Genomic DNA, 121,896 nt, shown 5'->3' with positions numbered 1-121,896 from the left:
GTTGAGTCCAAAATGTGATCCCCTGCGTTTTGGCCCCAGCAAATGATACTGTTCCTTTAACTTGAATTGATTGATGTGTTGGCATAAATGTGGATGGGTATCTCTTTAATTCTCTGATTTGCCAGTATCAAGTGCATACCCACCACATGCGTGGGTAAACGTTATAATATTTTAAAATAGATGTAAGAGAAATTATTTAAATGCTTAACTCTTTGCATTTTTCCAAAACTCTGAAAGGCAGGCTTGATTAAGTCTTATTTCAAATATGAATGGGTGAAAGAGTAAACTAGCTCTCCACAAAATTCAAACATCAATTCAGTCATTAGTCTCAACAATTTCTTTATTTTTCTTTATTTCTCTAATGTTCTTATCAGTAGAAAATGGATTGGTTTTGATTTAATCTTATTTTCCTCCTCTGGCTCACCCTCTGTTGGAAGTTCCCATAATCCTAAAATGATGAAAACTCTGGGGAGCCACAGCTTTACCTGTGTCAATCCCCGAATTACAAATAACGTGTCCTCTAATAATTGCAAAACACTTGCACAAACGAATCAGTTACTGCGTACTTTAAAGAGTTTCTAAAGATGGTAAAGTAACGAATTACAAGGGTTTAACATTTTCAATTAAAAAACCAAATATTTACCGGATGATTCCTCTAGGCTAAGCATGTGCTAGCACCCAGCATATGGAGACAAATGAGTGCGGCACTATTCCCGCCCTGATGGAGGACCGTTCAGTTGGGGAGAAAGGTACAAAAGCAGTAACATAAGACCTAGGAACATTTAGGGGATAGGGCGATTGGTGGCATCAGGCACAAAATCTAGTTTGGGGTGTTCTGGGAAGTTCTCTCGGGGAGGTGCCAAGAGATGAGCCATTGCATCTAGGCAAAGAGGCCGGAAGAACATCCCAGGCAGAAAAGGCCACCTTAGCTAAGGCACAGAGGAGATGAGGACAAGGCATGAGTCGAAAGGCTTCAACAAACCTGAAGTCATTATCACATGAAATGTGAGCAGAGACGATGGGAAAGCTGGAGAGATAGGCTGGAATGGGGTCATAGAAACCTCAGTAAAGTGTTTCTACTTTCAGAGTGCAGTTATGGACAGGTGGAGCATGCTGGTTGCCACTGGCAGAAGATTTGGGAACACAAAACTAGAAACAGGAAAACCAGCTACTGGTGATGAGACATCGTGATGGTTAGAATTAAGATAATGAATTCTTAGGGCCTTCTAGAAAACAGATGCCCAGGTGAATGGGGTCGGGGTGGGAATTGTGTCTGGAGGATTGAGGGTCCCTTCCCTCCAAGCTGGATGTGAGGTTCTGCTCTGCTTCACTTTCCTCCTATAGGGTCTCAGTCCCTTCTGCGCTCTGGACCAGGGGATCCCCAAACTTTACTGCCTCCAAACCGGAGGAGGGGGCCAGGTCAGAGAGAGCAGTGGATAGGGAGCCTGGGAGAGTTAGGGAGCATGGGGTGGGGTCCACAGTGCAAGGAGGCGGTGGCAGGTGGCAGTCACCTGGGCAGTCAGTTCCTGGCACCGATGACCAGAGAGATCCATGCCTCCAAGGGCAACAGCATTCTCCCCAAAAAATCCTCTTCCATGGGATGGACCAGGCCCCCTTGGCAGGATACTTGGTGGTCAGCTGTGTGGGGTTGACCAGCATTTCTGGGTGTAGGGTGGTCTCCGTGCTCTGCTGGTTGGCGTGCTTCCTCACTAGCTTTGAGAGCTTGGTGTGGATGGTCTTGTTGGAAGATTCCCCCTTCAGGGCTGCCCTCAGGAAGAGGATGGCCTCGCTGTACTCACCTTGCTGGGCTTGCAGAAGAGTGCCTTGATGTCGCCTGGCAGGTGCTGGAGCAGGAACCTGCAGGTGCACAGGACTGCATAGTGGTCCAACTTCGGCTGCAAAGCTGCCAGGTTGTTCAGACACTTCTAGAAATTTCTAAGAAAAAAGACTGACAACCCATTAGGAAAATGAGCAATGGACTTATGTAGATAATTTATAAAAAAAGGATATTGAATGCAAGTTAAAAAAAAAATGAGATACTACTACAAACCCTCCCCAATGGCTAAAATGAGAAAGTCTGACCATATCAGGTGTTGGCAAGGACGTGAAGTAAATGAAACACTCATATACTGCTGGGTAGAATACAAATCGGTACAACCACTTTAATAAAAGATTTGGTGTTACGTATGGAAGTTGAAGACCCATATACCCTATGACCCAGCAAATCCACTCTTAGGTTTATATCTAACAGAAATGCCTGTAAATGCATCACAAGATATAGGAATGCTTTTAGAAGCATTAGAATCAGAAACAGCCTCAGATTAGAAATGACCCAAATATCCACCAACAATAGATTGGATGAGCAATTGGTGATATATTAGTAAAATGGAATAACACTGAGTGGTAAAGATAAACAAATCACAGCTACCTGCAACAACGTGGATTAAACTCACAGAATGTTGACTGAATGAAGCCAACATAAAAGCCAACGTGCACTCTGATCCCATTTACACAAAATTAAAATCCCAGCAACACTGTAGTGTTTAGAGATGTATATTTAGGAGTTAAAACGTAAAGAAAAGCAAGGGTGTGGATTGTAACTGAGAAGGGGCAGCTAGGGTTTTTGTAAACGTGTTGGTCATGTTTTATTTCCTGAACTGAGTGATAGTTACATGAGTGCTCATTTTATTATAAGGCATTAAGCTGTACACTTGTGTTTTATACGCTTTTTCTGTATATTCATCATATTTTACAATAGAGATAAAAAGCTGAAAAGCAAAAAAGGGACAGAATAAATACCTTACTTCCCCAAAAAGGAACTTATGAGACAAATTTAGAAGAAAACATGAACATCTTTTAACATGGAAGATTCATGCTAGGAAGCTAGGATTTAATTTTTATAGGTAACCAATTTTAAACATACAGGTTTTGGGATTCTTTTCCTGAAAAATAAAACAAAATAATTTTTTTGAGTTGCAGAATATTTTCTCTTACCAAAAAGTTTTAATAAATAGGAAAAATAAGTGTAGAAAGAAATACTTCACATCTGATTAACTTTAAATTTATAAATAAATAAATGGAGGAAAGTATATTCTTCTTCAGTTTGACTATTTCCCAAATACCTAATTAGTATCACAAGTGAGACAGCAGAAAGAAAACTTAGGAGAACAGGTAGAATGATATAAACCATAGCAACAAACTATTCGCCAAAACAATGTTCTCCATATCCATGAAAACTGAGGCCTCAAAATGATTTAGTATTTTCTCTGATCCAGAGAGCATGAACCATGCTATTTATGAAAAGTGAGGTAGAAATTAATTGCAGAAATATGTATCTTATTTTTCTTTTTTTTAAAAAAAATATTAAATACATTTTGGAGGCCAAGCTAAAGGATGTGTATATAAGAATTAGTAATCCAGAGTCATAAATCTATGGCCATGTTATTCCAAAAATTTGTTTGTCAAGATTATAGTCTCAGTAAAAGAAATACCCCAGGTTGTTCAAGCTCACATTTTCTTGATAAATTAGTTTTTTGTTTGGGTTATGAGGTATTTTTTAGGTAGTTTCTTATAAGTTTGTTTCTGTGCACTTTTTTTTTTTTCTTTTTAACAAACTGCAGGAAATGTGGGCAGAGTGCATTTCCAGCAGATGTCAGTGTTGGTGTTTGATGTGATCTAGGAAGTCCTCCAAACCTGGGGCCTGACCTTGAAGATGAAGAGAGTACTGTGCAGCTCATCAGTTCTTGTGAAGTGCAGAAAGGTATTCTGGAGAATTCTGCTCTTTTGTGGGATATTTTGTGGGAAGTATGTTGCTGTAGGTTAGGAAATAGATATTGAATTCAACAGTATTCTTCCATCTCTTTGAGATTTAACTTGTTTTAGTTATACATAAATTATATGTATTTATTCTTTTTCTTGCTCCAAAAAGTATATTCACTATCTATTCTTCTCTCTGAATTCCTTCCCAGAAGGATGATTTTTTTTTTTTTTTTGGCTTGAAGAATTTCAATGTGTTTATATTAGAAAAATCTATCTAGCACTTACCAGGTACCAAAGAAATAGAACAGCCTAGCTGCCTTAAAGAAAGTCTTGTAATTATGGGGTTAAGTTCTATCACAAGGTTTAAACAAGCTACTAAGCACAGAAGACAGGGCAACAGATACTATCTGGAGGAAGTCAGGGAGGCTTCACTGAGGAAGGAATTTGGAGCCTTGAAGGATGAACATGAGCCTTCAAGGGAAAGGTTTTCAGAGAATAAATAACATGCAAAATGTTAATGAATGTTGGTCATGCATATGATTTCAATACTAGTGATTTTAGAGCATAGTCTTGATTCTTTGAGGACTATGTGAAGTATATTCAAGTAGTTAAGAATAGTTTGGGACTAGAGGCCATTTAATAAGTGATTAAGAACACAAACTTAAGAGTTTAGAGTCTACCTAGATTCAAATCCTTGCTTTTCAATTATTAGATTATAATTTAGGGAAAAATGTTAATATTCTTTTGAATCAGTTTTGCCATCTGAAAATGAGTTAATGACACCAACACTTCACTGAATTGTTAAGAAGATTTAGTGAAATAAATATAAAGTACATAGTACAGTATGTGGCACATAGTAAGTGCTCAAAATGTTAGCTATGATTAGTAGCTCTTTTATCTCATTAGGAATTTGAGGAAATATACAAGAAAGTTGACACTGAGTAGAGGCACTCAGACTTTCACTGGGAAAATAAGTGAACCAATTGTTTTTTTGTTTGTTTGTTTACCAATAGGTCACCAGTGTTTGATATTTGTGCAGATTAACTTTGTCCTTTAGTATAGAGACCATATCAAAACAGGCATTTCAAACAGTTGTCTGTTTTGCACGTCTTACTGTGTGGTTTTGGATCATATTTACATGTTATCAATGAAGGACCAACTCAGGTTCAAGAGCACACCAAGAGAAAGGCAGACAAAGAGCAGAATGTGAGGAATCTCTCCAATGCAACAATAGTGCTCATGCAGGGAAAATCAGGGTTATTGAGGATTTCGTCAATATGAGCCTGTAAGGCAACATCCCACTTGAAAAGGCTGATCACCCAGCAATCTGTTTTCCCTCTTATCTTGTGAAGAAGACCGACTCCTTTCCTAAGTCAGAACAACTAAGAATAAAGTGTGGTTGAAGGAGAGAATAGGAATCATACCCTTAGCTCCCAAGTTGATTGACTCGGGGGCCTTCCTCACTGTGAGGAAGGTAAATGATGGACTTATTAAAGTTGGGTTGACTCTGTGATTCATGTTTATATCTATTTCATTATGACTCAGAAAATACAAGTAAGTGAAAGGGGAAAAACAAGACTTAGAGAAGAAAATCAAATTCCAACCATAAGGATGAACAGAATTCCAGTGAATAAGCAAATATACCTTACACTGATTTTTTCCAGGCAACCAAGGTGAAAAGATTGACCGAGTTGAATTACTCACATGAAAAGAGAAATGCGTATAGACAACCTGATTCTAAAGTTTATTTGGAGAGGCAAAAGACCAAGAATAGCCAACACAATATTGAAGAAGAACATAATGGAAGGACTAATAGTACTCGACTTCAAGACTTACTATAAAGCTACAGTAAAAGAATAGACCTGTAGAACAGAATAGAACCCAGAAACAGACCCACATAAATATAGTCACCTGATCTTTGACAAAGAAGCAAAGGCAATACAATGGAGCAAAGATAGCCTCTTCAACAAGTGCTGCTGAAAACTGGACATCAATATGCAAGAAAAAAAAGAAAGAAAAAAAGAATCTAGTCACAGACCTCACAACTTTCACAAAAATTAACTTTAAATGAATCATAGACTTAACTATAAAATGCAAAACTATAAACCTCCTAGAAGACAACATAGAAGAAAACCTAGATGACCCAGGGTATGGTGATGCCTTTTTAGATATAACATCAAAGATACAATACATGAAAGAAATAATTGATAAGCTGGACTTCTCTAAAATTAAAAACTTCTGCTTAATGAAAGGCAATGCCAAGAAATAGAAGACAGGCCACAGACTGGAAGAAAATATTTGCAAAAGACACATCTGATAAAGGACTGCTATTCAAACTATACAAAGAATGCTTAAAACTCAACAATGACAAGACAAGCAACCCAATTAAAAAACGGGCTAAAGACCTTAACAAATGCGTCACTGAAGAAGATATATAGATAGCAAATAAATATACGAAAAAAGTGTTCCACATTATATGTCATCAGGGAAATGCAAATTAAAGCAACAGTGAGATACACTACACACCTATTAGAATGTCCAAAATCCAGAACAATGACAACAACAAATGGTGGTGAGTGTGTGGCGCAATATGAACTCTCATCCATTGCTGATGGGAATGCAAAATGGCACAGTCACTTTGGAAGACAGTTTGGTGGTTTCTTACAAAACTAAGCATAGTCTTACCATACTTTTGCCTTTTCCATAATGTCATACTCCTACCATATGACACACATGGAGACAATAAAAAGATTAGTGGTTGTCAGGGTAGAGGGTGGGAAAGGATGAATAGGCAGAGCACAGAGGATTTTTTAAAGCAGTGAAAATACTCTGTATGATAGCATAATGATGGATATGTCATTATACATTTGTCCGAACCAAAAGAATATACAACTCTAAGAGTGAAACTCAAGTAAACTATGGACTTTTGGGTGATAATGATGTGTCAATGTAGGTTCATTTTTGGTAACAAATGTACCACTTTGGTGAATAATATTGAAAATGGAAGAAGCTGTGTATGTGTGGCAACAGAGGGTATATGGGAACCTCTGTACACTCCTCTCAATTTTTCTGTGAATCTAAAATTGCTCTTTAAAAAAAGAGAGAGAAACAAAGCAGTGACCTAAAGAAAGCCAAGGTTTTACAAAAGAGAAATTTTGTCAAATAAGATATTGTATAGAGAACAATGAGTTATGTAATTAAAAATATTCCCAGGGACTTCCCTAGTGGCACAGTGGATAAGAATTCGCCTATCAATGCAGGGGACATGGGTTCAATCCCTGCTTCAGGATGATCCCACATGCCGCAGAGCAACTAAGCCCGTGTGCCACAACTACTGAGCCTGCACTCTAGAGCCCGCATGCCACAACTACTGAGCCCATGCGCCACCACTACTGAAGCCCGCATGCCTAGAACCTGTGCTCTGCAACAAGAGAAGCCACCGCAAGGAGAAGCCCGTGCACTGCAACTAAGAGTAAACCCCGCTTGCCTCAACTAGAGAAAGCCCGCGCTCAGCAGCGAGGACCCAATGCAGCCAAAAATAAATAAAATTAAATATTAAAAAAAAATTCCCAACAATCGTTTCACAGTTTTCGTACCTGTTAGCTTACTTTATGTGTATTTGGATAAGTAAGATGGTTCTGTGAAGTTTTAAATACACCTTTGAATTCTTTTCTTACATTCAAATTCTAATTATTAACAATGAGAGTAATCTATCCTCTTTACCTCTCCTTTGTTTGGCTATGTACCATCTATCCACTATATGAGGCTTTCACCATTCACCTTTCACCATTCCTTCACATTCAAAATGAGAATGTGGTTGGAATTTTAGGAGTCTAGTAATTTTCCAAGAGAAAATCATCTTTCCTTTGCCATGATAAGGTGAAAGATGTGAACACAAATAAGTTTCATTGGCCCTGGAAGGATTCAATCAACTCACACTGTTGAGAAGCACTGAAAATTAGCTATATACCTTTTGGTTTAAAATTTGAAATATGAATTAATGATTACTTGACATATGTAACTTGTTTGGTAGGTGAAATCATTCAACTTGGAGAATATAGAAAAATAATAACAGAAGTTAAATTATTGGGAGCCTCAGTTCTGAAAATTGGTATAATTTGGGGATGGAAAATATGGGATTTACCTTGCCTTTCCTACCCTTGGCTCTGGGATCAAAGACCTGGTTAAGGATCCTGGCTTCTTTCGCCCGGGTACCACTAACCTTCTTCAAATAGCATATGTGCAAAAATATACCTTTATTTTTCCTACAAATTAACTTTCTTTATTCAAAGCCCTCAAAAAAGAAAGAAAGAAAGAAAGAAAGAAAGAAAGAAAGAAAGAAAGAAAGAAAGAAAGAAAGAAAGAAAGAAAGAAAGAAAGAAAGAAAGAAAGAAAGAAAGAAAGAAAGAAAGAAAAAAGAAAAAAAAGCACTCATTCTACTTGATGTAAAAAACATAAGACCTACCTGAGTCTAGTCACTCCCAAAAAACATAGTCAATTTAGTGGTTGAGCTTTCACTGCCCAATCCACACTGGCATCCTTTTGTGATGACTGCATTCCCAACCAGTGCCTGGCAAGGACAGCTTTGCACGCATTTCCTGCTACAGAGCTTCTCATCTTGGCTGAAGGAACCAACTCTATGCTTACATTAATTATTCTCTCTCTCATTCACCTTGTGTACGCTTTCTCTTTTTTTTAATTTTTATTGAAATATAGTTGATTGACAATGTTGTGTTGGTTTCAGGTATGTACACTTTCTCTTGAACACAGAGAAGTCTTGGCTACTCTCGCACACCCCTCTGTGGTCCTCTGAAGCTACAACTTGTTTCCAACACTCCTCGCAGACTTCTGGATTCTAGCTTTCACACCATTTGGTGGGAGGACATCAGCGAGGCTGGCAATCGCCAGAGTCCATAAGGGACTGATGATTCACAGTCCTCCTCAGCTCTTGGATCATCCTCATATGGTTCTGAGATATTCTACTGCTAATCCAAAGTCCACACAGACACATCCTGGGGTGAAGATGGGAAGAAAGGCATAGAGAACCACCAATGTCAAAATACTCTCAATTTCCCTCCTCACTTTATACAAGCTTTATCTGGTCCGGAACTGGATGGAAGTAGGAAAAACTAGCTCTGGCTGATAACTGGTCACTTCCTAAATTAGCCTGTCAAACTTTGATGGTAAGTTGTATCAAAAAGCTAAGGAGTTTCCCTCTTGATCTCGCCTCGATTTCAGATGTCCCTTCATCATATCTCTTAGACCAAAAGAACATCTCAAATTATTCTTCCACCATATTAATTTGTTAAAATTGGCCTAGAAACTGGTGACGTTGTAAGGATAATCTTACTCACATTAGCAAATTACACATTTGCAGGGGCTTTCGTAAGAGGGAAACTTTCTTAAATTCAATTATATTTGTCTTATCTTTTGGGATAAAAGTTTTGTAACTTATATATAATATAAATTCTCTGTAAAATATTTTATTTCCTGCAATAAAAAATTCTCAGAACAGGAAGAAGAGATATTCTTTTCTTTTTTTGTGTGTGAGAGCCTCTTTGTATTATGTGCATTTGAGCATTAGAAGGAGAGAAAGAGAGAATACCATACGTATAAAGTATAAAGGATATATTTGAGACATGTACAAACCAAAGAGTCTTAAAAGTTGTCTTGCTATCAAGTTGATACATTAGTTCAGAAAATATGTATTTTTAGAAGTGAAGAAAAAATATCCTGTAGTTTTAGTATCAACCGGAAAATGCAATTGTACCATAATGATAATAGGTGCTATGTACTAAGAGCCGCAGTGAACTAGGCACTGTGCTCTGCTTTTTTCTTAAAATCATTTTATTATAGTTAATTCTCACAACTAAACCATTGAAGTAGGTATTTTTATGTCCATTTGGGAGGCGAGGAAACTGAAGCACAGAGAGGACAATACATTGCCAAATAGAGCTTTAATAATTAACCAAGAATTCAAAAGAGGTCTTTCTGACTCTGGTGATCTTGAGAAAACCTTGGGATTCTCAAGACAAATACCACTGGTCTTAGTCAATTTCAAATTCTGGTTAGCCAGTTTTATAACTCTTTACTATTTTTTAAATGTAAATTTGTTCACAATTATTTAAATCCACAAACTCTCTTATAGAAATTATGCAGCTGGTTTACCCAGTCATCATTAGTTTGGGTTAAAGGACATATCAGGATGTAAAATCTGTTTTAATATCATTTTTGCTTTTTCAGAGAGAGAGCAAGTAAAATGCTTAATTATAAAGATTCATTGATTCATTTGGATCCTTGAGAACATTTTGCAATAAACCACTTCTAGTCATTTAATTGTTATCAACTGAAAAAATTACTTACAAAGAATAAGTAATAAAAGAGAAAACAGATCCATCATTAATCACTGACATATACTATTTTAAGCTCAAGGTAACATTTTTGATTTTTATATTTAACATGTGAAACTGATGTTTATAACTTTTTTCCTATAAAATCACTTCTTAATATTTTGGCAAATTTGGGTGAGGCAGGCTCATTTTAACCTTGAATATTTTCTAGAAGGAACTATGAAGCTTCTTCATCATGCAAAATATTTATTTGCTTCCATAAAAGATGGATAAGCTATTTCTAAAACCATATGTCTTAGAATTGGGGAAAAATAAACCTTGAAATTTATATTTGAATCATCCAAATTATTTACATTCTAACTAAGACAAAGCTCAAGCCAGTACATTTATCAGCCTGTCCTCTTCAGTAGGAATCTTGTCGGGAGTTAGATTAGGGGAGGAAGCAGCCGTCTGAAACTTCCAGACCTGTCACTCATGGTAAATGCTCAGCAATGACACCCTTACAAGTGAGGAGCAGAAGCTTAATGTTTACAAATTAATTCAACTCATAATGCTAAGTTGACATGTAGTTAAAGTCATTTACCTCTCAGTTCCACATTTCATTAGGGAAAGTGAGATGTGAATATATGTTGTAGGAATAAACAGAAATGGTTCTGGTTTTTTTTTCCCTGAGAAAAGAAGTTTAGAGGAAAAGAGAATTTGGGTACCTTCTGTCAGAACTCCACTTTATGAATTTTATACAAATGATAACATTTAATTTAGAGAGATCTTTTGTGATTTTCAGCTTCATTTTCTAGAGGAGACTATCAGAATTTCTGAGTCTCCCGTGTCTAAGACAAGTTTGTGTGAAATTTCCTCATTTAGCATCAAGGAAACAAACAAGATCAGCAGACCATGTGTCAGCATTTGTCTGCGTGTGTTGGGGTGTGTGTGTGTGTGTGTGTGTGTGTGTTTACTAGATTACTTAGATTTATAATCTCATATAATCAAAGAGGGACAGCTTTTTTTATGTCGTAGAGAAAAAATTCACACAGGCACTTCTGCCTTCTTAGAGGTGTGGCGAATTCCCACCAACGGGGGGATAGTAATCTACCTATTACTCTCTTTTCTTGAGAGAAAACATTTGAAATATCCAACTTTTACAATAGTATGACACAAAGGCAAATGTCTTGTGGAAGTGGGACATTTTTCTTTTAGCTGTTGTTTCAGTCACGTAGAAGGTCTGAATTCTGCATCTTGATCAACCCAAGTGGAAAGACACGAATAGCCTTGGGAGATGAGATGCAAGTCAGGATCGCAAGGGAGCAGGAATTATGAGCCAAGTGTGATCACAGGAACCTAAGTCCTTGCAATGCACAGAAATCTTATGGGAAAATATGGTAAAGGAGACTGCGGGGGTAGGTAGGTGTACTCAAGTCTGTGCTATGTGTTTATGCAAGTGTAATACTGTAGTAAGAGACTGACCCTACTTTTTGAGGTTGCCTGCTGACAGCTTCTAAGGCTCTCCCCTCTTTTTCCCCCCTTTTCCCCCCGCAGCTGGGCAAGCCGGCAAGCAAGACTGGTGCTCCCTCTTGTGGCTCCTGCGGGAAGTTCAAGCCATACACAGGAATTCCCACAGCAGCCCCACCTCCTAACCACCATAAAACCCCCAAGCTAGTCTCCTTTCCCTGCACTCCCAAGTGAGTTTTGGACCTGCTTAGGAGGCACCCTGCTCTCTCCCCAAAACCTCATTATTTAACAAGTTTTTTCGATTCTCTTGGTGCTTGTGTGGCATCATCAGTCTCAACATTCAAACCAAATACCGGGTGTAGGTCCCTCTCCCTCTATTAAGTGACCCAAACACATATGCATATACATTTGAGTGTATACATATATTTAGATTTTAGATTTGGATTGAATTTATATGGAGGACGTTTTCTTGTAATTCTACTATCAGAAAGAGATCTCAAAACTCATGTGAAAGGAAAGAAGAGATCTGAGTAATCAAAATAACTGTCCCATGTCCATGTTTAAGACACACATTGATGCTGTACAGTAGAAACTAACACAACATTGTAAAGCAACTATTCTCCAATAAAAATGTAAAGAAAAAGACACACATTGAGTAAATAGTAAATAGCCAAGCAACTAAACATCATTTTGGAAATTAAGGCGCTTCTGAGAAGAGAGAGAATTACTTTTAAAATAGCACTTAGCACATGAGTTTTTCCCCTTTCTTTTAAGTTTCAGTGGGATTTGCTACAAAGTGGAGTCTTAGAGGACTGAGGCAGGACTTACATAAGTTCTTGCACTTGTGGGTCTCTAGTCAGCATCGAATTGAGAACAGAAATAGACAGATGAGATAAAATCTAATGTTGATGAAATCTATACACAAAAACTGAGCTTGGCACTATTATAGATGGAAATCCTAAGGGTTACCTCTGTTAACGCTAGTGCAAGGTAGCTAGATTTTATGGGCAAAGTATTATGATCAGATGCACTATGCCATAGAATCACATGATGGCCAAGAAAAAAGACATGTGGGTTTTGTGGGGTGATAAGTGAGGAAATGCAGGGAAGTCACCTGTTTTATACATGACAGTCAAGAAAGGTACACTCCCATCAATTTTATGTCATCAGTATCAATGTAGTTTCTCTAGAAAAGATGAAAATTTGAAAGCCTATCCAAAGTGGCTTTTCTGGATCATTCTACTTCTAGAGAAGTCTCTGAGGTTGAGATCCTTGGATAGACGACCCAATTTGGGCTCTCAGAGAAATAATTGTTCCTTCTAAAATATAATAAAATCCTACCAGCTCTCTTAGGAGTTATTAACATTTCACTGCTGTATAAATGTTCAGCAGAAACAGAAGGAAGAACTGTATTCAGGGAATAATTCTGACAGATTACAGTTTGAGGTCTTGTTAAAGGTTATTAAGGGTTATATCCTCTAAATGATTTATCCATCACAGTAGAAACAGAAATACCAAACAGCCTGAATAAGAATTAGCACTGCCAGTTTAATCAGGTGAGCATTGGATTTTTTAAAAGCCCAAACAGAGAATAATTACAATATAGGAGGCACTGCAAAGCATTTTAACATAATAAAATCATTGTGTCATTCAAAAATCTCAGCTTTAATTCTATCTAGTTAACCCACTTAGTCTCTACATACCCTAAATATTCTTTCTGCCATCTCTTAGCGAATAAGGGATATTAAAGTCATTCTAGCTACTGAGTGTGGTGCATTTTGAAAATTATACTGTTCTTGAAGGTAACAAATGCAGTAACTTCAGTTATACCAAGAGAAAGATTGTGATTATGTGAGAAGGACCTCATGGCTTACCATGCCCCTGCAGCAATCAACAGACTACGAAAAAACAGGACAGGAGAATAGAAACGTGTTTCATTGGGCATGTCCTTAAACGAAATCATGAAATCAGGAACAATTGATTATCAAGGCCTCTACAAAACAAACTTCTTCTGAAGAGGAAGTGTTAATATCATATAATTGTGCCTATACCAGTGTTGGATGAAAAAGTAATAATCCACCATGCATACCTCCTTTGAAGATAGAACATACAGGTAATAAGCAGAAACAAAAATCAAGGCTGTAGCTAATTGTGTTAAGAGGCTGGAGCCAAAAAGTACAGAAGAGTACTTTTCAAGGAGGTAATTAGGCTTGTGGGAGCCTGAATCCAATCTTGGTAATGGTATGACATTCTTCCTTCTTTTCCTCAATCAGTTATTTACGCCTGTTTCAGGAAGTTACACTATGAATATAGTCAAGGTACAGAGATTTTGGAGGACATGGAATTGTCCAGAGATGTGCTAAGAGTAATTTAGTCTACACTGGAACGTTTCCAATGTATAAGTACTTGTTAGAAGTTCTAAAATGGATTATTTTCTTCCAATTAAAGTCTTGGCAAGAATTAAATAGTTTATTCACTCTCAGGGCTGACAGAGCCTGGAGCAAATCATTTGGAGGCATTTGACACCCTACACATCCAAATCAAATCTTGGAAACCAAACACAAAAATAACATCTATTGAGCATCTATTATGTACCAAGCACTCTGTCTGGTCCATTACATATACAGTCCCACTGAATCCAAGGAAAGCTGTATGAAGATAGTTTCTAGAGATGCGGACATCGTGACTCTGGGAGCTTAAGTAACTTCCTACAGTCACTCAGGGGATTAGTGGAGACTGAGGATTCATGGAAGGCCCAGCTCTCACACCATCACTGTGCCTTTTGTCATTTCACATGGATGAAGATGAAAATAGCTCTATAATTCCCGCTCTTCAGTCATGTTGAAAGCTAAACTTTATACCATTTTGGGGGTGTTTTTTGGTCACAAGACTAAAGCTAAAGGTCAGAAATATGACAGTATGAATCAGGTCATTCTCTGACAGCTGCCATGTGACAAGTTGTTTTTATAAACACTTCCTGTATTTGGTGGCTTGCAGTGGTTAAAGCGTGTGGGGTGCAGGCTCTAGTTTGGGCTTCAGCACTAACAAGCTGTCTGACCTTTGCAATTTACCGTTCTCTCCAGTCACCTCTAACCTGGTAATAATAATGGTTCCTACTTCACAGGACTGACAAAAAGAATTAAATGAGGTAGTGAGCGTAAACTGTCATCTCTACTATGTGCTCAACTTATGTTCAGCAACTAGAAGTAAAAAGCTAGTTTCTATGAGCAAAAAAAGTAGGATTGCTGAACAGAAGATTACAAGGGCTTTAAAAAGTTGATCACTTGATTATTCAAAAATGATTACAAATATTTCTTCGTTGCTTAAGCATTAGAGAAACCTATAAAGAGCTCATTCCTAAGGACAAAGAATATAAAAAGACAATTTTCAAAAGATAATATAAAAAAAGAATGAAAAACATTTAAACCTAATTAGTAATCAAAGAAATGTACAATGCAATAACACTGGGTGCCATTTATTATTTACTAAATCAATTGCCCTCAAAAAGATAATACTCAATGATTTCAAAAGTAAAGGTAAAAAGAAAGTAACTTTATATATTTCTTATAAAGGAAATATTTTGGAATAGTAATTAATACTTTTCAAAAAATGTAAAAAAAAAGGACTTCCCTGGTGGCGCAGTGGTTAAGAATCTGCTTGCCAATGCAGGGCACACGTGTTCGAGCCCTGGTCCGGGAAGATCCCACATGCTGCAGAGCAACTAAGCCTGTGCGCCACAACTACTGAGCCTGCACTCTAGAGCCCACGAGCCACAACTACTGAGCCCTCGCACCTAGAGCCCATGCTCTGCAACAAGAGAAGCCACCGCAATGAGAAGCCCGTGCACTGCAACAAAGAGTAGCCCCCTTTCGCCGCAACTAGAGAAAGCCTGCTTGCAGCAACGAAGACCCAATGCAGCCAAAACTAAAACATAAATAAGTAAATAAATTTTAAAAATATGTATATAAAATAATGTTAAGTTTTAAACATCAATTCTACTTCTGGGAATTCCCACTAAGGAAATTATGAAAAAGTAGGAGCTCAACATAGGTACAACTTTTTATTATAGTATAATTTAATTGAGAAAAACTGGGACTAAATTACCCAACAAAAGCATTGTTTGCAACAACCATGGTGTTATCTCTTCTTGGCATATTAAGTACCAATTAAAATTAAGGTTATGAAGACAATGTGGCATTGTGGTAAGGCTTAGGAAAAAAAGGAACGTGTGATATAAATTTTGTGTGTTGACTAATTAAAGCTAAATGCAAAACAGATGCTCAGGAAAAAAACGATTGCAAGAAAAATCACAATGTTCATAGTTGGGTTAGGGGGATGGAATTTGGGATTATTATTCTCTTTTTAAAACTTATTTTTAATTTCAATATTGATTGTATAATATTGAAAAAAACTGATTTCATTAAAGCAGTGTTAGTGATAGTAGTAAGATGGTAACTGTTCTGTCCTAAATAATATTGGCAGCTCTTATGACTAATTCAATTATCTGAGCTCAGAACATGATTTATTCATTACTGTGTTTTTTATATGAATAAAATCAAGATAAAACAAGAACCAAATAACAAAATTCATCCTTTTGGACATTTTTGCTTATTATTTTAGAATTATTTTTAATCAAATAAATACTTTCTCAAAATAAGTCAAATATTTGATATAGGATGAATTATAAATAGGTATCATGGTATCATCTGTTCAATATGCCAAAATTTACCCCAAATGATTGATAACTTTAATTTCATATGTCTATGGACATTGACAGTTTGTTTTCTCAAAGTCTAGACATAAACTCTTGTCTTTGGGAAGGTTCTTTAGAAGTGACGGTAGCAATATGAGTACTGCTATTTTCTTGCCAAAAAAAATTTTTTTTAAGGTACATTTGCCATCTCTTTGACAGAATCAATTTTTCTTTTTAAAGCTATCGTTATTACTAAACATTTGGAGTCTTTTGTTTTCAGATTTGTTCCTCTCTTTTTAACTCACTATAGGTTTTGAATTAAATAGTGAGGGTCTGGATGAAAGAGTGTAGAAAAAGGTACATAGGCAAGTACTTTAGCAGATAGCCAGAAAGAGCTTTGTTTCAGAGAGTTCCTTTCTAGTTACAGGGGATACTCTGATCTGATGGTAACGACATGTAAAATAATCAAATCCAGTGCAATTTAGCATTTACTATGGGTTATATGCAGTGCTAAACACGGTGGAAAGAAGCAAAGATTAGTAAGAAACAGCTTCTGGCAACAAGCACATATTCTAATAAAAAGGAGAATACATATAAACAACAAAAACATACAAGTGAGTGACTGGATTCCATTTCTTTTAATTATGCTGGACTGAAATTCTATAAAAACCTTTTTTTTTGCTAAGCAACTTTAGAAAATTTAAAGCATAGGCTATTTTTATTATTTATAGTCATTTCTAATTATATAAGTAATGCTGTGATTATCATAGAAAACTTGGAAAAAGGGACACATGATAAGCAAAATCACCCATAGATTTCTGGTGGTTATCAAAATGGAGTAAGCACACTACAGGTTATCTTTCTCACTGGTTACAAGCAAACACTCTGGACAAAATACCAAAAACAAACAACAACAACTACTTGGAACTCTGAAAATTAACAATAGCAAATAAATTGAGGAAGGAAGATCAAACTTGAAGAATGACCCTTACAGGGTCAGTTTTTTGATTATTTACCTCTGTTTTAACTTTATGCCTTGATCAAGGGCAGCTTTAATGTGGAACTGTGCACTTGGTACAGACAGCAAATTTCAGAGAGAAACTCTGTCTTTCTGGCCAGAGTAACAGGAAAAGGGACCCTGTATTTTTCCAAGGGCGGCCTCCATTGTGCCTAACTGCGGCAGTGCAGGTAACAAAAGCTCCCAAAAAGAAAAACAAAAAGTAAAACAAAACAAAACAATTTCCAAGCCAGAGGAAATGGGAGCCTTGAGTGTCAGAGATTATGCAGAAAATTTCAGAGAGGAGAGAACTGTGGGGATATCCTGATTCTGTGTGTGTACTGACACCAGTCCCCTGCTCAGTGCTGAGCTGTGCAGACGTGGGATAGACCAGAAGCAACATGGCAGAGGTTTTGAAAACTCAGCTGATGTTGGTCTACCCATGGTAGGTAAGTCAGAACTTTGAGTTTCAACCTAACTAGGATAATTGCTTTCTGAATCAACCACCACTACAACAAATTAATATTCTCCAGTAGCTTGTTACAGGACTCAGTGTCTTATAACATAATATTCAATATGTCCAGGATACAATCCAGAAATACTCAACATACAAAGAACCAGGACACAGTGAGAAATCCTCAAGGGAAAAATAATCAACAGATCAACAGATGGAAAATCTAAGATGAACCAGGTGTTGGACTTTAAGCAACTATTACAGCCTTCCTTCCTTCCTTCCTTCCTTCCTTCCTTCCTTCCTTCCTTCCTTCCTTCCTTCCTTCCTTCCCTCCTTCCTTCCTTCCTTTCTTCCACTTAATTTTGGTTTAATTTGTTCTTTTCCTATCTTTCTTTTTTTTTTAACATCTTTATTGGAGTATAATGCTTTACAATGGTGTGTTAGTTTCTGCTTTATAACAACGTGAATCAGGTATACATATACGTATATCCCCATATGTCCTCCCGCTTGCGTCTCCCTCCCACCCTCCCTATCCCACCCCTCTAGGTGGTCACAAAGCACCGAGCTGATCTCCCTGTGCTATGCAGCTGCTTCCCACTAGCTATCTATTTTACATTTGGTAGTGTATATATGTCCATGCCACTCTCTCACTTTGTCCCAGCTTACCCTTTCCCCTCCCCGTATCCTCAAGTCCATTCTCTACATCTGCGTCTTTATTCCTGTCCTGCCCCTAGGTTCTTCAGAACCATTTTTTTTTTAGAGTCCATATATATGTGTTAGCATATGGTATTTGTTTTTCTCTTTCTGACTTACTTCACTCTGTATGACAGTCTCTAGGTCCATCCACCTCACTACAAATAACTCAATTTCATTTTTTTTTTAATGGCTGAGTAATATTCCATTGTATATATGTGCCACATCTTCTTTATCTATTCATCCGATGATGGACACCTAGGTTGCTTCCATGTCCTGGCTATTGTAAATAGGGCTGCCATGAACATTGCTGTACATGACACTTTTTGAATTATGGTTTTCTCAGGTTATATGCCCAGTAGTGGAATTGCTGGGTCATATGGTAGTTCTATTTTTAGTTATGTAAGGAACCTCCATACTGTTCTCCATAGTGGCTATATCAATTTACATTTCCACCAACAGTGCAAGAGGGTTCCCTTTTCTCCACACCCTCTCCAGCATTTATTGTTTGTAGCTTTCTGATGATGGCCATTCTGACCAGTATAAGGTGATGCCTCATTGTAGTTTTGATTTGCATTTCTCTAATGATTAGTGATGTTGAGCATCCTTTCTTGTGTTTGTTGGCAATCTGTATATCTTCTAGGGAGAAATGTCTATTTAGGTCTTCTGCCCATTTTTGGATTGGGTTGTTTGTTTTGTTGATATTGAGCTGCATGAGCTGCTTGTATATTTTGGAGATTAATCCTTTGTCAGTTGGTTCGTTAGCAAATATTTTCTCCCATTCTGAGTGTTGTCTTTTCGCTTTTTTATGGTGTCCTTTTCTTTGCAAAAGCTTTTAAGTTTCATTAAGTCCCATTTGTTTATTTTTGTTTTTATTTCCATTCCTCTAGGAGGTGGGTCAAAAAGGATCTTGCTGTGATTTATGTCACAGAGTGTTCTGCCTATGTTTTCCTCTAAGAGTTTTATAGTGTCTGGCTTTACATCTAGGCTGTCAATCCATTTTGAGTTTATTTTTGTGTATGGTGTTAGGGAATGTTCTAATTTCATTCTTTTACATGTAGCTGTCCAGTTTTCCCTGCACCACTTATTGAAGAGACTGTCTTTTCTTCATTGCATATTCTTGCCTCCTTTATCAAAGATAAGGTGACCATATGCGTGCGGGTTTATCTCTGGGATTTCTATCCTGTTCCATTGATCTATATATCTGTTTTTGTGCTGGTACCATACCGTCTTGATTACTGTAGCTTTGTAGCTTAGTCTGAAGTCCAAGAGCCTGATTCCTCCAGCTCCATTTTTCTTCCGCAAGATTGCTTTGGCTATTCTGGGTCTTTTGTGTTTCCATACAAATTGTGAAATATTTTGTTCTAGTTCTGTGAAAAATGCCATTGGTAATTTGATAGGGATTGCATTGAATCTGTAGATTGCTTTGGGTGGTATAGTCATTTTCACAATGTTGATTCTTCCAATCCAAGAACATGGCCATCTGTTTGTATCATCTTTAATTTCTTTCATCAGTGTCTTATAGTTTTCTGCATACAGGTTTTTTGTCTCCTTAGATAGGTTTACTCCTAGGTATTTTATTCTTTTTGTTGCAGTGGTAAATGGGAGTGTTTCCTTAATTTCTCTTTCAGATTTTTCATCATTAGTGTAAAGGAATGCAAGAGATTTCTGTGCATTAATTTTGTATCCTGCTACTTTACCAAATTCATTGATTAGCTCTAGTAGTTTTCTGGTGGCATCTTTAGGATTCTCTATGTATAGTATCATGTCATCTGCAAACAGTGACAGTTTTACTTCTTCTTTTCCAAATTGGATTCCTTTTATTTCTTTTTTGTCTCTGATTGCTGTGGCTAAAACTTCCAAAACTATGTTGAATAATAATGGTGAGAGTGGGCAACATTGTCTTGTTCCTGATCTTAGTGGAAATGCCTTCAATTTTAACCATTGAGAATGATGTTTGCTGTGGGTTTGTCATATATGTTCTTTATTATGTTGAGGAAAATTCCCTCTATGCCTACTTTCTGGAGGGTTTTTTATCATAAATGGTGTTGAATTTTGTCGAAAGCTTTTTCTGCATCTATTGAGATGATCATATGGTTTTTCTCCTTCAATTTGTTAATACGGTGTATCACATTGATTGATTTGCATATATTGAAGAATCCTTGCATTCCTGAGATAAACCCCTCTTGATCATGGTGTCTGATCCTTTTAATGTGCAGTTGGATTCTGTTTGCTAGTATTTCATTGAGGATTTTTGCATCTGTGCTCATCAATGATATTGGCCTGTAGTTTTCTTTTTTTGTGACATCTTTGTCTGCTTTTGATATCAGGGTAATGGTGGCCTTGTAGAATGAGTTTGGGAGTGTTCCCTCCTCTGCGATATTTTGGAAGAGTTTGAGAAGGATAGGTGTTAGCTCTTCTCTAAATGTTTGATAGAATTCACCTCTGAAGCCATCTGGTCCTGGGCTTTTGTTTGTTGCAAGATTTTTAATCACAGTTTCAATTTCAGTGCTTGTGATTGGTCAGTTTATATTTTCTATTTCTTCCTGGTTCAGTCTCAGAAGGTTGTGCTTTTCTAAGAATTTGTCCATTTCTTCCAGGTTGTCCATTTTATTGGCATATGATTGCTTGTAGCAATCTCTCATGGTTCTTTGTATTTCTGCCGTGTCAGTTGTTACTTCTCCTTTTCATTTCTAATTCTATTGATTTGAGTCTTCCCCCTTTTTGTCTTGATGAGTCTGGCTAATGGTTTATCAATTTTGTTTATCTTCTCAGAGAACCAGCTTTTAGTTTTATTGATCTTTGCTATTGTTTCCTTCATTTCTTTTTCATTTATTTCTTATCTGATCTTTATGATTTCTTTCCTTCTGCTAAATTTGGGGATTTTGTTCTTCTTTCTCTAATTGCTCTAGGTGTAAGGTTAGGTTGTTTATTTTGAGATGTGTCTTGTTTCTTGAGGTAGGATTGTATTGCTATAAACTTCCGTCTTAGAACTGCTTTTGCTGCATCCCATAGGTTTTGAGTTGTCGTGTTTTCATTGTCATTTTTTTCTAGGTATTTTTTGATTTCCTCTTTGATTTCTTCAGTGATCTCTTGCTTATTTAGTAGTGTATTGTTTAGCCTCCACGTGTTTGTATTATTTACAGATTTTTCCTGTAATTGATATTTAGTCTCATAGCACTGTGGTCGGAAATGATACTTGATACGATTTCAATTTTCTTAAATTTACCAAGGCTTGATTTGTGACCCAAGATATGATCTATCCTGGAGAATGTTCCATGAGCACTTGAGAATAAAGTGTATTTTGTTGTTTTTGGATGCAATGTCCTATAATTATCAATTAAGTCCATCTTGCTTACTGTGTCATTTAAAGCTTGTACTTCCTTATTTATTTTCATTTTGGATGATCTGTCCATTGGTGAAAGTGGGGTGTTAAAGTCCCCTAGTATGATTATGTTACTGTCGATTTCCCCTTTTATGGCTGTTAGCATTTGCCTTATGTATTGAGGTGCTCCTATATTGGGTGCATAAATATTTACAATTGTTGTATCTTCTTCTTGGATTGATCCCTTGACCATTATGTAGTGTCCTTCTTTGTCTCTTGTAATAGTTTTTAAAGTCTATTTTGTCTGATATGAGAATTGTTACTCCAGCTTTCTTGTGATTTCCATTTGCATGGAATATCTTTTTCCATCCCCTCACTTTCAGTCTGTATGTTTCCCTAGGTCTGAAGTGGGTCTTTTGTAGACAGCATATATACGGGTCTTGTTTTTGTATCCATTCAGCCAGTCTATGTCTTTTGTTTGGAGCATTTAATCCATTTACACTTAAGGTATTTATCGATATGTATGTTCCTATTACCATTTTCTTAATTGTTTTGGGTCTGTTATTGTAGGTCTTTTCCTTCTCATGTGTTTCCTGCCTAGAGAAGTTCCTTTAGCATTTGTTGTAAAGCTGGATCGGTGATGCTGAATTCTCTTAGCTTTCACTTGTCTGTAAAGGTTTTAATTTCTCCATCGAATCTGAATGAGATCCTTGCTGGGTAGAGTAATCTTGGTTGTAGCTTTTCCCCTTTCATCACTTTAAATATGTCCTGCCAAACCCTTCTGGCTTGCAGAGTTTCTGCTGTTGTTTGTTGCTCTTCCCTTGCCGCTTCTAATATTTTTTCTTTGTATTTAAGTTTTGATAGCTTGATTAATATGTGTCTTGGCATGTTTCTCCTTGGATTTATCCTGTACGGGACTCTCTGTGCTTCCTGGACTTGATTGACTCTTTCCTTTCCCATATTAAGGAAGTTTTCAACTATAATCTCTTCAAATATTTTCTCAGTCCCTTTCTTTTTCCCTTCCTCTTCTGGGACCCCTATAATTTGAATGTTGGTGCATTTAATGTCGTCCCAGAGGTCTCTGTGACTATCCTCAATTATTTTCATTCTTTTTTCTTTATTCTGCTCTGCAGTTGTTATTTCCACTATTTTATCTTACAGGTCAGTTATCCGTTCTTCTGCCTCAGTTATTCTGCTATTGATTGCTTCTAGAGAATTTTAAATTTCATTTATTGTGTTGTTCATCATTGTTTGTTTGTTCTTTAGTTCTTCTAGGTCCTTGTTAAACGTTTCTTGTAGTTTCTCCATTCTATTTCCAAGATTTTGGATCATGTTTATTATTATTACTCTGAATTCTTTTTCAAGTAGACTGCCTATTTCCTCTTCATTTGTTTGGTGTGGTGGGTTTTTACCTTGCTCCTTCATCTGCTGTGTGTTTCTCTGTCTTCTCATTTTGCTTAACTTACTGTGTTTGGGGTCTCCTTTTTGCAGGCTGCAGGTTCGTAGTACCCGTTGTTTTTGGCGTCTGCCCCCAGTGGGTAATGTTGGTTCAGTGGGTTGTGTAGGCTTCCTGGTGGAGGAGACTGGTGCCTGTGTTCTGGTGAATGAGGCTGGATCTTGTCTTTCTGGTGGGCTGGGCCACCTCCAGTGGTGTGTTTTGGGGTGTCTGTGGCCTTCTTATGATTTTAGGCAGCCTCTCTGCTAATGGGTGAGATTGTGTTCCTGTCTTGCTAGTTGTTTGGTATGGGGTGTCCAACACTGTAGCTTGCTGTTCATTGAGTGGAGCTGGGTCTTAGTGTTGAGATGGAGATTTCTGGGAGAGTTTTCGCAGTTTGATATTATGTGGGGCCGGGAGGTCTCTGGTGGCCCAATGTCCTGAACTTGGCTCTCCCACTTAAGAGGCTCAGGCCTGACACCAGGCCGAACCACCAAGACCCTGTCAGCCACACCGAAGGCACAGCATGGTGGTAAAAGTTATCCCTTATGGTCTGCTGCAGCTCATCATCAGGCGACGCTTTCTGGAACCGCTGATTGAGAAAATGTCGCAGGTCCTTTTTCAGCTTTCCTCCTCTCTGTCTCTCTCTGTCACTCTGTCTCTCTTCCTCTCTCTTTTTCTCTTAGTCTCTCTCTCTCTACATTTCTTCTCAAGGAGCGAAGGAGTGCAGTCCAGGGCGCGCACGGTCCAGCTGTGGCTCTGCAGTCCTCTTTGGAGTTGTCCCTTGGCAACTGAACCTGGTGCTGGGCTCTCTGAGCCTCCTTTTTTCCCTATCTTTCTAATGTGAACACGATACTCGGTTTTAGACCCTTCCTTCTTTTGTAATAGAAACATGTGAAGCTATCTGTTCTCTGTTTCAGCTAGCTTCCACAGATTTTGTTTTGCTATGTTTCCAGTATTATTCAGGTCAAAATGGTACTGAAGCTGGAAGTCTAAATAATCCTTCTCAAAGGATTCTAATAATACTTGGAAAGGCCATCTCACTAGAAGTCAGTAGACATGGGTTCTAGTTCCACTTTACTTGGACAAGTAGCTTGACTGCTGTGCATCATTGCTTTCTCTTTTGAAACTTAAGCAATTGAATGAGATATACAATAACTTCAGTCAGTAAAGTTCTTTTTTCCCTATGGTTAAACAAGTAAACAAGATCTCTACTAATTTGTGAGCATAGTGATTGTTTAAACTAAGATTTCCTCCTGTCTCCATTTTCCCAGAAGAGAAGTCACTTGTCCACTGAGATGTTCTCAGGAGTTGAATGAAACATTTTAGCAATTGTCTCTGTGCTTTCTACATCTTGTTTTCAATTTCAATGCCCAAATGGTCAATAGGCACATTTACTCTCAAGGTGAGTTTCGCAATGTTCTCTAATTTTCCAACCAGAGTGTCATTTTTATTTCCTCGGTTTGCTGTCAGTTTTTTCCCTTTCTTAGTATCTCTGCTATCACTCAATTCTAATTTCCAATTCCTCCTCAAGATTTTTATATCAGGTTGCATTGTTCCTAAATGAAAGAAAAAACTACCATTGTCTGTCTTGGCCCAGAGTATTTTTATTCTTTGCACAATTCAAAAGATAGATGCTGAGCTGTATTTGTTCTGCTGAATGGCAAAGTCAACAAGATAAGCAACATATCAAGAAAATGTCAAGTGTTAGCAAGAAATGGAAAATAACAAGGTGAACAAAATGTAGGAAAAATTTGGTCACAAATGGGTTCCTTACAAGCTATCAATAATAGTTTTTGTTATCTTTATTTTTATGTCATATATGTGGAAAAAGTAATATCTTACTAAAATGTCTAGTGTGCTTACTGCATCCATTATATTTTCATGCAGTTGCTTACTGAATATTTTTTGCATTAGGACCATATGCCATAGAAAAGTGAATAAAACAGTCTCCCCTACTCATTATTGCCATCAAAAGTCATGGGATGATGAAACGCTATATTTAGAGTTGACATTGATCACTGGATTCAGAGACTTGGTAAGGCTACAGCACAAGAGGGCAGAAGTAAGTGATTCAAGGATAAACATCTTTTGAAGGTGACAGCATGAGAGATGAGATAGAAAAGGAAAGATAAGAGAATATTAAATAATTTGCTTTTCTATTTTTCCAACTGAATTAATCAAATTATTTGTAATTAAATTTGTTAAAGTACTATTACATTACAAAAGAAATACCTGTGACAGTACAATTGAGAGTTAAATCTTAAATTACTTTTTACCCTTGATTGAGAAACCAATTGCTTGGTGTTCTGTTATCAGGAAGTCAATACCATAATATATTTTCCTTTTATTTATGAAATACACAACCTTTTTCTATTAATCTAATTAATGTAAACTTGATGAACCAAATCTTTTAACACTTGCTCACCTGAATTTATTTGTAACAGACATTAAGATTAATATGTGGGAATTTTATACTTACACAATTACATTGTGTGTGAATCTATAATCAATTTATTAAAGAGTTAAGGATACTTATTTAGAAATACTACTCTATGTCTCATAAAGTAAATGATGTCTTTCAAAGTAACTTGTTGGAAAAATTTTTTTAAGTTTGTTTTCTATTAGCTCTTGTTCTATATAACACTTCAATTTGGGAGATACCATATGTTATATGGGGGATACCATATTTCTGAAGCTAGATTTAAAAAAAAAAATAGATTGTCTCTCATACAAAACTTTGTAGATATGACTTAAATCATCCAACATTATAAATGAGTATTGTATTTTGACTTAATATGAAATACAAGAATGCTAGAATTTTTTAAAGGATGGATTGCCTATTTGATAGTTTATCAGTATCTCTGCTGAAGATAAGCAGAATCCAAGCCTATCTTTCAAAATTCCTTATCATCCAATTCTTTTTATCTGGTGGTGGGGATGAAAGGGAGAGATAAAGTTTTCTAGATAGCAGACACAAACCCACACCACTTACCAAATTTTTTAAAGGAGGTTCTTCTTTGGCAATTGTCTTCTGTGGTTATTGGATTAAAAACAAAAAATTTCCACTATGGAGGTCAGTTTTCCTAACACGCATCTTCCTAGAAAATTAGTCATTTCATCCACATTTTAAAATATGTTTTCATAGAGTTTGATCAAGTAGTAAATTTTGATTATTTTAATTTTCTCTGTATCTGTGATTCTTTCCTCATCTTTATTTCTTATTTTTATATATTTGTTCTTTTTCTCCTCTTCTTTTGATGAGGCTAAAGTTATAACTTTTCAGTTAAACAGTTATACAATTTAGTTACTACTTCAAGTCTCTTTCATTTTTATAGTTAATTTCTGTCTGTATTTTTATAATTTCCTTCCTTTTCTGTTTTGTGGAATTTGGCATTTTTTTCTTTTTTCAGTTTCTTTAAATTCTTCTAGGTTACTTTATTTCTATTCTTCATATTTAAAACTACAAAATTTCCTTTGAGTGCAGTTTTAAACAGTGTCCCATAGTAATGAATGATATTTTCTAGGTATTCTGAAATTAACAGCTTGATTAAAGGTTTGATAGTCCAAGAATTTAAAAGAGATGAAAAAATGATTGACTTATTTTTCATGCACTTGATATTTCATAGTTAAAAGAGGTAAAAGCTTTCTACTGTATTTGGTTGTTGTATTTATTTTTCTTTTAAAATTTTGATGCTAAATCATACATTGATTTGTGGAAAATAAACAGAAAAGATGATATATAATAATATTTTCTTTTTATTATTAAAGTAACTGTTGTTGATCTTAATAATTGTATCCAACATTTATAACATTATATCAGTTCTGCATGCAAGGTTCTATTCTAAGCTCACTGTACACATTATTTCATTCAATCATTCCCATTTTGCACATGAGAAGTGAGAAAACTGAGTCTTAGAGGTTATATAAATTATGCTGAGTCATAGCTAGTAAATTAGAAAATGTAGACTCTAACCTAAGTCTTTGACTCCAAAGCTAAAGCTCATGCCTCACAATAATTATGTGTAAGGGAGAGAGCATAGAAAGTAGAGTCAGGCAATTTATATTCTAGCCCAATCTCTGTAACAATAAGATCTGGCACAGGTCAATCAAGCTCTATGGCACTACGTTGGAGTTGTACTAAATGTGTTCAAAAGTCTACTAAGTTAGCATCTACTTTATGTGATTTTTGATTTGCTGTTCTAGGAGTGGGGATGAATTTATCCACTCCAAATAATGCTGTTAGTCACTGACATCATCTATGACATGGTTAGCTGTGACTAAGGGTACATTCCAGAGTCATAAAACATAGTCATTTAAAATTTTCTCCTTTATGCTTGAGAAGATTGTTTATTCTCTAGAAGTTTAGGTTTCTGGAGATACTTTGGAAAATATTTGAAACTTGAAAACTAGCATACAAATGTAAATTATTATTATTATTATTATTTTATCTTACTTGGTAACTGAAAGCTTTTCCTATAGTAATATGATCTATTTTTCCATTACCTTGCTGGTGTACTGGTGTTATATACCCTCAGAGTTCAGGTGCTATGAAGTCCTGTCATTTCTTCCAGGTCTATTGCCAGATATCCAAGGAAAAAAGTTTTCAGCTAATCCCAAAAGATGTTTATTTTAAGAATGAAGTGAAATCCTTTCTTTAATCCTTGAGCCTTTTGAAAAATTGCTGTAAAAATATCATCATTTCCTATTTCACTGGTTTCATTTTTTGTCCTTGTCCTGTTTAATCTTGCATTATAAATTTTAACTGTGTCTACAGTGACGTAACTTCAAATGCCAAAGAAATATGCATATGAGGGTAGTCATCTTCATTTTAATAATAAGGTATAAAAATAAAGTAATAAAGTTTTCATCCTGGAAAAAAAAAAAAGAAACTATACAGTAACCAATTGCTTTAAGTAAGAGTGCCCTAAGATCCCATGCAGACCAGGGACAAATGCTAGACTCTCAGAAGTCCTAGTGGCCAGCTGGCATCAGAACAGTCTGAATCCATGAGACAACTGCAGTGGACATGAGCTTCAGGTTTAATCAATATCAATTATGTTGGGTTTGACTGACCCACCATGGGACCAATTTTGGTCATGTGTTAAGTACAACTTGGAATACAAAAAACCACTTCTGTTTACTGAATCAAAAACAAAAGAAGATACAGCACTCTCTCCCCACCCCTGCCTCAACACCTCTCAAAAGGAAAGCAAAGATGAAATATATATAGAAAGGAAATATAGCATTGAAGAAAAAGATAAATAACTAGGGCTAAGAAAAGACAGTAACTAGAGGTTCTCAGTATCTATTTGGCTAGAAACAAAGGGCAGTCTCTTCAGGATGATGGTAGAAGAATCAGCTCCAGAGATTTCACCTTTTTGTCACTCAAGCTTCAAGATTAGGGCACATGGAATCCCATCATTCATGGTTGGATAATGGGTACCTCTTGCTCAGGGGAGAGGGCATCTTGTTTTATAGTCTCACCGAAAGAACCTTCAGTAATGGAAGGATGGCTCCACAAAAACTGAGATCACATTACAGAAAAGGAATAGATGCTGGGCAGGAAATTATGACAGATAACTACTATACTCAGTGCATTTTCTACTTTGTTGTGCTCCAGAGAGCACGTCCACTGAACCTAATATAACATCATGCAGCAGAGTATTATCACATTCAATTTGGCTATGTGTATCTGAAAACTCAAAACAGTGGCTTAAGGAAGATCGAAGTTTATTTCCTTCTCGCATAAAAGAGATAGATGTCCAGGGCTGTTTTGCAGTTAGGTGGCCTCCCTCTTCAAAATCACCTCTGAGATGGCTTCTGGAAGTTCATCCTTCAAATCTGATTTTTCAGGCAGTATGAAAGGGGAAGGGAGAAGGCACAGGAACATACTTCCCAGCTGAGTCAGCTCCCAATAAAATAGTCTCTCCAGAATTTTCCCCAGACACTTTAAATTACATCCCATTATCCAGAATTTTGTCAGCTAACCATAAAGGTGGTTGGCTGGAAATGTAGTCCATTACATGAATGCATTGTAGATATAATTGGGGTTCGAAACTAAGGAAGGAGAGAATGAAAACTGTCTCTACTCACTTAGAAATTACTTCTCTAATCTGCATAGTGCAGGATTAATTCAGGGCAGCTATAACAATCTGAGGGTTTTAAACAATTCCATTTTCAGCAATCAGTGAAATCATTATGTCTAAGATTTTAAGGTTCTCTTTTTCCTTCTTGCCAATCATTTGCATTTTTTTTTCTTAATTGGCAGCTATTTTCAATCAAGTACAATTGCCGTAAAGTTAGGCTTTACACTAAACACTCCACTGATTAGAGTTGTCTTCTAATGATTAATGAACCAGTTTGAAATTCACACTGTGCTTATTTAGAATATGATAGCATCATTTAGTAATGAACTTTCAAGAGATTATTTATTTCTCATTGCCAAATTTCTAATCAAGTGCTCATATGCATAATGAATCCTTCAAGAGAAATTTGTTTTTTGCCTTGTTTACAAGAAGAGTCATTTTTATGGCAAACCATGAGCACGTTGAGATGGATCGCCTAGTCAAATCTGAACATGAATAAAAATATCTCAAGGGTCCATAAAACAGTAAAACACAATGGTCTTTAAAATTCTAATAAAATCATATGAACTCAGATATGTAAGAGATATTGAGATTCATTTGACCAACCTAGAATCCAATTCTGTGAATATAACCACAAAATTTACTTTCCCCATCATCATCTTTTTGTTCTCTCCATCTGCCATGTTTATGTGATAGGTATTTACCTTAGACAAAGTAAGCTGCCATCAGTATCGACAGCCATATTAGAACAAAGTTTAATTTCAGAACAGTACGGCAAAAGTGATGAAAAGATCACGAAAGAACTACCTAAGTCAGGGAAACGGATAAAGGATGATGCGTCGGGGAGGGGCAGGAAGAAAGTTTTGATGGGCAAAATTTGAGCAGAGATCTGAGGGAAGTGAGGGGACCACGCAGATATCTAACTCTCTGCTCAGAGTCCGAGGCAGAAAAAACAGGAAGGGAAAGGGCCACTGGGGGAGGGTATGTGTTTGGTGGCTGTGTTCGGGGACTAACAAGACTAGTGTAGCCAGAACAGAGTGAGGGAGGGGAAATGGTGGGTGGTTAAGATGGATAGTGAGTGGGACTACGAGGGTGATATGGAGTCTTTGGAAGGTTTTAAGCAAAGGAGTGACATGATCTTAGTTTTAAAAGCATCGCTGTCTGACGTGTGGAGAACATACTGTCAGGTAAGGGGGAAGCAGAGAGACCACATAGGAGGCTGCTGCCATAGTCAAGTGGAGATATTGGATTATGCTAAGATAATAATAACATGTAAGTGGTCTGATTCTAGTTATGTGTTTGTTTGTTTTTTTCAGCCGCACCGCGTGGCGTGCGGGATCTTAGTTCCCCAACCAGGGATCGAACCTGTGCCCCCTGCAGTGGACGTGCACAGTCTTAACCACTGGACCACCAAAGAAGTCCCTCTAGTTATGTTTTGTCGGAAGAGCCTACATGATGTCCTAATGGATTCCATGTGCCAAAAGGAACAGAATGTAATGAATTAGATTATTTTACCTTGAACACTTGGAAGAATGACTGTGCCACTTACTCAAGTGAGGAATCTTGGGGGAGGAGCACACTTATGCAGGGGAAAATCAAATGCTTGATTTTTATTTTAATGTGCCATTTAGGCATTCAAAGGAGAATATTGAGTAGGCAGGTGGATATATGAGTTGGAATTCAGCTGAATGCATTAGCCCAAAGTCTTAGAAGTGGTTTGATGTGTAGGGTATCATCTACATTGTTTCTTCCTTAGTGCTTTGAGAGGGTTGGGGTTGATGATGACAAATGTTCTGTTAAGGTCTAAATTTTAATACTAATGATATCATGGTCACGATACCAATGGTATACTGGAAGAATTTTTTTTTAGTTTGAAAAAATACTGTAGTGTACCCATTGCCTTTAGGAGGAAGGGGCACTCATTTCCACCGCTGCTGAGTGTTGGGTGATTAGAGTTCATAGTTGCATTATACTTGGGGAATTGCCCTTCCTTTGAAAGACATCCCTTGCACGTCCCTTCCCCTATGTGTGTTATATCCAATGACATGTCAGTGTAGGAAGGATAATAAGGCCTAGAACCTTGGCCTCAATTTGAGAACACTCTTGCACAAATGTATCACAGTTCAACCTCTCCTTTTGATCAATTCTCTTCCCTTACTCTTCAGAAGTATTCCCAGAAGCAGTCCCGAACCTCTGACATCCAAATCTCCATCTCAGAATCTATTTTTCAGGGAGCACAACTTAAGCCACAAATGTCTCACAAAAGTGGATATTCATAAATAAAGTGTTTTAAGTTAAAAAAAGGTAATAGAACTACTATGGTACAATTGAATTTGATATTATTTACATTGTTTATTAAAACTATCCAAAAATACTGGTGAAAAAAGAGCGTTCAACTAAACTATATCTTATTTAGAAATATTTCAATGAATATAGATTCATCCAGGCAGAATCAGAGCTCTAATGGCAAATTTGAATTTCATTTGCAGTGTATTCATTTTGAAGTTCAGTTTTAAGCTGTAGACCAACACACATAAAGGATATTTTAACACCAATTATATTTAACAAAAACAGAAAGAAATTTTGAACCAAATAACACTTCAATTACAAAAATACCTCAGAACAACATGGTATGTTCATTATTTTTATAATTCAAATACTCCACAAAAGACACCAGGATCAAACTCTCAAAGCTTTTGTGCAGATTCTCGTCTGTCGATCAAATGTTCCGTTTCTGAACATGTTGCCTTTTGTCACTTCAAAAAGTTGACATTCCTATGATTAAGATTATCCCCCCATTTAAAATCTCTCCCCCTTAACTTCCTGTGTTTTTCAGTATTACTTTTTAAAAAACACTAATAAATGGTCTTTTGATGGATTCATTTTGTTTACTTGACTGCTTATAAACACCAATAAGCTTTAAGAACTAGACAGAATTATTTCTTTTAAAAAAAATTTTAAGCAGCAAAACCAGTTTAACATTTAAACTTGAGTGAATTTTCTTAACTTTTATTATGTATTTACTAATATTGATTTAAAAATTTTTTTGAAATACACCAAGAAAAGCATGACCAGAAAAAATAAAAGATACACTAAAAGATGCAGTACTTAATTGCTTTTCATGAACGGTTCCTCTGAATACAGAAACATCTATTTAACAGCTGCCTGGAAATTACTGACCCTTATCTATTCTGTTCCTTGAAAATTTCAATCTTCAAATTCTCTCTTTTTGCTGATAAAATAAAATTGTCTTAAAAGAGAGCATGGGCAATGTTATTTAGATGATTTTAAAGTGAAATAGAAATTTCAAATTATGTTTCATAAAGAAAATGAAAGATTGTTTTTCTAGTCTTAGTGACTGAAGTGATTTTTAGTATTTTGGAGATAAACGTCAAGTTGGAACTGTCTGGCTAAAAGTCCATTGTAGAATTTTTTTTCCCTTGTAACAAATTTGAACAAGGAGATTATAATACGGATTAAAAACAGTTTAATGGATCTATAATACATCTTTTAACTGTTTTTACAAGTGATTACTTATTGCACAAGCTAGATTTTTTTGTTTATTTTCTTGACTCAAATTGTAAAATAGGAAATCTTTATCAGTTTCTTTTCTTTTTTAAAAATATTTATTTTTCTTTCCTTCTTCATTTGGTTGTGCTGGGTCTTAGCTGCAGCAGGAGGGCTCCTTAGTTGCAGCTCACCAGATCCTTAGTTGTGGCATGCAAACTCTTAGTTGCAGCATGCATGTGGGATCTAGTTCCCTGACCAGGGATCGAACCCAGGCCCCGTGCATTGAGAGCTCAGAGTCTCAACCACTGCATCACCAGGGAAGTCACTATCAGTTTCTTTAATCTATACAGTGGCCTACAATGGCTCTATATGCCCTCTTAGAAACCAGTTAGCAAGTAGGAGCTGAATTAGATTTTTTGCTGTGTGGTTCCAAAAGGGAGAACAGAGAGCCATATGTGAACATGACAGATGGACTTATTTCAGCATAGTGGTGGGAAGAACCTTTAAACAATTACAGTTGTGCAAAATTCAAATGAGCAGTGAGTTACCAGCCCTTGCTATGCTTAGATATCATTCACAGGTCAGAAACGTGGTAGAGGGGACTATAGCATTGGACAGTAAAAAGTGATATCTCATACCAATCTGGGATTCTCTGATTTAAATTGATGACTTATTTGAATATATCCTCACCTCCAAATCAGGAATATTCTAAATTTGTATTAAAAATTTTTCATGTTAATTCAGCCAAGCTAATTTGTCCAATTTTATTCCTCCCAGTACAAATTTATTACAAAATTTGCTCACAGCTGGAGTCTACTGGCAGGTTCTAATTGTTTTTGAACTTGCTATCGCTGAGGTTGCCATGAGAGGATTAACCTTGGAGTCACTCTGAGGATGAGGCTCTGCCAGGCTCTCTGCACAGTGACCTTCCTTGTTGCCCCATGGAGGGTGACCATTGCAGTCCTAGTCAAAATATTTCTAGTTAGGCCATCTGTGGTAGGCAGAATAAGGGATCCCAAAGATCCCCAGGCTCTAATCTATGGAACCTATGGATATGTTACCTTACATGGCATAAAGAGACTTTTGCAGATGTGATGTTAACAGCCCTGAGGTGGGGGAGATTATCCAGGTGGACCCGATCTAATCACATGTGTCCTAAGAGCTGACAACATTTCTCAACTGCTGTCAGAGATGAGAGGTCAAAAGAAAGGTTGGAGAGATGCAATATTATAATCTTTGAAGACGGTGGAAGGGGGTCTTGAGCCAAGGAATATGGGCACCTCTAGAAGCTGGAAAAGATGTGGAAATGAGTTCTCCTCTAGAGAAAGCAAAGAAAGCAGCCCGACCAACATCTTTATTTTAGCTCAGTGAGACCTGTGTCAGATTTCTGATTTCTAGAACTGTATGATATATAATTTTGTGGTTTCAAACCACTACATTTGTGGCAGTTTGCTATGGAGGCAATAGGAAACTAATACAGCATCCATGAAGCCATGTGACTCTACATCTGCCAAGAGGCTGCTAGAAAGGCTGCCGGTGTGCACAAACTTCAGGCTCTAGAGTAGAAAACGTGCAGAAAACGTGCAGTAAGATCCCTTCACTGTCCTTCTGTTGTGTAGATCTGAGTATCTGCAAACAACCAAAAGTCATATATAATGAGAATATTTGCAATAGATTTCAGAATATTTATTCTGAGATACAGTAAGATCCGATCTGAGTTACAGTGTGTTTTGAATCATGAACTTAAAAATATGATCTTCAGCATTGTTCTGGTTTAGTATATATAGTATTGTTATTACATTTCAATTATTTTAAAGCTTTCAATCCATCAAGACCCAGAATAAATATTAGTAATCTGTTGCTGAGAAACCAGATGTGACAGTCAGTGGCATGCGAATCTGTTTCAGCCAAAAGGGCCTTAGGCGCATTTACAAACTAAAATAAATATACTTCTGTTGCCTTTTCACTCTCTCTTCTGTATCCTTCTTTGCCTCTGAGTGACCTCACAGCTCAACACAGGGTCTGCCATTGCATAAAGTCAACATCACTCTAAAATTATTCCATTCTTCACTTACTTTCTTTCTTTCCCTAAGATCAAAATGGTTATTACCAAAAAATGCTTATCTTTAGCAGGTAGGAGACCATGGGATTAAAGTAATTCACTCTGAGGGTAAAAGTCTTAACCTGTGCAGTGTAAGGTTTGATGAACTAAGTACAACTAATCAATGGACTAAGTGGGGAAATATTTTCGAGGCAGAGTACTTTGAAAGCGATGTGTTTATTGCAGGCCCTTAGCTCCCCTATGCGATCTTCAAACATGCAGTGAATATCTGCTAAGGTTCTCAATATGGCACCAGAATTTAAGTTCAAAGACCCTGGAGGCAGACAAAGCTGATTGTGTTCAGGCTGTGCCATTTGGTAGCTGTGACTAAGCTTCTATGTCCTCATCTGTGAAATAAAGATGATAACACTGACTAACTCTTAGGTTGACTGTGAGGTCTAAGGGAAATCACACATGTCAACTGCTGGTACCTAGTGTGGAGTTAAGGACCCAGTATACCTTATCTGTCAGTTATTATCTAGGGCAGGCTCTGGATAAAGCATTTTGTGAAGACACAGGAAAACAAAAAAGGTCCATACAGCCCTAGACCCCATGGAGCTCTGCCCCCAACTTCCAAACTTTCCCTGTCTATGAACAAACACCAGAAAAGCAACAGGTCACTTTAAAAAGTAAATTCCTAAATTACATATACACACTACTATATATAAAATAGGTAAACAACAAGGACCTACTGTATAGCACAGGGAACTATGCTCAATATCTTGTAATAACCTATAATGCAAAAGAATCTGAAAAGGGTATATACATATTCTTTATATATATTCAGTTATATGTATAACTGAATCACTTTGCTGTACACTTGAAAATAACACAACATTGTAAATTAACTATACTTCAATAATTTTTTTAAAAAGTAGTTAACTCGTACATACCTGGAATTTCCAAACAAATTTTTGGCACACAACAGGAGTAAAACCCATTACCTAAATCCTTGTGTATACATGGTATTTACTTATTTCCTTAGAATTCTCACAGTTCAGTGAGGGAGAAATACAAAGGAGAAAATATGTAAGTCAGTCATGGAATTTTTTTCCCCTTTAATTATAACACGCTGAAGAAATAAATGGAGGTATTTTAGGAAAGATTATCTTTAAAAAACATTTCACGGTGGTTCAAAAAAGGAGTATAAATCTTGGAATAAGTCTCCACATCTTCCCCAGGAATTCTGACTTTGTTGAGGATGCATTGTTGTTGCTATAAAAGAGAGATGGGACTGGGTGAAGGCGAGGACATCAAGAAAGATTTGGTGAAAGTTGTTTGGTGCCAATAACTATTAACGACTCCATTCTGAGGGCTTAAACAAACAAAACCAAAACAAACCCCCCTCAATTTTAATTTTAGAATTAAAAAAAAGATAGACTATAATCTGAACTGTAAAATAAAGTACAATAATCCGCAAATGGTCCTCTTAGTGTTTCAGAAAAGAAGGATCGAGATGTTTTCCAAAAGTTAAATTTCAGGAAAAGCCTTATTGTAATAAAAGCAGGTTTCCTCCTTAAGAGATGCCATTCAGAATTGATTACCTTCCTTCATAGGGTGCAACAATAGATATGATTGACAAGCATGCCAAGGCTTCATTCTTCTAGCTGATTATCAACTGTTCCTTCCGGGAGCTGATTTCAATGAGTTGTTATATTTTGAGGTGCTGTCATACACTCATTGGAAGGAACTAGAAATGTTAGCTCCTTGTGTCTGCAATTCCAGCAGGGATTCTATGTCTGAATATTATGTCTTACTTAATAATATGATTTTTAGAAATTTTTGGAACTGTATGGAGAAATGGACTAGAGTTACCTCAAATCTTTATAAAAGAGCTTGAACATCAGAACAGTGCTTTCTTTTTTTTTAAATAAATTTACTTATTTATTTATTTATTTATTTATTTATTTATTTATTTATGCCTGTGTTGGGTCTTCATTTCTGTGCGAGGGCTTTCTCTAGTCGCAGCAAGTGGGGGCCTCTCTTCATCGCGGTGCGCGGGCCTCTCACTATCGCGGCCTCTCTTGTTGCGGAGCACAGGCTCCAGACGCGCAGGCTCAGTAGTTGTGGCGCACGGGCCCAGTTGCTCCGCAGTATGTGGGATCTTCCCAGACCAGGGCTCGAACCCGTGTCCCCTGCATTGGCAGGCAGATTCTCAACCACTGCGCCACCAGGGAAGCCCCAGAACAGTGCTTTCTATATTCAGTTTTACTTAACTTCTTGTGATTCTGAATAGACATTTACTATTGCAAACAGTGAACTGAGTATTAGACTAGCACATACAATTCAAATGTAATACAATTATTTATATTGTTAATACTTCTTTGAGCAGAAATTGAGTAAATACCGCTCGTAGCGTGAAAGGATAAATTTGACTCAGAACACATATATTCTGCTGAAGGGAAAGTGTGAACATTTATAAATCTAAAGTTAATCAATCCTTTGTAGGACAAATAATTCTAAATATCATAAACTAGCATGGTTAAGCACAGAAAGGTGTTATCTTTCTAGGAGTAACACTTATAAATTACTTAACATGGTGTCTGGCACATGGCAGACACTCAATAAATCTTAACTATAATCATCATTTAGAAGTAGTATTTGTGCATTACAAAGATCTAAAAATAAGTGGCTTAAAAATACATTAAATTTTCTCTCATGTACAATGGAGTCGAGAGGTGGGCTGTTCAAGTCTGTCATATTGACTTCTTCATATTATCAATATCTTAGAATACTTCTATTTTCTGCTTTGCTATTCTTAGCAGAAGCTCACATCCTCAGAACTCCCTCATGCTCACAATATGACTGCCATGATCCTACCTACCACATACAGGGAGAAGAAGGAAAAAAGCTGGTTGTGCAAAATGGTGAAAGCCAGCTGAATCCATGGCATTTCTTCCAGAGTCCCAATCAATAACTGTTGCTCAAACATCACTGTCCTGAATGCAGTCACACGCTTTCCCTTTTCTTTAAGGAGAGATGGGAAGTATATTTTAACTGGAGGCATTGCCAAACCTAACAAAATTAAAATTCTGTTCTTAAGAAAAAAGGGGAATATTGGATTTGGATAGACAACCAGCAGTCTTTCTCACTGTTATTATTATGACTTTAACTATTGGGAGGTCCAAGAATAAATGTGTCCTTTTTCAGTGGTTTGCTTCTCTGTGCGACCATAATATTTCCCTTTTAGTAATGCATTAGAGTCAGCTTGCAAGGGCCAACTGATAAATTTTCAAGAATTTTGCAAGCTGGTAATTAAACAGCCATTATTAAAAATTAAATAATATAAAGAGAATTAAATTATCTTAGAAACAAGGCTAATAAATACTTAAAACAGATAAATTTCTAATTATTTTACTGTAATTTACTATCATCCATGCCCTTGAGGTTATGTACATCCATTGTATCTATGGTGATAACTGTTGTTCTGAGATCCATTTTCTAACGTAGGGGCGTGTGGTTTCCCACACCACCACCAATTCTCCGACACTAGTATGGTGTCCTACAATTCAACACAATTCTGACGCTATCTACCTTGAGACGGCACCAGATTACACAAGTTAAGGCTCAGTCCTACAAGACAGCCCCTTCCCAGCCCCCCACTTCAGATGCCAGCCACAACCCAGGTTACTACCTGTGATTCTGACCAACTGGTTATAAATCAGAGGTTCCCACAACCCCTTCCTTGGGTTTGATTAATTTGCTAGAGAGGCTCACAAAACTCAAATAAACATTTTACTTAGTAGATTACCAGGTTATTATAACAGGATCTCATTTAGAACAGCCAAGATGGAAGAGATGCATATGGCAAGGGATGGGGATAAGACTTGGAACTTCCATGCCCTTTCCTGGGGCACCACCCTCCTTGAATCACCACATGTTCACTAAGCCAGAAACTCTCTGAACCCAGTCCTTTTGGGGTTTTGTGGAAGCTTCATTATATAGTCCTAACTGATTAAATCATTGGCCATTTGTGATTTATTCAACCTCTAGGTCCTCTCTCTCCCCAGAGGTGGTGGGGTGGGGGCAGTGAGAAGTGAGGGGATGGATCTGAAAGTTTCAACCCTCTAATCACAGGGTTGATTCTTCTGGCAAACAGCCCTCATCCTTACTGGAGGTCCAAAAGTCACTTCATTAACATGACAAGAGACACCTTTATGGTTCTCAGCCCTTATGAAATTCCAAGGGTTTTAGGAGCTCTGTGCCAGAAACTGAAGAAGACCAAATGTGTATTTTTTATTATAAAGCACAATATCACAGGTAAAAATAATATATAATGGACACCTATATAATGGTGAGCTACTGTGCCTCTCTTCCCAGTTCTGTATTTTGTGATGTTACATTGGTAGCTTAAAACTCGTCATGGAGGAAATATATAAACGATGGAAGTTGACATATACTAAAATGTGGGCCCTGGAGAGTATGTTGTAAACATTTACCAGTGCACTTCTGCCTCATATTAACACAATCTTTTTAATAGTTTGCTATATTAATGCTGGCCAGTCTAGAGATCGTGGTAGGGACAAATTCAGTATGTTTCACTAACATTATAATCACAACCAGGAAGTTAATCAGTGAACACATTAGAAGAGGGAAGGAATTGTTCTTCCTCTATTCATGTTTTGCAACAACTCTCATGGGACTTCCGGCAACACTAGCCAGATATTTCAGCTCTGAGCTAGAGAAATAAATTTTTTTTGTGACTAATCTCTTTGAGAGATAGGCAAGGAAAGAGACTGCTACATGTTTTCTCCAAGGACTCATAAGTTTGTTATGTCCCTTTGAGCTTGTCTTACTCATCAAAAAAGGAAAAGGTACTTTAAAAAAATTCTGCCTCACTGGCTGTCACTTTTTGGACGGTAAGAAAATGAGATATTTGGGGGGAATAAGGATGCAATATTAAGCAGAAAATCAAGACAACGTAGTGGGAATCAATTAAAAGGGTGATTTATAACTCCTTTTCTGTGTCAAATATTTAAGTGAGCTTATTAAATTAAAGCTAATTGTATTCTTTCATCTTGACTGCTTTTTTGCTTGCTACCTACGATTGTGTGTGTAAACCTCTTGCCCCACCGTCTGGAGTTTGAGATGATGCTGGAGAGATCCATAGGAGAAGGGAGTTTGACAACATTCTCCTTTGGCAAATCCGTAGGGAAGCAATCACTCTTCATTGCTGAAAAGAGTGTGAATTAGTGTGACCTTTAGACAATTTGACAACATTTATCAAAATTGCAATGCATATAGCTTTTGACCCAGCAATTTGACTTTTGTGATATAGTCTATAGATTTACTTGTATATATGCTCAATGCTATAGGTTCAAATCTATTCATAGTAACATTTTTGCATAATAGCAAATGGTTAGAATCAACTAAAAAATCCATCAATAGGGAATGACTAAATAAATTATGGCTTACTTTTATGGTGGAGAACTATGTACCTGTTAAAAACAAATCCTAGGAATTATATAGTGGGGAAAATATGTCAGAAGAGTAGGTATAATATACATTTTGTATAAAATAAGAAAAAATAAAAATCTATATTTCTATCTTATTGAATATGCATAACTCTGGAAAGATCTATAGAATCTAAGAGTAGAGATTTCTATGTGGAAGGCAAGGAGGTTCTGGCTAGATAAGGGACTGGGTTGGAAAGAAAGAAACATTTTTTTTTTTTTTTGCTTGTTATCTTTTATAGTTTTTTTATTTTTTTTGAGCCATATGAACATAACTATTTAAACATTTTTGTAAAATCTTAAACCCATATATATGGCTTGCAATGCTAAGTAGAAAAAGATTTGCCCACCAATAACAGAGATATTATTTGGTCTGATTTGATAACTGGAGCTCGAGCTGTGAGATGAAAGGACCACGAGTAGAGATGTGCCGATTTAAGGCAGGGGTCCTCAACCCCCGGGCTGTGGACCGATACCGGTCTGTGGCCTGTTAGGAACTGGCCGCCCAGCAGAAGGTGAGCGACGGGCCAGCGAGCGAAGCTTCATCTGCCACTCAGCATCACTCCCCATCGCTCACATTACCGCCTGAACCATCCCCCCTCCCCATCCGTGGAAAAATTGTCTTCCATGAAATTGGTCCCTGGTGCCAAAAAGGTTGGGGACCGTTGATTTAAGGGACTGGACAGAGGATAGTGAGGCACTGAGGGACTAGCACCCCTGCCGCTGGGTCCCATTGGAAGGATAAAGGGGGTGGAGCTATCATTCTAACTGTAGAAAGCAGCGCATGCCAGAAACTGCGCGGCAATAAGGAGCAAAAAGAAGCTATGTCCCAATCTTTCTTTCCTCCCACCCTTAATCTTCTGCTAGTGCCAAACAGAAACCAGAGAACAAGGAAGCCTGGGGGCACACTCTCTATAGTGGTCATCTTCCTCGGGACAAAAGGTGGCTGAAAAGGGTGAAGAATAAATCAAGGCAACAAATGAAAACTAACCAGAACAGGATATTAGGAGGACAATTTGCATCTTGGATGTGTGTGTAAATCCATCCATGTGTGTTCTATAAATGAGTTAAGATGGCCCCCGATATCGGCTCCTATGGTGTTACTTCTTCCCAGCAGGCTAGGGTCATTAGCTCAAATTTTGCCAGCACCAGACTCAAGTTTTTACACATCCGATTACTTTAAACATAGCCCAAGTAAGGATATTTATAGCCATTTAGAGACTGGCTGCCTTCTAAACCCTGTGGGACTGCACTGATTTATCTGCCAGTTATAGATAAGACAAACCCCTGGGGTTATAGAAGAACAAAAATCTTGTTGCCCCTTGGAAGTCTCTGACCCAGAGGCTACCCACTTTGAGGCTGAGTGACATCACGGAGACATGTAAGCCTCTCTGATTCCCTTTTTCCCCAGGGGCTCCCTTGCCCTCTTCCCTTCTTTTTTTTAAGTCAAAAGTCTACTTTTATTTATTTTTAAAAATTAATTTTTTATTGGAGTATAGTTGATTTACAATGTTGTGTTAGTTTTTGCTGTACAGCAAAGCGAATCAGTTATACATACACATATATCCACTCTTTCTTAGATTCTTTTCCCATATAGGTCATTATAGAATATTGAGTAGAGTTCCCTGTGCTGTACAGTGGGTCCTTGTTGGTTATCTATTTTTCTTTTTGACGTCTTTATTGGAGTATAATTGTTTTAAAATGGTGTGTTAGTTTCTGCTTTATAACAAAGTGAATCAGCTATACATATACATATATCCCTATATCTCCTCTCTCTTGCGTTTCCCTCCTACCCTCCCTATCCCACCCCTCTAGGTGATCACAAAGCACCGAGCTGATCTCCCTGTGCTATGTGGCTGCTTCCCACTAGCTATCTATTTTACATTTGGTAGTGTATGTATGTCCATGCCACTCTCTCACTTCATCCCAGCTTACCCTTCCCCCTCCCCGTTTCCTCAAGTCCATTCTCTAGTAGGTCTGCCTCTTTATTCCCGTCCTGCCCCTAGGTTCTTCAGAACCATTTTTTTCCCCTTAGATTCCACATATATGTGTTAGCATACAGTATTTTTTTTTTTTTTTAAACTTTGGGTTTATTTATTTATTTATTTATTTATTTATGACTGTGTTGGGTCTTCGTTTCTGTGCGAGGGCTTTCTCTAGTTGCGGCAAGTGGGGGCCACTCTTCATTGCAGTGTGCGGGCCTCTCATTATCGCGGCCTCTCTTGTTGCGGAGCACAAGCTCCAGACGCGCAGGCTCAGTAATTGTGGCTCACGGGCCTAGTTGCTCCACGGCATGTGGGATCCTCCCAGACCAGGGCTTGAACCCGTGTCCCCTGCATTGGCAGGCAGATTCTCAAGCACTGCGCCACCAGGGAAGCCCAGCATACAGTATTTGTTTTTCTCTTTCTGACTTACTTCACTCTGTATGACAGACTGTAGGTCCATCCACCTCACTACAAATAACTCAATTTAGTTTCTTTTTATGGCTGAGTAATATTCCACTGTATATATGTGCCACATCTTCTTTATCCGTTCATCTATCGATGGACACTTAGGTTGCTTCCATGTCCTGGCTATTGTAAATAGAGCTGCAATGAACATTGTGGTACATGACACTTTTTGAACTATGGTTTTCTCAGGTATATGCCCAGTAGTGGGATTGCTGGGTCGTATGGTAGTTCTATTTTTAGTTATGTAAGGACCTCCATACTGCTATCTATAGTGGCTGTATCAATTTATATTCCCACCACCAGTCCAAGAGTGTTCCCTTTTCTCCACACCCTCTCCAGCATTTATTGTTTGTAGATTTTTTGATGATGGCCATTCTGACTGGTGTGAGGTGATACCTCATTGTAGATTTGATTTGCATTTCTCTAATGATTAGTGATGTTGAGCATCCTTTCCTGTGTTTGTTGGCAATCTGTATATCTTCTTTGGAGAAATGTCTATTTAGATCTTCTGCTCGTTTCTGGATTGGGTTGTTTGATTCTTTGATATTGAGCTGCATGAGCTACTTGTATATTTTGGAGATTAATCCTTTGTCAGTTGCTTCATTTGCAAATATTTTCTTCCATTCTGAGGGTTGTCATTTCATCTTGTTTATGGTTTCCTTTGCTGTGCAAAAGCTTTGAACATGCATTAGGTCCCATTTGTTTATTTTTGTTTTTATTTCCATTTCTCTAAGAGGTGGGTCAAAAAGGATCTTGCTGTGATTTATGTCATAGAGTGTTCTGCCTATGTTTTCCTCTAAGAGATTTACAGGGTGTGGTCTTATATTTAGGCCTTTAATCCATTTTGAGTTTATTTTTGTGTATGGTGTTAGGGAGTGTTCTAATATCATTCTTTTACAGGTAGCTATATAGTTTTCCCAGCACCACTTATTGAAGAGGCTGTCTTTTCTCCATTGTATACTCTTTCCTCCTTTATCAAAAATAAGGTGACCATATGTGTGTGGGGTGATGAACACCTGCATAGAAAAATTTCATTTTGCAGTTTGCTAAATATTTTTATGAGTATTGGGAAGTGTGTCCTCTGGACAAGAAAATAAAACATGCACTTTGTTTATGAAATCATATTGTTACTTCATTTGAAATTACTAGTGAATGAAATCTTTCAGTAATACCAGCCGAGAGAGCAAAGATTTGGCTTCCAAGAATTCTCATTTAGTCATTTACAATGAGAAATATGACAAATTACCAAATATACCAAAATACCAGACTTCACTGATCACCACAATTTCTTCCTGGAAGACTGATTTACATTTGAAGCCAAATCCTAAGGGAATGTGCAGCTTGAAAAATACATCTTCTGAACCCAGGGAGTGGGGTGATTTTTAACCAGGTGACTAGCTCTCCTTGGTGGAGAATATCCTCTGACCCTCCTTAACTATCAGAGCTGGAGACCAATGGATCAGATTTAATTGTAAGGTATTTGTTGTTGTTATTTTACCTTAGGCTTTAACTAAAAATTGCTTCTTGGCTTTAGTTAGACAATTGTTAATTGTTTGTTAATGATATTTACTTTGCCCTAGGTTAAGCATGTTAATATCCTCAGCTATTTCCTATCATTACTCTGAATATCTAGATAGATTTTTCAATAATCTTGGCGTTTCTTAGATATCTGTATTCATTAACTATTGCTGCATAACAAATTCCCTTTATTAAGTGGCTTACAACAACACAAATTTATTGTCTCACGGTTTTTGTGCTACAGGAACTCAGGTACAGGTTAGCAGGGACTTCTGCTCTGATTTTCACTAGGTTGAAATCAAAGTGTCTGCCACAGCTGCCATCTCATCTGAGGCTCAGAGAGATCCTCTTCCAAGCTCACTGGTCATTGGCAGAATGCTATTCCTTACGACTGTGGGACTGAAGCCTTCAGTTCCTACAGGCTGCCCACCATTCCCTGCCATGTGGTTCTCCCCACAACATGGTGGTTTGTTTCTTCAAGGCCAACAGGAGAGCATCAGCTGCTGCTTGGAATAGCTCTCCCCCAGCTGTCACAATAGAGTCTTATATAACTTAATCTAAACAATGGATTGGCTACCCTTCATATTCATAGGTCCTGCTCACACTTAAAGGGTGCAGATTATACTGGGCTGTACTCCAGGGGGTGGGAGTCTTGGGAAACATCTTAGAATTCTGCCTGCCACACTATTTACTGCTTATCATGAGGGTGAGAGGTGAAGAGGGTTTTATTTGTCTTGTGTTGTAGATGCGCTGAAGCATAATCGCAATGTAAATTCTGGTGTGTCCATGTTTTTGCCCCCAAGTTTTTCCTACTGCAATTTGATTTTTCCATGGTGGTAAAACATGCCTTCAAACTTGGATTTGCAGAATCAGAAATGGAGAGATGCTATGAATTTACATGGGGGATAAAATAATGCTGAAGGGTCCTAGTAGGCTACTTTTCATGGTAAAAAAGTAGCTAGTTATATGTAAAAATTCTTTTTATCAGGATTCAGATGAACAAATTATGGTAATTGTGAGTGAGAAATAATAACAGTCACCAGTTGAATACCCCTTATCTCAGGGGCTCTACACACATTATTTCTTCCAATCTTCCCTATGAAGAAATTGAAGCTCAATTAATAAATAAATGTTAAAAATGAATCAATGTCAATTTATTTTTCAATACCCACAGCTAGTAGGTCTCGGGGCTAAGGTTTCAAATCTAGCCCCATTCGAGTTCAAAGACTATATTCTCTAAATTCTACACTGTCATCAAAACTAAGAGCCTGAGAAATTCCCACTTAGATTGTCCACAAACATTTACTGAAGGGCTGCTCTGTCTGTGCCAGGCACCATGCTAACCACAGGAGACACAATGGTGAACAAGACTGACGTGGTCTCTGTCCGCCAGAATAAGAGCTCAAGTTTCCACTAGAGTCTGAGATCATGAGTTTTCCTTACAGCAGATAAGGAGCTTATCTATGTTATTAGTATTAACAATACTAATTAGTTATGTTCGTAATTCTGTTCTATATTGAATATAATAAGTGTGCTTGAGTTTCTGATATAGTCACAGTGAATCTAAATAAATCTTTCTAACTATAATAGAAAACTATAAAATTTTTCTTGCAGTTACTATTTAAAAAGGAGTAAGAAATTCTGTGTGTGTGTGTGTACACATGCACTTTGCTTTGAGAAAAAATAACCTATTAGTGAAAAATTAACATTAACTATCAGAAAATTTAAAACTGTGGTAAGGTTTAAATTATAAATTTGGATTGTTCTTACATAGTATCTTTGAGTTGAGCAGTGTTACCCAGTTGCCAGACTGAGCGTGTGCTCTGGGCATGCACAAAGAGGGGCACTAAACACACAAACCAATAAGTAGATAAATAATAGGGGAGAGTGAGAGCAAGAGACATTTGGAGAGAGAGAGATTGAGACTGAGGTTGATTTAGCTTCAAAGGATTTATCCAGAATTTTGAAAACAAAAAATCTAGAATAAAAGTTTTACTATCTATGTACATGTACATTTTATTTAACTGTTTTTATTTTATATATATGGAGAAAATCAAGCATACCATAATGTTTTCATTGATTTGGGGTTTCTAAAAACCCTAACACAGTCGGTCTTATTTTGGATCAACTGTTTAACACTTTTCTTTTCTTAGGTTGCCATTAAAGCAGAAGGACTTTTGAAGTGAACTGGTGCACCCCAGAAATAAAAATGTTAAAGTAACTTTAAATTCTTTTGTAAATTACAGAGAAACAACTATTGCCACCTAATGGTAGCAATGCAAACTGCAATCGGTGCTTATTTCTTTAATAGGCATCTGCAACTTTTACAGCACATTGGACTACATAAAAAGGGTATCAGTTTAAAATGCAAATGACTTTAAAATAACAAATTTGGTAATGATAAGTATGGAAACATCTATTAATATCAAGAATGCACGTTTATATAATTACTGGACTTGGAAAAGCCTTATGCCTTATTTTAATACTTGACATTAAACAGTTCTGATGAACATTTTCATGGTGCTACTTCTATTAAAACAAAAGCATAATATAACATGAGAAAATTATTTTTTATGACTTTAACTAGGTTTTTAAATTACATTGGAAAAAATCTACTAAATACGCTTTGAGTTTACTATGAAATAAAATCTGAATACTTGATAATGGCTTTGTAATTATTTTTTGTTCATGTGTTTAAATATTCCATGAATTTCATTTTCTCTTGGGAAATATATCTAAAGTATTTAGTTAAAACTAAGGTTTATTGTATAATTTAGGATGAATTACCATAATACCAAAGTTAGGTAATCAGTCAGTATAATGATTTAATGGGGATGTGATAATCATTAATATTCAAGATATGCCCTCTAAAGAGACAGCACAGAAAGTTGCCTACCTAGTGGAATATGTAGGTTTCTCAAATTATTGCACTGTCATATTGTCAAATTCTACTGTGTAAGAATGTCAAGTCATTGTTTTCCCAGTTAAAGTGAAAGTCACTCTTTAAGATGACTGACTATATTGTGCTTTTTTTATCTTGCCGACATCAGTTCTCTTTGGAAGAGAAACTTGGGACAGAAAATTTTGGTGAGTAGTCAGAGAAGAAAGCTAGTCCTGACTGTGGGGCACTGCAGGGCAAGGCAAGTGAGGAAGGAAGTGCCCTCCCTCTCTGGCCCTGAACTCCTAAGGGAACCCAAGTGAATGGGGAAAATTTGAAGACAACGTTAAGAGCATAGAGAGATCATTTACCTACTATACTATGTTGACGGTAAAAGACTAGGATTTAGAGTCAAAAGACCTCCATGTTTTGCTTCTATAACCCTAACTGGGTTATCAGTTAATCTTATAAGCCTTGGTTTATTTATTTATAAAATGGGTATAAGATATTTATTTAAATCATGCACAACTGACAACTCACATAATAGCCAAGGCTTCCCATTAGTTGCTATGAGTTAGTCTATAATTAGACTACATGTTACTATAATTAATCTTAGCTAATTATGTGCCACTGGCTTAGGTGGAACAATAACTGGAGAATTATGGGGTTGGAAAGAGAGATTTTAATTTTTTTAAAGGTAGAAACTTGAGTATGTTTAAATGCTCAGAAGTATGCTCACGAGAGGAAGACATTGCCATTTACCTCACATAAGTCAACACTGACTTCTGAGGCTTATATATCTAATATACAGCAAGCTGGAAAGGCATTCCGATTTATTGTTTTATGTTTTAAACCAAGAATATATCTGTAGGAGATATCATTAATGTTCATCAAATACCCATTTTCTCTTCATTTCCCACCTGCTTCTTCAGCTGGGGTGTGTCCATGTGAGCAGTTCTTTAACGAATGAACTGTAAAAAGTGATATGTATCCTTCCAGATAGAGGAAATTAAGAGCCAGTGTGGTTTCAACATTTTTCTCCTCCCCATCATTTGTGTTCCCAATGGTATAATAAGGCTAATATAATATAAATATTATATTATATATATATTTAACATCTGAGATTGGTCTGTACTTTTCCATTTTTAGTACTATTTGGGGGGTGGGGTGAAATAAATGTTCTGATGGCTTTTACTAAAGAATCTAGAAGTTTTCTTTCCTTTTCTGTGCTCGGGAACAATTTTAATAATATTGAAGTTGTAACTAAATCTCATTTTTTCCTGATATGTATTATATTATTTAAAGCTATGAATTTTCCCCTTAACATTGTTTTAGCCTTTTCACACAGATTCTAATATTTTTATTAGAATTTTAAATTATTTTTTATATTTTTAAATTTTAAAATCACTTCTCTATTTTTCCTCTACATAGTCTTCTGCCATATACAAATAGATGATAGATAGATAGGAAGGTAGATCGATAGATAGATGATAGACAGATACAATAGATAGATGTTAAAGTGAGATTCCTTTGTTTTTAACTGCTGTGAAACGTTGCTCAATGGAATAAAAGTTAGGAACCCTAATCACACATTCGTCTATGTATTAGTATGAAAATAGAAGAAAATTATTTCTGAAAAAATAAAACTTGGCTTTCTTTTATTGAGGAGTGTGTCTTATTTCTGTTTTTATTAATAAAACTCAAACTTTCCAATGCTGTTTATCAACTTTATAAATATGATTTTAAAGTTTTTACAGTGTGAAACTTGAACATCTTCGAATTTAGCAAAAATTCCATTATGAGAACAATTGAGCTATTCCTCTGAGTCCTAAATTTATCTTGGTTCAAATCACATTAACACACATGCCACATTAACTTCACACAAGGATAATCAAGTAACAACTCAGAGATATTTACAGGGATGTTTTTGATTTTAAAGTTTACCATATCATATGGCAGTTGCTTTATGATTAGCTATAGGAAAATTTTTTCTATGTATTGGTAACTGGAGAAACTACATATTTTTTTCTGAGCAACTGATGTAAAGCAATTAAAAGTACTCATTGTTAGTCAGTAGCTGTGTAGAATTGCTGATTTAATTTAGAGCTTGTCAAATATACATATTTTAAAAAACTTTAAAAATAGAACTAAGGACACATCAATCTAATAGAATCGAGGAAAAAGGAAAATATAATTAGAAAAGGAAAAGCATTGTTAACAGTACACAATAATATGATAGTAATATATCTACCATCAGAAACTACAATCAATACACACACACACAAGGTAAAAGAGAAAAATTCTCAATTTGTTTAAACTACAAAATCAGCTATACCTTGTTTATAAGAGACATACTATAACGGTGTTCAGAAAGATGATTATCAAACAAAATAGATTTTAAGTTAAATACATTATTATGGAGAAGAGGGCATTACATGATAAAAGGAAGATATGATTTTGGTAAAACACATACTAATATATATGAAGTAAAAATTATAAATAGAAATCTATAGATATGCAATCACAGAGAAAGATTTGTAATTCTACTTAATATTTTAAAACATTAGTTGCTTGAGCAAACAAAAATTAGTGTCAATATAGAGTATTTAAACAAAACAATTTATAAGCTTGACGTAATAGGCATACATGGAATGTGTATAAAACAATTAGACAGTTTCATGTTATTTTCAAGTACAAGAAATCTCTTTAAAAATGAACATGCTTTGGCCACACAGAAACTCTCAACAGACGTAAATAATAAAACTAGAAATCATTAGCAAAAACATAGGCACTTGGACATTTAAAAATGCATATTAATATAATTTATTGGTTAAAGAAAGAAATAATCATATATTCATATATCGAAATGGACATCTGATAGATATCATATAAAATGAAAAAAGTTGCAGATTCATAAAGTGATACCATTTATGTAAACTTAAACACATAAAACAACATTACTATGTAGAAATACATAGGCACTGGCTAACATAACATGCATGGGAATGATGTAAAGCGTCTTCAGGGCAGTGGATACTCTAGGAAATCAGGAAGGGGAAAGGATGGAGTTAGTGTTATAGCTGGATCTGTAATACTTAATTCCTTTTCTTTTTTTTTTTAAGACCTGAAGCAAATGCTGTGAAGTGTTAACTTCCCTTAAATCTGGTTGTTGAATGCTGAGCTATTTTTATTCTTTTTAAAATATATAAAATACGTAGTAGTTAAAATTAAAGGAATATCTTTAAAGAAATAAATCAGCAAAGTAAAAAACAAACGTCCTTATGGTCTGAGGGAACTGTTCCATCCTGGATCTTCCACTTGGGAGAGTGTGCGGCTTTGGATAAATTACATAATTTAATTGGGCGTCGGTTTCTATGTCATTGAATCACTCTGAGAATTATATAAGGCTTCTATATATTGTTCACCTCTTTTAGAGCTGCCACATGGTAGACACTTAACAAATATTTATTCTCACATTAGTTGAATAAATGAATGAAGGAACAATCATGATCTTGGGTTCTAGAATCATAATGAGTGAATAATGCACATCCTTCCTCCATTTAGAATCCAGGATATGTCTGACAGAGTAAACAAGAGATAATCATTTGTGTATCTGCCAAGAGGTGTGCAGTGAGTCTTGTCATGTTCTGGCCTTTTTCTTTTGGCTGCAGCAAATAAAACATTACATTCTGCCACCTGAGAAAGCTGCACCTTTGGTGAACATGTCTATTATTGGTCCTGATTTAAAGACAGTTTTCAGTGTATAGTTCAAAGAGTGATTCTTAGTTGGCCTCCTCAACAACATCTATTTCCCTTAGAAATAAAATGCTGCTTAGATTTTAGATATGATTTTGCTTGTGAAAATGATGGATGTATTTATTTGGCAGTATTTAACTGGCTGGTCATTAAAAGCAAGCCTCCTTTCCACCACCCTGTACCCTCCCTGCCCTCACTAAAGAATTATGTCTCTGTTAAGTATCTCTGTGCTAAATATTAAGCTTGCATCTTAGAACATGATGTTTCTGATTGACCTGCGGCCAGAATAATCAGTTGAAAGGTGAATAATTCAGTCAAGATGATTTTGTGGCATTCTTTAGAAGAAAATATGCTTAGTTTAAAAAAAATGATTAGCCATTTCACTGAACTCAGCCTCTTTTTCAAGTGAATTTATCAAAACCATCTGGATGTCTAGACATGGCCCAAGACAAAGTATTCCCAACAGCATATTAAGTAATGAAAATGAACAAGTTAGAAAATAAATAGTTCTTTAGGAAATATTAGTAATCCTGGTAAAAGAATTTAAGGGATAGTTTAAGTTTGAAATCTGCTTAAAGCCTATACTCTTAGAACTCCAAGGTGAGTAATTTATTAAAATATTAATTAGAAAAACTGAGTTAATTTACCATCTGGAGGCAATATTTCGCAAGGTATAACTTAATTACCTACAATCTATCTAGTGCTGCTCTAAGAAATACACTGCACTTTTTCTTTGAGGAACTAATAGGTGGGATTATTGATTTTTAAAATCTGATATATTTTAATATGTATATTTTTACATATATTTTCTGTAAATCTTATAGAATCATTAAAGAGTAATCATGTAGGTAAAGTTGATGTGTATGGTAAGTAGGCTACATACTTAGGCTTTCCTTTCAAGCTTAGTAGAATTCTGAGTTAGTGATCTTCTAATTTTTCACAAGATCTAGACAAATATTCCCAAAGTTTACTAGAAAAGCAACTGCTCTTGATTTTTTCTGTTTCATTATTTCTTTCCTACTCTTACACATGGAGAGAGGTGAAGTAAAAGAGGGAATACGTGGGGAAAGTAGGACTATATCTTGACACAAAAGAAGGATCTGAGATCCCATGCAAAATGTTCCATAGCACCTAGATCATGATTCTATTTTTCCTTGTTTTTTATTTTTTAAGCTCTTTTATTGGCATATAATTTGTATTCTTCTATTTTGTGTTGTCTTTTCACTTTCTTGATGCTGTTATTTGAAACAAATATTTTAAATTTGATGACATGAAACTTATTTTTCCTTTTGTTGCTTATGGTTTAGGTGGCATGTCTAAAAGGGCTTTGTCTAGTCAGGTCATGAAGTTTCCTCTTGTGTTTTCTTCTATAAGTTTTACAGTTTTAGCTCTGACGGTGATGTCTATCTTCTGGGAATAATTTTTTGTGTGTGGTATAAGGAAAGGGTACCGCTTAATTCTGCATGTGGATACCCAGTGTCTCAACATCATATGTGAAAAAGACTATTCTTTCTCCATTAAATTGTCTTGGTACCCTTGTCAAAAATCAATTGATCATAAATGTGAGGGTCTATTTTTGGGACTCTTGGTTTTATTCCCTTGATCTCTCTGTCTATCCTCACATCAATAGCACACTATCTTGATCAGTGAACTAAGCTTTGAAATTGGGAAGTCTGAGTACTGCACCTTTGTTCTTTTCTTTAGGAATGTTTTGGCTATTGTTGGTCTCTTGGATTTCAATATGAATTTTAGGATGAGTTTATCAATTTCTGCAAAAACAGAATACAGGGATTTTGATAGGTATTGTGTTGAATCTGTCTATTAATTTGGGAAATATTACCATTTTAACAACATTAAGTCTCCTAAATCTATAAACATGAAATAGCTTTTCATTTATTTAGATCCTCTAGTTCTTTGCATCAATTTTTGTAGTTTTCAGTATAAAGTATTATGTGTTTTGTTCAATTTACACCTAAGTATTCTATTGTTTTTGATTCTAGTGGAAATTGAATTCTTTTATTAATTTTATTTTTGAAATGTTCATTTTTAGTACACAGAAATGCAATTGATTTTTGTATGTTGATCTTCTGATCTGATCTGATAGTGATTATATAATATATTAACTCATTCACTAATACTAATATTCTAATAGTTTTTAGTGGATTTTAGCTTTAATATATTTCTATACAAGATAATGTCATTTGAAAATAGAAATAGTTTTGATCCTTTCTTTCCAATGTGAATGCCTTATTTATTTTTCTTGCCTAAATGTCCTAGCTAGAACCTCCAGTATAATGTTGAATAGATGAGGTGAGAGTAGACATCCTCATCTCATTTCTGATCTTAGGGGAAAAGCATTTGGCCTTTCACCATTAAGTATAATGCTAGCTGTGGGGTTTTTTTTTATAGAAGTTACCTTTCAGGTTTAGGAATTTCCTTTTTATTCCTATTTTATTAAGTTTTTAACATGAAGATGCTTTTTCTGTGTCTGAAATAATCATATACTTTTTATCCTTCAATTTATTGGTATAGTGTATTACTGTAAATAATTTTTGTATGTTAAACCAACTTTGCATTCCTGAAATAAATTCCACTTGGTTATGGTGTATAATCCCTTTTATATGTTACTGCCATGTCAGTTTGCTATATCTTGTTGAAGATCTTTGTATTTATATTCATAATAGATATTGGTCTCTGCTTTTTTGTCATGCCTTTGTCTCATTTTGACATAATGGTAATACTGGCTTCATAAAATGAGTCAAGAATTATTATCTTCTATTTTTTGAAAGAGTATGAAGAATGAGTGTTTATTTTTATTTAAACATTTTGTAGAATGTACCAGTGAATCCATCTGGCACTGGACTCTTCTTTGTGGGAAGTTTTAAATTAACTAATTTATTCTTTTTACTTACTATAGGTCTATTCACATCTATTTCTTCTTTTGTCAGTTTTGACTGTTTCTTTCTTTCTAGGAGTTTGTTAATTTAATCTAAATTATCTAATGTGCTTATATACAATTGCTAATATTATTCCTTTAAAATCCTTTTCATTTCCGTAAGGTCAGTAGTGATGTTCCCTCCTTCATTCGAGTTTTTTCTCTTTTTTCGCAGTTAATCTACCTAAAGATTTGTCAATTTTGTGGTCATTACAACTTTTTGTTCGGTTGATTTTCTCTATTGTTTTTCCACCTCCTATTTCTTTAATCTCCATTCTAATTTTTACTATTCTCTCTCTTCTGTTAGCTTTAGGGCTAGTGTGCTCATGTTTTTCGAGTGTCTTAAGGTGAAAAGTCAGATTATTAATTTAAGATATTTATTCTTTTAAAGTATTATGTGCTATAAATTTCTCTCTAAGCACTGCTTCAACTGCATTCCATAAGTTTAGGTATGTTGTGTTCTCTGAGACTCTGCTCATTTTTCCATTCTTTTTTTTCTCTGTGTATTCAGATTACATAATCTATATCAATCATCTTCAAGTTCACTGATTTTCCCTTTGGTCAGCTTAAATCTACTGATGAGTCTCTCTAGTGAATTTTTTGTTTGAGTTTTTTTATTTTTCATCTCCAGAATTTCTATTCAGTTCTCTTGTACAGTATGCATCTCTTTTTTTGACATTTTCTATTTGATGAGACATTGTCATCATATCTGCCTTTACTTCTTTATGCATGATTTCCTTCAGTTCTTTGAATATTTTACAATAGCTCTTTGAAGTTTTGTCTGCTAAGTTTGATCATTGAGCCCTCTCAAAGGCAGCATTTTTGCCTGTATTTTTTTTGTTCTGTATATAGGTCATACTTTCCTGTTTCTTTACATATCTCATCATTTGTGTTGAAATAGACAATTTTAAAGAAATCTATATCCCGCAGTGTATATCCTCTGATGTGGTTCTTCATAGGGCTCAGCCTTGGGTAGGCACACAGTCACTCAGGATGGCAGTGGTTTCATCAGGGCTTTCTTTATCTCTTTCCCTGCTCTCTCTGTTTTTTGCCTCTGTTGATAATGCCCCTCTGTTACCTTCACTAATTGCCAGCTGACGGCTCTATTGTTTTCAACAATGCCCTAGGGCATAAATTGCTCCACAGTTTGATTCAATTAAATTTGGGCCCCTGGATATTGGATTTATGGAGCTATGGAGCTATTTGTTCTTATGGCCTGCCTCACTACCCTTGTGTAAAACCTCTGTGCCACTTTAGGGGATTGGAGGTGGGGAAGACACTGTCATCCAAGTGAAATGCTGGGTGAGGTTGATAGTCTCTGGGTTTCTCATCTTGACTGTCCCAGCTAGAAACCTCCACTCTATGAGCAAGCTGGGGCAAGAGTGACTGGGGCCTACTGTAGTGTTTCTACTCTTCATCCCTTCTGGGTGGAAGAAGGGAGTCCCAGGTCCCTTAACTGCCCTTTCCTAGAATAGATTTTCTGGAACAAGGAGCTGGGGGAATGAGTATTGCTGGAGGATGCTCTTCCTGGGAAGATTTCATAGCTATAGCCTGAGAGCAAGATGGAGAGGGAGCTCTGTGTTCTTGAATATGCCCACCAGGGGTAGCTTCCATGATGCTGAGCTGAGAGGGTGGGAGGAAGCGGTTTATGGCTCAATTACCACAGACTCTACTGTTCTTAAAAAGATTGAGTGAGTTTTCTTGAATTAACATTTTACCATTTTGTCTATTTCCTCAGGACAATTTCCAGAGACTTTAAGTCATTGTTTTTTTAAATAGTTTTAATCATTTGTGGTTGTTCTACGGGGAAGAGGGTCCTCATGCCACCATTCTGGAAGTCCTATGTATGATTCCATTTAAATCCAGACAAATGCAACCAGTTCATTAGAATGTAATAGGCTGAGTTAAAAGCTGGTGACACTAATTTCAGCTCCGGAACTTTGTCACTGAATGACCTCAGACTAATTATGGCAAATAACTGCATTTCAAACTCCCCATTTACACATTAAAAAATAAAATCTAGGAATCAGCACACATTTGTGAGATTTAGTCAACCACTGAATTAAGTCTCACTGAGTGAGCAAGTTGCCGTATGTGTTACAGTTTGTTACTCCCTCAAGTCGTCATTCTCATATACTTAGTTCTGGAACCATAATTTCTAAGTAGAGCACTAATGGCTTAAAGAAAAATGATTTTATCTATCTGGGATACAGTGAAGGAACTAGTTTTGTTTTAATTAAAAGTTATTTATAACTTATTTATAAATTATTCCAAAAGCCACAAAATTATTAAGATGTGTGTGTATGGGGGGGGGTAAGTGGGAGGGTAAAACACCCCCAAAACACAAAATAGAACAAAAGCAAGAACCACATGTGGCCGTTTAAAGACAAAGATGATTGAAGAGATAGCATTAAGGATTGCTATCTCTGTAGTCATGTGTAACACTAATAAAATTACTAATACTCATACCACTTGTACTGGTAATTTTTTTAGTAATGTAAGAGAAATCACAAACTCTTCTATTTGCACTTTAATCATTTTTACTTTAATTATTAAAATAATTTTATAAGCCATGGAATCATACACACACACTTTCTCAGATATAGCAAATTAAAATTAGATTAAATCATGAGCAGTAACTTTAAAACAACTGAGTGTAGATCACAAACTTCCTAAGACTATGCTTGTGAAACAGAATATTCTTCTGGCAAGAAAACTAAAAGCACCATTCAATTTTTAGTATGTTTTTACTTGTTGAATGTCTATGACATAATTTGATTTTAAACTTGCTTTCATTATTATATTATTAAATTTCAAAGAAAGATGTGTGCATTTGAAGGGAAAGTGATTTATTATTATAATACTTTTTGTTCAGTTCTTAATATTTTTTCCTAAAAGGAAACCCAATCTCTAATTTATAAAAAATGTTCCCCTTAAATTATGAAATAGAGAAATTTTCCTCCTAAGTAAGATGGGTAAAATTATAGCATACAGAGAAATTTAAGTAGCTCTTATGGAATTACATAAAAAGTCATAAAACTGGCTGGGAACATTAACTTGGGATGCTCTCTACAGTCAAATCTACTAATTGTCAAGTCATATTTCATTTCCTTTTTAAGAAAAACTCTGAAAATGGGTCATGTTTCCTACAATAATTCTTTGTTCCTACAGTTCCTCAGTCTCTCAGATCTAATGATTTCCCTCCATTCTATTAGAATAATTACACATAATGAGACTGTTTGGAGGTGATGATTTGGGAAAAATTTTCCTCTTTAATATTGTGAACTCTTGAAATTCTGTGTGCATGCATGCAGATGCGTGCAAACACACACACACACACACACACACACACACACACAGAATTCTGCTCTATATTTGCTGAACTGTTGCTTCCTCAATCATCTTTTCTCTTCTTCAGTCTTTACTCTCCATCTTTCCACTGGTTTCTTTACTTTTATCTGTAAGTATCTTCAAATTTTGCTAGCTCAATAGCAAAGAAAACAAAAATATTTTCCTTCAAACTTAAAGCTTTATTTCCAAGCTATATTCTCTTCTCATTCCTTCCCTTTATCACCTGACTTCTCAAAAGATCTGCATATACAAGAGTTTAAAGTTTATTATGAAACAGTAAAAACATTGTTGGGACAAATACCAGTTGTTAGAAAACATTCTCAGATAATCCCTTTAATTTTTATTCACGCTCACTCCCATGAAATCTCTATTCCATAGCTACAAATAATCTTACACTGCTATCCCCTACATAAATGATGGCTCTCTTGAAGTCAAATCCATTTCAAATCATAATAGAGTTTTTCATGGAACTTAAAAGCTGATTTTGAAACTTAAATGAAAGAGCAAAAGGTCGAGAAGACTCAAGACATTTCCAAAGAAAACTGCTCTAACAGATATTAAAATTTTAATAAAGCTATTTTAATGAAGATATTGTGTTATTTGCAGAGAGATAGATTTTAAAAAACCCCAGAATATAGAGAACTTTGAAACAAATTACTAAAATATACAGGTTCAGCTTGTGTACCACAGGGTACTTGTCTTACTTATAATAGTTTGTGCTGTTCCCTTGGTTTTTGCAGGGTACTAGTACACTCCAGAAAGAAGAATAGCTATGTGTTTCAAGGATGTTAGATATGGGCTGTCATTGTCATCATGGTCCTCTGGTCAGGATGAGGACTTACAGATGGCTGGTAGTAAATGGAGAGTGGGCTCAAGTCCATTTCACTGGAGGTTCAATCGATCTGTGGACTCAACTTGTGTTTATGTCCCCATTCTGAAATGTATAATTGGGATAAATACTTAGCTACTGATAGAACCCTCACATTAATCTCCTGGTCTATTAGAAGAAAGACTGTTATGGGAGGAATGGACAAATTTAATCAGATGGTGGCCCAATTGCAGCAGCTTTGCCAGATGTGGTACCTTCGCCGGAGCAGAACAACATCGTCTCTGGTTGCTGTTGGGCAATGCATGCTTCTTCATCCCTTGAATAGGGAAGCATGCAAGAGAGATCACTTCAAACAGCAGGGCAGGATACCTTCATTGTTTTGCTTCAGTGTTTTCATGCTAACTCTCCTCTATGTCATAATTTAGTTGGGAGGAAACTTGGTTGTCTTGACTTACCTTAAAATATCATATTGGTCCACTATTTTGATACCATTATGCTAAATAGACTTGGTAAGCAGGAAGTAGCATTTACCCTCGATATTCTAGTCCCATACATATATACCAGAGGTCCTGAAACATTTTAAAGTTTTGTAGTGAACCACTGATCTGGGACATTCCAGGAAATTCTTCTCTAATGTAAAGAATACATTTTTGCATCTTGGACCCCCATTAAGAAAGAGAAATAGTGTTTGGTTGGGTCTATTTTTTTGTTTTTGTTTTTAAATAATTTATTTTATTAAAGTATAGTTGATATACAATGTTCTGTTAATTTCTGCTGTACAGCAAAGTGATTCCGTTTTACATATATATATTCTTTTTGATATTTTTTTCCATTATGGTTTATTACAAGATATTGAATATAGTTCTCTGTGCTATACAGTAGGATTCTGTTGTTTATCCATTCCATGTATAATAGTTTGCATCTGCTAACCACAAGCTCCCAATCCATACCTCCTCCACCACCCTCCCACTGTTTTTTTGAGGGAACTTATTCCATGCTTGGGAATACCACCTCCAATCAGTTTATCAGATTACGGGAAAAGTTTACAATCTTGATTAGAGCTCAGATTGGAGGTGATGGCAGCAGGTTCAGGCTGTTGTGCAATCTTCTCTGCCACTTGGCCATGTCATCCTGCAGATCTGATGGTGCTAGAGGTATAGACAGTAGATATGGGGAATCTCTGGCAAGCTCCAACAGGCAAATGGCAGTGTAGACAGACCTCTCAGAATCTAGAGTTCATCTCTGCTTAAAATAACAGGTCCTTGGAAACTAATGGACATCAATAGGCATTAAGACTCTTAATCATGGAGGAAAAAGTGACTATGAAATTTGAGATGCTTACCCTAAATTGAATATTATCAATCTGCAGAGTCATAAGGTGGCATAAGAGTATCATCGATCTATTGTAAGATGGAAATAGTACATTAATATTTGCAAAACAGGAACAGAAGTTACGAGTAGATTGCGTAAGTCAGTGGCCCAGACTGCCGTGTCAGCTACCTCCACAGTGAAGGTAAATTTCACAGTGACCAGAGCTACAAGCAATACACAATACACTTGTTTACTTGATATGGAGGGAGAGGTAACCTGATATGTGAAAATACGGTGAACTTTTTGAGATGCTGGAAATATTCTATACCTGTGCTGTTCAATATGGTAGCCACCAGCCATATGGGGCTATCAAGCATTTGAAACGTGACTAGTGCAACTGAGGAATTGAATTTTTAATTTTAGTTAATTTTAATTACCTTAAATTTAAATAGCCACATCGGGCTACTTGTTGCCATATTGGACAGCACAGGTCTAAATTATATATATTTAAAAACTATATAACAAATGGTATAAGTTGCAGCAAAAGTCATTGATCAAATTATTCTAATAATTTCCAACTATTATTAATGTGGCTCTGGCTAGCTAAATGATGCTTCTGTCTGAGCTAGGTTTTGACTGTATCTTCTCCAATGATCTCTTCATCCAATTTCTAGTCATTAGTTACTGGGAATCTTGCCATGCACCTAAGGGATCAAGTTTGCATGCTGACCTTCTTCTAAGTTTTCTGTTTTCCCTTACTGCCCTCCTGGCCTCTCAGTGATTCTTTCACCATGAACCATGATACTGACTATATGTCTAGATGCTGTTCATATGCCAGGAGCTGGTGCTGGGAGCACTTGAACCGGAGGACAAGTGAGACAGGGGAGGGCAGGGTGGCATAAGGATAGGGGATGAGATGGTCCAGATTTGTCCCATACTAATTGCCAGAGCCAGTACTTGGCCAGGAACTGGTTTCACCCCATACAAAGGCAAGGGCACAGTTTATTCCAGTCCAGATAGTATATGGAACAAAGGTAGAAGTGGGAAAGAATAGAAGGGAGACAACAAGGAAAAAAATAGAAAGCCCAAAAGGTGGACCAGGAAGGACAAGGGCTCAGTCAGGGCTGCTCCTAAGGCTCAGTTGGCCCTGGCAAGTGACAGAGCAGGTGGGCACAGAGAGGGATGGGCATCCTCATGTGAGGTTTCTCTGTCCAGGGACCAATCGTGAGGGTGGGTCCAAAGGGGACAGATATGGCGTCACTTGCTGGAGAGTCTGCTTTTCTGGATGTTAATAGAGTCTCTGGGACATACATACGTATAGGCCTCCCCCGTCTACAGAGATTTATGTGCTCCAGCAGGGATTAAGTTGTCCAATAAAACAAAGGTTTCTAAACACACATAAAGGAAAGTTAACATACTATGTAGTAATTATATCCCAACCAATCATCTCTTTATGTCCTTGGTCATTGGCTGCCTTCCCAGTTAATATCTGAGCTGGAAAGAACACATGTTCCCCCTTGGGCAGTGAGGTATCTCTTCAGGGGTAGAAAGAATAGGTCTTCAATTTAGCTGTGCCTCCCAACCCCCAACCCAAGTTTTGTAACAAACGACAGGAGATTTATATCTGGACACTTCCCTCCAACTCAGCTTCAGTACCCAAAGGGAAAAAGTGTCTTGGTGTTGCAATGGGCATGCTGCTATTTCTATTGATTGGTTGATTGATTAATTTACACTGCTTCTCAATATCATTGCTCTTAGCAAGATGGGGTTAGGGGATTAAGAGGCACAAACTACTATATATAAAATAAATAAGCTAGGGCCTTCCCTGGTGGCGCAGTGGTTGAGAATCTGCCTGCTAATGCAGGGGTCACGGGTTCGAGCCCTGGTCTGGGAAGATCCCACATGCCGCGGAGCAACTAGGCCCGTGAGCCACAACTACTGAGCCTGCGCGTCTGGAGCCTGTGCTCCGCAACAAAAAAGGCCACGATAGTGAGAGGCCCGCGCACCGCGATGAAGAGTGGCCCCCGCTTGCCGCAACTAGGGAAAGCCCTCGCACAGAAACAAAGACCCAACACAGCCAAAAATAAATAAATAAATAATTAATTAATTTAAAAAAAAATCTAAATGTTGAAAACATCAAGATTTGTCGAAATTATTAAAAATAAATAAATAAATAAATAAGCTAAAACGATATGTTGTACAGCACAGGGAATATAGCCAATATTTTATAATAACTATAAATGGAGTATAATCTTTAAAAATTGTGAATCACTGCATTGTACATCTGAAATTTATATAACATTGTAAATCAACTCTAAAGAAAGAAAAAGAACTATTAGCATCATTTAATGTGCCTTAAACAATAACTTCCAGGACGTGGCCCCCTGAGATCTGGTGATAAGCCTAGTCAGTGGCTGACTGTGTCCACTCTGCCTGGAATCCTTGTTTTGCACTCTCTCGGGCCAGCGGATTCCTTTTGTGTGGCCTGATGACATTCTGTACTGGGTTGCAGCTTCTTTGTTTCTGCGCCTTTATAACTGTTTACACAGAGCCCTCAGCCTTCCCATCTGTAAATGCTCAGAGTTCATTCCAAGTGCAGCCTACAGAGGAGTCCTCTGCTCCCCTCCAGTGTGCTTGGATAAATGCCTACAGGCCGTCTGCTTTTTTATTGTTAACCCCAGGAATGGAGTTTCTTTCATTGGCTTCTTACAGTTCTCTTTGACTTGAGCATTCACTGAGGCATGGCCCTTCCCTGCCTGGCTTCCTGACCTCCTCAGACTTCTGTTCTGCCTGCTGGGTTTGCTCTCCAGCACACATACCTGAGACTGGAAAGGGTACCCAGTGACTTACGTTACGTTTGTAGGGGAGCTAGTTCCTGACCCAGGTCTGAGTTGAAGCATCCTTTCCATTCGAGGGAGGCCCTGGCATTTAACTGCATAGTTACATGTTCCTCTAGTATTAACAGCCCAGCAATATTACAAGCAAAGGGAATAATAACTCACTGAACAGACTGTATTTTGACTTCAAGTAAAAGATGGAATGTGTTTGTAATAATTGATGAGTCATTTGACTCAACTAATATGTGTTTTAATTAGATACCTGAAAACAAAGTTACTCCTATGGGCTAATATTTTGAGATATTAACCTATGCTCCCTTGTTCCGTAATATTTTCTCTTCTCCTTTCTTTTAGGCAGGAATATTCGATTCTGCTCCCCTAATCTTAAGAGAGGTCTATAGAAGGACAAAAGCTCATGTTGCCTGAAAAAAAATGCATTTCCTAGTTTTGGTTTTTAAAAGGCTAAACCCCAGAGCTAAAAATGAATAGGCTAGTCAAAGGAAAACAGCTTTTAAAACAAATGGAGAGAGAAAGTTCTTTCACAGACTAGCAAGAGATTACCATCCGCAGGGGAGAGGGAAGCAGAAGAGCGTATGTCCAGTCTACTGGGGAAGCAGTAAGAGGGTGACGGCATGGTGCAGCCACAACAGGGATCTCAAACACCTGCTATGGCAAAGGCAGGTCAGACAAATGGTTGCAAAAGGGCCTGGTGTAAAAAACAAAAAAAATCTTGCGAATATTATAAAAACGTCAACTGGCACCCCACCTCAGTGTTGGGGAGATAATTGAGGTTGGATGGGTCTGTGTCAAACATTGGATGGGCAGCCCCTTCTCAGCGCCTGCGATTGTTGCCACGTGGAGAGGTGGTCCATAATTGCTAGTTTTCCTGATTTTCCAGAGAAGCCAGAAATTGTGTTTTTTTTTTTTTTTTTTTTTTTTTAGTGAACTCCCCTGGCTTTTAAAAGTTGGCTAAAATGTTTTTAAAACATAGAGTAAGCCAAACAAAGCACATCTGCTGGCCAGATATAGCCTCCATGCCAATGACTTGCAACCTGTTGCCTAGACAGGGCCACAGGCCATCTCAGCAAGGATTCCTGTGCCTGAGGGCCGTGCTGAAACAGCAGAGGAATGTTGGTCTGAAGGGGTCATGAAGTTAGGACCCTAGTAGTATGCAAACTGATGACCAAGGACAAGATGACACCTCAATCATCAATGTTTTGGCCCCATGGCCTAACTTAAGGGTGTGAGCAAGAAGTGGTAATTTCAATAAACAATGACAATGATTGCTTTACCAGCCAGGTGGATGAAGGTTGAAAATAGGAATCGATTCAGGTTATGCAGAAAAGGGATGGGATAATTCTTGAACACAAGAATTTGTGGACTGAGATTTATACTTGCTACGTCCAAGGACTTGTCAGATGTTGCTAACAATTCCTGGGTGAGCACACAGTCACACCCAGGTTCCCACCCACTAGACATTCCTATATTCCCTTAATCTTCAGGCCTTCAGGTGACCTGGGGATTATGCTATGAACTCTGTTTTGGGGGAGGAGAACCTATTCCTTAGAGAATCTAGAGAGATCACTGTCATCTTTTTAATTTTTTTAGCAGCTTTATTGAGGTATAATTTATATAACATAAAATTTATCTACTGTAATTACACAATTTGACGATCTAGTAAATTTATAGAGCTGTGTAACCATCACTACAATCCACTTTTAGAACATTTCCATCACTGTAGAAAGTTCCCTTGTACCTCTTTACAGTCAATCCTCACTCCTACCCTTAGCCCTGGGCAACCACTGATCTGCTTTCTGTCTACACGCTTTCCTTGTCTGGACATTACAAATAAATGGAATCATAAAATATGTAGTCCTTTGTATCTGACATCTTTCACTTAGCATAATGCTTTGAGGGTGATTCATCTTGAGGCATGTCTCAGTAGTTTTTTCTTTTTATTACTGAGTAGTATGCTACTGTGCATATATACCCTAATTAAAAAAATATATTCACCAAGTTGATGGATATTTGGATTGCTTCCAGTTTGGGGCTTTTGTGAATAATATTGCCATGAACATTCACATACAGGTCTTTGTGTGGCGCTGCCATGCTTTTGAGAGGGGATGTTTCAATATCAACCAATAAGAATTTTAAACAGGTGCCCATTTTATAGGCAGTGATGTAGAAAATAAGGTGTGCTTGGGGAACCAGGGAGAGGAACCTGACAGTTCTGCCCAGCATCTGCTCTCCATTGTTGTCAGCTTCAATCTTCTATCACAAAGCCAAGTCCTGATCAGGAGCATTGGGCTGGGGGTTGGGAGAGATGAGGGGAGATGTAATACCTTCATGTAAGCAAGCACAAACAGGTGGCCACTTCCTAGGAAGGATGTTGGCTCTCAAGGTGGAAGTGGGGGATTGGCCATTAAACCAAAGCCCTAGTTACTTCACAGCCCATCAGAGGCGATCAAGACTCATGGGGAAGTGCATCTTCGAGGTGTGGATCAGTGCTGGAAGAAGAGAGATCTGAGCTGGAGATTCACTTTTTGGCACTTCCCTGAACTGTTTTTTTGGTAACATATTTAGGAATACTGGCGTAATTCACAGATGGGCATAGGTTACATTCTTGTCAGTGTACTTTTGAAGAAATCCCTTGGGGGTTTAGTTTTAAGCAATAATGCCTTTGTGGATATATTCCATTTACACAAATCCTGGAAGTCTAGGATATATATTGGTGTTATTAATAGAAGCTTATAAGAATAGAATTAAGTTCTTTTTAGTATAAAGTTATCTCTTTATTATCTTTATTTCATAATAAAATGTATATGCATAGTATCAATTAAGAAAAAGTAAATGACAACCAATTCAGCCATCATGAGATACATTTCAAAAAGTATCCTCCCAGAAGAAATACACACACACACATGCACACACACACACACACACACACACATATCCCAAGCATTCCTAAGTTTTCTGGCCTCCTGAGATCACTGTTTTATGAAATATCTGATGTCTGTTTCTTTAGCTCAGTATTTCTGGGCATTCCTGGGGAGTGCATGCCCTCTCCTGGTTGTTGTCTATCACTCCACCCTTGAGCAGCTCCTCTAATTTCTCTTATCATGTTGACAATCTGAAGTAGTGGGAAACTGGAAAAAAAACTAAAATCTCAGTCACAGGAAACCAGACCCCTACTCACAAACTATACAATGATTTGATGCTTTCTCTGAGTCCTGCCTTGCTCTAGCCATTTGGTCCATGACTAACGAATGGTCTTAAGTTTATGACCACTCAAAAACAGGGTAGAGGAAACCCACCACTAGGTGTGAGAACAGGAATAAGATGTTTGTATTCCATAATCTGTGACTCCCAAACCATGATTATCATTGGTCTTCTCTCTGCAAATTAAGACACTTTTAAGACACCTCCCTGAAATAAGCCTATGAAGACTGGTCCCAGGTATTGTCCTTTGAACTGCTTAACACTTTGCTGATTTTGCCACTGGACTGAGATGCCTTACCCTTCCAGGAGCCCTGCACCATCTGGACATGCCTACTCCACATATCAAGACCTCCCATTATATTACAAAGCTACAGTCATCAAAACAGTATGGTACTGGCATAAAAACAGAAATAAAGATCAATGGAACAGGACAGAAAACCCAGAAATAAACCCACGCACCTATGATTAATTAATCTATGACAAAGGAGGTAAGACTATACAATGGAGAAAAGACAGTCTCTTCAATAAATGGTGCTGGGAAAACTGGACAGCTACATGTAAAAAAAATGAAACTAGAACATTCTTTAACACCTTACAAAAAAATAAACTCAAAATGGATTAAAGACCTAGATGTAAGACTGGATAATATACAACTCTTAGAGGAAAACATAGGCAGACCACTCTTTGATATAAATCGCAGCAATATCTTTTTTGATCTGTCTCTCAGAGTAATGGAAATAAAACCAAAAATAAACAAATGGGACCTAATTAAACTCAAAAGCTTTTGCACAGCAAATGAAACCACAAACAAAACGAAAAGACAACCCACAGAATGGGAGAAAATATTTGCAAACGATGCGACCGACAAGGGATTAGTCTCCAAAATTTATAAATAGCTCATGCGGCTCAATATCCAAAAAACAAACAACCCAATCAAAAAAGGGGCAGAAGACCTAAACAGACATTTCTCCAAAGAAGGCATAGATGGCCAAGAGGCACATGAAAAGATGCTCAACATCGATAATTATTAGAGAAATGCAAGTCAAAAGTACAATGAGGGACTTCCCTGGTGGTCCAGGGCTAAGACTCTGAGCTTTCACTGCAGGATGTGTGGGTTCGATCCCTGGTTGGGGTACTAAGATCCCATGTGCTGCGTGGCGTGGTCAAAAAAAAAAAAAAAAAAAACCACCTGCAATGAGGTATCACCTCACACCGGTCAGAATGTCCATCAACAAAAAATCTACAAACAATAAATGCTGGAGAGGGTGTGGAGAAAAGGGAACCCTCCTACACTGTTGGTGGGAATGTAAATTGGTACAGCCATTATGGAGAACAGTATGGAGGTTCCTTAAGAAACTAAAAATAGAGCTACCATATGATCCAGCAATTCCACTCCTGGGCAGCTATCCAGAGGAACACATGGTTCGAAAGGACACATGCACCCCAATGTTCATTGCAGCACTGTTTACAATAGCCAAGATATGGAAGCAACCTAAATGCCCATCAACTGATGAATGAATAAAGAAGATGTGGTACATATATACAATGGAATATTACTCAGCCATTAAAAAGAATGAAATAATGCCATTTGCAGCAACATGGATGGACTTGGAGATTATCATACCAAGTGAAGTAAGTCAGACAGAGAAAGACAAATATCATATAATATTGTTTATATGTGGAATCTAAAAAAAATTGATAAAATGAACTTATTTACAAGACAGAAACAGACTTACAGACTTAAAGAATGAACTTCTGGTTACCAGGGGGGAAGGGTTGGGGGAGGGATAGATTGGGAGTTTGGGATTGACATGTACACACTGCTATATTTAAAATAGATGACCAGGGCAGAGTCAAGATGGTGGTGTGGGAAGATGCCGAGTTAGCTTCTCCCCACAACAAGGGTGCCTGCTGGCCACTGGTGGAGGACCCTGATGCCCAAGGAGACAGGAGGAATGCCCAAGTGAACTGGTAGGACATCGAGGGACTGAGGGGGGAGGAGAAGTGGAGGCCAGACAGGATCAGTGACCCTGAGGCTGGGGAGATCAGGAGATGCAGGTGGGAGGGGCTCTCCAGGAGGGGCGGGAGGGGCTTTCCAGGAGGAGTGGAAGAGGAGCAGAGGGTGATTGCTGTGCACACTCAGACCCGGGGAGCCTGCTGAGCTCCCAGGCCGGTACCCCCTCCTAAGCCCCCTCCAGTCTGCGTGGGTCCTTGGGGGCATAAGAGGGAGGCTGGGGAGATCAGGGGAGGCTGGTGGGAGGGGCCTTCTGGGAGGAGCAGGAGAGGAGTGGGGGGCATTTTGCCCGCCCACTCAGGCCTGGGGAGCTTGCTGGGCTCCCAGGTGAAGTCCCCTGCTCGCTGAGACCAGGGTTGGGGGCATGCCTGGGCCCCGTCTGTTCCTTGAGCCTAAGCCCCAACCCCCCACAGCCCCCAGAGCCTTTTCCAGCCCTGTGGGTCCTAAACATAAGCCCCACCCACCACCCAAACCTCATCCTTGCTTAGGCCCTGCCCTCCACAGCCAAGGTCATTTCCCCCCCCCCTTTTTTTTTGTCTTTTCCCTCCTCCTCTTTTTTACTATTGTGGTACTGTTATACCTTCCAGTTGTTGATTCATCTATATTTTTATTTTTATATTCTTTCTAACATATCTGTTAGTTTCCTAGTCTAATTTTATTTTTTACTTTGTTATTGTTCTCTCTTTTTTTTTTCTTTTGCCACCCCACACAGCTTGTGGGATCTTGATTCATGAGCTGGGGGTCAGGCTGAAGCTCCTGCGATGGGAGCTCTGAGTCCAAACCACTGGACTAACAGAGAACCTCAGACCCCAGGGAATATTCATCAGAGTGAGGTCTCATGGAGGTCCTCATCTCAGCACCAAGGCCAAGCCCTACCCAACAGCCAGTGTTGGAAACCTCAAGCCAAACAACCAGTAAGACAGGAACACAATCTCACTCATAAAAAAAAAAAGAGACACCAAAAAAAAAATATGTCGCAGATGAAGGAGCCAGGTAAAAATCTACAAGACCAAAGAAATGAAGAGAAAATAGGCAATCTACCTGAAAAAGAATTCAGAGTAATTATAGTAAAGATGATCCAGAATCTCAGAAATAGAATAGAGGCACAGATGGAGAATATACAAGAGACATTTAACAAAGATCTAGAAGAACTAAAGAACAAACAAACAGAGATGAACAACACAATAACTGAAATGAAAAATACACTAGAAGGAATCAATAACGGAATAACTGAGGCAGAAGAACGAATAAGTGAGCTGGAAGACAAAATGATGGAAATAACTGCTGAGGAGCAGAATAAAGAAAAAAGAATGAAAAGTATTGAAGACAATCTCAGAGACCTCTGGGATAAAACGAAATGCACCAACATTTGAATTACAGGGGTCCCAGAGGAAGAAGAGCAAAAGAAAGGTCTGAGAAAATATTTGAAGAGATTATAGTCGAAAATTTCCCTAACATGAGAAAGGAAATAGTCACCCAAGTCCAGGAAGAACACAGAGTCCCATACAGGATAAACCCTAGGAAAAACACACCAAGACACATATTAATCAAACTAACAAAAATTAAATTCAAAGAAAAAATATTAAAAGCAGCAAGGGAAAAACAAAAAATAACATACATAGGAATCCCCATAAGGTTATCAGCTGATTTTTCAGCAGAAAATCTGCAGGCCAGAAGGGAGTGGCAAGATGTACTTAAAGTGATGAAAGAGAAAAACCTACAACCAAGATTACTCTACCCAGCAAAGATCTCATTCAGATTCAATGGAGAAGTCAAAAGCTTTTTTTTTTTTTTTTAATTTTATTTATTTATTTATGGCTGTGTTGGGTATTTGTTTCTGTGCGAGGGCTGTCTCTAGTTGCGGCAAGTGGGGGCCACTCTTCATTGCGGTGCGCGGGCCTCTCACTATCACGGCCTCTCTTGTTGCGGAGCACAGGCTCCAGACGCGCAGGCTCAGTAGTTGTGGATCACGGGCCCAGTTGCTCCGCAGCATGTGGGATCTTCCCAGACCAGGGCTCGAACCCGTGTGCCCTGCATTGGCAGGCAGATTCTCAACCACTGCGCCACCAGGGAAGCCCCTCAAAAGCTTTTATGACAAGCAAAAGCTAAGAGAATTCAGCACACCAAACCAGCTCTACAATAAATGCGAAAGAAACTTCTCTAGGTGGGAAACACAAAAGAAGAAAAAGACCCACAAAAACAAACCCCAAACAATTAAGAAAATGGTAATAGGAACATACATATCAATAATAACCTTGAATGTAAAAGGATTAAATGCCCCAACCAAAAGACACAGACTGGCTGAATGGATACAAAAACAAGAACCATATATATGCTGTCTACAAGAGACCCACTTCAGACCTAGGGACACATACATACTGAAAGTGAAGGGATGAAAAAAGATATTCCATGCAAATGGAAATCAAAAGAAAGCTGGAGAAGCAATACTTGTATCAGATAAAATAGCCTTTAAAATAAAGACTGTTACAAGAGATAAGGAGGGACACTACATAATGATCAAAGGATCAATCCAAGAAGAAGATATAACAATTATAAATGTTTATGCACCCAACATAGTAGCACCTCAATACATAAGGCAAATGCTAACAACCATGAAAGGAGAAATCGACAGTAACACAATAATAGTAGGGGATTTTAACACCCCCCTTACACTAATGGACAGATCATCCAAACAGAAAATAAATAAGGAAACACAAGCTTTAAATGACACAATAGACCAGATAGATTTAATTGATATTTATAGAACATTCCACCCAAAAGTGGCAGAATGCACATTCTTCTCAAGTGCACACTGAACATTCTCCAGGATAGATCACATCTTGGGTCACAAATCAAGCCTCAGTAAATTTAAGAAAATTGAAGTAGTATCAAACATCTTTTCTCACCACAATGCTATGAGACTGGAAATCGATTACAGGAAAAAAACTATAAAAAACACAAATACATGGAGGCTAAACAGTGTGCTACTAAATAACCAAGGGATCACTGAAGAAATCAAATAAGAAATTAAAAAATACATAGAAACAAATGACAATGAAAACACGATGATCCAAAACCTATGGGCTGCAGCAAAAGCAGTTCTAACAGGGAATTTTACAGCAATCCAATGTCACCTCAAGAAACAAAAAAATCTCAAATAAACAATCTAACCCTACACTTAAAACAACTAGAGAAAGAAGAACAAAAAATCCAAAGTCAGTAGAAGGAAAGAAATCATAAAGATCAGAGAAGAAATAAATGAAACAGAAACAAAGAAAACAATAGCAAAGATCAATAAAACTAAAAGTTGGTTCTTTGAGAAGATAAACAAAATTGATAAACCCTTAGCCAGACTCATCAAGAAAAAAGGGAGAGGATGCAAATCAATAAAATTAGAAATGAAAAAGGAGAAGTCACAATTGACACCGCAGAAATACAAAGGATTATAAGAGACTACTACAGACAACTATATGCCAATAAAATGGACAACCATGAAGAAATGGACAAATACTTAGAAAGGTACAATTTTCCAAGAATGAACCAGGAAGAACTAGAAAATATAAACAAACATATCGCAAGTAATGAAATTGAAACCATAATTAAAAATCTTCCAACAAACGAAAATCCAGGACCAGATGGCTTCACAAGTAAATTCTATTAAACATTAGAGAAGAGCTAACACAGATACTTCTCAAACTCTTCCAGAATATTGCAGAGGGAGAAACACTCCCAAATTCATTCTACAAAGCCACCATCACCCTGATACCAAAACCAGAAAAGATATCACAAAAAAAGAAAATTATAGACCAATATCACTGATGAACATAGATGCAAAAATCCTGAACAAAATACTAGCAAACAGAATCCAGCAACACATTAAAAGGATCATACACCATGATCAAGTGGGATTTATCTCAGGGATGCAAGGATTCTTCAGTATATGCAAATCAATCAATGTGATACACCACATTAACAAATTACGATCATCTCAACAGATGCAGAAAAAGCTTTTGACAAAATTCAACACCCATTTATGATAAAAACCCTCCAGAAAATGGGCATAGAGGGAACCTATCTCAACATAATAAAGGCCATATATGACAAACCCACAACAAACATCATACTCAATGGTGAAAAACTGAAAGCATTTCCACTAAGATCAGGAACAAGACAAGGATGTCCACTCTCGCCACTCTTATTCAACATAGTTTTGGAAGTCCTAGCCATGGCAATCAGAGAAGAAAAAGAAATAAAAGGAATACAAATTGGAAAAGAAGAAGTAAAACTGTCACTGTCTGCAGATGACATGATTCTATACATAGAGAATCCTAAAAATGCCACCAGAAAACTACTAGAACTAATCAACGAATTTGGTAAAGTTGCAGGATAAAAAATTAATGCACAGAGATCTCTGGCATTCCTATACACCAACAACAAAAAATCAGAGAAGCAAACCCATTTACCATTGCAATGAAAAGAATAAAATACCTAGGAATAAACCTACTTAAGGAGGCAAAAGACTTGTACTTAGAAAACTATAAAACACTGATGAAAGAAATCAAAGATGACATAAACAGATGGAGAAATCTACCATGTTCTTGGATTGGAAGAATCAATATTGTGAAAATGACTATACTACCAAAGCAGTCTACAGATTCAATGCAATCCCTATCAAACTACCAATGGCATTCTTCACAGAATTAGAACAAAAAATTTTACAATTCATATGGAAACACAAAAGACCCCAAATAGCCAAAGCAATCTTGAGAAAGAAAAACATGCCTGGAGGAATCAGGCTCCCGGACTTCAGACTATACTACAAAGCTACAATAATCAAGACAGTATGGTATTGGCACAAAGACAGAAATATAGATCAATGGTACAGGATAGAATGCCCAGAGATAAACCCATGCACATATGGTCACCTAATTTATGACAAAGGAGGCAAGAACATACAATGGAGAAAAGACAGCCTCTTCAATAAGTGGTGCTGGGAAAACTGGACAGCTACATGTAAAAGAATGAAATTAGAACACTACCTAACACCACACACAAAAATAAACTCCGAATGGATTAAAGGCCTAAATGTAAGACCAGACACTATAAAACTCTTAGAGGAAAACATAGGAAAAACACACTTTGACATAAACCACAGCAACATCTTTTTTCACCCACCTCCTAGAGTAAAGGAAGTCAAAAACAAAAATAAACAAATGGGACTTAATTAAACTTAAAAGCTTTTGCACAGCAAAGGAAACCATAAAAAAGACAAAAAGACAACCCTCAGAATGGGAGAAAATATTTGCAAATGAAACAACAGACAAAGGATTAATCTCCAAAATATACAAACAGCTCATGGAGCTCAATATCAAAAAAGCAAATAATCCAATTAAAAAATGGGCAGAAGACCTAAATAGACATTTCACCAAGGAAGACATACAGATGGCCAAGAGGCACATGAAAAGATGCTCAACATCACTAATTATTAGAGAAATGCAAATCAAAACTACAAGGAGGTATCTCCTCCCACCAGTCAGTATGGCCATCATCAAAAAAATCTACAAACAAGAAATGCTGAAAGGGTGTGGTGAAAGGACAACCCTGCTGCACCATTGGTGGGAATGTAAATTGATACAACCACTATGGAAAACAGTATGGACCTCCCTTAAAAAACTAAAAGTAGAACTGCCATATGACCCAGCAATCCCATATACCCTGAGAAAACCATAATTCAAAAAGAGACATGTACTCCAATGTTCATTGCAGCACTAGTTACAATAGCCAGGACATAGAACCAACATAAATGTCCATCGACAGATGAATGGATAAAGAAGATGTGGCACATATATATAATAGAATATTACTCAGCCATGAAAGGAAATGAAATTGAGTTTTTTGTACTGAGGTGGATGGACCTAGAGTCTGTCAAACAGAGTGAAGTAAGCCAGAAAGAGAAAAACAAATATCGTATGCTAACACATATATATGGAAACTGAAAAAAAAAAAAAACAGCGATGAACCTAGTTGCAGAGCAGGAATAAAGATGTAGACATAAAGAATAGACTTGAGGGCACGGGGTGGGGGGTGAAGCTGGGGCAAAGTGAGAGTAGCATCGACATATATACACTACCAAATGTAAAATAGATAGCTAGTGGGAAACAGCAGCATAGCACAGGGAGATCAGCTCGGTGCTTTGTGATGACCCAGAGGGGTGGGATAGGGAGGATGGGAGGGAGCCTCAAGAGGGAGGGGATATGGGGACATATGTATGCATATGGCTGATTCACTTTTGTATACAACAGAAACTAACACAGTATTGTGAAGCAATTATACTCCAGTAAAGATCTATTAAAAAAATATAATAGATAACCAAAAAGGACCTACTGTAAAAAAAAAAAAAAGATCTCCCACTGATGTCTGCCACTGCCCTTTTCTGAGCATCCTAGGAGTGGTACTGGGTGGTCAGCAATAAACTTATTTTGAGAAAAAGCCCAGATTGACCCATTTTCCTATGCAAATGACCAGAAATCCTGTGCTAGTCTAGCAGGGCTGAAGTGAAGGCAGCATATGGCTGCCCTACTCCCCAGCTCAAATAATGTCCTCCATTCCTATAACCCAGTCCAATTCTTTTTATTTGTTCATTTAATCTGTCTGATTCAATCACTTAATGCCAACCTTTCCTTCATTTCCTTTGTTAGTCTCACACTGGCACTATGCCATAGGGTTAAATAATCTTACTGAAAATTGGAGGGTAAAAGCAAGCGTAGGGTTACGATTCAGGATCACCATGAGAATTAAATATGTTAATACATGAAAAGACTCAGAGTAGTGGCTGGCCCATAGTAGACACTCAACAAATGTAAGTGATCATGATGAAGATGATTATTACAATGCAGAGAAAAATTCCACTGAACTTTTATTTGTTCTGTACATCTATCTGTTCCAACAGCTATGCCACATGTTTTCATGATTATACTTTTAAAATACAACTGATAGAGCAACTTCTTCTAATTACTTTTTTTTACTGAATTTTCTGTATAGTTTTACATTTTTTTCTTCCAGACGAATTTCAGAACCATTTATGTCGAAACGCCAAAGAAGGTCGTGATCAGAAGTAAAATGATACATAGTATCATTATGTTTATTTAGTGGCTGAGCTCATTATATAACTGCCTTTGTAGTAATTTCAGATTCATTATGGATCTTTTCTTTTCCTCTGGATTGGGCAGAATTTGAGTCTATGTAAATAAAATTTAATTTTCACAAAGATATCAACCTTCTTAAATTGCCACCTTTTTCAGAGCATCAGGTTACATTATTATATCTATATATTTTCTGAACTTTTGAAATCCATACCCTGCAAAATCTAAAAATTAGATTTTACTTTTGGATTTAAATAGCATCTTATTAGTATATCATGGCACTAGTTTTCCTAATGTCCAACTAAAATACTAAGGAAATCAGAGAAAAAAGAAAAATATGCAAGAAGATGCACACACAAACATACATACTAGAACTGACAGTCAATTGTTTGGATGATTATAATGGAAATTAAATGTTCACTAAACTCCAACGTTGAGTGAGTCTACTGAAATGTGCTTTGGTGAGCTACCTACGCACTGTTGGCTACCTCGTGCGCAGTTGGTGGGATTGTAAATTGATGTAGCCACTATGGAAAACATTATGGAGGTTCCTCAAAAAATTAAAAATAGAACTGTCATATAATCCAGCAATTTCACTTCTGGGTATTTATCTGAAGAAAACAAAAACACTAATTTGAAAAAATTATATGCACACCAATGTTCATTGCAACATTATTTACAGTAGCCAAAATATGGAGATAATCTGTCAACCGATAGATGAATGAATAAAGAAGATGTAGTATATATAAACAGTGGCATATAACTCATTCATAAAGGAAATGAAATCTTGCTATTTGAGACAACATAGAGAGTATTATGCTAACTAAAATAAATCAGACAAACACCATATGATTTCACTTATATGTGAAATCTAAAAACAAAACAAAACAAACAAAACAAAAACAGTCTTATAGATACAGAGAACAAACAGGTGGTTGTCAGAGGGGAGGGGGTGAAGTGGGGGGCAAAATAGGTGAAATGGATTGAGAGGTACCAATCTCCAGTTATAAAATAAGTAAGCCAGGGGATGTAATGCATGGCATAAAGAATATGGTCAATTAATATCTTAAGTACTCTGTATGGGGACAGATGGTTATTAGACTTATCATGGTGATCATTTCATAATGTATGCAAATGTCAAATCACTATGTAATACTCCTAAAACTATCATAATATTGTATATCAACTATATTTCAATTTAAAAAGAAGTTAGAAAAAGAATAGAAAATTAAACTCAAGCCAAGCAGAAGGAAATAATAAAGATTAGACCAGAAATCAACAAAATAGAAAATGGAAAAAAAGTAGAGAAATTCAATGAAAAAAAATTGATTCTTTGAAAAGATAAAGATAAATGACAATCCTTAGCTAGAATAACCAATAAATAAATAAGAGCTAAGATTCAAATATCAAATCAGAAATAAAGGAGAGGCCATCACTAACAACTCTAGAAAAATCAAAATCAAGAGGATTATAAGGAAGTATTATGAACAATTTTATGCTAACAAATTATATAATTTAGATAAAATGGACAAATACTTAGAAGGTCACACATTACCAAAATTGCAGCAAGAAGAAATAGAGTGCCTGGACATACGTAAAGAAGATGAACTAAAGGTTAGCAGTTTTCCCACAAAGAAGTCCTGCAAAGCTTCATTGGTGAATCCTATCAAACAGTTAAAGAAGAGATAATACCAAACTCTTTCAGAAAATAGAGGAGGAGGAAACATTTTCCAACTCATTCTATGAACCAGTATTACTCTGATCCTGCACCCAATTCTAATGGGTAGTTGGGGGGGGGGTGTTCTTCAACACCAGATGGGTGTCCCACAATTCAACTCCATTCTGACACTATTTACCAGGAGGCAGCATCAAATTCCTCATGTTAAAGGCTCAGTCTCACAAGACTGCCCCTGCTTCCACTCCAGATGCTAGATGCAAACCCAAGTGCTTCTGACCAACTAGCTGTAGATTGGAGGTTCCAATGACTTCTTCATCCTTGGGTTCCATAATTTACTAGAGCAACTCACAGAACTCAGAGAAACATTTTACTTACTAGATAACCAGTTTATTAATAAAATATGACTCAGGAAGAGCCAGATGGACTAGATGCAAAGAGTATGGAGAAAGGGTGAGGAGCTTCCGTGGACCACTCTCCTCAAACCCTTGTTCACCAACCCAGAAGTTCTCTGAACCCTGTCCTCTTAGGTTTTTATGGAGGCTTCACTACATAGGCACGGTTGATTACATCACAAGCCATTCCATCTTCAGCCCCTCTCCTTTTCCTGGAGGATGGGGATGGGACTGAAATTGCCAACCCCGTAATTACATGGTTTGTTTTCTTGGCAGCCAGTGCCCAGTCTTACTGTGCTTTCCAAATATCACCTCGTTAACATAAACTCAGGTGTGGTTGAAAGGGGTTTTTTATGAATATCAAGAGAATTTATTGGTCTTATCTCTTAGGAAATTCCAAGGGTTTTAGGAACTTGGTGCCAGAAACAGGGACAAAGACCAAATATATATTTCTTATTATAAATCACAATTACCCTGATACCAAAGCCAATGACATCACAAGGAAAGAAAACAAATATCTTTCATGAACATAGATATAAAAATCTCACCAAATTTTTAGCAAATTCAATTCAGCTACATATAAAACACATAAAAAAGATTACATATCATGACTAAGTGGGACTTATCTCTGAAATGCAAAGCTGGCTTATTAGCTGAAAATCAGTTAATTTAATAAATCGTATTAATACAATGGAGAACAAAACCCACATGATTATCTCAAAAGGTACAAGCATGTGAAAAAATCCAGCACTCATTTATGATAAAAATTTTCAATGAACTAAAAATAGAAAGCAACTGTCTTATTCTGATAAAGGGCATCTACTAGCAATTGAACAATATAAGTGTGATAGTTGTACACTGCATATTAAATAAAATTCCTGAGAGAAATTAAAGAAAAATTTAAAAAGAGGGTTCAAGATGGTGAAGTCGAAGGAGATGCTCTCACTCCCTCTTTCAAGAACACCGGAATCACAACAGACTGCTGAATAATCATCGACAGGAAGACACTGGAACTCACCAAAAAAGATACCCCACATGCAAAAACAAAGGAGAAGCTGCAATGACATGGTAGGAGGGGTGCTATCACAATAAAATCAAATCCCGTAACTGCTGGGTGGGTGACTCACAAACTGGAGAACACTTATACCACAGAAGTCCACCCACTGGAGTGAAGGTTCTGAGCCACACGTCAGGCTTCCCAATCTGGGGTCAGGCAATGGGAGGAGGAATTCCTAGAGAAGCAGACTTTGAAGGTTAGTGGGATTTGATTGCAGGACTTCAACAGGATTGGGAGAAACAGAGACTCCACTCTTGGAAGGCACACACAAAGTAGTGTGCACATCAGGACACAAGGGAAGGAGCAGTGACCCCATAGGAGACTGAACCAGACCTACCTGCTAGTGTTGGAGGGTCTCCTGCAGAGGTGGAGGGCGGCTGTGACTCACCAAGGGACAAGGACACTGGCAGCAGAAGTTCTGGGAAGTACTCCTTGGTGTGAGCCCTCCCAGATTCCGCCATTAGCCCCACCAAAGAGCCCGGGTAGGCTCCAGTGTTCAGTTGCCTCAGGCCAAAAAACCAACAGGGAGGGAACCCAGCCCCACCCATCAGCAGAAAAGCGATTAAAGTTTTACTGAGCTCTGCCCACCAGAGCAACTGCCAGCTCTACCCACCACCAGTCCCTCCCATCAGGAATCTTCCACAAGCCTCTTAGCTAGCCTCATCCACCAGAGGGCAGACAGCAGAAGCAAAAAGAACTACAATCCTGCAGCCTGTGGAACAAAAACCACATTCACAGAAAGATAGACAAGATGAAAAGGCAGAGGGCTATATACCAGATGAAGGAACAAGATAAAACCCCAGAAAAACAACTAAATGAAATGGAGATAGGCAACCTTCCAGAAAAAGAATTCAGAATAATGATAGTGAAGATGATCCAGGACCTCGGAAAAACAATGGAGGCAAAGATCGAGAAGATGTAAGAAATGTTTAACAGAGATCTAGAAGAAATAAAGAACAAACAAACAGAGATGAACAATAAAATAACTGAAATGAATGCTGGAGAGGGTGTGGAGAAAAGGGAACCCTCTTGCACTGTTGGTGGGAATGTAAATTGATACAGCCACTATGGAGAACAGTATGGAGGTTCCTTAAAAAACTAAAAATAGAACTACCATATGACCCAGCAATCCCACTACTGGGCATATACCCTGAGAAAACCATAATTCAGAAAGAGTCATGTACCAAAATATTCATTGCAGCTCTGTTTACAATAGCCAGGACATGGAAGCAACCTAGGTGTCCATCATCGGATGAATGGATAAAGAAGATGTGGCACATATATACAATGGAATATTACTCAGCCATAAAAAGAAATGAAATGGAGGTGTTTGTAATGAGGTGGATGGAGTTAGAGTCTGTCATACAGAGTGAAGTAAGTCAGAAAGAGAAAAACAAATACAGTATGCTAACACATATATATGGAATCTAAGGGAAAAAAAAAAAAAAAAAAGAGGTCATGAAGAACCTAGTGGCAAGATGGGAATAAAGACACAGACCTACTAGAGAATGGACTTGAGGATATGGGGAGGGGGAGGGGTGAGATGTGACAGGGTGAGAGAGTGTCATGGACATATATACACTACCAAATGTAAAATAGATAACTAGTGGGAAGCAGCCGCATAGCACAGGGAGATCAGCTCGGTGCTTTGTGACCACCTAGAGGGGTGGGATAGGGAGGGTGGGAGGGAGGGAGATGCAAGAGGGAAGAGATATGGCAACATATGTATATGTGTAACTGATTCACTTTGTTGTAAAGCAGAAGCTAGCACACCATTGTAAAGCAATTATACTTCAATAAAGATGTTTAAAAAAAAAAAAATAACTGAAATGAAAACTACACTAGAAGGAATCAATAGCAGAATAACTGAGGCAGAAGAACGGATAAGTGACCTGGAGGACAGAATGGTGGAATTCACTGCTGTGGAACAGAATAAAGAAGAAAGAATGAAAAGAAATGAAGACAGCCTAAAAGACCTCTGGGACAACATTAAATGCACCAAAATTCGCATTACAGGGATCCCAGAAGGAGAAGAGAGAGAGAAAGGACCTGAGAAAATATTTGAAGAGATTATAGTTGAAAACTTCCCTAACATGGGAAAGGAAATAGCCACCCAAGTCCAGGAAGTGCAGAGAGACCCATACAGGATAAAACCAAGGAGAAACACACTGAGACACATAGTAATCAAATTGGAAACAATTAAAGACAAAGAAAAATTATTGAAAGCAGCAAGGGAAAAATGACAAATAGTATACAATGGAACTCCCATAAGGCTAAGAGCTGATCTCTCAGCAGAAACTCTACAAGCCAGAAGGGGGTGGCATGATATACTTAAAGTGAGGAAAGGGAAGAATCTACAAACAAGATTACTCTACCTGGCAAGGATCTCATTCGGATTCAATGGAGAAAATATAAACTTTACAGACAAGCAAAAGCTAAGAGAATTCAGCACCACCAAACCAACTCTACAACAAATGCTAAAGGAACTTCTCTAAGTGGGAAACACAACAGAAGAAAAGGACCTACAAAAACAAACCCAAAACAATTAAGAAAATGGTCATAGGAACATATATATCGATAATTACCTTAAACATGAATGGATTAAATGCTCCAACCAAAAGACACAGGCTTGCTGAATGGATACAAAAACAAGACCCATGTATATGTTGTCTACAAGAGACCCACTTCAGATCTAGGGACACACAGACTGACAGTGAGGGGATGGAAAAAGATATTCCATGCAAATGGAAATCAAAAGAAAGCTAGGGTATCAATATTCATATCCGATAAAATAGACTTTAAAATAAAAGAATGTTACAAGAGACAAGGAAGGACACTACGTAACGATCAAGGGATCAGTCCAAGAAGAAGATATAACACTTATAAATATATATGCACCCAACATAGGAGGACCTCAATACATAAGGCAACTGATAACAGCTAAAAAAGAGGAAATCAACAGTAACACAATAATAGTGGGGGACTTTAACACCTCCCTTACACCAATGGACAGATCATCCAAACAAAAAATTAATAAGGAAACACAAGCTTTAAATGACACAATAGACCAGATAGATTTAATTGATATTTATAGGACATTCCATCCAAAAACAGCAGATTACACTTTCTTCTCAAGTGCGCACGGAACATTCTCCAGGATAGATCACATCTTGGGTCACAAATCAAGCCTCAGTAAATTTAAGAATATTGAAATATTATCAAGCATCTTTTCTGACTACAACACTACGAGATTAGAAATCAATTACAGGGGAAAAAAACTTTAAAAACACAAACACATGGAGGCTAACAATACGTTACTAAATAACCAAGAGATCACTGAAGAAATCAAAGAGGAAATCAAAATATACCTAGAGACAAATGACAATGAAAACACAACGATCCAAAACTCATGGGATGCAGCAAAAGCAGTTCTAAGAGGGAAGTTTATAGCTATACAAGCTTACCTCAAGAAAGAAGAAAAATCTCAAATAAACAATGTAACGTTACATCTAAAGGAACTAGAGAAAGAAGAACAAACAAAACCCAACGTTAGCAGAGGAAAGAAATCATAAAGATCAGAGCAGAAATAAATGAAATAGAAACAAAGAAAACAATAGCAAAGATCAATAAAACTAAAAGCTGGTTCTTTGAGAAGATAAACACAACTGATAAACCATTAGCCAGACTCATCAAGAAAAAGAGGGAGGGGACTCAAATCAATAAAATTAGAAATGAAAAAGGAGAAGTTACAACAGGCATGGCAGAAATACAGAGCATCCTAAGAGACTACTACAAGAAACTCTATGCCAATAAAATGGACAACCTGGTAGAAATGGACAAATTCTTAGAAAGGTATAACCTTCCAAGACTGAACCAGGAAGAAATAGAAATATTGAACAGACCAATATGAACAGACCAATCACAATTAATGAAATTGAAACTGTGATTAAAAATCTTCCAACAAACTAAAGACCAGGACAAGATGGCTTCACAGGTGAATTCTATCAAACATTTAGAGAAGAGCTAACACCCATCCTTCTCAAACTCTTCCAAAAAATTGCAGAAGAATAACTCCCAAACTCATTCTATGAGGCCACCATCACCCTGTTACGAAAACCAGACAAAGATACTACAAAAAAAGAAAATTACAGACCAATATCACTGATAAATATAGATGCAAAAATCCTCAACAAAATACCAGCAAACAGAATCCTACAACACACTAAAAGGATCATACACCATGATCAAGTGGGTTTTATCCCAGAGATGCAAGGATTCTTCAATATACACAAATGAATCAATGTGATAAACCATATTAAAAAATTGAAGAACAAAAACCATATGACCATCTCAATAGAGGCAGAAAAGCTTTTAACAAAATTCAACACGCACTTATGATAAAAACTCTCCAGAAAGTGGGCATAGAGGGAATCTACTTCAACATCATAAAGGCCTTATACGACAAACCCACAGCAAACATCATTCTCAATGGTGAAAAACTGAAAGCATTTCCTCTAAGATCAGGAACAAGACAAGGATGTCCACTCTCACCACTATTATTCAAGATAGCTTTGGAAGTCCTAGCCATGGCAATCAGAGAAAAAAAAGAAATAAAAGGAATACAAATTGGAAAAGAAGAAGTAAAACTGTCATTGTTTGCAGATGACATGATACTACACATAGAAAATCCTAAAGATGCTACCAGAAAACTACTAGAGCTAATCAATGAATTTGTTAAATTGCAGGATACAAAATCAATGCACAGAAATCTCTTGCATTCCTATACACTAATGATGAAAAATCTGAAAGAGAAATGAAGGAAACACTCCCATTTGCCATTGCAACAAAAAGAATAAAATACCTAGGAATAAACCTACTTAGGGAGACAAAAGACCTGTATGCAGAAAACTATAAGACACTGATGAAAGAAATTAAAGATGATACCAACAGATAGAGAGATATACCGTGTTCTTGGCTTGGAAGAATCAATATTATGAAAAGGACTATACTACCCAAAGCAATCTACAGATTCAATGCAATCCCTATGAAATTACCAATGGCATTTTTTACAGAAATAGAACAAAGAATCTTAAAATTTGTATGGGGACACAAAAGACCCCGAATAGCCAAAGCAGTCTTGAGGGAAAAAAACGGAGCTGGAGGAATCAGACTCCCTGACTTCAGACTATACTACAAAGCTACAGTAATGAAGACAATATGGTACTGGCACAAAAACAGAAATATAGATCAATGGAACAGGATAGAAAGCCCAGAGGTAAACCTACGAACCTATGGTCAACTAATCTACGATAAAGGAGGCAAGGATATACAATGGAGAAAAGACAGTCTCTTCAATAATTGGTGCTGGGAAAACTGGACAGCTACATGTAAAAGAATGAAATTAGAACACTCCCTAACACCATATGCAAAAATAAACTCAAAATGGATTAGAGACCTAAATGTAAGACCGGGCACTATAAAACCCTTAGAGGAAAACATAGGAAGAACACTCTTTGACATAAATCATAGCAAGATCTTTTTTGATCCACCTCCTAGAGTAATGGAAATAAAAACAAAAATAAACAAATGGGACCTAATGAAACTTCAAAGCTTTTGCAAAGCAAAGGAAACTACAAACAAGATGAAAAGACAGCCCTCAGAATGGGAGAAAATATTTGCAAACGAATCAATGGACAAAGGATTAATCTCCAAAATGTATAAACAGCACATGCAGCTCAATATTAAAAAAACAAACAACCCAATCCAAAAATGGGCAGAAGACCTAAATAGACATTTCTCCAAAGAAGACATACAGATGGCTAAGAAGCACATGAAAAGCTGCTCAACATGAGTAATCATTAGAGAAATGCAAATCAAAACTACAATGAGGTATTGCCTCACACCTGTTAGAATAGGCATCATCAGAAAATCTACAAACAACAAATGCTGGAGAGGGTGTGGAGAAAAGGGAACCCTCTTGCACTGTTGATGGGAATGTAAATTGATACAGCCACTATGGAGAACAGTATGGAGGTTCCTTAAAAAACTAAAAATAGAATTACCATATGACCCAGCAATCCCACTACTGGGCATATACCCTGAGAAAACTATAAATCAAAAAGACACACGCACCCCAATGTTCATTGCAGCACTATTTACAATAGCCAGGTCATGGAAGCAACCTAAATGCCCATCGACAGACGAATGGATATAGAATATGTGGTACATATATACAATGGAATATTACTCAGCCATAAACAGGAACGAAATTGGGTCATTTGTAGAGACGTGGATGCATCTAGAGATTGTCATACAGAGTGAAATAAGTCAGAAAGAGAAAAACAAATATCGTATATTAACGCATATATGTGGAACCTAAAAATATGGTACAGATGAACTGGTTTGCAGGGCAGAAATTGAAATACAGATGTAGAGAACAAACGTTTGGAAACCAAGGGGGAAAGCGGTGGGAGGTGGAGGTTGTGGTGTGATGAATTGGGAGATTGGGATTGACATGTATACACTGATGTGTATAAAATGGATGACTAATAAGAAAAATAAATAAATAAAAAAGAAACATTAAAAAAAAAAAGAAAATTTTAAATAGACATTCCACGACCATGGATTAGAAGACTCAATATATATTTTTTCAGAACCCACTGGGAAACACGACACTAGCCCCACTGCCTCACTAGCTTCTCTGGGCTCACTAACTGAGATTTGGAGCTGCAAGGACCACATGACATAGAACTTGAAGGTGACATAATGCCAGCCAAGCCTGCAGATAAGCTACTGACAATTTGGAGCCATTGTACTGTATAATTTCTTTATCTCATGCATACACTAAATTTAATTTCTAATCCAGAAATTGCTGTTATACCTGAAAGTATAAGCCACCAAAAAAAAATTTTTTTTTAATGGTAAACCATGGGAATTGATCTTGCCATATTAAGCAAGAAAATGGGGTTTATTCTGGGAGTAGTTAGCATTGTGAATGAAACACTGAACACCACAGACACCAGAAGGACAGGAATCAGGGACACCCCCGGCACCTGAGGAACAGTGATTCAGGGATAGTTGCCTTGGTTCCAGCCATCAGATTACCCAATTCCAACCCACTTTCTATCTAATATCTCCTCTAATGATCCAAACTTCCAGAAGATGTTGATTAGAAGACTCAATATGGTGGTAAATGTCTTCAAAGATCTGTAGACTTACCACAACCTTTATCAAAATCTCAGCAGCAGAAATTGATAATTTACTCCTAAAATATATATGGAAATGCTAGGAACCTAGAATAAACAAAATAACTTAGAAAAAGGAAGAATAAAGTTGGATGACTTCCACTATCCAATTTCAAAGCATATTAAAAAGCTACAGTAAAGAAGACAGTGTGATATTCTTGTAAAGGTAGGCATGTAGATCAGTGGAACAGACTTGAGAGTTCAGCAATAATCCCTTACATTTATGATTAAATGATTTTTGAAAATATAAGAGTGGAAAGATAGACTCTTCAACCAGTGGTACTCGGACAATTGGACATTCATGTTTTTAAAAAATGGGCTAAACCATTACCCTACCTCACACATAGAAATTAACTCAAAATAAATAGTAGATGCACAAGCTATAACCATTAAGAAAATGAAAGGACAAGTCACAGAGTAGGAGAAAATATTTGTAAATTATATATCTGATGAAAATCTTATATCCAGAATATAATAATCTCCTAAAATTTAATTATAAAGGGGCTTCCCTGGTGGCGCAGTGGTTAAGATTCCACCTGCCAATTCAGGTGACACAGGTTCGAGCCCTGGTCCGGGAAGATCCCACGTGCCGTGGAGCAACTAAGCCCGTGTGCCACAGCTACTGAGCCTGCGCTCTAGAGCCCCCAAGCCACAACTACTGAGCCCGCATGCCACAACTACTGAAGCCTGCATACCTAGAGCCCATGCTCCACAACAAGAGAAACCACCACAGTGAGAAGCCCTCGCACCGCAATGAAGAGTAACCCCCACTTGCTGCAACTAGAGAAGGCCTGTGCGCAGCAACGAAGACCCAATGCAGCCATAAGTAAATAAATAAATAAAATAATTTTTAAAAATTTAATTATAAGAAGATTAAAAAACCAATTAAAAATAGGCAGAGTTGTAGAAGATTCCTACAACTCAACCACAACAAAAAATGACCTGATTAAAAAATAGGCAAAGGATTTGAATAGACATTGCTCCTAAGAAGATATATGAATGGCTAATAATAAGCACATGAAAAGATGCTTAACATCATCAAGCATCAGGGAAATAGAAATTAAAAAACAATGCAAAACCACTGTACACCCCAGACATATAAATAGCATCTGTTAAATTTGTTATAATGAGGTTTAGCAGAGACACAAAATTCTATGGATCAAAACTGTAGCAATAGATAGACTTGATACAACTCACCAGACTTTCTATGGTGTTTTGACTCCCAGCTGCAGGTGGAAGGTCTCCTCCTCTATCACTGGCCCTATCAAGAAAATACAAAAGACACAACTTCACCCTTTCTTCCATGCTTTGAATAAAGTTTCTTCAAATTTCTACCATTTGGGGGTCTACTGTTATCTCCTTTTTGCTTTTCATCCATCCATCCATCCAACCATCCAGTAACCCATTTATTCATTCAGGCAGTCATTTATTTAGTCACACAATCAGTAAATATTTATTGACTATTAAGACCCAGAACTGTTCTAGGCACTTGGAAATCAAAAGTGAAAAAAAAAATTGTCAAATGCGATTACCCTGATAGAGCTTAAATTATATATACTGAAAGGTTTGAGGTCATTATCTATGGGAAGAAATGCACATCATTTTCATCATATTTATATCCATCTAATTTTTCTTTTATTCTCTGCCGCATTCTAAAACGTATATCTATTAACCTTGATGTTAAAAGCGTTATGCCCATCCTTCATACTATTTGATTATCTAGTTTAATTTTCTTCTGTTTTCTCCATTATCTCTAGGGTTTTTTTTTTCCCAGAACATGTTAAGTATATCTCTTAAGCTACAAGTTTCCCATTACCATCTTTTCACAGAGGATGAAACAAGCGTGCATTGACTACAACCAGAGTTGGTGATCCCCTTAGCAGAAAAACAAATATAGGAGCTTCCCTGCACATTAGTGGAGCAAGCTCCCTGAATCTGTGCCTAATTGTTACTGCTTAGGGTGTTCCCTTTCCATTGGCCTTGATACTCTGATTCTATTTTTGACAGCTCTCACTCCTCTGCATTTTAAAAAAAGTTTTTTGGCCACTCAGCATGTGGGATCTTAGTTACCTGACCAGGGATCGAACCTGCGCCCCTGCACTGGAAGCACAGAGTCTTAACCACTGGACCACCAGGAAGTCCCAGCTCTCACTTCTCTGAGTTAGCTCATGGGGGTTTAGTCTGATTAAAGCAATCCACAAAGCACCTGTAATCACCAGTTATTAACATCACCGGCTTGTCTAACCCATCAGCTATCAGGATGATTAAGATGTTTAAAATAGAAGAAATAAAGACTAAAAATTATCTTGTACCATTTACTGTATTATTTCACAACAAAACTAACTTGAAAAAAAGGCCAATTTTAGAAGTTGCTTCTCTTTTTTAATACATTTAACTAGTTTACCAAAGTTAATACATTTAACTAGTTTACCAAAGGAAAGCTTAAGAAGCTGTAGAAAAACATATGAATATTTTAACTAAAATTGTTTTAATTTTTATTATGTAGGTCTCTACCCCTTGTTCCTGGCACAGAACTCCTAACACCCTTTTAATTTCTTGTGAGATAAGAACTCTAGAGCATCTCTTGTTCTAATATTTGTCTTTGACCCCTTTCTTGACACAGGGCTCCCAAAACCCTTGTAAATCCGAAGTGATAAGAGCCCTAGGAGAATTTTTTATTCTACTGAGCTGACTCTGGGTGGGCTCCTGGATGGGGGCTGGTCACCAGAAAGACCAAACCATGATTAGAAGCTTGGAATGTTCATCCCCACCCCCATCTTCCAGATAGGGGAGAGAAGCTGGAAATGGCATTAATAGTTGACCATGCCTACATGAATAAGCCTCCATAAAATCCCAATTGCACAGGGTTTGCAGAGCTTCCAGGTTGGTGAATACATCCACACCAGGAGGGTGATGTACCCCAGCTCCATGGGGATAGAAGCTCCTGTGCCTGGGACCGTCTGAGACCTCGTCCCATGTTTCCCTTCATCTGGCTGATCATCTGCATTCTTTATCATATCTTTAATAAACTGGTAAATATAAGTAGTGTTTCCTTGAGTTCTGTGAGCAGCTCTAGAAAATTAATCGAACCTGAGGAGTGGGTCATGGGAACCTTCAATTTATAGCCAAGTTGGACAGAAGTTGTGGGTAACCTGGGGACCTATAGATACTACTTGTGATTGGTATCTGAAGCAAGGTGGGAACAGTCTTGAGAGACTGGGTCCTTAACCTGGGGGATCTGACACTATCTCCAGGTAGATAGTGTTAGAATTGAGTTAAACTGTAGGACACCCAGCTGGTGTCACAGAGGACTGCTTGTGTGGGGAAAAGCCTCCACACATTTGGTTGACCATAAGTATCAGAAGTGAAGTGTTCCCTGTGACTGTAAAGGAGACACACAGGAAAGAAAGACATAGAAGGAAAGAACAACTGAGTTGCTTTCTATTAAAAGTTGATTTGTGCCATTCTACCACCCCATATTTAAATTTTAAAAATAATGCTTATACTTACAATAACCACTGCATTTATACTAAAAGTTAAACAAACATAGTAAATGTGGTCACATTTTAGTTCTGAATTCACTCTTTATACAATCTTATCATTGCAAGAAGTTGAAGAAAGGTGTGATTCATAAGTTTCATTACATGTGTATTTGCTCTGAGGAACACTGAGAGATGATTTTCCCTTTTGGCCGTTTAGCCAACTTAATACATGTGCAAGTGCTTTTAGGATAATGCCACAATGGACATACATCTTTTAGACTGCCATCTTGGGAGAAACACTCATTTCACTGTTTTGAGGGAGAGAAGTAGATTTGAAATTCTTTTTACTCCATGTTTAGAGATCCTGCTACAGTTTTTAAAAATCTTTCTTTCTCTAAGTCATTGTTTGTGTTATAATTTCAACAGTGTCTCACTGACTTTGACCATCAGTGAAATAAAAGATTCTTTCAAGGAACTGGCTAACGAAACAAAGAATACTGGTAATAATGTTTTGGTTCATTTTGTCATAACAAAGATTTCATTTATACTTTTCGTTGATTGCCTCTTTAAAATCCATGCAAAAAGAGGTCAAATGATCCTATTTATTTTGATGAAATCTGTAACTAAAATGTCAGCTGTATCACTGAATGGTCATATTTGGTTGGGTTTGGGTCTTGGAATACAAAGAAAGGCACCTGTCCTAAAACCATTGGAAAATGTCAGAAAATATTTTTAAAGGCAAATAAAATGACATAGCCTGCTTCCTCTACAACCAGGTAAGAATGAGGACTCAGAGCCTGCACGCTGCCCCAAGGGAGTTTCCCTCCACACCTGCCGAGGTAAAGATGCAGAGCTTGGGTGTTAAGACCAAAACAAGGCCGATTCTTTGCCTTGATTACTGCCTGTGGGGAAAGAAAAAGTTCAAGGCCTAATCATTCTCCCTTTAAAAATGTAAATTAGAACGTGAACCCTACCCCCTTACCTTATTAGAAAACAAACCCAAGTCCTCCTTGCTTTGCTCCCTCTCAGGCCCCCTGTCCTACACCCCCACCAACCCCCAGCTCTCACTGGTTCCTACCACGATCAAGTACCCCACGCTTGCTCCTGTCTCGGTGACTTTGCGATTGCTCTATCCTGTGCCTGGAATTCTTTTCCTCAGATACAGCCACTCAGTTTGCTCCCTCAGTTCCCTCAGTTTTCTGTTCATGTCACCTTATTAGAGAGGTCTTTCTGGAATAGACAGTTTAAAACAGGATCTTCTCTCCTCCCATCACTTTATTAAGTTTCCTTGTATTATTTTTCTTTATACTCCTTAATCACCACCTCCTTGCATATGATGCATTATTTGTTTGTTGTCTCTCTGCGCCTACCAGAATTGAATCAAAGTGGGGACATTGGCTTTACAATGTTTTCCCCAGAACTATGTCCCTAGCACATAGTAGGGTCTCGAAAGTCTGGTTAAATGAATTGTTAAATGAAATCAGCAAGCTTTATTTTCCTTTTTACTTCAAACATCCAAAGTGAGCAACAGAATGGCTTTATTGCTTCAATAAGCAGGAAATAGGGAAGGATAGAAAGGTCAGTGAGTGGAAAATTTTAGGAGAGCACTTCAGAAAGAAGAGACTGAAGACACAACCCATGATTTGGGTTAGCCCAAGGAGTTGTGAGTCTGAAGTTACGCTCTGATCGCTACATTAAAGTTTTCAACTTTACCCAGCATTTTTCATTTACTTCTATGACTTCTGTTTACTTCGTTTCCTCTTCTGAAAAGATTTAGGCTGTATAATCATGAAGTTGAACTGATACCATCTCCTTCTTAAAAGGAAAGAGAACAACTAACGTGCTTTGATTAGCGCTAGAAACTTTTATTTAGAAATTATTTTTGTGGGCTCATTTTTAATATAGCTTCCATATAATGGCTTTTGACTTTCAATATAGAATATGCTTAAAGGGATAGATCTAGAACAATCTGATCTGATACTTGGGACTTTCTAGCACTCATATTTTTGTTCAGGAAAAAGGAATGATGAGTCTGCTAAGAATAAGAATGTGAAAGAATGTGGTGATGGCACACTACTATTCATTTCAACATCTCTGAACATCATGCTTCTTTTATTATTGTTTTTTTGTGAAGCCAAAAATATGCCTACCATTATAAGCAACTTATGATCCATATCTGGCATGTTTTTATGAATAAGAAAGCTATGTTCTGACTTGCTTTTCTATTTTCATTGTTCTGAACTTAGGGTTTTCAGTCTTCCTTTATAGAAACAGAGAGAGGGAGAGAGAGAGAGAAAGAGAGAGGTCTTTTGCAGTACTAGAATAGATTTACAATTTTAGAATTTTTACCCTTAAAGCCAAGGTGTGTATGTCTATGTCTATATCTATATCTACATCTATATCTATATCTATATCTATACAATAAATTAGTTTCCTTATGAAATACTATGCGTATTTCATGTTTAAGCATGTTCTTTGCTCCATAACATTTTATATACATGATCTTAAATGTATAAGTTGTCAGGAGCTTAGCTAAGAAGTAACAAATAATTTACATTTTTGCTTCCTCAGAGTTAACCTAATGTCACAGACATATATCTTAATTCCCATAACTTAAACTCCATATATCTGTTCAATAAGACCTCCCCAATTTGATTCACAGTATTGCATTTTGAGGTATGGTTGAAATGAGTTTTTATTTCCATAGTGATTCCTGACCATGAGGGCAGCTAAGGGCAAAATTTAATTTCTGATTTCTCTAGAAGGCATGATAACAATGAAGTGAATTGTAATTGAATTCTGAACATGAACAAAACATGAAAGATAAATTGAGTTTGCAGATGTGCACAAATGCATTATGTTTAGAGTTCAATGCTATTTTGTTTTCTTTCTAAATGAGAAAATTACATCCTTTGAATTTTTCAAGATGTGGATGTGTTGGTAATGTCCTGGCCACTTCTGTCTCCAAATAAATTTTTATTGCTCAACTTGTCTTTTCTGTAAGGAAATTATTTATCTTTACAACCAAATTATTTCACTATAGCCTGAAAACACATTGGATATCTGGTGATCCTACTTGGGTGCTGCTATGCTAATTGAATATTTTTCTTATTACTGCCAAACTCAGTCATTTTGGGGGATAAACTTGAAATATGTATCTATTAAGTGCTAAAACATAAAAAAAATCAAACCTAGCCCCTGACTTTGAATTTTTTTCTAATTAAAAAAAAAGAAATGTCCTTAGTTATTATGATTTTTTAAAAATCAAGTTCTTGAGTGGAATTAAGTGTATTTTAAAATAATAATAGAAAAGATTGATAAGCTGCACATTAAATAATTAATGTATTAAATTAATTAAATCTAGCAACCTTCATCACCTAACCATCTTAAGTAACTTTCCTCTTGCCAAAGCAAGAGAAAGTTATTCCATTTAACGCTCAAAGTTTTCTACAGAGAAGTTTCTTCTAGAGAAGAAAACAGTATATAGATAATATGCCCTAGTGCATTTAATAATCAGTTCTCTGTATGCCCAGCTTAATAATCAGTTCTAACAGCTTAATTCTCTTTCCAGTTGTTAAGATATGTTTCATCAATTTTACTTCAAAATATTTATCATAATATTAATAGATACAATCTACTGAGCATTCATTGTACAGCAGACATGACCAATATATCCTAAAAGGTATGTGCTATTATATTTCCACTTAATAGAGAATAAAGCTAAACTCAAAAATCAAAAACATAGAGTTGGTAAGAGAAGTAAGCAGAATTTTAACACCAATCTGTCTTACTATAAGCCTATGCTTATAACTGCTAGTTATTTATTACGTAGGGAAGTTATGTGTATCGATCCCTCACTTACTAGCACCTGTTATGCAGAGCGGAATGCATGTTACTTATTCCTCACCATAGTGCTACCTAAGATGAGCATTTGTTCCAGAAATCTGAATTCTCTTCTCATACTAGGTATATAACCTTGGGAAACACAGGTAACAACTTCATGATTCTCTAACCAATGTTATAGTCTCCACTCATGAAACAAAATAATCTAAGAGACTCCCTGGCAGTGACTGCCATTGCCTATAACACTCTTCTCCATAATCCAGCCCCTATGTCTTGTGCAGATTCTCTGCTGAGAAGGCAACATAACTGACAGTTATATCTTTCTCTCTACCCCACTGTCAGACCCTGATTTTGGTAAAGCCCACCCTCTTAACCCATAGACTCTGGAAAATATTTACATAGATCCTTCCTCTAAAAAGGTTTCAGATGCATGGTCAAGATCATTTCCAAGTTAACCTCCAGCTTTGTTTTTGGTTTGATGCTTGATTGTCTATAGAAGCACAATTGCATTCACTGAGGCAGTTTATATTTGAAATGGATGTTGGTAGTAACATCTTGTTAAAGAGGTATCCTTCTGTGAGGACTTCATTTAGCCCCAGCTGAAGAAACAAAATGAAGGAATAGGATGAAGAAATTCTCAAAGCTCAACATCCCTAAAGGCAAATGTACAGAAATATCTGTTAAGCCAAATCACAAGAGATTTATTCATGCTCAATAGCTTTGCTTTCTTTTTCTGCTTCTCTGAGGTAGAAGACATGATTCAGCAGAGCCAGGAATAGGGAACTTAAAGTACAGAGTTCATCTTGCTCTTCTGAGAGAAAGTCTCCCTATGGTACAGGAAGAAGGATGAGGTGAAGAGGAAAAGCCAAGAGAAACATCCACGATTGATCTTCATGTCTGGCTGCATGGAATGCTAGAAATATTTCTGGGCATATCTGTAGATGCAAGAGAGGACTTAAGAGGAAAGAAGTTGAAAATGGGATGAAAGGCAGACAAAAAATGAAACTATGACAAAAAACGTTAGAAATTACAGGGATTATGAAGAGCCTAAGAGATGTTAAAGTTGGTTAAATGGGGGTTATGGTTTCCTCTTAGGAGGCAAGGAATAAAATGAGTGAAGTTATAAATGGAGTCCATGAGTCCACTAGCAATAGTTATAAATATGGAAAAGTAATGCTTATGAATCTGGGGGTGAGAAGGTGGAGAAAACAGGGCAAACTGTCCTTATTCTTCAAATAATGTTACTGAGGCATTGCTGCCACCTGGTGGCCAACAGCAACTTTAATTCTAGTGACTTCCTGTTTCAGGGAGAGGGTTCCAATACTTTTTTTAAAAAGACGTGAAAAAATAGAGTCACTGCCATTCCTGCCCCTCCGACCTCTAGGCTGTGCTCTCTTCCAAGGTTCCCCCACTTGCAGGAGCCTGTGCTTCTCTCAGTGGGTACTTATCTCTTACAGATGAGAGCAGAAGATCACTTCTTAAAGATTGTATTTTGCACTTTTAGTTATGTATCATAGTATTTTTCCTGTTTAGATGGATCAGCTCATCTTTAATTTTTTAATTTGCATATTTGATTGGTTCCCCTATATGAAAAGTTAAGCACTCGATTTTTCTTGTAAGATTTTCAATAACCACTTGGCAACATTTCACTTTTTAACTTCACAGCATGATTTGACAAGACGTTTTCTCACAACTGCTCTGTGCTAAAAGGGTCAATCAAGTGACTCTACAAGTCCCAAGCTCTGAAGAAAGTGTACATTGAGAGGGATGGAAAGAGGATGTAGAGAAAAAATGTAAAAGAGACCTTTTTGCAGCTTAGCTCTTTGTTGATTTGGCCTCAAAGCCCTGGAACTCGATACTACTGTGGATTTACAGAGCTACTTATTATATTTATAACGAGTTGTCTCTTTAGTTTTTCCCACCATTGTTAATTATATTGCAGAAAATCTGCCTTCCCAGTGTTACTGGGTAAGATCACCATGTTTAGTGAAATAATCTCAAAATCACCAACCCTATGCTTTTGCCTTAAAACAATAGAAGGCAGATCTACAGACCTAGAATTAGACTACTATAGTCACAGGTTCTGAATTCACACTCATTTCTTTTCCTCCCTGATAACTGGCTCATCCAATTAGTTCATAATGATGGCATCTGCTTCCTGAACTCTGATAATGTAACACAATCATAGCATAAGCAAATGTAAAATAGATGTGAGTTTTTCATGTAACCCTCTAATTTCTTCTGTCAGAAATGTCCTCATTTCTTTTTTTTTTTAAATTTTAATAGCTCTATTTAAAGAGTTCTTCATGGGTCCCCTTTTCCCCCTTAATAAATGGAAGAAGTATGTAACTGTCAAGAGGAAGGAAAAGGGTAGATGTACGGGATTAGGCTCTCATCAGCATATTCCTGATTGAAGTTGGTTCTACCAGTAACATCATATTGCTGATTTCCAGATACTACAAGTGTCTTCCATTAGCAATTCAAGTACAGGAGGAGCCCCAAAGGGGTAACAATATGAATGCATTTGGGGGAGATAGGATTTCCAAATAGAAGAAAAGTAGTGCTGAATCAGACACAAAGAGTTTGAATATTTTACTCTTCTGCTTTCTCACCTTATCTAGTCCTTCTTTAGTGTAAGGGAGGCCTGCAAATCAGTTAGCCATATATTACCTTCACAAATTTGTTTTTTATGTCTACTCTGATTTATTTAATATTTTTCTTTAAATTCACTTTTTTATTTAGCCATTTTCTAAGCAATATAATGCATGAAATGACAATTTTGGTGTTAATTTTTATAATTCTTATTCAAATAAACACATAACTATTAAAGTAAAAATAAAAAGCTACCACTCAAAAGCCAAAACCTGGAAGTTGCAGGAAAAAAAATAAAAATAGTAGTTTTCCACAACATGCTAGGTATCTGTCTCTCTTCTCTCTCTTTCTCTCTCTCTCGATTGCTCACTCACTTTCTCTCTCCCATACACACATAATGCCCATCTACTGCTGGAAATATATTGCTCTAAAAATTTAGGAAGAAAATAATTGAAAGAAGGGGGAATGTGAAAAATATAATACTTTAAAGAGTTCAAAGCACACTCACATATAAACTCCCATTTCTGGCCATAATGGAATAACAAGGACCAGACTCAACCTCTTGCATGGAAAACTAGATGAAATACATAAAATAACTATTTTTAGACTTTACATAACAGATAATCCAGGATTATGATCCTTAAGAGAAGGAAAAAATTGATATGAGCCTTACAATTTCCCTAGGTTCCTGCCTGGAGGCAATTTCTGTACACTGTCCATACAAAGGGGAAACAGAAACAGAGTTCAATGGTCTTAGGGAGTTAGGATCCAGAAATGGAAGTTCAGAGATGCTGAGGTGACTGAAAGTTGCAGGGCAGAGTTACAGAAAGCATAGAGCTATGAAAAACAAAACAGAACAAAACAGCTACAAATATCTGTATTGAAATCACTTTGAGTCTTGGTTGAGTAGGAGTCAGTGCTTGTGAGAACAAAACTCTACTATGTCAGGCAAAGAGCAGTCTGGGAGCTGTAAGCCTAATAATTCCTAGAGCTCACAAACGTCGGTATGTCCCCTGAGCACCAACTAATCAGGCTGAAGAGTCCTCAGTCATCACTCGGCGGCATTCAGTGGTGACCCCAAAGGGTCATACCTTAGTAATAGAGCTAAATTATCTCTGGAGGGAAAGCTACTCAAAATCTTCCCTAACAAGTCTAAAAAGCAAGACTTAAAGTGATTAAACTGATCTGCAACTTAATTGTCAGTCAAAATACTATTTAAAAAAGACAAGATAATCCAAACATTCAACAATGTAGGATCACAATGTCCAACATCCAATCAAAAATAATTGGACATTACAAGCAGGAAAATGTGACCCATAATTATGAAAAAAGTTAAAAGAGAATATAAGCATAATGAGGAGAGAAGTTGAAAATATAAAAAATAGACCGCTGGCAACTTCACACACATATTTTACTTTGACCCTTACACCAATCAATTAAGACATAGCACAGTTTTATTTAACCTCATTTTATAGATGAGGAAATGAAGTCACAGATATAGTAAATGAATTGCCCAAAGGACAAAGGCCCAATAATTTTTTACCTCAAACTAGAACCTAAGTCTTCTGAATCCTTAATGTCCTTAAGTAGATAATGGCAGGAATCTCAGTTAAAGGAGGCTGCTGTGGATATTAGTTTCCTTTATCAGTCACAGGGCAAAAATATTAAGGAAAATTGGGCAAGTGTATGTGCATGTCTGTGTGTGTGTGTGTGTGGTATGTACCTGTGTGTACATGCATTGTGGCTGTGCTGTGTAGATTATGTAATTTGACACAATAATTACTCTTATTATCAAAAAGTACATTTTATCATGCTGTGCTCAAACCTCAGCATTGTTACCATTATAGAGATGACTTCTGATGAAACTAGGACTAGCTCCTCCCCAATTCCAAACGCAGAGCTCCAAAACATTGCTCTGAAAATAGTACTGGAGAAAAAGAAGCAGGACATTAGCTTTACAACTAAGAGCCACTTTTTTGTGTCAAGGTCAATATAACTCAGGAAGAGTTTAAAAATTGAACTGACATAATTTTTGGTACTGAAGATTTCTGAAAAATCAGCAATGTGTCTTGAAAATTTCCATATAACTCGTCTTGGAGTAAGAGGGCTGACTAGAAGATGTATTAAGGGTTATTATAATTCTAATGCTTCAAAGTAGATAACTACTCTTGATCAATGTTTGTTAACACCCTCTAGTGTTAGAGCCTATGAACGGGATGTGAACTTCGGATGCAAACTTTCTTTTTGGGCTGTACTCTAAAATACCTATGATTTTACTATCATTTTTATGTTACATTTGGAGGAGTATCAAAATGTTCTCTTTTTATGCTGTACTCTATACAATTTAGGAGCTTACTATTTATTGTTGAGTTACATTATATTTAGAGACAGGTGTGCTAGGGCTAATATAAGACCTCGCTAATTTGAACACTGTGTTTCCTTATTCGTGTACTGTAAAATACATATGTGTATATAATTATTTACAACCTATATAATAGTATATGAATAAGATTACACATATATGCATATATACCCATATATACATTTATGCACATGTATGCATGCACACGTGTACACACATATAATATGTTCGAGAAACACTATGCTTTCTTGAAGATTCACAATGCCTATCACCATATTAAAGGGTCTGCAAAATTGTACCATAAGTTTTTATGCATTGGTGAAGTTCTCAGACCTTGGAATCTGATTTTGAAAAATAACTATTAATATCTTGCAGAGCTACTATTCCCCAGAATCTAGTTTGAAAAATACTATTGAAGATACTTGCTTCAAAGCTTTGGCACTGAAATAAGACTGTTTGGGTACAAACCCAAATTTATAGCTTATTTATCACTTAATCCTGTGTGGCTCAGTTTCCTTATACAAGAAAAGGATATTAAAAGTATCTATCTCATAGATTTGTGTGAAAGTTTAAATTATAAACTTCATTCCAATGAGTATCTAGCACAGAGTAAATACTTAATAAATATTAGCTATATTGGCTAAGATTTGATAAAATGATAAAATTGTGAGAAAAACTTTCTTGTTAAAAACAGTGGGTGATCGGTGCAAGCAAACCTTGAGACAACTCAGAGTGAAAGGATACATCATGTTTAACATTCGAAAGAAGGGACATGGATAATTTTCATTCACTTGACTCCCTTTACATCCAAAGTGAAATCACAACATATCCCAATGTGGTGGCTTTCCCAGTTTCAAGAGGAAAGATACAAATGGACTTATTTACAAATCAGAAATAGACCCACAGACATAGAAAACAAATTTATGATTACCAAAGGGGAAAGGCAGAGGGAGGGATAAATTAGGAGTTTGGGATTAACATATACACACTACTGTATACAAAATAGATAATCAACAAGGACCTTCTGTACATCACAGGGCACTATTCTCAATATTTTATAATAACCTATAAGGGAAAATAATCTGAAAAAGAATATATTCTTTTTCAGATTAATCACTGTGCTATACACCTGAAACTAACATGACATTGTAAATCAACTATACTTCAATTAAAAAAATAGAACCTGGTCAACTTCCAGGCCAGATGATGCAGACAAGGAGAGAGGTGGAGTCAAGCATTGATGTTAGTTGAATGAGATGGCGTTATGGGTACCAAGCCATCAGGAAACTCCCAAACTTTATGTGCAAACATCTGCGGGCAGGGCTTGCATCACCGAATTCAATGAAACGAGCCCATCGTTAGTACTCTATAAAGTTACTGAATCCCAAAATCTTACTGGAATGTCTACATTTTGAAAGTCTGCTAATATATAATAAAGCCACACTTAACCAAGAAAAAAAAGAGGATCTCTACTAGTCTATTGAGACAAGCAGAGATTTCTCTGTTAAATGGAATCAAAAATCTATCACTTTAACTGGAAATAATAACTGACTCCCAAAGCAGTAACAAAATAGAATGTTATAGGTTTGAAATGTCTGCTTCATTTAAACTTAGGTAAGATGTTTTCAAAATATCCCTTTTTAAATCTTAAAACACTGCATTATGTTTCTCTCAAAATTAATCCTACCATAAAATGTGGACATGTGGAGAGTGAATCTAGTGGTAGAGGATGCCTTTCACTCGACTCTTTTAACTTTACTTGGCATTGGTAATATCCACGAAATAATCACTTGAACATTTGAAGCCACAACTTAGGAAATGGCACTGATTCACATAGAGGGAAAATTTGACATTCCTCTTCCAAAAATAGAAAGCCAAAAATTTCAGAGAACTTTGTTGCATTCTTACCTAATAACAGCCCTCAAACATGGACAATAGAGTTCCATTTGCCAGAAAACCTTTCAATTGAAATTATTCCCTATGAATCAGGTTGTCTTAAAGGCAGACAATTCTAGATTTGCACTGAATTCCCCAACTTTCAAGCTTTGTGAATATGAGTTAGTTATTTAGCCACTCAGTGACTTGTCTTACCAGTAAAAGGAAATTATGCTGCCTACTGTATGACACTGTAGAAGTGAGAAATCAATGGGATGATACATGTAAAGCAGAGGGCCTAGCAAAGTATAGGTATCATCCCTTTCTACCCATCAGCTAGCAACACGAAATGAAATATTTATAAACTGAAGCACATTATAAAACATTCTTTTACAAAACAGAAATAGACCCACAGACATAGAAAACAAACTTATGGTTACCAAAGGGGAAAGCGGGGGGAGGGATAAATTAGGAGTTTGGGATTAACACATACATGCTACTACATATAAAACAGATAACCAACAAGGACCTACTGTATGGCACAGGGAACTATACTCAATATTTTGTAATAACCTATAAGGGAAAGAAATCTGAAAAAGAATATATATATATATATATATATATATATATATATATATATATATATATATATCACTGAATCACTGTGCTGTATACCTGAAAGTAACACAACATTGTAAATCAACTATACTCAAAGAAAAACAAACATATTCTTTAAAAATCGTTTCATGGCATCTTTTCATACTCTGGATCTGTGGGACTTATTTCTACTAATGATTGGATTTTGCCTGTACATGCTCTGTCATTGATCTTTTTATGTCCATGCAATGCTGGCTGACAAAAGAATATGTATACAAAGATCATTTTTCAGCCAGTTGTCTGTACTTCAGAACTCAAATGACCACTGAAACCATCTTAAATGGAACTGCTCTTTCTGGAAGCTAGGGCCCAAATTTTATGCACACTGTGATATAAAATACCATGCAAATCTTCTCTCTGTAATCTAGGATCACTGTATGTTTTTGTGAATACCTACTTAGTCTGGTTTATAGACCACTAGGGACGAGTGATATCATGGAATCAGGCTGCAACCTCTTTCTATACCCTTGTGTGAAGAGTGATAGGTTATCCATAATACGATGGTTTTAAAACAACCATAATCTACAGCAAGAAATTCATTTTACTTTTCAGACTACTACACACACACACACACACACACACACACACACATACACACACACACATACGTACATGCACATAACTGGAAACAAAAATTTCACAACATAATACTTTCTCTTATAAAGTCTGAGAGATTCTATTGCAATTCTACTCTATTTTATTCCATTTGGTATTTTGATGCTGGTTATGGAACACAAAATTTATTTCACATATTCCCAGAGAATTAGAGACCTTAAAAGCACATGAAATATTGAAATGAAGCAGGACCCTATGGCCCTTGTCCCCCATGCCCTCTGCCTGCCTTTTGTCTGCGGAAAAACTTTAGCCAAAGAATAAGTTTAATCAGAGAAGTGAGATGCAGAAGCAAAGGAAAACAGTCCAACAAGACTAAATAATAATAGTTTAGTCATTAAGCACAGTCAAGGACCTTTAGTTCCTCTTCATGGGCTATAGGTAATATTCTGAGCCATATCGTGTGAGCTGTCTTGTAGATATTGAAATCCCCACCAGGTGGAAGAAGTTAACTACATGATGACTAGACTGTAACTGTGACATAAGCTGCCACGATTCTGAGAATTGGCCTCAAGGAAATGGGAACAAACCGACCCTGGAACTGAAGATTAACTGTACTTAAGACAATCAAGGTGACGCTGGTCAGACCACTGATGACCAATTTCAAGATGACTGTCAGAGCTGACTGTGCTGTTTCTGCATGTAGCCCCCTCCTTTTACCTATAAAAGCTCTTGCCCGCTGGTTGTCAGGGGAGGGAGTCGGCCATTGGACAGGAGTCTGCCCTCCCGTCCCACCACCCCCCCCCAGTTGCTGGCATCCAAAATAAAGCAAACTTTCCGTTCCACCAACCTTGCCTCTTTAATGGCTTTTGAGCGGCAAGCAGCCGGACCCCACTTTCCATTACAATATCATATCATTCTCTCCTTCCCTCACAAATTTTTGTATTCTTGTTGTATAAAATCTTCCACATGCGGTTAACTTTGGCATTGGTCTTCCCAGTAAAATGCCTAAATCAGGTTGCAGAAACAAAAATCAGATAACTAAGGAGAGGGTTCTCTAAATGAGAAATGCTAGGCATCAAGGCCAAATTCATGATGCTGCCTTCTAATTTTATTCACGATTAGCACCATGATGGCCACCAGACATCTCCTGCCCACATTACACCAATTATAAATTTGTTTTTACAATGAATGGTCACTTCATAAACATAATGCATGAAAGATACACTTCCCATGCTGTTCTCCACAGACAGCTGGGGAGGAAAAGTCTGATTCTTTATACAAGGTCTCCTTGTTGTCAGTACATATGGTCTGTAGTTTCCAGACAGGGTGTCACCCCAGAAGTTGGCAAAAAGGTACAGGAAAATGTCAGCTTTTGCTACTGATGTTAAGTGAAGTTCACTGCTTAGAGCAGTCCAGCCCCTAGCTGCGTTTGTATGTGGGCTTACTGATGATGGGGCAATATCTTTCCAATTTCAAGGGAGCAAACGTAACTTTAATGCAAGAAGAAACTAGATGTAAAGCAGAAGGCAGTGGAGAAAAATAATGACTGAAAAAGTATTACTGCCTTGAGCAGAATTCGAGGCTCTATATAAGTAGCATGATGACTTTCAGCTCTGTTTCTTCAGGGGAACTGGGAAGAATGGCCTACACCTTAGCCTGATAACATTTTCCATTAAAATAATCTAAATCTCTTTGTTCTGAATTTAGCCTTCTGATAGAACGATTTCCATTGATTTCCATTGTCGATGGTTTCTAATAGACATTCCTGGTGGAAAGAGAGTACAGTGAACATTCCAACCCCTCGGCAGTTCTTTATCAGTATAAGTTAATGCAATAGAATCTTGGCTACTAAATGAAGGCCACAGATGTTTAAAGAGGCTAAGAAACTTTAAGAGCATTTCAATTCCTTTCTTTTACAGATATGGAAATTAAGAACCAGAGGGTGATATGACTTTCCAAAGCTGCAGATTACAAGTTTATCTGTGTTGAGATAGTCTCCCCACACCAGATTACTCAAGAGTAAATGGAAATAATTCACAATCTTCCCACATTTTTTTTCAGTTTCACTGGGGGGAAAAATGCCATTTCTGAATATGCAAATCTGAGACTTTTCCCCATCAAAACACCATCAAAGGATAGCCAGTAGTCACAATTTGAGTGACGAGAATTTTGTTCTGAGATCAGAGAAATCTGAATCTAAACCCAGCTGTGTGACATCAGGAAATTTGTATGATTTATCTAAACTTCAGTTTTCTTATCTTTAAAATGGGAATATTAATCTACATTAATATTACATTAATATTAATGTAATACTACATAATGTTAATACTATATTAACCTACATGGTTAGTATAGCGTTATAGTAAATATACAATGGATACTCAATAAATGTTAGTTATTATTAAAATATTATTTCATTCTCTCATGCCTGAACTCCCTATCATGTAAGTCAGAGACTCAACTTCTATTCTTATTTTGGAGTCCAGGTTTTGAACCTGGGTAAGACTACTTTGTTTACTGTAGCAATTGTCAAAATGTGGCCTCCAATCACCTGGGAGCTTGATAGAAATGCACATTCACAGGCTCAATCCCCAAACACCTGAATCAGACACTCCAGGGATGGAGTTCAGAAATCTGTGTTTCAAAAAGCCCTCCAAGGGATTCTGATGCATACTAAAGTTTGAGAGGCACTGGCTTCCTAGATTCAGATAGGATGGAGGTAAAGATGGGTAAAGGGTTGTGGGCTCAGATCAAGGAATCCCGCTTAAAGTCAACGTCTTATCCGAGAAGACTGGGCAGGCATCAAAAACCAGTTGAGAGGCAAAACATCAGTTACAAGTGGCACACCAAAGAGAAATAAATGCCTTATGTCAGGAGCAATTCCATCTCTAGGGCACCTCAACACAGAATGAAGATAGATGGGGAAGGCAATGTTTTAGGTTCTGAGCCCATCAACTACACTGATAGACCTTAAATCTACTAATTCTGTTAAAGTCTAACTTACCTCAAACAGATTCTACACAGAACAGCTATTTTGGGTAAATCATAGATCCTGTCACTGAAGGTTTTAGAGATAGGATTTTATGATTTAAAAATCGAATCCTTAGTAATTTCCTTCTATAGTCTCATGATTTTAACAATTATCCTTAGAAAAGGACTTGAATCTCTTGGCTCAGTAACAGGGACAGAAATACTGTACTTTGGCCTGATTCAGCCCCTGTTTATTGGCCAAAGATATAGCAATTACAACAATTAGCAGTGGCTTAGTACTTCAAAAATTCTCACAGGGACATAACTAAAACTCTCAAAGGTACATAAAATTATGTACCCTGACTATATCCATTGGTAGGGGGACCAATCTCATTACTCTGTAGACACCAGGCATTTGTTATATTTATATTTTGTACATAGGTGCACATGTACATAGGCTATGAATTAAAGGAAATAACCCATCTTCATTCTAGAGAAGTTCCCCTGTTTAGGAACATAAAATCTACAACCTCTTGCAGATGGAATTTGGTTCCAACTCCTTTATCCAAAGGCTCAAGTCCTGGCCATCCAGCTGTTTCTCCCATTGCTTTCCAGCATAGTCTCTGGATCTAGGCCCCTGAGGCTCCATACAATTTCCCATGGCTCTTCATCCCATTTCAAAGTTTAATTTCTGTATTTTTTTTTTCACATAGAGCATTTTCTACCCCCACCAAGCTATGTCCTTGATTTCCTTCAATTCATTCACTCGTCCAATCAGTAAATATTCATTGTGTGCATGATTAGTATCAGACACTTATAAGTGACAGAGGACTGAAGAAGTCTTGTTTCTGCACTCGTCTTGGCTCACAGCCTAGTGATGGGAGTCAGACAGGGTGACAGCTATTTCCAATATGGTGTGATAAGTTATAATAAGTTCCTAGAGGACAGACACCATAGACATCATTCACAACCCCTAGTGCACCTGTGCTGCCCACATAGCTAGAATGTAAATTGCAGTAATATGGAGTTGAACTGCTTTTCGAGAATGGTAATATCCTATCTGAATTCGTCCTTTGGGAGGACGCAGAGAAAGTGGAATATCTAAGGAAGGAATATCTTTTCTGAGAAACTTTGCAATTACATGGACTAAATACAAAGGGCATAGAAAAAGAATGAGAAAGCATTTGTGGGCTGACTCAGGAGAACCTCAAATAAGAGGTTCTCGGGCAGAAACAGAAATTCCCAGAAGGCATGGCAGAGGACAGTCAACTCAGGCTTTCTGGTTTGGAGTCCCTGGCATTCAACACAACCACTCCTGCCCCTTGCCCCATTCCCTTGAGAAAAACCTACTCCTGACTTCACCCTGCCTTACCCCATGACAAAGGATCTTTGAACTCCCAATTGCTTCTACCATTGCTGGAAATACTTAGTGTCTCTCAGCACAAATGCAGCTTAATGTTTTGCGGCTTTATTGGCCACACTGTTGTCTAGATGGTAAGAAAATATATTTTGTACAGTAGTTATTTCGACATTAGAGGTTCTTACTTTCTGTGACCATGAAAATGAGTACTGAGATTCCCAGAGCTTAAAAACCAACAACCCAAAGCACATCTAATTGAAAAGGAAAGAAATTCTCTCTTGCGTGCCCTTTGTCTTGGGATCAGATTTATTTTCCCTGTGAATCTTCAGATAAAAAATTATTCATGGGCATGCTGTGAGGATATGCTTGAGTCTGCTGTAACTACTGATAGAATATACAAAGTAGTCAAAGAAAATGATGGTGGCATTCAGACTATGGATTGTGCTAATGCAGATTTGTAGATTGTTTAGGTCACATGAAATTTTGTGGACTTGGAAATTTTTATTTGGCAAACAATCGGCAAAGCTGATTTATATATATATATAAAACTGGAGTTTTGAGAAAAACTGGACCGTGGTTTTCAGCTTAAGTGAAGATAGTGAAGATACCATTTTACTCAGGAAGTGCAGCCCTTGTGAAAAAGCAAAGTAGGTGATGATCTGTGTGATGTGGTTGGAAGATGAGGCAACCCACATCTCTGAGATTTTCTTCTGCTAACAGCGTGTGCCTTAAATTCCACTGTTGGCAATGGAACTCTCAATTTGAATATCTCTGCTGAGAGGGCATAGCCAACTGACCAGAGTCAGTTCAAGCATAATTTGTTACTGGCCATTTACAGTTTCTGTGGAAGGAAAAATCCACCATTGAACTATTGTAGGAAAAGAAGAAAAGACATTAATTACATGCTTTCTATGTATAAACCACCATACATTTATCTCCCTTAATCTTTACCAGAAATATGAACTGTACAGGGTTGCAGGGCTTGCTGCCACTAACCTATAGAATGCTTTTGTACAAACGGGAAAAGACTCCTGGAAACCTGGAAAGATAATGTCATAAGGCACATGGCTTAGTGAGGGGAGTGCAGGCTGGCTTTTAGTATCAACTCACACTTTTGTCCGGTACACAAGTTTTACCTCTGCTCACGATGCTCTAGAAGTAGGTATTATCACAATGAGAAAATGGAGGCTCGGGGGCTAAGTATCCTTCACAAGGGCAGATAGTAAGAGTGGGTCAATCAGGATTTGAACCTTGGTCTATTAGATTTCAAACTTGGAATTTGTTTTTTCATCTTTAAAATTGGAATAAAATTATATTTATCTCATAGGATTGTCATGGGAGGTTAAAGAAGATGATTTATATAAAGTATTTCACATAGTACCTAGTACACTAGATCATATCTACTTTCTGTAGATATTTAGAGTGACAAGGATAACAGCTGGTTCTGGAACCTTTCTTCTAGTTTTGGAAACACCTCAGGATTTGATCCTTGGTCAATCCTCCCTGCAAGACTAACTCAAGGACTTGCTTAAGGGTTTATCCATCCCATATCCAAGATAAATGAAAATCTACCCAATGACTATGTTCTGAATCAAGCACTTATATTACCACATCATTGAGATGGTGTGATAAGTGACCTGAGGTGAGGAGAATCAGGCTACTTATTCGCCCCTGAATGAGGAAGAAGGGTCATAGTTCACTATCTAGGAATGGGGAAGGAGCCATTCAGCTGTTGTCTTCCCTGAGTTGAAGCGGTCCTTTTGTACTCAGTCTGCCTCTCGTAACCACACATATGCCCCAGATGTAAAATGACTGGAGTGTCAGATGCTATGACTGGGAATCACGAGACCTCCCATGTGCTGTTGCTGTGCCAGCCTTGTTGTTTCCTATCTTATCTTAAAGTCAAATATACTTAGGGCTGAGTGAAGCCCACTTTGCCTTTAGGGTTTAATTGTCATCTAAACCCAAGACTACAGTTTCTAGTAAAGCAATGGAAATGCTGCATTAGATTACTGGGCAGAGTAGAGGACAAAAGGCAGGAATCAAAAGAGAACATCTCTGAGGAGAGAGAGAGATCCTCAGATAAACTAAGAAATACTCTGGTTTCAAGAAAATGGATCCATGCAGGTGAGAGGGAATCTTAACAAGGAAACCCTTGGTGCCCTCTGCTTTGCCATAAGCAAAAGACATTTGCCCAGCAGCTCCAGTAAGAGGGCCACACTTGTATGTTAGCTGGATCACACCTGCCAACTTCAGTCTTTGTATTGTAACATGTTAGAGCAGGGTAGAGATGTAAAGCAATATTTATTATCTGCTTACTCTGTGCCCGAAGTTGTCTTTGGTGCAATCTCTTGTAATTATCAAAAAAATCAAAACCAGAGGAGTGGTATTTTTTCCATTTTATAGGTGAAGGCACTGAAGCTCAATGGCAATAAATGAATTGCTCGAAGGAGGTCAGAGGAAATGGTGGAGTTAGTGCTGAAGCCTAGGTTGACTGATGCCAAAGTTCTTGCTCTTCCTACTCCACCAGGCTACTTCTAAAATATTAGTGATATTCATTTTCACTGGTGATATGTTTTATGCAAAAATCTATAACCATTTATAGATGACTTTTATTGAGTGCTTACTATGTGCTAGGCATTGTGCTTTTAAAAACATTGTCGCATTTTATGCTCATGATACATCTGGCAGGTAGACCCCACTACCTCTTTTCACAGATGAGGAAACTGACTGAGAGAAATTAATTAAACTGCCCCAAATCACACACTATGTAGTCACACAGCTACACAACGGTGGAGTCATATGTGAAAGCATCTAGAACTCCTGCTGCAAATGGATTATGAATTCCTCTAGGCAGGAACCAGATCATGATATGTGAAAATCTCCTTAAGATGTTTAAGACAGTGGGCATCAATGAAGGTCATTGAATGGATTGTGACAGAGCATGGCTTTCCCAGGGAGTTAAAGTCTGAAAATTGGACTGGTCCATTAGTTATAATAGAAAAAGCCTGGAAACAACTCAGATGCTCATCAGTAGAGGATGGATGGAATAAACTAGGTAGGACCAAATAGTGGAATACTATGCCAAGCTTAAGGAAATTACGAATATCTCTCTGTATTTTTATGGAGCTATTGCCAAAATATATTGTTAGTTGAAAATTTTAAAAAGACCCAGCAAGTTGTACAAGGGTGTAGATATTATGTTACATTTTGTGCAATGAATGTATATATGTATATGATTTAATATATAGAGGTTTAAAGTAAAAACTAATAAGTATGTTACCTGTGAGGGAGAGAGGAAACAGGGTAGGGGCAGGGATGGAAACTAAACTTCTCTAAAACTGAATATGCTTTATTTTGTGGTTTTGATTTTGAAATCATACTTATATTTCACACAATTTAAAAAAGTAAAATCAAAAGCAATCCCTAAAAATAATGGTTATCAAAACTAGAAACAAGTAAACCAAACTATATATCAAGTAGGCAGCAATGACACGGGGAAGATTCACTTCAAGCAGCTTTAAACCATAGTATTTTGACTGTACATTCTAATGATAAGAAAGAAAACCACAAAGAAATTTTTAAATGCATTTAGTAGGTTTGTTATTACTAGAAATATTGTTATTGTTATTTTGAAACTATTAAATATATTGAAATAAAGCAAATAATGAATTATATTAATGTTCTCATGAGCCAAGATATTTTCAGAGGAAAAGATATATAAATATAAAACCAAGGAATTTAAGTAAAAATACTGGAATTTTTTATTTGAATTGGTGAAAATATCAGCATGAACTTAGGAATGATGTTTATTTTTATAAAAAATACATATTTTCTCACTTGTTCCACTAAAAAATCCTAGAAGCATTGAACACCTGGCAACAGTGAACATTCCTGGTGCCCAGACTGTGGTTTACAGATATGTATTTCCCATTAAAAGGAACCAAGACTCCTTGGAGAACTGCTGATTCCAGGTCTGGAGGAGGAAATGTACAAGATGAATTTTGAGCATTACTGTTGTGCCTGAAAGCAAAGAAACTATCAAAGAAAACTGGGTGGTGTCAAAAGAACACAGGAGCAAACTTGAAGGAGCTCCCATTGGTCAGCATCAGGAGAACCCAGGTACCAAAAAGCCAAAATAATAATAGTAATAATTGCTAAGAACTGAACATGTTAAATAAAATATTTAAAAATCAATGAATTTATGATGATATTAAAAAATAAAAGCCCAATGGTCACGCTTGGAGTTTGCTGGAATACTGACTCATTACTCGGAAAATTAAGAAGTAAAGAAAGATTTAAGCATGTATCCTGCCTTTCCTGTAAGGACTAAATTTTAAGGCATCCAAATAGTTGATGAAGAAGCTTTTCTTAATAGAAGAAGAAAATATAAGCTTTAAAAAAAAATCTCATTTTGAAATTCCTAGTGAAGTAATAATTTAGGCAATGATCATTAACTGTAATAACCTTTACATGAAAAGCTGGTATGTGTGGGGATGGCGTTATACTAGATGGATGAAATTGACAGCATGCAAACCCAGTGATCAGTTTGAGCATTACTCAGAGTGTGACATCCAGACACTATAGTTTTCTATAGTCGGAAGTATATAGCACCAAGAAAAAACATTTTGAATCATTAACTGTGAACTTACAGGAAATATGGGAGATTAAGAAACATGTAGAGGACATCATGAAGATAGAATCAGCCAAATCCAGAATGTGAGAAGTCCTAAGAAAAATGATCTGTTTTCTTTTTTCTTTTTTTTTGAATTTTATTTAATTAATTTTTTTATACAGCAGGTTCTTATTAGTCATCAATTTTATACACATCAGTGTATACAGGTCAATCCCAATCGCCCAATTCATCACACCACAACCCCCACCCCCTGCTGCTTTCCCCCCTTGGTGTCCATACGTTTGTTCTCTACATCTGCGTCTCTATTTCTGCCCTGCAAACTGGTTCATATGTACCATTTTTCTAGGTTCCACATATATGTGTTAATATACGATATTTGTTTTTCTCTTTCTGACTTACTTCACTCTGTATGACAGTCTCTAGATTCATCCACATCTCTGCAAATGACCCAATTTCATTCCTTTTTATGGCTGAGTAATATTCCATTGCATATATGTACCACATCTTCTTTATCCATTCGTCTGTTGATGGGCATTTAGGTTGCTTCCATGACCTGGCTATTGTAAATAGTGCAGCAATGAAAATTGGGGTGCATGTGTCTTTTTGAATTATGGTTTTCTCCGGGTATATGCCCAGTCGTGGGATTGCTGGGTCATATGATAATTCTATTTTTAGTTTTTTTAAGGAACCTCCATACTGTTCTCCATAGTGGCTGTATCAATTTACATTCCCACCAACAGTGCAAGAGGGTTCCCTTTTCTCCACACCCTCTCCAGCATTTGTTGTTTATAGATTTTCTGATGATGCCCATTCTAACAGGTGTGAGGTGATACCTCACTGTAGTTTTGATTTGCATTTCTCTAATAATTAGTGATGTTGAGCAACTTTTCATGTGCCTCTTGGCCATCTGTATGTCCTCTTTGGAGAAATGTCTACTTAGGTCTTCTGCCCATTTTTGGATTGGGTTGTTTTTTTTTTAATATTGAGCTGCATGAGCTGTTTATATGTTTTGGAGATTAATCCTTTGTCCGTTGATTCATTTGCAAATATTTTCTCCCATACTGAGGGTTGTCTTTTCTTCTTGTTTGTTGTTTCCTTTGCTTTGCAAAAGCTTTGAAGTTTCATTAGGTCCCATTTCTTTATTTTTGTTTTTATTTCCATTACTCTAGGAGGTGGATCAAAAAAGATCTTGCTGTGATTTATGTCAAAGGGTGTTCTTCCTATGTTTTCCTCTAAGAGTTTTATGGTGTCCGGTCTTACATTTAGGTCTCTAATCCATTTTGAGTTTATTTTTGCGTATGGTGTTAGGGAGTGTTCTAATTTCATTCTTTTATATGTTGCAGCCCAGTTTTCCCAGCACCACTTATTGAAGAGACTGTCTTTTCTCCATTTTATATCCTTGCCTCCTTTGTCATAGATTAGGTGACCATAGGTGCGTGGGTTTATCTCTGGGATTTCTATTCTGTTCCATTGATCTATATTACTGTTTTTGTACCAGTACCATATTGTCTTCATTACTGTAGCTTTGTAGTATAGTCTGAAGTCAGGGAGTCTGATTCCTCCAGCTCCGTTTTTTTCCCTCAAGACTGCTTTGGCTATTCGGGGTCTTTTGTGTCTCCACACAAATTTTAAGATTCTTTGTTCTAGTTCTGTAAAAAAGGCCATTGGTAATTTGATAGGGATTGCATTGAATCTGTAGATTGCTTTGGGTAGTATAGTCATTTTCATAATATTGATTCTTCCAATCCAAGAACATGAAATATCTCTCCATCTGTTGGTATCATCTTTAATTTCTTTCAACAGTGTCTTATAGTTTTCTGCATATAGGTCTTTTGTCTCCCTAGGTAGGTTTATCCCTAGGTATTTTATTCTTTTTGTTGCAATGGTAAATGGGAGTGCTTCCTTAATTTCTCTTTCAGATTTTTCATCATTAGTGTATAGGAATGCAAGAGATTTCTGTGCATTAATTTTCTATCCTGCAACTTTACCAAATTCATTGATTAGCTCTAGTAGTTTTCTGGTGGCATCTTTAGGATTCTCTATGTATAGTATCATGTCATCTGCAAACAGTGACAGTTTTACTTCTTCTTTTCCAATTTGTATTCCTTTTATTTCTTTTTCTTCTCTGATTGCCGAGGCTAGGACTTCCAAAACTATGTTGAATAATAGCTGTGAGAGTGGACATCCTTGTCTTGTTCCTGATCTTAGAGGAAAGGTTTCAGTTTTTCACCATTGAGAATAATGTTTGGTGTGGGTTTGTCATATATGGCCTTTATTATGTTGAGATAGGTTCCCTCTATGCCCACTTTCTGGAGAGTTTTTATCATTAATGGGTTTTGAATTTTGTCAAAAGCTTTTTCTGCATCTATTGAGATGATCATATGGTTTTTCTTCTTCAATTTGTTAATTTGGTGTACCACATTGATTGATTTGCATATATTGAAAAATCCTTGCATCCCTGGGATGAATTCCACTTGATCATGGTGTATGATCCTTTTAATGTGTTGTTGGATTCTGTTTGCTAGTATTTTGTTGAGGATTTTTGCATTTTTGCATCTATATTCATCAGTGATATTAGGCTGTAATTTTCTTTTTTTGTAGTACCTTTGTCTGGTTTTGGTATCAGGGTGATGGTGGCCTCATAGAATGAGTTTGGGAGTGTTCCTTCCTCTGCAATTTTTTGGAAGAGTTTGAGAAGGATGGGTGTTAGCTCTTCTCTAAATGTTTGATAGAATTCACCTGTGAAGCCATCTGGTCTTGGACTTTTGTTTGTTGAAAAATTTTAATCGAAGTTTCAATTTCATTACTTGTGATTGGTCTGGTCATATTTTCTATATCTTCCTGATTCAGTCTTGGAAGGTTATACCTTTCTAAGAATTTGTCCATTTCTTCCAGGTTGTCCATTTTATTGGCATAGAGTTTCTTGTAGTAATCTCTTATAATCCTTTGTATTTCTGCAGTGTCAGTTGTGATTTCTCCTTTTTCATTTCTAATTTTATTGATTTGAGTCCTCTCCCTCTTTTTCTTGATGAGTCTGGCTAATGGTTTATCAATTTTGTTTATCTTCTCAAAGAACCAGCTTTTCATTTCACTTTTCATTTTTGATCGTTGTTATTGTTTTCTTTGTTTCTATGTCATTTATTTCTTCTCTGATCTTTATGATTTCTTTCCTTCTGCTAACTTTGGGTTTTGTTTGTTCTTTTTTCTCTAGTTCCTTTATGTGTAACGTTACATTGTTTATTTGAGATTTTTCTTGTTTCTTGAGGTAGGCTTGTATAGCTATAAACTTCCTTCTTAGAATGGCTTTTGCTGCATCCCATAGGTTTTGGATCCTCGTGTTTTCGTTGTCATTTGTCTCTAGGTATTTTTTGATTTCCTCTTTGATTTCTTCAGTGATCTCTTGGTTATTTAGTAACGTATTGTTTAGCCTCCATGTGTTTGTGCTTTTTACGTTTTTTTCCCCTGTAATTGATTTCTAATCTCATAGCGTTGTGGTCAGAAAAGATGCTTGATATGATTTCAGTTTTCTTAAATGTACTGAGGCCTGATTTGTGACCCAAGATGTGATCTATCCTGGAGAATGTTCCGTGAGCACTTGAGAAGAAAGTGTAATCTTCTGTTTTTCGATGGAATGTCCTATAAATATCAGTTAAATGTATCTGGTCTATTGTGTCATTTAAAGTTTGTGTTTCCTTATTAATTTTCTGTTTGGATGATCTGTCCATTGGTGTAAATGAGGTGTTAAAGTCCCCCACTATTATTGTGTTACTGTCGATTTCCTCTTTTAGAGCTGTTAGCAGTTGCCTTATGTATTGAGGTCCTCCTATGTTGGGTGCATATATATTTATAAGTGTTATATCTTCTTCTTGGACTGATCCCTTGATCGTTACATAGTGTCCTTCCTTGTATCTTGTGACATTCTTTATTTTAAAGTCTATTTTATCTGATATGAGCATTGCTACTCCAGCTTTCTTTTGATTTCTATTTGCATGGAATATCTTCTTCCATTCCCTCACTTTCAGTCTGAATGTGTCCCTAGGTCTGAAGTGGGTCTCTTGTAGACAGCATATATATGAGTCTTGTTTTTGTATCCATTAGCAAGCCTGTGTCTTTTGGTTGGAGCCTTTAATCCATTCACGTTTAAGGTAATTATCGATATGTATGTTCTTATTACCATTTTCTTAATTGTTTTGGGTTTGTTTTTGTAGGTCCTTTTCTTCTCTTGTGTTTCCCACTTAGAGAAGTTCCTTTAGCATTTGTTGTAGAGCTGGTTTGGTGGTGCTGAATTCTCTTAGCTTTTGCTTGTCTGTAAAGCTTTTGATTTCTCCAATGAATCTGAATGAGATCCTTGCCAGGTAGAGTAATCTTGGTTGTAGGTTCTTCCCTTACATCACTTTAAGTATATCATGCCACTCCCTTCTGGTTTGTAGAGTTTCTGCTGAGAAATCAGCTGTTAACCTTATGGGAGTTCCCTTGTATGTTAATTGTTGTTTTTCCCTTGCTGCTTTCAGTAATTTTTCTTTGTCTTTAATTTTTGCCAATTTGATCACTATGTGTCTTGGAGTGTTTCTCCTTGGGTTTATCCTGTATGGGATTCTCTGCACTTCCTGGACTTGGGTGGCTATTTCCTTTCCCATGTTAAGGAAGTTTTCGACTATAATCTCTTCAAATATTTTCTCGGGTCCTTTCTCTCTCTCTTCTCCTTCTGAGACCCCTATAATGTAATGTTGTTGCATTTAATGTTGCCTCAGAGGTCTCTTATGCTGTCTTCATTTCATTTTCATTTTCATTTTCATTCTTTCTTCTTTATTCTGTTCCACAGCAGTGAATTCCACCATTCTGTCTTCCAGGTCACTTATCTGTTCTTCTGCTTCAGTTATTCTGCTATTGATTCTTTCTAGCTTATTTTTCATTTCAGCTATTGTGTTGTTCATCTCTGTTTGTTTGTTCTTTAATTCTTCTAGGTCTTTGTTAAACATTTCTTGCATCTTCTCGATCTTTGCCTCCATTCTTTTTCTGAGGTCCAGGATCATCTTCACTATCATTATTCTGAATTCTTTTTCTGGAAGGTTGCCTATCTCCACTTCATTTAGTTGTTTTTCTGGGGTTTTATCTTGTTCCTTCATCTGGTACATAGCCCTTGGCCTTTTCATCTTGTCTATCTTTCTGTGAATGTGGTTTCTGTTCCACAGGCTGCAGGATTGTAGTTCTTCTTGCTTCTGCTGTCTTCCGTCTGGTGGATGAGGCTATCTAAGGGGCTTGTGCAAGTTTCATGATGAGAGGGACTGGTGGTGGGTAGAGTTGGATGTTACTTTGGTGGGCAGAGCTCAGTAAAACTTTAATCCACTTGTCTGCTGATGGGTGGGGCTGGGTTCCCTCCCTGTTCGTTGTTTGGCCTGAGGCGACCCAACACTGGAGCCTACCCAGGCTCTTTTGTGGGGCTAATGGCAGACTCTGGGAGAGCTCACGCCAAGGAGTACTTCCCAGAACTTCTGCTGCCAGTGTCCTTGTCCTCACGGTGACACACAGCCACCCCCCACCTCTGCAGGAAACCCTCCAACACTAGCAGGTAAGTCTGGTTCAGTCTCCTATGGGGTCACTGCTCCTTCCCCCTGGGTCCTAATGTGCACACTACTTTGTGTGTGCCCTCCAAGAGTGGAGTCTCTGTTCCCCCAGTCCTGTCGAAGTCCTGCAATGAAATCATGCTAGATTTCAAAGTCTGATTCTCTAGGAATTCCTCCTCCTGTTGCCGGACCCCCAGATTGGGAAGCCTGACGTGGGGCTCAGAACCTTCACTCCAGTGGGTGGACTTCTGTGGTATAAGTGTTCTCCAGTTTGTGAGTCACCTACCCAGCAGTTATGGGATTTGATTTTATCGTGACTGCACCCCTCCTACCATTTCATTGTGGCTTCTCCTTTGTCTTTGGATGTGGGGTATCTTTTTTGGTGAGTTCCAGTGTCTTCCTGTTGATGACTGTTCAGCAGTTAGTTGTGATTCTGGTGTTCTTGTAAGATGGAGTCAGAGCACGTCCCTGTACTCCGCTATCTTGAACCAATCTCTCTCCACCTATTTTCCTCAACATAGAAAGTGGCGGGGTGGGGGGTGGAGGGGGAAGGGTGTGTATTATAGATTAAAAGAAAGTTGGGACATACAAATGAAAAGCAATATTTGGTTCTTGTTTGTTCTCTGATTCAAACAAACCAATTATAAAAATGCATATTTTAGGCAATCAGAGAAAAGTGGACAATATTTATAAATCTGGTTAGATATGATAATAGTGCTATAGTTATGCTAATGAACAAGGATTGCCTATAAGAGATACATACTGAAGCATCTGTAGGTAAAATGAGGTGCTACCTGGGATTTAAAATTCTCTGAAGAAATAAAAATTTTGTAGGTATAAAGAAAGATGAAACAAGAATAGCAGAATGTGAATAGTTGTACGTTTGGCAAGGAGGCATACGAATTCATTGAATCTCATCTTCTACACAGTGTATGGAACGGTCTGAAATAAATCAGTGACTTTAGACCATTAAAATGAAGGTACCTTTCTACAATGTTATTGTAAATAGGAGAAATAAAGATAAGCTCTTACAGGAATTGTGCTGTGTTATGTATGTGTGACTGTAGGAATGTTAACCTGCCTTTGACTGCACATCTACAATCATCATCAGCAAAGCTGTATAATGTCCTTTTCTATTCTACTGTCACATATTCATTCATTGGACAGATCAATTTGAGTACCTACTGTGTGCCTGTCACTGTCCTTGCCTCTGCAGATGAAGAAGTGGACTTGAGAGACCAGGTCCTTGCCTCTATGGACATTAAACCAATAAATAAATTCAATTATTTCAAATAAAGGATAACCAGAAGGGGAAGTGGGGAGGGGTTAAGCAATATTAGGATGGTGAGGAAAGGCCACTCTTGGGAAACTAAATTTGAGCGGAGTACAGAATGACGTGGAAGCAGCCAAGTGAATAGATGGGGGAGAGGGTTCCAACAGAGGGCACAGCAAGTACAGAGGCTCTGGAAAGAAACCTAGCTTAAGATAGCCAAGAGCAAAAAACAAGAAACCAAGAAAGCAAGAAAGAAAACCAGCATGCCAGAAGCAAACTGAACTGCGAGATTAGGAGTTTAGTGGTACCACATGAGGTTGAGGAGAAAATAATGTCCCTGTGGGTAGGGTAACCAAGGGTATTGGTTTGCTGGTATGGTCTCAGTTTGTGACTGCTGTCCCGTTCTGATGACTAATGGGACTGCGGCTCCTTTCAACTCACAAGTGTCCCAGAGTGGAGTCAAAGTGATATGGCCATTCTACGTAAACCCTGGATTCTATTTCAAGTGCAAGGGGAAACCACAGGGTGATTTTAAAGCAGAGAAAGACAAGTTTAACCTTTGGAAAGAGCACTGTAAGTGTTTATGCAAATAATCAAATGGTTTTTCCCTGTTTATGATACTAATACCTATAACGGATATCCTTAATTTCCTGGGCCAGCAGAGGTGATTTCCCTGGTCTCCACCTCAACTTTTTTCACATGACCACATAACCACACAAGTCACCAAATAAACATGGACTAGATGCAAATACACATCTATCTACTATATTCTGCCTAAAAGACAATGGAAAAAATGCAGAGATATGTAAAATTTTGTAAACTTCTTTTTACTAAATGTTTCTCCTCATCCCCTTATATCTGTAGAATTAAATGAATTGCCCATTCATCTTCAGGAAACATATCAAGTGTACTTTTTAGACAGTGTGATAGCACAGTGCTAGGAGCATTTAATTAGGAGGAAGGTGTTCCAAATTTTAGCTGTTTGACTGGAATCGTTTGTCCAAATCTGTTAGGTCTCAGTTTTATCAACTACAAAATGGGAGTGGAGTGGTTCTTTTCAGTTCTGCTACTTTCAAGATAGGACTGTCCATAAGGACTTGAATATCAGAGCCAGAATAATGAGGGGGGAGAAAGCAGTGGAAGTAAGGGATGGGAGAGAAGGAGGAGGAGGATGGGGAGGGAAGGAGAGAGGCAGAGGAGGAGAAGGTAGGAGAGGAGAGACGGGAAGGGGGGGAAGAGGTGAGGGAAGGGGAAAGGAGGGGGAGAGGGAGGGGAATGGGGGGAAGAAGAGAAGGAGGAGAAATGGTGGAGGGGAGGAGAGGAAAAGGGAGCTCAGAGAAGGGAAGGGAATGAAAGAGGGGAGAGGAGAGGAGGGCAGAGGAGAATAAGGGAGAAGATGGGAGAGGAGAGAGGAAAAGAAGAGCTGGGAAAGGACTAACATTGTGAATCAGGGTTTTTAGTTGCAAGCAACAGATATTAATTTGGTTTATTTAGGCAGAAATAGAATTTATCCCCAAGTGGGCTTGAAGGCTTTTGCCAGGAAGAGACTCTACTATCCACTGCCCAACATCAAGCCAAGCAAAACTGGTCTCATGTCGACACCGATGCCACCATTTCTAGGCACAGACAAGGAGGCAGTACCACTGATACTCACCATACAGGACTCTGACTGCAGGGCTTGCCTCCCTAGCCCGATGAATATGTCTTTGCATCCCCCAAGTCAGCATCTAATTGGTGCATGCCTATGACCTGGCTTCAACGAACACCGATGTCATCTTTCAAGTTCTTTTCTGAAAGGAGGTCTCTGCCTCTTACCCACACTCATCAGGAGTATTCTCTACACATGAGAAAGAGATTCCATGCTGGACATAGGAAAAAAAGTGACAGGTTCATTATAAGAATAGATTATACATATAGTGATACACTAGCTTTGTGGCAAAAATGTGCTGCTATAAAAATAGTAAGAAAGATAATAATCTAGAGTTAGGTGGATAAAGCAACATGCTTCCTAGTTGTGATATTTTCAAGGGATCCTTTAGCCTGGTGTCGGGGAGGAAGGACAGAGGCCTCTCCTCTGGCAGGTCCCTTCCTCTTCTCTATAGTGAGACCGAGGAGGCCAAAGAGGAGCTCTTTAGCCAAAGACAGACTTAAAAATAGCAAGGCTGGAGTCTCAAATCTGGGGTAGCGGGGGAGCACCATGGTTCTCTGATGCTGCTGAACTTTAAGCTTCTTGTCCTCAGAGAGAAACAGGAAACACACTTCCTTATCAGTCAAAGCAGAATGAATCCTTTTAGCCTGGCCCCATCCTGGAGGGAGAGGAGAGTGAACTTTACTCTGCCCAAATATGTCTGTGGAGGTCATTTGAGCTCTCATTGAATCGTTTACAGCAACACAGCTGGGAGACCCAGATCTCACTTCCTTGACAGTCAACAGTCTGCAGTTCATTTTTGCCAAGCCAAAAGGTGACTTACAGAGGGAAGAATAACCATAACAGCAACGACATTTAAAAAGGAACACGACCAGAGTCACTCTCTGACATTTGGGCTTGGCAATTTACTCATTGTAACCCTGCAGCTGAGAATGATTTCTCTCTACCTAAAACTCAATTTCTTTTGAGGTAATTTATAATCATGGAAACCACACAGATCCCTGAGGTCAGGGAGCCACAGTGAGACCACATCCTTTGTTTTCACTTCTCAGCTCCAAGTATCTTAAGCTGCTTATTATGCCTGGTTCCAAGATGTACAAATCATTCCCAGTGGTCAGGTTGTGTAAGAATATTTCAACTGGCACGATGCCTGCTCCATCAGTACAAATGGCTTAAATATTTTCTGACTAACCAAATGATTGACCTACGTGCTTGCCATGAAACCACGTCAATGTGGCAGAGGAAGACTTGCAGACGGGTTGTGTTGGAGACTAACCTAAAGGTTGAGTTCGGAAGGAGCTGGTTCTCTCCCTTTGACACCCTGGAGCAGCTTCACTCAAGAGGGAGACCAGCATCTGCGTATCAACCGGTAAGTGCTGTATTGTTGCACCTGCCCTCACTTCCTCTCTAACAACAGATTGGGCAGCGCCCCTGGATTAGCCTTTTTCCACCTCCAGCCCAGATGTTCTCACTCAGACACACATGTGGGCCCCTCCTTCCACACAGAGTTAAGTGTGGTCTCCAGACAACCCTTAGGAAATCTCTGGACCTGCACATAAAACAATGGCTGTGAATCAGGCCTATCTGTCTGGTTCATATGTAAAGAGTATCTTTAAGATTTATCAAAAGTCCGGTATTTGCAGAATTGATGTCAAATGCCAGCAGTTTTAAAAAAGGTGTAACATGATGTGGTTTATTTCTGTGTTATCTTCGGTTTGTTTTCCCCAAGATCAACTTATACAATTAAGAATTCCCTTTGGAACTTGGAGATTAATCCTTAAAGGAAATGGGAAATAGGTCATTGATAGAGAAAGAGTTCAGATTTGAATTGTCTGGACTGACATTGTGGATTAAAAGGTTGAAACTTTGGGATAGTTTCATAGGTGAGGCATTGAGCTAAATTTAAGGATAGTGAAAACTTTGAATTTTTTCTTTCTTTTCTGTTTTTTGTTCGTTGTGTTTCTTGATTTGGAGTTTCAAAAGATTGCTACTCGTTTGGAAATGCCTAACTTGTCAACTCCAGGGAAGTCTTATTGGCTAAAAGTGACAGAAATTCATGCCGGAAAAGTTGAACACTATTAGTTTACTCTCCAAGCTTGCTGTGTGGTTTACGATAAATCAGTGAGATTAGAATTGCTACTGTTTTATTCTGGGCAATTTGGGGATATGACATATGGGAGCAAAAGAGGGAGCGGAAGAGGGAGAGGGAAAGAGAGCGAGAGTTTGCAGATGTTCCAAAATTGCAATTTGTGAGATATGCTACCTTAGAGATGTCCTCATCCTTGGAAGGCCAAGTGAGACCAAGGAAGAGTGCCTAAAAGGAAGGAAGAATTGAATGTCCACCTTGGACCAAGCCAAGACTTCAGGAAGAAACATTTTCTATTTAATCTGTTTCATTTCTCTTTGCTCCAACACAGCTGAGGTAGTTAGGTGAGGTCTAGAGAAATTTATTGCTTGGAAGAAACAATGGGAATCGAGGAGGGCTTGGAGCAGCCTCCTCTAGAGTCTAGGCCTCCTGTTCAAGGGACACTTGAGTTTTCCCAAGATACCTAGCCCATCTCTCGAAGGCGGGAGACCAGGAATGGATTTATGCCTGAAGCTCCAACTAGTAAAATTGTGTATGTTTGTCTGGAGTATTTAATATACTGGAAAAAAAGAGCACAAAGGTGCCTGTGGGAAACCACTGGTTTGGGTTCTTGGCCTCAGCCGGGTCTTGACGGGCAACTAATCCATCTGACAATGTGCATGGTCCTCAAGTGCACCTATTCCGTCTTCCAGGAGCTCAGGTAGCAATTATCACCAGCATAGACAGAATTCTTGATCCAGGGGAGAAACACTAAGGAACTTCCTTACCTAGTGATCTGTAGATACAAATACATATGCAGAATGGAAGCACACAGCCAATACAGGCCATGTCCTCCCCAAGTACAGGGCACAGATGTTGAACACTGAAAAATAGCTGCAAACACTAAGTCAGAGAATCACAGACACTTGGGAGGGGTGACTCCACCCCTCTAATAGGCAGGAGATAAAAACGTGACCTGCTTCACATCATACATGAAAGCAAATTCTTCTACATTGGGATGCACGTTGCTCACTGATTTCTGTTCTAAGCCCTTGAGAATTCCAAGACTATCTGCTATCCCTTTAATCTGAGATGCATGGTATAGACCAGAGGTTTCAAAAAGAAGGGCCTTCTGTGTTTTTCTTGACTCACCTAGTTTTAAAGAGGTTCAGCTAACATTTTAAAATTGGGAGATTGATTTTACTTAAAAATCTGGGTTTCCATCTTCTCCTTGAAAAATTGGAAGATGGGAGAACAATGAGTTTACATATTTCTATGCAATAACAATGTCCAGGGCTGAGAAGCAGCTGGCCCCATTAGGCAGACATGAGCTTTCTAGGACAGCATGAATTCCATCACTCCCTTTGTCTCTAATGCTGAGGCTGAGTAACAGTTGCCAATCAGCACACCAGTATGGTTTTTCCCCCCTTTTAACATTGGAAATATTTCTCAGCTGTTAACGTCACTGTCAATGATGGGATAACAAATGCCAGGCCATGCCAACACCACCTCATGTTTCAAGAAAAATGGAGAGTGTGTTTCTTCAGGAAAATACAAAAGAATTGTACATATTTAATAGGCAAATCCTCCCCTTGCTTCACTCATATTTCCATCTGGTCCCTGTAGACATTTGAGTTTCTTAAATCCTGAGGCAGGGTTTGTCATAGGTTGTATTTTATCCTTGAATGCCCACAGCTCCTTGGAATCGCTACCATCAGATAAGTTGTCAGGGTGGTGTAGAGTATCACTGTAGACAGGGGAAAGCCATACTCAGTACTTGGGGACCTTGAATGGGTTTTGAGTTTCTTCATGCTATTCTTAGTCCCTTGTACCCTAAATTACAGAAATGTACATTATATTACAATGGACTTGGGGCTTATGAGTCCAAGTAATACAGGCTTCAAACAGTGAAATTCTTGACTTAGGAATAAACTTACATTTCCTTAAGTCAGTAACTGTGTATTTGTGCCCTTAGTACTAGCACCAGGCACTAGATATAAGAAGTAAGAAAATGGAACGAAGATACAGGATTTTCCATTTCCACATTAGCAAAGTTTTGGGGTTAGGTTTTTGGTGGGGACCAGTTTCATCAAAA

General features: G+C 37.3%; 1 pseudogene; it reads right to left on the bottom strand.

Moving 5' to 3' along the window:
• Nucleotides 1–1,454: 1,454 nt before the first annotated feature.
• Nucleotides 1,455–87,936, bottom strand: LOC133093030 (peptidyl-prolyl cis-trans isomerase FKBP8-like; annotated as a pseudogene).
• Between the last annotated feature and the right edge of the window lie 33,960 nt (nucleotides 87,937–121,896).

This window comes from Eubalaena glacialis, chromosome 6, assembly GCF_028564815.1.
Source record: "Eubalaena glacialis isolate mEubGla1 chromosome 6, mEubGla1.1.hap2.+ XY, whole genome shotgun sequence".
In the NCBI taxonomy this organism is placed as follows: Eukaryota; Metazoa; Chordata; class Mammalia; order Artiodactyla; family Balaenidae; genus Eubalaena; species Eubalaena glacialis.
Note: the sequence above shows the minus strand (reverse complement) of the source record. Positions and strands in the feature narration are given on the sequence as shown.